At 38.2% G+C, this 109,258-nt stretch overlaps 1 protein-coding gene and 1 long non-coding RNA gene across 3 annotated transcripts; both read left to right on the forward strand.

Annotated features, from left to right (window-relative positions):
* Positions 1-4,150: 4,150 nt before the first annotated feature.
* On the forward strand, positions 4,151-36,253 carry CPA3 (carboxypeptidase A3). Of its 2 annotated transcripts, none has more exons than XM_054482090.2 (11): positions 4,151-4,230; positions 4,331-4,406; positions 6,952-7,076; positions 17,708-17,810; positions 17,914-18,015; positions 19,054-19,155; positions 20,784-20,894; positions 21,757-21,847; positions 22,868-23,070; positions 25,361-25,445; positions 35,683-36,253. In XM_054482090.2, exons 1-11 carry the CDS (start codon positions 4,163-4,165, stop codon positions 35,868-35,870), a joined length of 1,254 nt encoding a protein of 417 aa, XP_054338065.1. In that variant the 5' UTR covers positions 4,151-4,162; the 3' UTR covers positions 35,871-36,253. The 2 variants fall into 2 exon arrangements, with proteins under 2 accessions (XP_054338065.1, XP_054338066.1); XM_054482091.2 differs by lacking the exon at positions 4,151-4,230 and adding an exon at positions 5,977-6,025 and having other exon boundaries at positions 4,336-4,406.
* Positions 36,254-50,333: 14,080 nt separating this feature from the next.
* Positions 50,334-82,207, forward strand: LOC134739193 (uncharacterized). Its single transcript, XR_010125773.1, has 3 exons — positions 50,334-50,612; positions 62,966-63,039; positions 79,870-82,207. It is a non-coding gene; the product is annotated as an uncharacterized LOC134739193 (long non-coding RNA).
* Positions 82,208-109,258: the final 27,051 nt, after the last annotated feature.

Raw genomic sequence — 109,258 nt, forward strand, 5'->3', positions numbered from 1 at the left:
TGTGCCAAGTTCAAATTTTAAAATAGAATGAGATGCATTAAAGTTACAATTTAGGGGCATCTCTTACTTAAAAATAATAGACTATTAACTCATTACTTTCTATATAGACTTTCTGTAGTCTACTTTCATAGACTATTAACTCATTACTTTCTATATGGCTTCAAGAAAAATGAGACTCCATATTGGGCATGATGTGTTAAAATATCTATAACAGTGTTCTATTCATAAAGAGAATCCATTGAAGTAGCAACGCTTTGTGAAAGTTGTCAAGCCAAAGAATAATTAATTGCATTAATTGTCCACTAGATGGTAGCAGTGCAGCTGCTACAATGTGTCACACGATCATCTTCAAACTCATTTAGTAATACATCATCTAAATAGAGAGACAGAGACCTATACATGCAAAAAAAAAAAAAAATCCCATTAATTTGTCAGCTACATTGGTGGTAATTTAAAAATAGACGTAATTTACCTAAATATTCTTCCTCCTACTCTTTAAGTTATATCCACTTTGTGTATTGGAGGGCTAACATAGCCATAGTTACCTGAGTGAGGTAATCTTGCTGGAGGTGTATCATTAAACTCCTGTTCCACAGGATACTCCCTTGTGCTATCTCTGTCAAGTAACACCAACCCCTGACTAAGGGATGCTGTGGCCCAAAGTATGGAAATCTTGGCAAACCACAAAGAATTCTCCTAATTCCCTAAATTGAATGCTTTAAAATAGAAATTAGGAATATATGTGGACTGCTTTTTTAAAATTCCAAGGAATTTTTAAGGGTAAGAACAAAGAATAGGAAAGCAAATATACAAATATTCTTATTTGAAATCCCATGTATCTGAGATGTCCTGCACCTGAGAAATTTTTACTATGACCACTGTCTGCTGAAAGTTAACAGGAAGCTGGCTAGAATTTCCACTTGCCTGGGCAAACCCAAGAAAAACAGAAAGAGAAATCTGCTTTAGTCTTCACTGTAGTAGTATCTGACCAGCTAATCAGAGACTGCTGTGAGTCCACCCAGCCTTGCCCACCTGAGAGCCCCAGGTTGGGGGGATACCTCTTCTTCTCCCTCTTTTATCCCACTCCCACCCTGAGATCCCAGAGCAGGCTCTGAGCCTTTCCTTCAGCTCCAAGCTCTCAGCTCCCAAAGCAACAGTGAACCAACAGCACAAGAGTAGCCCCTGAATCTTTCTTTCTCAAATGGTGTGGGTAGAAAATAGCAAGACTGATTTTCTCATCTGGATTATGGAATTCCTACATACCTAGAATCGTATGCCATTTGTTCATCTTATTCTGCAAGCTGACCTACATGAATTGGTCAAAGAGAGAATTTCTAGAAGGAAAAGAAGGCAGACCATAGCAAGTTAACATTCTAATTTGGGGGCAAAAAAGCGTTCTGCTGAGTGATAATGATTAAAAATATATAGAAAAAAGCATAGCTAAACTATAGGGTGATATTTTAAATCATGGCTAGACGTGCACTACTACAAATACCCTAGAAAGTGCAGAGCTCAAGAAAGATGGAAAATTATGGCTGCATGAAGTATTCACCTCTAAGTTACTTTTTAAAGAGGTTGATTTAATCTGTGAAACGTCACAGTCTTACATAGTCAATCCTAAAATGATACGGTGTTTGACAATTATTCATCCTACCCACACATATGCCAAGACCTTTTATAAATCTTGATGCAGTAATATAAGGCAGCACTGATCTATGCTTGCCAAGAAATAGCACTTGTTCTGAGAAAAAGCTCTAGAACATTATTGAAATCCATCTATTGTATTTTTCTTCAGAGGCTAAATAGATTGGAGAGTCAGTGGGAAATTCAAACGCATCACATGTTTATATCGTATTCCAGAAAGAAGAAATTGCCAATACATAATCTATTAAGAAGCCAAAGATGTACTTTTATTTATTAACAAAGTCTTATCCGGAGAAATACCAAGGTCCTCAAAGCACTCACCTAGATTCCCCAAATAAAATGAAAGTGTTCTTCCTACTTGACCTGAAAAACAGACATAGAAGCTTTCTCCACACAATTTTAAAAAGAGTCACAGAGGAAACGGCTTCAAGAAAATATAACAGAATTCTAAAATTAAGAGGATTTCTATTTTTCCTCTTTCAACTTTCCTGTATTTTCCAGAATCGTTTTCAATTAGCATTTATAATTTTTAGAATCAGAAAATAAAACTCTAAAAAGCAAAGCTATAACATTAAAAAAATTCTTGAAGTAGTCCACATTCAAACAAATACAGAGAGATATTTTATCCCTAAAGGTCACGGCCACCACTTTAATCTACCACATGATCTATTTTGATACCAGTTCTGCAGGCTGGCAGTGGCCCACTGTAAGTCTCTGTTAACAGCACATGAACATTTTATCAACTGTCTAGAGAACATGGACATGTTTTTTAGCACCTACCACGAAGTCCCTAACATATGCTGTCTCACTAAGCCTCACAGCCACTTGTTAGAGTCACATTAGCATTCCCATTTTATAAATGAGGAAACCAAGGCCCAGAATAACTAGGCAGCCTGCTCAAGGTGATGTAGCTAGTGTGTGGGAGCCACAATGAAGTGATGTCTGTCTAAACCCAAAGTCAAGGTCTTTCTTTTTCACTGTTCCCTGGTCAAAAGTATCTTTAATCAAAAGCAATGGAGCAAGCATTTGCTTTGGGAGTTCTCAGTGCTGATGAGCTTGCCCAGTGTCAAGAACATGAAGGCATTTGTAAAACCCTCCTCTTCCTTACCTGCAAGGCTGGAGCCGGAAAATCCATTTGGGGAAATAAAAAAAAGTCCTGAGTTCTACCACACACCCATTAGATAGAGAAGAATGGAATTGCTGCTGCTATACATATAACAGGGGCGTGTCTCCAACCACCCTATTTTGATAATACACAAGCGTGACTCTGAGAAGTTTTATCCACAGTCAGCTATATGTTTGTCAATGTGAAGAGGTGGTTTTCAAAAAGGAAATCCTAGTAAGTTAACTGATTAGATAAATTCACTTACTCTTTTAGGTTACCTATGATTCTAGGTAAAGGTGTTATTCTCCCATAATTAACCAAGTTGTGTTCAAGACTAAAGATCCCTGCAGAGATGGTTTTAAATGGTCTATAGGTGGCTTTCATTAATTCAACTTTCAAGAGGCATTATTTGGCAATTACAGCATCCAGGCTCTGAAGACAGTGTCCAATTAATAAACATTACAGCATTGATATTTTCTTGCTCTTAGGGAGTCCTCAAGTTGCCTTAGAAATAAGGGTCACCTCTGAGGACAGAGAGAAGAGAAGGGCAAAGAGTTAGGGCAGTGCTTTAGGTCTTTAGTGTTTATTTCTTTACCAAGAGAAGTATAAGACAAATATAACAAAAATGTTATCATTGTAAAATCTAAACGGTGAATACTTCAATGTTTGCCATAGTACTTACAGCATTTTTAGTACATTTATATTTTGTAATTTAAATTTTTTTTTTTTTTTGCCTCCCAAGTAGCTGGGATTAAGGCGCCTGCCACCATGCCCAGCTAATTTTTGTATTTTTTAGTAGAGACAGGGTTTCACCACGTTGGCCAGGCTGGTCTCGAACTCCTGACCTCAGATGACCCGCCTGCCGTGGCCTCCCAAACTGCTGGGATTACAGGCATGAGCCACCGCACCCAGTCAATTTAAATGTTTTTAATTTCACAACTTACATTCTAGCTTCAAAAATATATTTTACATTATTACGAACCACTCACCAAGATTTTATGGCCAGATACCCAAATTCATCTCAGTCTCCAAGTGCAAATTTTAAAACTGATTTCTTCTATCATTCAATTCAAGCAGAATGGTAGAGTAGTATTTTAGAACAGACAGAACTAGTAAATCCCAGCTCTGTGAACATACTTTCTCTGTTGCTTTGGCCAAGTTATTTGCTAAAGGCATTTGCTTCCCATCCTGTACCTGTCAAATGGGTATTTCCTATTGCAAAAGGTAGATAAGTAGCATGTGGTTGGTGGGTTAGTGTTTTTCCCTCTCCAGCTGGAAAAAAAAAAAACCTGTTGTGGGGGAAGAAGGGGAACAGTTTGTGCAACAGAACCCTAAGAGGAAATCAGCTGCTCATCAAGATAAGGGCTGAGGCATAAAACCACCAGAGGGTCTCAAGGCAGGCAAAGAAGAACCATGAGGCTCATCCTGCCTGTGAGTTTGGTTGCTACCACTCTTGCAATTGCTCCTGTCCGCTTTGACAGGTAAATCTTACTTCCGGTGTTCCAGTCTCTGTGTGGGAAGAGAATTAAAGGTTGTTTCCTTACAGTTCACTTTTTTTTTTTTTCATTTGCCTCTGTAAAGGGAGAAGGTGTTCCGCGTGAAGCCCCAGGATGAAAAACAAGCAGACATCATAAAGGACTTGGCCAAAACCAATGAGGTAAGCACTTAGAGGGATATTTTATCTTTTCTTACTGTTCTCTAAAAGATGCTTCTTCTTATTTTACTGTTAATGCCCACGGGACTACAAAAGACTATTGAACATGAGGGGAAAGCAGGAGCTATCTGGATAATTCAGCCAATGGCCAATACTTCACCTGTTCTGGTTTTGGTCTTGGTTTCCAAGACTACCACTTCTGTTTTTCCACCCAAAAGCTAGCTCTGTAGCCTTAGGCAAGTTACTCAACATCTCTGGGTCTCAATTTCTTCTGCTATAAAATAGGGATAATAGTCATAGCTACTTCCTAGGGTTGCTACAAAGACTAAGTAAGCGTTTGATAGCACTTAGAAGCAGGCCTGCCATATTGAGCACCATAGAAGCGTTTTTTGTTTGTTAATGTTTTTGTTTTGAGACAGAGTCTCACTCTGTCACCTAGGCTGGAGTGCAGTGGCACAATCTCTGCAGCCTCCGACTCCCAGATTCAAGCGATTCACCTGCCTCAGCCTCCCTATTAGCTGGGATTACAGGTGCCCACCACCATCCCCGGCTAATTTTTGTGTTTTTAGTAAAGATGGGGTTTTGCCATGTTGCCCAGCTGGTCTCAAACTCCTGACCACAAGTGATCCACCCGCCGCGGCCTCCCAAAATGCTGGGATTACAGGCGTGAGCCACCATGCCCAGTCAGAAGCATTTTCTGTTGGTATTGGTATAGCATTCAAAGCCTTTTATGATCTGCCAAACTACCAGCCTCTTCAATATCCTGCTCCTCCACCTTCTTCCACACACTTCAAGCCCCATAAACACCAAAATCTCACCCACCTTGGCCCTGTATATCTTTTCTCATGACAACATGTTTCTCCCTGTTTTGACTTGGGTAAGTCCTACTTATTTCTCAAGATCCAACTGAGGCAGTGTCTCCTGCAGGACATGTCTTCTGTTCATCAACTCTCATGACTCAGTTTTGGCTGCTTCTTGTGCTCCTGGAACACCCGGTTCCTTCCTCTGGCATTGGTTAACATGTGGGAAACATGCATGTACGACTCGTGTTCCACACCAAACCTTTCACGTCTCGTAAGTCCCTTATTAGTCTCTACAACTGTGGCACCCAGCTCTTTGCCTCGTGCTTAATAAATGAAAGTTCACCAAGCTCTAAGCTCCTGCTGCACATTACCCTGCTAGAACACAGAAATATCTATTGTGATAAGATGGCTCTGCCTAACTTGCCTTTGCATCACATTACATCTCTCATATGTCCAACTCATGATGTAGCTTTTGATCAAAATAAACAAACATTGGTTGGTTCATAGCAGCCTCATATTGTCACTTGATTGACCTCGAGGTAGAGGGAGACTCAACCAAGAAACAGCCAGGCAGACCTGAACACATGCACAAGCAGGGGTGGAAATTGAGCTTTTTCTTCACATTTCCCAGGCTGGGGACTTGTACTTCATTTAGTTTCACAATTGAGTACAATTTTGAAGAACCACAGGAACTGGAATCTTTTCAATGTTTGCTTTTGTTTTTGTGTTTTGTGTTTTTTCTGAGATGGCGTTTTGCTCTTGTTGCCCAGGCTGGATGCAATGGCGAGATCTCGGCTCAGCGCAACCTCCACCTCCCAGGTTCAAGCAATTCTCCTGCCTCAGCCTCCTGAGTAGCTGAGATTACAAGCATGCACCACCACGCCTGGCTAATTCTGTATTTTTAATAGAAATGGGGTTTCTCCATGTTGGTCAGGCTGGTCTCAAACTCTCGACCTCAGGTGATCCGCACCTGAGCCCCCCAAAGTGCTGGGATTACAGTCGTGAGCCACAACACCCAGCCTTGAAATTATTTTGATCTGAATGCTATACTTCTGAGCTCATATACCAAATTTTTGAAATTGTCAGCTAGAGGAAGAGAAAGGAAAAAAAAAAAATCTGCACCTGTTAACGGTCTTCATGCCCCAGACCTCAGATCTATTTCACAATCTTCACAACACTTCCCAGGGGACCCTCATTTGCCCCATTATTTTAGGAGAGAGGAGTAAAATTTAAAAAGTCCTAGTAACTTGCCCAAGGACATATTGCTAGAAAAATGACATTGCTGGGGGTATATGCCAACTGTTGGATACAATATCTTGTATCAGGATTTCCAGAGTTTATAGGGGCATCAGGTTTTAAGGACTAACGAACCAGATGTTTAACTTAAATTTCCAATTAGAGGCAGATTCTGTGGCTAGATGAATTGTGATCCCATTCAATCCCAAAATTGTGGAAGAAAAAAATTAACCAAAAGATCTGCCCATACTTTTTAACTTGATAGACCTGATGTCCTAAAAAAAAAAAAAGTGATCAGGCACGAGGAAGGTTTCTTTCCTCCTCCCTAATATTCAACATTTCTTAAATATATTTGCAAAAATCCCATAAACTTATTAAAAGAAGGGTCTGTATCTTAGTTATGCTGAGCCCCAAATTCCTTTCATGGTGTATAAGACATGATCATTTCTTAATCAATATGTGTTGGGTAAGCAAATAAACTCTGACTAACATTGAGCTTATCTCTGCAGCTTGACTTCTGGTATCCAGGTGCCACCCACCATGTAACTGCTAATATGATGGTGGATTTCCGAGTTAGTGAGAAGGAATCCCAAGCCATCCAGTCTGCCTTGGATCAAAATAAAATGCACTATGAGTAAGTCCTTGGCAAATATTGAAATTTGTTGGATATTCAAAGTTTTGGGAGGCTTGAAGTAGAGGAAAGTATTACAATGGAACAATTTTTAATTGGGCCCCCCAAAACAAAAGCTCTTTCTGTAAGATGCAGATCACAGTTACTTCCAAACACATTATCGAAGCCTGTTTACAGAGGTGATAGAATCAAACTTGGCAGTTCAACATATACCTTACATTTGCTCTTAGCTATAAGAATAACAATTACCTATACCTACCATCTCCAAAATCAGCCCCTCATAAGCACAGAGCCCACATGAGCAGGCATGAATGGTTTAGCCACACGTGAACACTACTGACAGGTAATCAGCCCAGAGCTCATGAGCTACTGGCGCTGGCCTCCTTTTATGTATTTGAATTTTCCTGATACATAAAAGGAGACCAAAAAAAAAAAAGTCATTGGTATGTCAGAAATACAGCAATTGGTATGTCATTGGTATGTCAGAAGTACAGCAATTAAAAATATACAATAAATAATTCTTTATGAAAAAAATTCTTCCTCAGAGAAAGCACAAGCAGAGCAGTAGAATACAGTTTAAATCAAAGAGAAAAGAATCTCAAATAGCCAAAGATGCAGAAATGAGTCATTCTGGCCCCACAGAGAAATAAGAGAAAATCTGAATATATTGAGCAGCAACCATGGGCCATGCACAGTCTGGGCCCTGGGCAGTGAACGAGAAGGGAGTCCAGCAATGAATATCATAAACCAATGCGTAATTTAGAAAATAAAATGTGTTGGCCAGGCGCAGTGGCTCACGCCTGTAATCCCAGCACTTTGGGAGGCCAAGGCAGGCGGCTCATGAGGTCAGGAGTTAGAGACCAGCCTGGCCAATATGGTGACAACCCATCTCTACTAAAAATACAAAAATTACCCGGGCATGGTGGCATGTGCCTGTAGTCCCAGCTACTCGGGAGGCTGAGGCAGAAGACTCACTTGAACCTGGGAGGCAGAGTTTGCAGTGAGCCGAGATCGCACCACTGCACTCCAGCATGGGTGACAGAGCAAGACTCCGTCTCAAAAAGAAAAAGAAAAAGAAAAAAGAAAATGTGTTTTTATGCTTTCAAACATTTCATAGTTTGATGTACAGAGGGATCCCATTTTAACTTCCCCAGGCCATGTCATGCCAGGATTCCCCTTTGTTGAGACCCTCATTGTCAAAACACTGCTAAACACTAGTTCATTTTTTTTTTTTTTTTGAACTTGCCATTTTATACCTCCATTACCTGACTTGGTACTTTAACTCAAAAGGTCTGCTTCTGGCTGAGATAAAGAAAGATCCTATCGATGTCAGTGATGTTATATTGCAGAGCAGGATTTACTACTGCTCACCATTAACTTGATTTTATTTATGATATTGCCACAATATCTCAAATAAATGTAAACTCCATTGAAATTTAAAAATCACGTACATAAGACAAGTAAGCAAAAAACATTCTTATTCATAGCTTTAAAGGTAACATTCTATTATTTGTGATGGTTATTGGTGACTTTTTCGGTTTTGTTACTGTTTCAAGAAGGTTGTGGCAGAAATGTAAAAGTTAACAAATTGAAAATCTATAATTCACGTTGTGCACATGTACCCTAGAACTTTAAAGTATAATAAAAATATATATACAAAAAGCCAAACTAATTGATACCAGCTTTTAACCCTTTTACTTAATATACTAAGTTTTTCTGTTTTTATAAATGACATTAAAATTAGACACTTCAAAAATATAACCACAAGATTGCAGAAATTTGTATTATATTATCTGTTTACATTAAGGTTCAGATAATGTATTGACTCTTTCATCTGAAAGAAATCAACCCTCTGTCTTAAATTACCCCTGGTTACTGTGTCTCTTTTTTTGTTTTGTTTCGTTTTTGTTTTTTGAGACGGAGTCTCGCTTTGTCACCCAGAATGGAGTGCAGTGGTGCAATCTCGGTTCACTGCAAGCTCCGCCTCCCGGGCTCACGCCATTCTCCTGCTTCAGCCTCCTGAGTAGCTTATACTACAGGCACCTGCCACCATGCCTGGCCTTTTTTTTTGTATTTTTAGTAGAGATGGGGTTTCACCATGTTAGCCAGGATAGTCTCGATCTCCTGACCTTGTGATCCACTCTCCTCGGCCTCCCAAAGTGCTGGGATTACAGGCATGAGCCACCTCACCCGGCCGACTGTGTCTCTTGATTCACTTCATTGCCATCTTTCTAGTATATGTGCCTAAATTATTATACTCTTCACTTTACTTCAATAGTATAGACCTGGTCTGGATTCCTATGATAAACTAATTCTTACAAAGCATTCAGCCCAAGCTAAAATAAGGTAGTGGTGTGGCCAAATTTTATATAATTTGGCTTGAACAGCAAGGTAAAGAATTAGGTATTATGTTTTCCTTAACAGCCCTATAACGCAGTTACAATGTAGAAACTGTATCTAGAAAAGCTAGTTGCTTGGCATGAGCATGGATAGTGGAGTAAATCGCTGTAAGACATCTCACACCAGTTAGAATGGCAATCATAACAAAGTCAGGAAACAACAAGTGCTGGAGAGGATGTGGAGAAATAGGAACACTTTTACACTGTTGGTGGGACTGTAAACTAGTTCTACCATTGTGGAAGTCAGTGTGGCGATTCCTCAGGGATCTAGAACTAGAAATACCATTTGACCCAGCCATCCCATTACTGGGTATATACCCAAAGGACTATAAATCGTGCTGCTATAAAGACACATGCACACGTATGTTTATTGCGGCATTATTCACAATAGCAAAGACTTGGAACCATCCCAAATGTCCAACAATGATAGACTGGATTAAGAAAATGTGGCACATATACACCATGGAATACTATGTAGCCATAAAAAATGATGAGTTCATGTCCTTTGTAGGGACATGGATGAAATTGAAAATCATCATTCTCAGTAACTATCGCAAGGACAAAAAACCAAACACCGCATGTTATCACTCATAGATGGGAATTGAACAATGAGAACACATGGACACAGGAAGGGGAACATCACCCTCTGGGGACTGTTGTGGGGTGGGGGGAGGGAGGAGGGATAGCATTAGGAGATATACCTAATGCTAAATGACAAGTTAATGGGTGCAGCACACCAGCATGGCACATGTATACATATGTAACTAACCTGCACATTGTAAACATGTACCATAAAACTTAAAGTATAATAATAAAAAAAAAAGACACCTAGGCAGGCAGCTAGCATCCTTCCAATTTATCAAGTAGCTCACATCAGCCTTTTTTCTCCTTTGGTCCTCTAGGCCTCTTCTATCCTGAAATGATTCTGATTCAACTAGATGTCTAAATCCAGATCCTCAAATTAGTGTGTTTTTCACTTTATCTTATGACAAAGGAGTTTCTTGCTATCTACATCAAGAACCAAAGTGTTAAATTACCTATAAAAATTGGTTTTATCAAAGCAAAACATGAATTCTACAAAGTGGCCCAAATCAGCCACAGTTATGGGAAAGCCAAATAATTAGATAGTTACCTCCCTCAGAAATATAAATATGTAAAGTGATATGTGCAGACAAGAACTACTTAAAATCTTGTCTCCAAGTACTAATTATATAGATAATTTATTTGCATATTAATTATATGTACTACTTGGTGTCAGTCAGTAACAGAAAAGAGTTCTAAGAACAGAAACATCTGGTTGGACCCAGGCACCAGGCTGAATTAAACCATATTAAGAGGCTGGTTTGACACCCTTCATTAGACAGTGTATATCAACCACTATTTAGTTTAAAGCATCTGTGTGATTTTTCTTTAATTTTTAGAAAATTAAGTTAGTAAGCCAGATTTTATTTTAAAGTAACATACTTGTTTCCTTTTTTATTTATTTACAAAATCATAAAAGGCCAAGTTCAAAAAACAAACAACATGGATATACTAACAAACCCAAACAGACTGGCAAACAAATATCAAAGGGAAAGCACGTCCATTGGACTGAGCCTCTGGGGCAGACACTATACTTGGATTCAGAAGTTAAAAATCCTAGTGTTTTTAACATTGTTCACATTTTAGACAGTCAATTTTTAGCATTGTCTTTTCTTTGATCAAAGGTTAAAATCAGAAAATAAAGACTTGTTAATGAAAGGTAACTCAGAAAACAACTATTAATATAATAAGAAAACTCAAATGGTACAATTAAGTAAAATCTTACTAGGATCCATATAAGATTATGTGAGAAATGCAAAAGAGATCTATGCCAAACTGACACAGTGATAATCAACACCTCATATTAATGTCTAACTGCCTAATAATAATGTTCAGTCAGATATAAATTCATATTCCAGGGATATACACAGTCGTATCAAGTGTTACAATCAAATCATTCTAATGTGTCATTCCATTCATTTTTTTCTTCTGCTTCACATTTTTACATATTACTTACCTAAGAGTATAACATGCATGTTATACTACAACATGCTACATGGTACAAATGTTGAAGTTACAATTGGTCATGTGACAAACAGGAGTGTGGAAGGTAGGAAAGTAGGTTCTGAAGCAACGCTGTCTGGGTCCAGTCCCATTGAAGCCATGCATTCGGCATTTAACATTGGCAATTTATTTAACTTTGCTTTACCTCATACCTCATCTATAAAATGGGAATAATAACAGAACCTATTTCATAGGGGTTTCATGAAGATTGCCTGGGATCATAAAGTTGCTGTCTGCCTGGTCCTTTACTTCTATGAATACACACACACACATACACTGAAACAGGGAATAACTAGAGGCTATCACCAGATGTTCCATTTTCCTCCCAGTGAATAAATGAGTAGTATTCCTCAAACTTTGAGAAATCCATGTCAGTAAGTGTAGAATTTGATGTGTGGTAACCAAATTAGGGAGTTACCAGGGGGATATTGAAGCTTAGGGAAACCTGAAACCATGCTTTTTGAATAGCACCATATCCTGATGTAATGTGGGCATCAGGAGAATCCAGTCCCATTTATAAGTCACCCTGACAGTGACTCTGCCTTCCTGAAACATCTTTCCCCAGTGCATGTGCACACGCGCACGCACACACACACACACACAAACACACCCCCCAGAGCCTATGATAGTCACATACATTGGCCCACAGTTCTCCAGTCTTTTGTTGCTTTCTAAAAGCAGCAAAGCATGGGAGCCTTGAAACTGTCAAAGTAGAATTTATCTCTTCTCTGAACCTCTTACTTGCTCCCTGATCTTGGGACACAGACTTCCATGAGAGTTGGTTGATTGGGCCAACTGTGCACCAACCTCCAAAGACTAAGGAGAGTACAGGTCTGATGGCAATACCCAAGGATTTCACTCTTATGATGAAGGCACTATTGTACAATGGCTCACAGCTATGGTGCTGATGTCAGACCCTCCAGACCCTCCAGGTTCAAATTCCAACTTCTGTATTTTAACAGTTGTGTCCATTTTGGAAACTGGCCAAACCTTCATAAAAACAAGGGCTGATAATGGTACCCAGTTAATCATGTTGAGTGATAAAATGTAAATACAGTGCTGAGAAAAGTGCCTGGCACATAAGAAAGGTTCAGTAAACATTAAACACTTGTATTATTCAATACCCAGTGATAATTATTTATCCTGTCACCTATATTTAGGAATTTTCTTAAACAAATTAAGCAAATTTTGGAGCACAAAATAATATTTGAGAAAAAGTAATTTGGTTTCATTTGTTTATGCCTGGCTGCTGGTTAGTAGAAGGGCTTGTGAAAATAACATCTGGCCCCAGTTCTTAATTTCCAACCTTAGGCTTAATTTCTAGTCCCTATCAGCAACAATCTGATACCATTCTGATATTCTCATGCAGCTGCATCATTTGTGGAAAGGTTGTACTTCAACTCACACTGGTTTTTTTTTTTGCTTTGTTTTGTTTGGTTTTGTTTTGCTGCTGTTATCATAAGAGCTAAATTGATATGTGTAAGTCTAAAAATATTCTTAGATACAAGCTTCCTGTGACTAATTAATACTGCCTTATGTTACAAATCAACCTCTGGGACCATAAAATTTCTCTTCTGCCTGGTTCCTCCACTTCTATTAATGCAGGTGGAGCAAAAGCCACGTGCCCTCTTTAGAGCTTAAAGCAATTAATTATGTCTGTAATGACCACCCAAAATATAATTTCAAACCTTCCCGGGCTTTGTGTGAGTTTCAGTACAACATGCTCCACCTGATTCCAAAATTGCTGTCACAAGTTTATTTTCTCAGAAATCCTAGATTCATCATAAGTCAAAAGCAAAGCATACAGTGAGTTAGATATGATGTACATAATGATGTGCTTGTCAGTGCTGCTAATAGGAATCAATATTCATGAGCAGTACTTGGTCCCATGTGATAAATAAACTCTAATTAGGGGAATACGGCGTTTGCGTTCCACATCAGAACTCAGATCAGTCAGTCAATCAGCAAGGAGAAACCAACAAGTAGAGTGGAGCTCAGCAGTGTCAGTGTCATAGCTCATTATTATAAGAAATTGAAGAAATCAAAGAGTCAAACATCTACATACCATCAAAGCCTGCTTTAAAAACGTGTTACGACTATAAAATGGTTGTCAATTTTATGACCCAACTTCACTATTATTCTGAAGTTCAATGGAAGCCTGAGGCCACTAAGCACTTAGGTTTTACTTCATTTCATTTCATCCTCACCGCAAGCCCGGTCACCACAATTGTAAAAGTTGGAAAACTGAGGTTCAGAGGGTAACTAAGCCACCCAAGATCACATTTCGTATTATGTAGCTGAACTGGGGTTGGAACCCAAGAAGATCTGAACACAGGTCACTCACTGCTTCCTTATTTGATAAGATTTATGGTGATGGAAAGAGTACATGATATTGTCCCAAAGACTAGAGTGAATGTTAAAAAATAGACTTCTTCCTGCATCCAGGACTCACTGCTAACAGCAGAAAAAAAATACATGTGCATTTCACTACCAAAAGGTAATTCCTTTATTTATATAGAGTCAATGAGAAATGAGATAAGCCAAATAAGAAAATTGTTCAGATAAGTACAACTTCCAGAAATCCTTTCAACATTTTTATTGAAACATTTCCATTATAAACGATAATTTTCTGCCCTACAAAATAGAGTATATTGAATATGGTTTACCTTTGGGTAAAGAATTATCATTATCAATATGAATTTTCACACTGTGCTATGAGACCTCTGACCCATGTTTTCTAAGTCCTTCTGTCTAGGGAGTTTTTTTACTTTTCTCTTTTTTTTTTTTTCTTTTTGCTGTCAGCTATCACCTACTGATAACAGCGTGTTCGCTGCTTGCTTTCAGCAAGTCATTTTCCCTAGATCCAATGCATTCCTTCTAGGTTAAACAAGATTTTTAGAACAGTATCTAAAATAAGACAAACAAGATTTTTTGTGAGGGTATTTGTAAATCTCCTACAGCTGTAAAATAATACTTAACAAATTAAGGAATCTAATAATCGGTTTTAATGCAACCATACATCAGTGGACAATAATTTGATCATATAAATTGATACTGCCATATTAATCTCAAAGTGGCATTCAACATCATTCTTAACGGTGAAAGATAAGTTTTCCTGTAAAAAGCAGAAAAAAAGAATGTCGTCTATGGCTGCTATTATTTATCACAGTTCAGAGAGTTTTCCAATGCAAAATAGCAAGGAAAAAAAGAAATAGGGCCGGGCGCGGTGGCTCAGGCCTGTAATCCCAGCACTTTGGGAGGCCGAGGTGGGCAGATCACGAGGTCAGGAGATCGAGACCATCTTGGCTAACACGGTGAAACCCCGTCTCCACTAAAAATACAAAAAATTCTCTGGGCGTGGTGGCAGGCGCCTGTAGTCCCAGCTACTCCGGACGCTGAGGCAGGAGAATGGCGTGAGCCCGGGAGGCGGAGCTTGCAGTGAGCGGAGATTGCGCCACTGCACTCCAGCCTGGGCGACAGAGCGAGACTCCGTCTCAAAAAAAAAAAAAAAAAAAGAAATTTCCCATCCATGAGTTTGGTGGGTGCAGCGCACCAGCATGGCACATGTATACATATGTAACTTACCTGCACATTGTGTACATGTACCATAAAACCTAAAGTATAATAATAATAATAATAATAATAATAATAATAAAAGAAAAAAAAGAAAAAAAAAGAAATAGTTATTAAGAAAATTAGAAAGTATAGATATTGCAGAAGAAATAACACAGAAAATACCCTAAAAACATAACTAAAATTCTTAAAAGATAGATTTTTAATCTAATAAAATAGCTAAGTATAATCAAAGTAAATGGTTTTTTAATATATGAATACTGTAATAACCAATTCAAAAATGTAGTGAGAAAAAAAGTCACAAAACTGGTAAAATATATATATATAAATAGGCAATCAAAATACTTAACATTTTACTGAAGAATCAAAAAGATACAATTATATTATGATCCATTATTAATAAAATTCTTATATTTATTTATAATTTAATGCCTATCAAAAAAATCCCATTTTTTCTGATGATTCTAATTCCTAAAATGATTCTGATAAGACTTTTTTTTTTTCTTTTTTTTGAGACAGAGTCTCCTCTGTCACCCAGGCTGGAGTGCAGTGGCACAATCTCAGCTCACTGCAACCTCCACCTCCTGGGTTCAAGCAATTCTTATGCCTCAGCCACCCGAGTAGCTGAGACTACAGGTGCCCACTACCACGCCTGGCTAACTTTTGTATTTTTAGTAGAGACGGGGTTTCACCATGTTGCCCAGGCTGGTCTCAAACTTCTGGCCTCATGTGATCCAACTGCCTCAGCTTCCCAAAGTGCTGGGATTACAGATGTGAACCACCATGCCCAGCCAAGACATTTATTTAAAATAGGTGAAATTACTCAAAATTTTTGGAAAAAAAGAATAAGACACATTATCCAGTATTAAATTTTACTGTAATTAAATATGATTTGGTTTCTATTAAGGCATAAGAAAAAAGATTAATGAAGCAAATAGAAAATCCCCAGATAAAATAAATAAAATACTTGCATATATGATGACATTTTTTAAAAATAAATCTTGAAATGAGGCAGTTTGTATTCAAATTCGCAACTCCATCTCATACAAACTGTGAGTATTTAAACCTTCTGAGCACTAACTTCCCCATCTGTAAAGTGATAATACTGACAAGGTTAATTAAATAATGTGTATAAAGCTGTACCTGGCCTGTATTACACATATGGATATCTGAATCCAAGTGAAAACGTCAGGTAGACAGTTGGATGTGTAAGCCAAGAGTTCAGAGGAGAGTCCATACCTGGAGCTTCAAGAATGAGTGACCATCGGGTGACCATTACAGCCATTGGACTCCATAAAATGATGACATGAGATGGCTCAGAAAGAGATGAAAATAGGAAGATGAGGCTGGGAGCAGTGGCTGACACCTGTAATCCCAGCACTTCAGGAGGCTGAGGCGGGCAGATCAACTGAGGTCAGGAGTTCGAGGCCAACCTGATCGACATGGAGAAACCCCGTCTCTACTCAAAATACAAAATTAGCTGGTGTAGTGGCACATGCCTGTAATCCCAGCTACTCAGGAGGCCAAAGCAGGAGAATCGCTTGAACCCGGGAGGTGGAGGTTGTGGTGAGCCGAGATCACACCATTGCACTCCAGCCTGGGCAACAAGAGTGAAACTCTATCTCAAAAAAAAAAAAAGAAAGAAAGAAAGAAAAAGGAAATAGGAAGATAAGGTATAAGCCGTAAGCCTCTTGAGCCTCAACATTAGTCTCCTAGTGATTTTTCCCACCTCTTATTTTCACCCCCTCCAAATCATGTTAGCCATTTTCTAGATCCATCACTATAGGCACGTTGTTTCAACACTTTGTACCTCATTTTTCTCATCTGTATGATAAGCATAATAATCTAATGTGAAGATTAAATGAATTAATAACGTACATATGGAGGTCAGAGCGATGCCTGGCACAAGGTAGTGCTAAGTACCTGCTTACTATTATAATTATCATTATTATTCAAGTTTCTCCCAGCTCAGAAGGTGTGAAATTATAAGCTATGGTCTGTAGATGTGTGCATGAAAGTATCCCTTGTTGCCTGTGTTTATGTGGATGTAGATGTGTGTGTGTTTTGGAGAAGGATGGGGAGTACTATAGCAGTACAATACGACCCACATGCATAATTTTAAAATTGTGGTAGCCACATTAAAAAAGTAAAAAGCAACAGGTAAAATTAACTGTAGCAATACATTTTATTTAGCCCAATATGTCTGAAATTTTTATTCTACACAATATAAAACTTATTAGTGAGATAGTTTATATAATTTTTATACTATCTTCAAAATCTGGTGTATATTTTACACATACAGCAATCTACTCTTGGACAAGCCCCACTTCACATGTCCTGTTTGCACTTGGGGCTAGAGACTATCACACTGGACAGCACAGCTCTAGATAAATGGGGAGATCAGAAGCCAGACACATGACATGTCTAAAGGAGACAGCTAGAGGAGAATAATGAAGAAACAGAGCAAACTTGATTAAAGATACAGGAGAAGGAAGAAAAATTTTCTGCAAATGAAAGATAACTGTGTTTTCCTTTCTCATGATAAAATATGTATTTTATCATTCCCCTGTCAAACAGAATCTTGATTCATGATCTACAAGAAGAGATCGAGAAACAGTTTGATGTTAAAGAAGATATCCCAGGCAGGCACAGCTACGCAAAATACAATAACTGGGAAAAGGTACAGTATAAAATGCCTGTACTTTTTTTTAAGTTACCCTTAATATTTATTGTCATTTTGTTTTCTTTTATTCTAATTTCTCAAAATTGATTTTGCTCTTAAGATTGTGGCTTGGACTGAAAAGATGATGGATAAGCATCCTGAAATGGTCTCTCGTATTAAAATTGGATCTACTGTTGAAGATAATCCACTATATGTTCTGAAGGTAAAAATAATTCAAGAACCACTAATTCTTATTACTGTTGAAAAACATGAATTTAAAAGTTACTTTGTAACACAACTGAGCTAATTTTGAGATAATACGTATTATCTCTGAAAGAATATTTAAGCTCTAGACATCCATTAAAGAATAGAAGTGACAGGTGGTTTTGGTGGACCCAAGAAAGTGTCTGGATAAACATTTGTCAGAGATTGCACAGTGGACAAACCCAAACGAATATTTCATCCCACAGCTTTATTACAAGAGTCTGTGATGTCTCTGGTATAAAAAAACCCTCACCCCTTAAAATGCAGTGAAGCTGATGAATGAATGTCATGAAGGGAATTTAAATATCATAGCATCATAGGACTGTAGAGCAGTGTGTTAGGCATTTCAACCTTGGATTGCTTGAGGGTTCCCTATAACAAAGCCAACAATTTCCATTCCATTGCTGCTGGATTTTTGCACATCCAAAGATACTGTTCCCTGAAGCAGCCACTTAACAAGTGAGAAGCCCATCCACATCCCGAACCCCCATTCATTCATTATCTCCAACCACCCAAAACAAATCTGCACTGTCTTCAAAATGACAGCCATTCAAGTATCCAGTACTATTTCACTTCCCCACTCCAACACAACACAAGATCTTCTCCACTCCAGGGTAAATATCCCCAGTTTACAAAACCAGAAAAACAAAAGGAAATGGCAGAAACAAAAGTGACTTTATAATCAATTTCTCAGAACACAGGATGTTAGTAATAAAATAAAAACAATGGACTACGAATTTTTTTCAAAATCCTACCAGCTGCCCTGACACTAGAAAAATTTTTTGAAAAATATACATTGTAATAGATTATGAATTATGTATAGACATTTAAGGATGTGTCCCATGGTCCCTTCTGAGAATAATATGTGCATACATGGTTCTTATTCAACAATAGACACGGGAAAGAATTGCTTTCAGAATATGAATGAGTTATTGGTCAACAAGGAATCAATGTGTGAGTTTGTTCAAAACAATATCTCAAGTTTATTTTTAAATAGATTGGGAAAAAGAATGAAAGAAGGAAGGCTATTTTTATGGATTGTGGCATTCACGCACGAGAATGGGTCTCCCCAGCATTCTGCCAGTGGTTTGTCTATCAGGTAAGTGAATCAGAAGACTCCCAATTCTCCTTTGACTGCCAAGTCTCCAGCACTTCACTAAGTGGCGACATCCTTTCCAAACACGCAATTCCACTTAGCCAGAAGAGCCCACACTTGGTGCTGTCAGGGAAGAAACGCTCTGAATTTTACTCATCATTACAGTTTTTATGAAATTGACACCTTCCCTTCAAACAATTCTTAAACTCAAGCTAAGAGTTTATGAAACTCAGACTTCTCTTGGGCTATCATATGAAAGTTTTTCCTATAGTCAAGTATGGAAAATCTGAAACAACCTTCACATAACCTACAAATGTAACTTTTCTTCAATGAGCTCAGAACGTAGATATTTAATTTTAATTCCTCTTTAGATAATACATTAGTCACACATGTACTTGGAATTTTAATATTTAAGTTTCCTTTCTGAGTGAAAAATAATTCACTTTTTTTTTTTTTTGAGATGGAGTCTCACTCTGTCACCCAGGCTGGAATGCAGTGATGCAATCTCGGCTCACTGCAACCTCCGCCTCCTGGGTTCAAGCGATTCTACTGCCTCAGCCTCCAAAGTAGCTGGAACTACAGGCATGGGCCACCACGCCTGGCTAATTTTTGTATTTTTAGTAGAGACCTGATTTTGTCATGTTGGCCAGGCTGTTCTCAAACTCCTGATCTCAAGTAATCCGTCCCCCTCGGCCTCCCAAATTGCTGGGATAACAGGCATGAGCCACCACACTGGGCCTACAATTCACTTTTTCAAAAGGTTAATCTAGTTTACATATTCAATATTCCTCTCACGCTATTGCCAATGTATTTTGATTCCTACCATATTTTAATTTTCTCTTTCTGTCAGCTTTTGCACATGGCACACTGGTGAAATACTTGTAACAATGGTTTTCTGGGCACAGATGTTTTTCTAGAAAAGAATCCACCAGGAAGTGACCTGTAGTTACTTTTGCTCTCCCAGCTGAGGGCCAAGAGCTCCCCCTACTCAACACAGAAAGGAATGCACAGCACAGGTCTACAAAAAATCTCTTGTCTTCAATTCAGATGTACCTGGAAGGACTTCCCAAGAGTGGTGAGAGAGATTTTAGGTAGCTACAGAAAATGCATGTGATTAGAGAAATTTCAGTCAGATATAGAAAAAAAAAAGTTGTTCAATCTCTGAATCCTTGGGTATTTTATTAATACAATTGTTTTATTTAATCCTGCTTATAACTATCTCACAAATTCTCTCCAATGTTTTCATATTCCTGTGCTTACAGACTCAATCTATATTTATGTAAAGGATGTGAGAGAATCAATTAAAAATAAGTTGTATTACAAATTTTCCATTTGGCTTCCAATCTTTCTATGAAACATAACTCTCATGCTACATTTGGAATGCTACAAGTCTCAATAATTAAATGCTCCTTTAAAGACTGTTCATTTCCACTAATGTCACTAGCCTAAATACGTTAGGTTTTTTTCCTCTGTAATCTACATGGATGTTTATTTTTGTTCATTTTAGGGAAAATATGTTTGAAAGCATGTGATCTTGGGAAGTGACTCAAGTTATTACTATTATAACCACAGTTTTCCACATAATAGCTAAACTTCATACCAATAGCTTAATTTTTTTTCTCCTCCTACAGGCAACCAAAACTTATGGGAGAAACAAAATTATGACCAAACTCTTGGACCGAATGAATTTTTACATTCTTCCTGTGTTCAATGTTGATGGATATATTTGGTCATGGACAAAGGTACTGCTCTCTACTCTCTTGTTTGCATTTAGATATTATTTACTGGCTTTAATACACATTGTTAGGCATTCAGCTTAGGGTTTAGGTAAGAAGTTAATTCTAATTCAGAAAAGTAAAAATCTCAGTTTCAAATTAAGTATGATTTCTTGGTTGCATAGGTATCCTTGAAATAATATAAAATTTTTGCTGCTGAAGCTAGTTATGTGGAAAAATGAAATAAAGTAGTAATTATAGAGGAAATGTATGATTGCATTATATGATGTGGCATATCTAGCTAAGAATAAAGCCAATTAATTGATTTTAAAACAAAAACCTTTGTATTTCATCAATTTTGAATAGAATTTGAGGTAGAATCACTGTATCAAAAAAATCAACGAGAGATACAGATACCTATTTGTCTTTTTACAGTATGTTTTATTATCCTGCTTTTGCTAAATAAGAACTCTCAGACAGATACTGTTACATCAAGTTATTTTCTGCAAATAATGCTCCAACAGTAAAAATTTGACCTGCATTATATCTGAATCTATATATGGGGAAAAAGCTAATGAAGTTATAATTTAAATTATGGTTAATTTCAGAATACCATTAGTCATCTTCTAATACTGAGAACTAATCAACAGTGTTTAAAATTAACTGAATTATTTCATCAAAGCCTAAGGATATAATATTAAAAACCATGATTCTGAAAATACTACAAATTATAAGGAAACATATTTTTTTATTTTTATAATAAAGGGCCTCAAGTTAACTAGATAGATTTCAAATAAAGTTGCAGATACCTGCAGAGAGAATTTGAAATGATCAAACTGAAAAATGCAAACTGATCTTGTGTAAACACTTACATCATTCAATCTGGCAGAACCGCATGTGGAGAAAAAATCGTTCCAAGAACCGAAACTCCAAATGCATCGGCACTGACCTCAACAGGAATTTTAATGCTTCATGGAACTGTGAGTAGCAGACTTGCTATCAAGGAAAATTGCTATAAGGAATATTTAGGCCCCAAACTTAACTAAAACACCTACTTGTTCAGTAAAAATAGTTATGCTTTGAGTGAGTGTTAACTTTTGTATCTATAACATGAAAGACAATCATCACTACCATTGAGGGATGTTTTGCTGTGTAGAAGGAAATGAGGAGGAAGGGACTGTTTATCAAACCATATCTTACTTACTATATCTAGTTTGCTAAAAAATTAAGCACAATCCAAATGTATAAAAATTCAGATAATCTGAATAAAGACCTCAGATTCCTCTGCTTCCTGATGTGAGAAATGTCAGTGGCTAAAAGCAACATACAGACAGTTTTTCAGATAGTTAGTGAAAAGAGTCATCTGGAGCAAAGAAAGTGAAAAAGTTTAACGGAAATACGATGATAAGCAGAGGCCTGCTACATCAGATGATGCTTTAGTTGCTATACAACTATGACTTCATCACTGCACACTTTCAAGGATAAATTACCATTGCCCCAATTTATATATTTCTTCTGTGCCTAATTTTGTTGAAAACATCGCCTGAGCTTTTAACTGTATTCTACCATAATGAACATGATAATAGCAGCAGCTATCCCTAATTGAGAGCTTTCTGCTGAAAAAGGCTGAAGAAACTTGTGCCCAGAGAAGGTAATTCACACCAGCCCCCAGCACATTAGAGCTGGGGTTGAATTAGAACTGGAGTCTATCTGGCTCCAAGTCATGGGCTGCTTCTGATTTATTATTCCTGTGGCCTTGGGAAAGGACAAGGAAGTAAACAAGGCTTAGAGTATTCCAGTGGGCTAAGTCTGTTACAATCTGGCATGTGTGTGCAATGTTAATCTGTAGTGACTATGATACAAGAGACATTGAAGCAGCCCTGTAAACATGAGAGGCAAAAACATTTAAAACATTCTGTGAATCTATAATACATTAGAAGAGGCAGGAGCTATATGGATGGGGAGCAGACTGTGGTCTCATCCACCTATGTCTTCTGCAGCCATTCCTAACACCAATGACCCATGTGCAGATAACTATAGGGGCTCTGCACCGGAGTCCGAGAAAGAGACGAAAGCTGTCACTAATTTCATTAGAAGCCACCTGAATGAAATCAAGGTTTACATCACCTTCCATTCCTACTCCCAGATGCTATTGTTTCCGTATGGATATACATCAAAACTGCCACCTAACCACGAGGACTTGGTACGTAGACAAAAGTTTGCACTTCATGCATCGCTAACACCATTGACTTTCAGTCTGTTCTTCATTAACTTGGGTATGTTGAAAGAATTTCACATTTTAATGTCAAAGAAAAGAACGAATGAAATTTGCCTTGAAGTTAAAATCATGATCTTTAGATTAATTTTTCATTGATAAAACTATATAGATAATAAATTCCTTTAATGTGATTCTCAGGAGGAAAAAAAATTCAAGAAGAAACGTCTAGGCAAGGCACAATAGAAGTCTATTACAACACAGCTCATTGTGGGGTTTAACATTTACCATGGGTCTTACGGTAAAACCATGCACGGAAAAAGCCCAATAGAATAGCAAAGACATTCACTAGTCCTGCCCCCCAGATATCAGATTTAAGAAGATACATTGTATTTTTATCCTGATCAACTTGGAAATTATATTCTTTTACAATCCAAAGAAGATTATAAATGTTTGTGAAACTTCTTCACTAAGAATATGTTATCTTTCCAAAACTATGATCCATTAAGCACTATTTTTTTTTATAAAAACTGATTTGATAATGTGAGCTTTAAAAAAAAAAAGTCTGCATATGGGTTCCAATGAATCACAGGAAGTGACAGAGTGAATGGGTGCATAGAGGGATAAATATTTTGAATTGCTATAGAAGAAAATAAATAAAACAGAAAAAGTTTAGTGGCCCAGATCCCATGGTGATTGGCAAATATAGCACTTCCAGTAATAGCTGTGGTCCAAATACTGCCTCATAAAATATTTGAAAATTTTTAAGAGGTTACAATTTTCATTCTGACCTCAGTCCATTGTATTTAGCACAACAGCATTTAATGTTAATTGGAGCAGAGACTTGAATCAGTCATTAAAATCATCTCCACATATACAACAAAGAAAACATACCAGCAATATATGGCCCATAGTCATTTATTATCCAATCTAGGTGATAATCTGAGTGCGTGAGTTCAATTAATGCATACCAATGTACAGCACTGTGATTTCAATCCACTGTTAGGAAAATGACATTATGGGTTAAAAAATACATATCCACAAAAAAAAAAACCACTTTGAGTAAAATGAGAGTTCTTGCATAGCAACTAAATTGATTAAGAAAAAAATTATTTCTTGGTTATATATGTTATACACATAGTCTTTTAAAAATCTTAATTTGTGAGTGCAAATATGTTAGTAACTATATTCCATTAAAATTCATTCTGACAATCACTCTCATAGCACAAAACACTAACGTGTATTAAAAGGTCATGACAAAATGCCACTCTGAAAGAGACACCCTAATTAACAACTATTTTAAAGAGAGGTCAACCACCCTTCTTCCCTTGGTATGCTGAAGTCAGATGAGTAGAGAAGATCCTGTAGCAATATGAGCCTGTTAAGGACCAAGGAATGTAAAACATGGAAGAAACTGGAGAAACTGTCAGAAGAGACGATTATCTGAAACCAAAAAAATTGACAGGAAAAATAATATATATTTTATATTTTAAAAGAAAGGAATGAGGAGAGAGAGAGAAAGAAGAGTAAAAACACAAAATGAGATATAGCATTATTGTATATAATTGACTGCATATTTAAGTATTTATTTTTTTATTTTTATTTTTTTAGACGGAGTCTCGCTCTGTCACCAGGCTGGAGTGCAGTGGCGCAATCTCGGCTCACTACAACCTCCGACTCCCTGGTTCAAGCGATTCTCCTGCCTCAGCCTCCCAAATAGCTGGGACTACAGGCACATGGCACCACGCCCAGCTAATTTTTTGTATTTTTAGTAGAGACGGGGTTTCACCATGCTAGCCAGGATGGTCTCAATCTCCTGACCTCGTGATCTGCCCACCTCAGCCTCCGCAAGTGCTGGGATTATAGGCGTGAGCCACCGTGCCTGGCCAAGTCTTTATACTTACCACATATATTACTGAAAATAAGTTTCTCATTTAACCATTTATTTTATTTTGCTCTTCAAATGTCAAATAACTGGTAAATTTGACTTTTTTCAATCCTAGTAATTTACATATTTACATATATATGTATGTATGGGCTTTGGTTTTGTTAAAACCAGGAACTGAATTCCGGCTTCACCAGTTGCAAGTAACCAGGAAATAGTACTGTCCATCTCATAGGGTTGTTATGAGTCTTGAAACTAAAAATCAAGGGCTAAGCACAGCACAGTGCCTAACCTATAAGACTCCATTAAAAAATTGCATACATACATAATTACATATTCCTTGGTATTTACACAGTATTCTATTATTTCACTCTAACTTTCCTTTCTCTCCAGGCCAAAGTTGCAAAAATTGGCACTGATGTTCTATCAACTCGATATGAAACCCGCTACATCTATGGCCCAACAGAATCAACAATTTGTAAGTTATTCCTCTTATTTACTGAGCCCTATTCCCTAATTATTTTTTACAAATATTAAAGAAAATTATGGAATTTGCAATTTAGGTTAGAGCATCTGGAATTGCTAATTTAAATTCTACTTTTTACAGGATATTCTGGATTATATGTGAATCTAGGGGATAGATTCTGACCTTTTCTTGGGATAAGATTTTTCTAGAAACAAATTATACTGAACTTTTACAGGGTTACAAGGTCAACGGAAGCTATTAAGTCAAGACAGATTTACAGTTTACTTCATCTACCTTCCTGATTCCCACCTCTACCACCAACAAGGTTGTACCCTTCCAGGAACTAATGAGAATTCACTGGAGCGAGGAAAAAAAAAATTAGCCAGGCATAGTGACCTATGCCTGTAGTCCCAGTTTCTCTGGAGGCTGGGGTGGGAAGATCATTTGGGCCTGGGAGGTCAAGACTGCAGTGAGCTGTGATCGTGCCACTGCACTCCAGCCTGGGCAACAGAACAAGATCTCATCTAAAAAAAAATCACACCAAAAAATTAGATGGAGTAGAGTCTACATTTTTTTTTAACCATTTAACTTTAACTGGACTCTTTCTTACTTGCCTTGTCTACATGTAAGTATGGTCTTTTCCCTAGCTGAAAAACAGCTAGGATAGGAAAACAGATAGAAAATCAGTTTCAGCCCCTCTGGTCGTGTAAAACAAGTTATCTCTCCTTCTCACTTGCTCCTTCTCACTATGTTCAACTGAAATCTGTATGGCGAACTAGAAGGGAATCGCAAGACTCTAGTTCTGTCACTTTTGTTTTATATTCTCAGCACCATTTCTTACTCTTCACTATTTTTAAATTTATGTTGTCTTTGTGTGTTTTTAAGTTATTGACTTGGATTTCTTGGCCTTGATTTTCTTGTCTCTTATTCTATATACAAGAAATCAGTAATTTTTTTTTTCTGTAAAGGGCCAGATAGTAAATAGCTTTGGCTTTGTGGAGGTACAGTCTCTGTTGCGGGTACTCAACCAGAGCATCATAGCTCAAAAACGGCCATAGACAATAAGTCAGCAAATGGGTGACTATGTGCCAATAAAACCTCATTCACAGAAACAGGAGGCTGGCCAGGATTTGCCAACTCCCATACTTTATACTAAATAATATCTGCAAATTTTTATGGAGTCTTTACAAGTTAGGCACTGTGCTTACCCCTTGATTTTCACAATCTCAAGCTTCACAACAACCCTGTGAGGTGGGGAATACTATTTCCCAGTTATTAGTAACCGGCAAAGCTGGAACTCAATCTCAGATTTTAACAAACAAAAGCCCTGATCTTGCCCACTGCACATACTGTTTGCGCATTTGGATTTTGCAGCTGAAATATACAGGACTTTCTATTTTCAATGAACAGCCAAAAAATCCATTTGAGTATCACCAAAGACATTTAACTCAGATCCTGGGAAGTAAGACCACTTTCTGCTCTTATAGCAACTCCCACTAAGCTTAGTTTGGGAATTGTTTAGTAAAAACTACCTTTTCTTCAAACCAAGTTCAAGCTTCAGTTCTTAGTGTCAAAATTTATACAAAATTCTCCATGAAACTTCTCAAAAGCAAGAATTATGTGCTTCAGATTTCCTCTTAGACCCTGTAACATATAGTACAGTGCAAGGCATGGAACAACAGCAGAATTAGTTCCCATAAACTTGCTCAATGATAATGGTGTCCTGGCTTATTCAAAAGAAGTGAATGTGAGTTGAAACCACAGCAGGACTGGACTTGATTAAGCGTGCAACACTTTCTAGACCAAATATCCAACACTGTTTAGCATTAAGACTACCTTTAAACTTTTAAAAATTTCATGAACAACGCTTCCACCACCAAAGATACACTCATATTTTTATTACGCTTTTAGAATCTGTGCATTAAAAAATACATATGTGTATATGAATTCAGGATTCCTTGCAACAATTTTACCTGACCACAGTTTTTAAGTCACTTCCGTATTCCAAGCTAAAAGTATAAACTTTGAACTGAAAGTCTACATCCTCAGCAATTGCAATGGAATTTGAAAATGCTGGAATCAACATATACAGTTTCTAGGACTTATTTATTAGAGGCTTCTTTGGCAGAACTGGAAAATGACTAAAAAACGGACAAGTCCCTTTCCTTGAGCACATTCATTAACAATCACCTATCAACCAGTCACTGTTAAAGTGCTGAAGAAAAAGTGTAGTGATATAGATAATCCCCAGCATCCACATAGATCTTGCTACAGCCTAGCCATGCTGGGGAGTCATTACACATACAGGTGGATGACCACAAGATTTCAAAATACATGTTGTGTACCCAGCTATGTGAGTAGACAAAAAGTAAGCAAAGTAAAGAACAAGAAGACAGACTAGAACATCAGTTTAAAATGGCAGCCCACTTAGTAGATACTAATAAATAGCAGGGCCAGATTGGCCACTCAGACACCACGTAAGAGCAATTCCTCTAAGCAAGAAAAACACACAGATAGTCTTAGAGGCAAAGAACAAAGCATTCCAAACGGGAGCAAACTTTGCAAAAGGCAATTAAAGCATCAAATAATTATCTGTGTGTGTGTATCTACAAAAGTATGAGAATACAGAGCTGTGCATAGCATTGCATTAAGATCTCTTAATGAACAAAAATATATGGTGTACCTAGCTAGCAGGCTAGCACTTTGGAGCTTTCAGAGATAGATGAGAGGACTTAGGACACAATAAACTACCCTTAAGGAAGTCACATTCTAACTGGAAGGAGCGGAGAGCCAAAACTACCATAGCTCCATGCCATCACGTGTTACTTTCAAAATGGAAAGATACAGTCAAGAGGGATTACTATTCTGTTTAACTGTGCAGCATTACTTAAAATTTTTATTACATTACACTAAAACATTTTAAAAGCATTGAGATTTAGAAAGAATTGCCTTTGTCAGGCAGTGCTGCAGCAGCTTGATAAATGATCAAGATTTCTAGAACAGACTTCTTTAATAAAGCATCTGATAGAATGTTAATCAAACATTCATGAGAAACAGGGTAGCAAAGTAGTAGACTTGGTAAGAATAAAAAATAAAAATGTGATTAAAGTTTAGTCATTCCAATAACTTGATTGTCACTTAACATGCCCCCAGATTTAGGAACAGCATCTAGCATTTGTCAGTGATTTCCTGTCTTTGACTTGATGAAGACAGAAAAAAAAGGACTAGGGGAGCATTTTTTAAACTCAACTTATGGAGGATCTCTGGCCTTTAGAAAAAAAATATATATGTTTACTATTTGAACATGAGAGGCAAACATATCAGATAAGTTAAAATCATAAATTTTGAAACCAGGGAGAAACATAGGCAATGATCTAGTCCATGGTTCTCAAGCCTGACTTCCCATTAGAATCATCAGGAAGCTGGCCAGGCGTGGTGGCTCACTGTTGTAATCCCAGCACTTTGGGAGGCTGAGGCGGGCGGATCACAAGGTCAGGAGTTTGAGACCAGTCTGGCCAACATGGTGAAACCCCATCTCTACTAAAAATACAAAAATTAGCTGGGCGTAATGGTGGGCACCTGTAATCCCAGCTACTCAGGAGGCTGAGGCAGGAGAATCACTTGAAACCAGAAGGCAGAGGTTGCAGTGAGCCAAGATCACGCCACTGCACTCCAGCCTGGATGAAAGAGCAAAACTCTGTCTCAAAAAAAAAAAAAAAGAATCATCAGGAAGCTTTTAAAATACATGAATGATTATACCCCCAGCCCCCAGAGATTCTGATTTCATCAGTCTGAGGAGGAGCTCAGGCACTCAATTTTTTTTTAAGTATCTTAAGTGATTCTAAGATGAAACTAGGGTTGAGAATCGCTAATCTAAGCAAAACCTCTCATTTATAGTCTGAAATTCAGATACAGAAATATTTCATCACTTTAGGGCAGAACAAAAACAAAAATCAGCATTCAAGACCAGAGTTAAAATGGTATACCTACCACTTTGCCCCAAAGCAGCAATATTGAGATGGCACAAAAAAGTAAATAGTAATGTTTAATGTGAAATGATTATATTTGCATATAAACAGCATATCCAATCCTTTATCATCTTAGAAATAACTAACATAGTACCTAGTGAGCAAGAATAGTTATTTGAGTTGATAAGAACCAAGAAGATTGCATTGGTAATAAAATTCATCTGTGAGTCACATCATGAATTAAAAAGTTAATTTCAAAGTACATTTCTTGTAGCTTCCTTCGTGCACCAAAATTGCTAGATCTACCACTGATTCTCAACCCAGTGCTCTTTCTTCATATTCTACATATTCTACTTTTTCAGAATTTACATTCTGAAAAAGACAAAGTTAAGACTTGTAGTTCATAACACCAGATCTCTACTTACTAAGAGACATTCAAATTGATATTACAGAGAAAATATTTCAGTGTATGCCCATGTATCTCTGGCTTCAGCTCTTGCTTCTAATATAATTTTCACTTAGTATTAATATAAAAGTACATGTTATTATATTGAATACATTTAAATAATACTTTTTAAAATGATACAATTTTTCAGAAAACATTGTATCAAGTAAGCAATAAATGCAGCACACATTAAGTCACCAGCATCACTTTATATGGGTCCCTTTGGGCTGAAATCAGATTTCTAGTTTGGTACAGTTTCATTTTGATTTGCTCTGATTGAATTTGTTGCAACCAATATTGTGCCTTGAAATAAGAAGGAAATATTTTCTTAATGTTGAACATACTCAGAATATGCTGTCAACAAAAACAAAATTATCTTATAGAACTGAGTAAAGACTTGTTATTGGCTAGAATATACAGTGGCACATAGGTAGCACAGTACAATGATTAACAACATGAACACTGAAGACACCGCCTGGGCTTGAATCCTGATTCAACCATCTACTAGCTATGTGTTTTTCAGCAAGTTGCTTAATCTCTCTGAGCCTAAGTTTCTTCTTCGGTAAAATGGTAATTGTTACTTACATTTGGGATAGGAATTAATTAAACGAGTTAACATGAATAAAGCACATAGAAGGGTACTTGGTATTTAGCAAGTGATTATTATTATATTTTATAAATGCATATACATGTTTTAGTAGGTACACATGGAGATAAAGAAAAGACTAAGTATCATGTTAAACAAATTAAGTTCTGGCCAGGCACGGTGATGCACACCTGTAGTCCCAGCTACTCAGGAGGCTGAGGTAGAAGGATCACTTCAGCCTGGGACATCAAGGCTACAGTGAGCCATGATCATGCCACCGCCCTCCAGCCAAGGTAATAGAGCAAGACCCTGTCACATACACACACACACACACACACACACAAATTCTATATTTTTTTCTCAAAGTAAAAACTTGCAATGTTGTATTTACTTTACGCCTTAATATAGTTTTGTTTACAAATTTAAGATCTAGAAGATACGAAATGTATTCTACTTCATAGCATCACATAATTATGAAAAATCAAATTCCATATATTCTCAATCACCACTATTAATCTTAATGACAAACTTCACATAAAGTAAATCTCTCAGAATAGCCATGCCCTTTAACCCTTGGAAATTACATTAGTTTACTCGACTGCAAATAGAGAGCTACTGCAACTAGGAACTGGCCAAGTTTATTAAAATGTCTAACATATCCTAAATTACAAGACATAATTCCTATTTACTTTAGCTCCTTTGCTACCAAGCTTGCATCTTAGCATGATTTCTTTCTCATGAACTTAAATCCAACTAGCTAAAAGTGGCAATCTTTTTGATCACTGAAGCCAGTCTCTATATTTCAGCTCACGTGCTCCATAAATTATATGCAATATTTGACCCTGTTAATAACTCTTCTTCTTGCCATTCCTTTGGCTTCCTTGACTTTGAACTCTACTGATTCTCTTCTTCCTCCTCCTCCTTTTTTTCTACTCTCTCGCTGACTGCCTCTAAAAGTAGACATTTTCCAAAAAATAGGGTACAATATATGGATACTTCCTCAGGTTCTCTCCTCAGGTCCCTCCTCTTACTTCTGACTCTCCTCATGAAGAAATGACCTCTATCCCCACAGGCTGGAATCCCTTATTTGTTACCTAGGGCACCAGGCAATCACCTTTTACCCACTAAGTGAACCACCAGACCAAAATAGCAATGCAAAGGCTTTGAAAACTATATTGTCAGCCGAGCATGGTGGCTCATGCCTATAATCTTGGCACTTTGGGAGGCCAAGGTGGGAGGATCACCTGAGAACAGGAGTCCGAGACCAGCCTGGCCAACATGGTGAAACCTGGTCTCTACTAAAAATACAAAAATTAGCTAGGTGTGGTGGTACGCACCTGTAGTCCCAGCTACTCAAGAGGGTGAGGCAGGAGAATTGCTTGAACCTGGAAGGCAGAGGTTGCAGTGAGCTGAGATCGTACCACTCCACTTCAGTATGGGCAACAAAGTGAGACTCCATCTCAAAAAAACAAAAACAAAAACAAAAAAAACAAAGCAAAACTGTCTGGGTAGGTGTGGTGGCACATGCCTGTAATCCCAGCACTTTGGGAGGCCAAGGTGGGCAGATTGCCTGAGGTCAGGAGTTCAAGACCAGCCTGACCAATACGGTGAAGCCCTGTCTCTACTAAAAATACAAAAGTTTGCCAGGTGTGGTGGCAGGCGCCTGTAGTCCTGGCTACTTGGGAGGCTGAGAGAGGAGAAGCACTTGGACCTGGGAGGCAGAGATTGCAGTGAGCCAAGATTGTGCCATTGCGTTCTAGCCTGGGTGACAGAGCGAGACTCCATCTCAAAGGAAAAAAAAATACTATATTGTCATCAGTATCACAAGACACAAAAGTAGGCCAGGGCCTGTTTACTAAACCTAAACAGGGTGACTACCTGCTAAATTGAAGATTTAAGTTACAATTTATTATTTAATGTAATAGCTAAAATGTCCAGAATATAATCAAAAATCGCTTGTAATACTAAAAACAAGAAAAATTACAGCTTGAATACAAAAAGACAATCCATAGATGCCAACACTGAGATAACTGGAATTTCAAACATTGGAAATGAATTTCAAAGTTGCCATCATTAAAAAAAAAATGCCTCAACAAACAATTACAGATGGCCTTGAAACAAATGAAGAAATGGAAAATATCATCAAAGAAATAAATATAAGATATAAAGAAGAACGAAATGGAAACCATAGAACTAGAAAATGTAATAACCTGAACAACAAAAAAACTGTAAGGGCTTAATAGCAGAATAAATATGACAGAGGGAAGAATCAGTGAACTTAAAGACAGAACAATAGAATTCACTCACTCTGAAGACAGAAAATAAACAAAAATAAATAAATAAGCAAAGCCTCAGGAACAAATGGCATAATAATATATCCAACATTCATGTCATCGGTCCAAGGAAAAGATAGATAAAGGGAGCAGGGGCTGGAAAAAAAATGTTTGAATAAATAAAAGCTGAAATATCCTACATTTGACAAAGACACAAACTAACATAGTCAAGTAGCTGAGTGAAACCCAAACAGGAATAACCCAGAGAAACTCACATCAAAGTACGTCATAATTAAACTTCTGAAAACTAGACAAAGAAAAAAATCGTAAAAGGAATCAGAGAGAAATGATCTAGAGTTAAAAACAATTCCAGTGACAGCAGATTTTTCATGTGAAACCATGGAAGTCAAAAGGAAGTGACATTTTCTCAAGTGCTGAATGAAAACACCTATCAACCCTAAATTCAATATATTGCAAAAATATTCAGAAATGGAGGGAATAAAGACATTCTCATACAAAGGAAACTCAAGAGATGTGTGCCCCGCACACCTACTCTTAATGGCTAAAAGAACCCTCTGAGCAAGAAGGAAATAATCACAGCAAAAGGCTTGGAACTGCAGAGAGGAAAAAAGAAAAATTGATTCAGTATGAATAAATAAATTAAATAATAGACTTTCTCCTCATGATGATTGAATCAAAAATTGTAAGTCTATTTGATGTGATGTTCAATGTATGTAGAGAAGTACTCAAGACAATTGTACTTTAAAAGTGGGAAGGGAAAAAGGATCTAAAAGGAAGTAAAGTTTCTACACCTCACTTGACATAGTAAAATGTCAACACCATTAGACTGTGGTAAGTTATGTATGTGTATTATAGTACCTGGAGCAACCACTAAGAAAACTAAGCAAGTGACATTATAAATCAATCAAATGGAATCCTAAAAATGTCACATAACCAAGAGGAAGGTGTAAAGCAAGAAAAAAAGATAAAGGGATAAAAACAGAAAGAACAAAAAAAATGAAATGGCATGTTTAAGTCATATCAATAATTTACCTACATGCACTAATTAAAGACACATGGGCAGAATGAATTTTTTAAATTATAATTCAACAATATGCTGTCTATAAGAAACTCGTTTCCAATATAATAACATAGATAAGTTGAAATGAGAATGATGGAAAAGATATACTATGCCATTAGGAAGAATAGCTACATTAAGTATCAGATAAAGTGAATTTCAGAGCAAAGAAATTTGCTAGTGACAGAGACATTAACAATGATAAAAGGATCCATCCTACCAAGAAAATAATGATCCTAAATGTGTGCACACCAATTTCACCTATGATGTCTATGCCAATAATTTAAACATTCATTTTTCCAAGCTCTTTCTCGAATGTCTGATTGATGTTAAACGTATCACTTTGTCTTCCTTTGCATTTTCTTTTTCCCATCCCATTGCTCTCTGAGTTCCCATTTCTTTTAACAGTATGTTTTTTCCAGCTACCCAGATTGAAACATCAATCATTTTTATCAAATCCCAATGTTTCTTATAGAGAATTCCTCAGTTCTGTTTCTAATGTGGTGACTCTACCCTAGTCAGGCTTTCATTTCACACTACCTCATAACTGGTTTCTATTCTTTTCAATCCAGATTAACAATCCTAAAGTAGTAAAAGGCCTCCAAAAGAAAATCTCAATACCTAGTCCCGATTCACAAGGTTTTCCAAGCTTTACTCACAAACTCTCACTGCTCCCTTTGCTCTGGTCCAGCTGGATCTCATTAGCCTTTCTTCAAGGCTCTCCTCCAATACCATCTCCTCCGTCATGAAGGCAGTATTTGAGCTGGAACTGGGCATGAAAGGCCATACTCCTCATCAAGAATAATCTCTCTTTTCTTTTAAATCTTGGTAAAATATTGTACCTTCTCTATGGTACTCAGCATATTCTGCTCTGCCTCTATTGACTTATACCTTGACTTCTGCCTCCTAAATTGTAAGTTACTGAAGACATCAGTGGCATCTTCTGCATTTTTGTACTCTGCAACAATTACTCTCCCCGGTGCCAAGAAATGTGTCTTGTAAATATTAAAGGTTTAATAAATATTTGGTGACCCATTTAAGAGCCAACACTATCTCTTCATCAAAATATCCCTTCTCTCTTTCATCACAGCTTTGAATTCTTATCTTTCAAATTTTTCAAACCTTTCAAACTGTTATTATTAGTTAAACTCATTACTTGTCCTGGAACATAAATGCCTTCCCATACCAAAGAAAACTTTTATATCACATAAAGCAAAATATGAGCACATAAATGCAATTATGATATGTATATGCACCTGTATATGTATATAGCCTCTAGATGTGTGTTATATGTATATAACCTTTAGATGTGTGTTTATATTTCCAATCTTTTTACCAAAAAATAGAACCTTGAGTTAAATTTCATAAACGTTTACTTGGAAATTTTCAATTAGGAGATTAAATATGTCTTTAAAATAACTAAATTACATTTTCTTGGTCTTTTGGCTATGAAACAGTTTACCCTAGCAACATGAAAAACAAGAGATCTAAGCTATTAGAAGAAATGCAGTTCTATGTATCTTGTGTGTATAGTTTTTCCCTGGTGGTTTTCCATGACCAGTGACTCCTTAGTTGATTTCCTCAGCTGCTAGCACTTGCTCTGGGCACTTGCCCTGAACATGTCCATCTGCAAAAATGTGTGCCTAGGAAATAAATTCAACTTAGTACTCACCCAACCAAAATGTAATTTTTTAAATACAGTACACACTTGGTGGATTCCCAAGTCATGATTATGCTTTACTATGCACTCTGTACTATTCAGACCACTACTCTTATTCATTACTGCAATTAACTGTACACATAATTATTTTTTATTGCTAATTATACACCACTGATTTCCACTTTAAAAAAACATTAGCATTTGTCTCTAATTAAATATTTACTGCTTGTGTTTTACAGACCCGACATCAGGTTCTTCTTTAGACTGGGCTTATGACCTGGGCATCAAACACACATTTGCCTTTGAGCTCCGAGATAAAGGCAAATTTGGTTTTCTCCTTCCAGAATCCCAGATAAAGCCAACCTGCAGAGAGACCATGCTAGCTGTCAAATTTATTGCCAAGTATATCCTCAAGCATACTTCCTAAAGAACTGCCCTCTGTTTGGAATAAGCCAATTAATCCTTTTTTGTGCCTTTCATCAGAAAGTCAATCTTCAGTTATCCCCAAATGCAGCTTCTATATCACCTGAATCCTTCTCTTGCTCATTTAAGTCCCATGTTATCGCTGTTTGCTTTTACTTAATTTCAGTAGCACCATAACGAAGTAGCTTTAAGTGAAACCTTTTAACTACCTTTCTTTGCTCCAAGTGAAGTTTGGACCCAGCAGAAAGCATTATTTTGAGTATTTTGAAAGGTGATATACAGTGGGGCACTGAAAACCTTCAGTTTCTCACAGATTTTCACCATGTGGCTTCATCAATTTGTGTGCTAATGCAATAAAATAAAATGCATTTAATGCTTTAAAATTCATCTTTTTATGATAAACTATATTCTCTGTATTTCTCCATAGCATTAATAATCAATATTAATGCCAATCATTCAGTCTGTTAATAAGAAATAATATCTTCAATTTTCAAAAACATAATCTGCCTATTTTTTTCTGATAAAAGTAGACATTGTTTATATCTTCAAAAAAGCAAAAGGATGTCCTAGCAGGAAATAAAGTGGTTCATATAGAGATGAATCTCAGTCCTTTAAACAATCGATCTGGCTCTCGTCAGCATAATGTACATTAAATTCAAAATAGTTTAATTTAACCTGCCATAATCAGAAGAAACCACCTGCTAAAACATCTCTTTGCCAGTACAGACACAGACAAGACAGTCTGGTCAGCTGTGACCCCTGCCCTCCTAATGGATAGAAAGGAAACCTGGAAATGTACTGTAAGTTGGGGAGAGAAAGTCATGTTGACCAAAGGCAATCAGAGTAACTTCCTGCATTTGTACCATTTATACTCCTATTATTTAAGATGGTATTATTGGATAGCTTCTCCCCAACACCAATACCTCAATGTGTGATCAAGTGGCAACAGTGGTAGTGTCTACATTCCCAGAATCCAGACACAGATGCCCACCACAGGACTGACTATAATTTGAGGGACAAGTAGAGAGTTCCTTGACTTCCAGTAAACTTACTTCTCAGAACACCCTAGACAGTTTTCAACGATTGGGAAAGGCCCTGAGAAGTCAAGTCAATAAACAATCTGGAACATGCCTCATGAATCCTTTGGGGAACCATAAAAGAAAGGATGGCATCAAAGCAACAAGATGATGGTGTGTTCTGATAATCATGAGGTAGATAGAAGTTTCCCATGCAAAATTGTCCAAGAAAAACAAATGTAAACTAACAAAATTGCTTTACAAGGGGCAGGAGGGGAAGGTGACAGAGTCAAGAAAGTAAAAGGCAAAAATGTGGCTATGAGATTATATTGTCTCATTAAAAATATGATATCTATGTCTAAATATTTAGCATTCCAAACTAGCTTCAGAACGTGGGAATGTAAATTTGTTTCATTATACATGCCATATGGGAATTATATACTCATTCACACTTACTTACTCAAATGAGAAAGGACTGAAATATATTCTAACCCTAAAATTCATATAAATACCTCTAATTCCATTGAGCCTGTAGGTGGAGGAGATAAAAGAGATAATCCCAATTGCAGAATATTGTCCCATATCCATCCATTATTCAGTTTATAAAGACACAAAAGTTGTACACACTATTTGAATTATTATGCAGCCTAATATTTTTTTCTCAATCAGAAAAAAAATTAGCCTAAATGGCTAAAAATAAAAAATCCTAACAAGATCTCATCCTAATTAAATAGTTTTTGAATGGCATCTGAGGGCATTTACTTCTTTGACTGCATCTGAATAGTGAAAATAAATATGTGAAGACAAATATCTACATTAAAATTAAAAAACTAAAATTTTACCTTATTTATGAGAAAGTTTGAGTGGCAAGTGCTGTGATTCTTCCCTTTTCATTTCTCATCTATCAGTAAAAGGGGTTTGTACCCAAGTTATAAGTTGTGCTATCATATAACAATATTCTTGACAGAGGCCAGGCACAGTGGCTCATACCTGTAATCCCAACACTTTGGGAGGCCAAGGTGGGAATATCACTTGAGCCCAGGAGTTCCAGACAAGTCTGGGTGATAAAGTGAGACCCTATCTCTACAAAAAATTAAAAATAAAAAATTAGCCAGCTGTGATGGCACATACCTGTGGTCCCAGCTACTTGGGAAGCTGAGGCAAAAGGATTGCTTGAGCCCAGGAGGTCGAGGCTGCAGCGAGCCAAGATCACACCACTGCACTCCAACTTGGATGACAGCAAAACTCTGACTCAAATATACATATACACACATGCACACACATGTATATATGTATATACATATATACACAAAATATATATGTGTATATACATATTTACAAAATACATATGTAAGTATATATATATCATCATTCATTTTCCAATTTTCTTACTATAAAACTCACTCAAGAGGCATTGTTTCACATTTTGAAAATGTGTTTTTATAGCAATATCTAATTGTTGAGGTGCACATCTGAGATGTACATCTCTATCATGAAAAAATGAAACATCTTATTTTTACTTATGCAAATAAATGTTTCCAGTAAGTCTTATGACTCCAAACTGATCTTTAAATGTCATATCAAAGGTCCCTTCCCCACATTTGACACATTGGATATGTTCTTTGACCACAGAAGTGCTCATTGGCTAAGTGAACATTAGGCTTACTGACAAGACTATCTGTTTCTCATTTAACACAAACATCTATGCCTGATTTTCTTTAGATGAAAAAATAAAGAAGTAACCCCCAAAGAAACTTAGAGCATGTCACTGCAAAGACACAAATTTTGTCTGTCCTCATGTTCTCTCCTAGCCTCCTTATCTCAAAAAAAAAAAAAAAAAAAAAAAAGTTTAAATTATTTTGACCTTTCCAAAGGGACGGATGTTGTGCTTTTCTGCACACGGGAAAAGGTCAAGGACAGAGAACTCTTCTTGGCCCCACCATGTGGTTCCCAGTGCTATAAACTAACCTTTTACCTTTAATATAGAAAATGGAAATGGGAGGTTTTCTAAAAAAGAATATGCATTGGTCCTCCAAATCTACAATGAAGTATTGCAGTATTAAGTTAATGTTAAATTTCCCAGGATATAAATCATACAAAGCAGCAGCAGCAAGGAATCTTACTTAAATACCCATTTATTTGAGCATCTAAAAGAAGCAATGGAGTCCAGAAACTGTTCCTGACCACTGACCCTCAGAGACTGCATATTGTTCTCTAAAATCTCTCCTCTTTTCTTTGCCCTCTTTCTTCATTCTATTCTCCCTTATAATAGGTCTCCCAGTTTTGAACCAGGCACATGGCCATACAAATAAAGTTTCTATTTCCAAACTCCTTGCAAATAGAATCATAGGACTGACTACTCAAATTTTCTTATAAGTAAAATAAAGTTTTAGTGTTTTAACTTTAATATAGATATTAGTCTTCACATATTTATTTTCACAATTCATATGAAGTCAAAGAAGGAAAATACTCTGGGATGCCATTCACAAACTATTCAGTTAGAATGAGGAATGGTCTTGTTAGGATTTTTTATTTTTAGTCACTCAGGTAATGTTTTTTCTCTGATTATGAAAAGAAATATTAGGCTGGGCGTGGTGGCTCACGTCTGTAATCCCAGCACTTCAGGAGGCCGAGGTAGGTGGATCACGAGTTCAGGAGATTGAGACCATCCTGGCTAACACAGTGAAACCCCATCTCTACTAAAAATACAAAAAATTAGCCGGGCGTGGTGGCGGGCGCCTGTAATCCCAGCTACTCGGGAGGCTGAGGCAGGAGAATGGTGTGAACCCGGGAGGTGGAGCTTGCAGTGAGCCGAGATCGCACCACTGCACTCCAGCCTGGGTGACAGAGTGAGACTCCGTCTGAAAAAAAAAGAAAGAAAGAGAAAAACAGAAATATTAAACTGCATACTAACTCAAGTAAAATGGTGTAAAGCTTTTGTACCTTTTATAAACTAAATAATGGATGCGCACAGGACAATATTCAATAATTGGACTATTCTGGTCTACGAGTTGTAAGAAGCAGCATCATATTGCAAAGTCCAGAAAGCTCACTTCAAAGACCTCTGGAACACTTTGGCTCTTTGTTCTCTCTCTTCTTTTTGGCTGCAATATAATTGTGATGGCTGATGCTGAGCAGTCATCTTGGACTACAGATGATCTTGAAAACTGAAGCAAAGAAAATGACAAAAGGAGCCTGGGCCTTTCAGGACTTCACCAAGCAGGGATGCTAATCAAGGCTTGGACCACCTACCTTAGGATTTAAATATGAAAAAGAAATGAAGGTCCTCTTTAGTGAAACCACTGTTAATTTGGATCATTATTTTTTACAATCAAGCCTAATCCTAACTGATGTAGCAAGCCAGAAACAATTGGTATAACAGTTCCAGATGTGTCACAGATGGAAATCCTTGGAGGATAATGTGGTGTTATGCAAAATCACAGAGCTAGAAATCAGGAGGTTTGGGCTTGAATCCTGACTCTATTACTGAATGATATCTAGCAAGACACTATCATCTTTTGCCTGCCCTGCTTATCTCATAGCTTTTTATTAAAATTTGAGATAATAGATGCTCACCAAGTTAACCCACTAATTTCCACTTTGTATTTGGGACAAAGTACACTTGTCTTAAAAGAAGTTGGCTCAGGTGGTTCCTACTTGTGGTAATGTTGGACAGTATCAAAACAACAGGTGCAATTGCTGCTCTCAAGTGTGGTTCTTCACCAAGTTCCACTACGATGGGGTATAAAGTAATGTGTGCATGTGCATGTGTACATTATCCTGTGTGCAAAATTTTCATCAGATTCTTACAATGTGGGAGTTATGGACCCTCAAAAGTTTAAGCATAATTGAATACAAAACCAAACATACTTTGAAATCACGTTTTCACACATTAAAGTAAAAATTAATTTTAACTCTGGAATTTTTGTTTGTATAGTCATTTGACCCCTTTTTATTGTTGTTTCTTACTATTGATTTTTTCTTTGTTTTATGATGATCTTTTGAAAAGAATATAAAATTTCCCTTAGATGGCTGGAAAATATAAAACAGTTTTACTGAACAAAACCAGGAAAATTAAATATCTCAAAATTGTATGAAATGATTAAATTCTGCCAACTTATTTGTAATAATATTGTGGTCCTTAAAAATGATGTAATATTTTTAAGTGTGCATGCTATGATATTTTGAGGGATCCTTACATGTTTCCCTCAAAAAACATTAACCCATCGAAATGGGAAAAGCAGTATTCTATTATTAGGGAAGAACAAACTTATGGAGAATTATGTAAAGTTCAGATTACCTCTGGTTGCATAAGATGCCTCCTTTTCATTCAGTTGGTGACATACAGAAAATTATGCGTGGAACTCAAATTAAGGGAAAGAAATACATGGCCCCTTCCAAACTAGAAGATTTTATTGCATAAAACCACTTTGAAAGCTACATTTTCTAAATAGTTAGGCTAATATGAATACATGGCAATATTTCAAAGATTATGGCTTTACACTTCTTTCTCCTCCTTTTTAACACAATTGTATTTCATGATTAAAATGCCAAGCCATTTTTCTATAATGAGTCATAATAGCATCTTGAAAATTTCGGCAGCATATATATAGACTACTGTCAGAATTTTCTTAGGCAAAGCTTTTGGGAGACTCTCTTGCATTTCATTGTCACAAGATCCATTATACCAGGACAGATCTCAGCCTGCCTGAGTAATATCTATCTGAGGGTTATAATTTTGTCATAAAAATTTACTCTCACATGAACTTAGCATAAAAGGTCTCCGTCCAGAAAACAGGAATTGAAATGGATATATTATCACTTAAACTGCTTTTTTGCTCACTTATCCTTCAATTACAAGCCTCAAGTTCACTGGTGTCAAGAGAGGTTAAACCAGAAAAATGTAAAACAATTTTTGAAATATGTGAGGGAAATTTGACACTTAACATTCCAAATGCATTATTATTGCCATGGTATCACTGAAGTGTGCTATTGCTTCATTTTACGTGGTGGATTAAAAGCTTAAAAGACTACTCATGAAAAAAAAAAAAGATCCATATGTACCATTTCATATATAAAACAATTTGCAAGAACTCTGATTTTTTTCTTATTCAAAAAGCCTCTAATTTTTTTTTTAATCTCTGCTTTGCAAAACTTAGATCATTAAATTTTCACAGGGCAAAGAGTGGGGAGGTGAGAAAGGAAAGTTTTGAGAATTGCAATCATATTGGCAGTAATGTGCTTATGAAAAGAAACATTTGCATAGTACTGGTAATTTTTAAATTGCCTTTGCATGCACATCTGCATTTGATCACAAGTCTATGAGACTAAGTTGGGGGGAGGTTATATTATCCCGTTTTATATATTAGAAACTTATGACTCAAAGTACTTCAGTGACTCGCATATATAAAGTTGCAACTTGAAAACTAGATCTTCCCACTTTAAAATTTAAATTCTTTCCATTACACTACACTGTCCAATGGTCATCACGTCTCTATAAGGCAGAGACAGCAAGATTGTCTAATTTATGAGTCATCAATTTAAATTCTAATTGTCAAGACATGCTAAAGGTACATCGTCATAATGACCCATCAGACACTCTTCTGAACCAGGGATTCTCACACTTGAGTATGCATTGGGAGGCTCATTAAAGCAGACTGCTGAGCCTTACTCACAGAGTTTCATAAAACAATAGGTCCTGGATGGGGCACATAAACCTGCATTTTTAATGAGTTCCCAGGTAATGCTGATACTGCTAGTCCAAGAACCACACTTTGAGAACCACTGATGCAGAATAATTTGAATATTTTCTCCTATTTTTTCAATTATTATTTCTTCAGTAATTTTGGTGATCTTTATTTATTTATTGCAGTTTATTGGCAAAAAAATAATTTACTCATAGGTTTTATCTTTAATTAAAATTATAGACAAATCAAATAAGAGAAGAAATTAGGATAACAGTTCCATTTCAATTACTATCTTCTATTAAAATATTTGTAAAAAACAAAACCAGGTGTGGGAACACAGGTTTACATATTTTAAACCCATTACACATTAAAATAGTTTAGAAATATTCAGAAATAATTAAATATAATAAATAGTCCTTGCTTTGAAATGTTGATTCTACAGATTTTATGATAACTGACAATAATTTTTATTATTCATATTCATATTTTATATTTTATGTATTAATTTATTGAATTTTAAAATGTTTTAAGTTTTATGTTAAATGTCATATCCAAATCCACTTTGGGAGCATAAAAAAATGTAACTTCTGCCCAGGGGTGGGTTCATTATGGCTACATCCAACTGAGAAAACTCTGGCTTCAAAATCATTATAAAAATTCCTTTGGTGGTGAGCAGTCACTTTCTTAATAATAAAACTGGGAAAATTCTGTGAAAAATATTTGCAGAAGTATTTTTGGAGTTAATAGCATTTGTTTCATGAAGAGTAAGGAAAGATTCCAACTGATTTGATTCTTTGGCTGTCATAGAAACAGGGTAATCGGATAATATGAGGACTTTCTTATGTGCAAGCATCCCCTGATATTGCCACTTGACAAAGCTCAATTGTGTCTACTCCAATTAATCTTTTACAAAGACTGAGAAATGAAGAAAAGGTAAGAAGCAAGTCTAGGCTTTTTGGCAGAAGACTGGAAAGGGAAGAATCAGGAAGAAAAACTTAGTATAGGGGCCGGTCATGGTGGCTCAAGCCTGTAATCCCAGCACTTTGGGAGACTGAGGTGGGAGAATCACCTGAGGTTGGGAGTTCAAGATCAGCCTGGCTAACATGGTGAAACCCCGTCTCTACTAAATACACAAAATTAGCTGGGTGTGGTGGTGCATGCCTGTAATCCCAGCTACTCGGGGGGCTGAGGCAGGAGAATCACTTGAACCTGGGAGGCAAAGGTTGCAGTAAGCCGGGATCGCGCCACTGCACTCCAGCCTGGGCGATGGAGTAAGACTCCATCTCCAAAAAAAAAAAAAAAGATTAACGTAATACAATCCTATTCTCCCTAGCCCCCTGCACAAACTTCCACTTTCTCTCAAAATCATCTAAATAGTCTGCTTCCCAGCCTCATTGCAACCCAACTGTTCATTGTATTTGGTCCATAGAGAGCACATCTGAGATGAATCACTTTTCCTCAGGCTTTGGATTAGGGCAACCTTGGATTAGGGCAGCCTCACGATTTGGCATGTCCAGTGTATTTCCTATTTAAGTATTAATTTTTTAATAATATAACTTTATAAGAGTTAAAGATCTTTTATTCCTTTATCTTATTCTAAACCAAATACGTTTCTGGTATACATTTTGGTTTTTGTTGTTGTTTTTTGTTTTTTGTTTTTGTTTTTGAGATGGAGTTTCACTCTTATTGCACAGGCTGGACTGCAATGGCATGATCTCGGCTCATTGCAACCTCCACCTCCTGGGTTCAAGCGATTCTCCTGCCTCAGCCTCCCGAGTACCTGGGATTACAGGCACCCACCACCATGCCTGGCTAATTTTTATATTGTTTTGTAGAGATGGGGTTTCACCATGTTGGCCGGGCTGGTCACGAACTCCTGACCTCAAGTGATCCACCCGCCTCAGCCTCCCAAAGTGCTGGTATTATAAGCATGAGCCACCATGCCCGGCCTCTGATATAAATTTTGAAAGACTAAATAAGAATAAAGGAATGATTGTTGAATGTACAACAGATGTTGCATACAAAGACTTTGTAGACACCCAAAGGCAGGTTTGAATACAGGCTTCACCACTTACTAACCATGGCCCATCAACCCATCTGTGAAATTCAGATAATGGAACCTATGTCTAGAGATTATTATGAAGATTACAAAAGAAGTATATAAAACATATGGATAACCAATTGTCCCAGTTTGCTCAGAAATGAAGGATTTCCCAGGATGCAAGACTTTCAGTGCTAAACCAAAGCAGTTCCAGGCAAACTGCAAGTAGCAGTGAAATGTTTCTCAAGTAAAAATAAATCAATATTAGGACTCCTTTTTCTCCCCTTCTAATTTTCTAGAAGCTATTTTCATCAGAAAAAAAATATAAACTATATTGATTAGCAGCCATTGCTTTGCTATCATGTATTAAATACTTTACACAAATTATATCAATTATTCTTTAAATAAGCCCTACGAGCTAAATGCCACTTTAATCACTCCTATTGTGACAAATGCCAATGTGGAGGCATAGAGCAGCTAAATGTCCTCCTCAAAGTCACATAGGTAATACACAGTAAAACAGAAATTCAAACCCAAGCAGTCAAGTTTAAAATTGTGTGCACTAAACTCTTTATTCAGACCAACAAACTTAGCATCACCTGGAGCCTGCTGGAAATGCAGAATCTCATCACCACACCCACCCAAGACTAACCGAAGCAGCACCCATGCTGAAACACAATGCTACATCACCTGGGACTTTTACAGTTGGAAATAATTTAGCATCTTGAGCTATAGAGAACATTAGCAAAGTCCCGTTTCATGCCCCTGATTTGAGGTCACAAATCTAATGCCCAGAACCTCTAAAAACCACACAAAAACTTAATGAAGGAAACTAAAGTTGAACTAAAGTAAAACTCACCTCTCTGAAAATCTAGCCAGAGCTTGGACCACAAAGTAGACTTAAACACACTAAGAAAACCTGGAACTGAAACAAACCCAAAGAGTGGGAAGCACAGGGTGGTGGCTGTTGTTTTCCTTCAAAATATATCTGCTTAACACATGACCAAAACTGTACGTTTTTCCTAAGCCAATGCATCAGGAAGCAGGGAGAGAAAGAGACCAAAACATTAAAGCATTTTGAAAAGAAACTTTGAGATGATCCACTTTTTGTGCTGTTCAAGTTCATAGCTTTGACATAAAACTGAAAATATGAGGAAAATTCATAATTAGGAGACTTGCTTATGGTTAGCATGAATTTAGAGTTTTAAATATAAATATAAATTAACAAGTATTTAATGTTCTTTTCAAAAGCAAGATCTTAGTAGCAATAATCTATCAAGCACTCTTACCAAAAGCTGAAAGCACAGCAATAAAATCTCATTCAGCACTGAAAACAGACACACAAAGTCAGAAGTGATGAAGTCATTATAGTTTGCTAGATTAAAAACACTCCGTCTCAATAACAACTCAGACCCAGTGCAGAGTAACAGCTTCAGTCTATCAGAGTAAATATTTTATGTGCCAAAATATGTTGGGTATACAGTCTGCACCAAATTATGTGCTTAATTAGCTGCATTTCATCAGATGCCTTTATACAAAGGCTACCTCTTCTATACGACATATTTTTTCTATACAACGTGAATAAAATAGTCACTGAAAACAACTACATTTGGGAAGTAAGACTATAATTCTATCTTCAAAATTCCTCAGCTAAATCTAAAAATTTTTTCTCATGGTTTTTCTTTTTTAAAATAGTGCATAAATATCTTATTTTTTCATTAAATTTAAATTGAATTTTTAAGGTTTTGGTATCAGGAATCACAACTGACCTCCTAAGCTATATTAGAAGAGAACTGATGTTTCTAAAGTTTCATGCCAGAGGCTTTACATCAGGATTTTATTTAATCTCCCAACAATGTTATGAGACAGATATAATTAGCCACAACTGATAAAGAAGGAAACCAAGAGTCCATAAGAATCGAAGAGAAGCACTGGTGAGTTCACCTAGTGGCAACATTAGGATTTGAACCCAGGTCTGAGACCCAAGCACAATGCCTTCCAAAAGTGACTATGAGTCATTCAAGGTCCCTGGGGTTGAAAATAGTAAACTGTTGCCGAGCGCGGTGGCTCAAGCCTGTAATCCCAGCACTTTGGGAGGCTGAGGCGGGCAGATCACGAGGTCAGGAGATCAAGACCATCCTGGCTAACACGGTGAAACCCCGTCTCTACTAAAAATACAAAAAATTAGCCGGGCGTGTTGGCGGGCGCCTGTAGTCCCAGCTACTCAGGAGGTTAAGGCAGGAGAATGGCATGAACCCAGGAGACGGAGCTTGCAGTGAGCCGAGATTGCGCCACTGCACTCCAGCCTGGGCGACAGAGCGAGACTCCGTCTCAAAGAAAAAAAGAAAATAATAAACTGTTTTCCCTCTAACAAGTAGGAAATTACAGACAACATAGACTCACAAGGGATGAGTAAACAAAGAGAAGTTTTAATGCCCCTCCCAAACACCCTTAGACCCTTAACTCCATCCACCATAGCCCAAGGGGAAAAAAAAAAAAAAAAACAGTTACAGCTCTCTCTTAATGATGAAGAAGACGGGTCATGGCTGCACTGAGTGCAGGTCCACCCAAGAAAGCTGGTCAACCTTTTCCAACAGGGCAAGGAGAGCAATTTCCTAAATAAGTTCCCAAATATGCGACACAATGGCTTGGACCAGAATGCATAGAACATTGTACAACCAGCTGCCCCAGGGAGTGAGCCACCAGGTTTTTCTCCTTTATAAATTCCTCTGTATCTGGAGCCTTTATCCAAAGCATTCAGCCAAGCATTCAGAAATTGAGTTCCCCATGTCCAAATAACCCACCAAGCCTGTCCAAGGACATTGCTAAATATCAGTCACCCTCTTACTGAGCAAACATAGCATTGGTACCTACAGGTTTCAACAAACTTACTGGACAGTTTGGTTATCAAAAAGGAATAAGATCATATTTTAAAATGACATTTTCTTGAAAGTCTCAGCCTCCAAAAAGTGTCTTATCAACACAACTCGCTTAATTCAAATTCTATCCATTCTTCAGGGCACTCTCAGACCGGGCCTCCTCGTGGGACTTTTCCAAAAGGTTCCGGTCCACCTATGCTCTCCTCTCTCTCAATTGCTCCCAGAGTTTGAGTTGCTGTCTTTAGTAAACTGCCTCTTGTGCAGATGTATTCCCAAGCATGCTTCTAAACTCCTGGAAACTGGTCATTATCACAGACTTTTTTTAATTCCCCATAGCACCTAACACATCTTGGACGCAGTAAGAATAGGGCTGATTCTGGCAGACTGCTTCAGCAGGGCCTCCTGGGATGGCAACGCCTAGGTGGAGTGACCAGAGTCCAGAACTGGTGTGCAGAAATGTGATCTGGAGTAACAGCCTCTTCCAAATAAATGCATGTTAACCAGACTCACTAGGGGCTGACTTCCTCATGAGATTGCCAAATTATTAATAATTTACTATAGGCTGGCCCAGTGCGGTGGCTCACGCCTGTAATCCCAGCACTTTGGGAGGCTGAGGAGGGCAGATAACTTGAGGTCAAGAGTTTGAGACAAGCCTGACCAACATGGTGAAACCCTGTCTCTACTAAAAATACAAAAATTAGCCGAGCATGCTGGTGCTGGCCTGTAATCCCAGCTACTCGGGAGGCTGAGGCAGGAGAAGCACTGGAACCTGGAAGGCAGAGGTTACAGTGAGCCAAGATTACACCACTGCACTCCAGCCTGGGTGACAGAGCAAGACTCTGTCTCAAAAAAAAATAAAAAATAACTTACTATGGGCTGATAGGGGTTTGGAGTGAATCAGAGAATGTAGAGTAGATACATTTAAGATAGACAGAAAGCATTCATCCCAAGCAGTTGTTAAAGAGGCAGAAATGCATATGGGATGGGAAAGCATACGATGTGAAATCATGCTGTCTCAATTTTATACATTTTGATCTGGCAAGTAACATGGAAAAAGAACAATACCAGCATAGTGCTTTCCAATGCCATCTTTTTCTCTTCATCACTGTTCTTTGTATTCAAAAAATAAGGTCATCTTTGCTTTTCTACCTCAAAGAACCTAGAAGTGGTGGGTGGGGGACAGTAAATGCCCCCAGGGATGAAGTTAATCCCCCTAGAGGGTCACTGCTTCCAGTGATCACGTCCTAAATATGTATTCACATCTTTGTCTCATACTATGCTTTCAGTTGAATTCAGGAGGGAAATGAAGTCAGGGAAAATTATCAAATTAACCAGAAGAGATGAAAAAGAGGCTTGTGTGATTAATTCATGCCGTCATCCAGGCCCTAAGTATCAATTTGTCAGAAACTTTTTACTCACCGTAAACAAAAGTTAGTTAATTTGAAGCAATATGTGATTCAACTAAGAAAAATAATACAGTAGTTTGTTTGGTCGAATATAGGATGCTAAAGAAACTCCAGTGCTTATACTACCAATGCTGAAGAGATCAAGATCATGACACAGATTACAAAAAACAGTCTATACAGCCGGGCGCAGTGGCTCACTCCTGTAATCCCAGTACTTTGGGAGACCAAGGCAGGAGGATCACGAGGTCAGGAGATGGAGATGATCCTGGCTAACATAGTGAAACCTCATCTCTGCCAAAAATACAAAAAAATTAGCTGGGCATGGTGGCGGGTGCCTGCAGTCCCAGATACTCGGGAGGCTGAGTCAGGAGAATGACATGAACCCGGGAGGTGGAGCTTGCAGCGAGCCGCAATCATGCCACTGCACTCCAGCCGGGGCGACAGAGCGAGACTCCATCTCAAAAACAAAACAAAACAAAACAAAAAAAACAGCCTAAGCATACAACGCTATGCATAATTGACAGTAACAGTGTTGTTATATTTAATTTTTAATAGACTTTATCTTCTAGAGCAGTTTTAGGTTCACAGCAAAACTGAACACAAAGCAGAGCTCCCTTCCCCCACGACACACAATCTTATCCATCAACAATATCCTGCACCAGTAGTGTCATTATGACAATCAATAAACCAACATTGACACATCACTATCACCCACAATTTAGATTAGCTTCACTCTGGGTGTTGTACATTCTATGCATTTTATATTTAATTTCAGGTATTTACAAAATGATACCCAAAAATGAGATATTTCCCCAAAGATATGCTCAAAACTAACAGATGGATTGCCACTGAGCTAACAGAAAATCTTCCAGAATAGATATCCAGGAGCCCTACACAACCACTAATTAGGTTTGTTCTTGGTGGTTTACAGGAACGTGTATTAAGATGGGGAAAGAATAAGTTCATTGAGAAGTACAGAATCATTCCCATTGGTTTATCTAAACCATTGCAAATTCTCACATTTTGAATCAACAAACCATTTAAGAATTCTTTGAAGATATATAAAATCAAGATAACACCAGTGAAACTTTCAGAATAGTTGTTAGCAGCTTGGAAGAAAAGGCAAGAGATAATGGTGGAGCACTCTTTTAAGAAATAATCCTTCACCAATGCTCCTGATGCCTCCTGAAGAATAGGAAAATATAGATACTGATGCCTCTAACTGGAAAAAGAAAAAAGATTCACAAGAGCAAAATTCTAAATGTGAAATAACACATGTATTGTGCTCATATTTGCATTTATATGTATGTAAAATTGTGATATTTACTTTTGAAAACTTGTCTAAGTAAGTCTAAAAGAGCCTTTTAAGTATAGAATTAAAATCTTAAAGATAAAAAATTTTAATCTTATTGGTAGCATTTTTTTTCTTTCTTGACAGAATTGATGGCATCTTAAATGCAGTAAAATAATACAAATACTTACAAAATTATGGGATGATCTGTGGGAGCAAAGGTCTGGCTTTCAGAGGTCAGAAGGCTGAAGGAATCACAGCAAACCACCACTGATGATGTCAGCTCCCTGCAGCACCAAAGCAAATGATTCACAAAGGAATGCCCAGGAGTCAAGGCAAACCTCATGACTACCATTTGCCATTTACCTGCCCACTTGCTGTCAGAGAGTAATACCTTCTCCTAATTTTCCACTTTTAATCTCCCAGGTAAGTGTTTCTCATTAACAGAATCTGAACCAGAATTCCATTGGCAAGAGATTCCGGGAAATGTTGTTTCTAGGCTTCTCTCCTAAAATGTAATACTGTCAGCCCCTTTTATATAAAATAGGGGATGGGGATGATAGTGCGTTAACAGTAGACAATCTGCACAGTTGCTTTGAGGATTCTGATGTATGGGATTATTGTTCTCAATTCTTCACTCACTCCTTGATAGTTGAACACTCACAGTCTTTCCCATGTGATTTTGCAGTGCCTCCCACTGTGGGTGGAGCATAATATCCTAGCCTACTGATGTTGGGCTTGGTCAAGTGACTTGCTTGGGCCAACAGAATGTTAGCAAATGTGAGGCAAGCAGAGGTTTTAAACATGCCTGTGTGGTTTGGCTTCCCTGCTTGCACGTCCGTAATCTTCCATTAGAAGAGCATGCCCCCAGGTGGCTCATGGCACTGGTAAAGCAGATGAAAACCCACCTCACAGCCTGGAACCAAGGTCAGCCAATCCTGGAGCCCAGCTGAGCCCCCAGACAACCATAGATCCAAAAAAATTAATACAAGGATTAAATGTACAATATTTAAAAGAGTGCTTCACACATATTAATCATAATTTTTTCAAGAATCTTATAAATTGTATCATACTATAAAAATGTAACACATTCAGTCTTTGTTTAAAGACAATAGCAGATATGAAGTGCTGTGTGACCCTTAATATGTTAAAAAGTTGCCTTTTTAAATTTTTCTGAATCAAATTAAATCTAGTTTGAGTGCCAAGCATTAGGGTTGCAAGTAGTCTAATAACTGTCCTTTTTTCATCCCTGTTGCTCTCTTGCATGATAGAAACCCAGGGACTTGAATGGCTCCAGACAGAGGGGAAGGGCCAGACTTTCAGACATAACTTTCATAAGTTCCATACTTTCAGACAACTTATGGAAATAACACAAATTTAAAAAAAATATTTTGTACCTTTCTGGGACACCTAATATTTCAAAATATATGATTACTACGTGTTCTCTCTATTGTCAGAATCTGAAGGAGTAAATGTCACCCATTATCTTAATTTATATTTATATTCCTAATTACTTAAATTAGAATTAGAATTAAGAGGATTTTACAGGGCTATTTGGAAGTAATAGTGCTTTTAAAAAAAGGAGATGGTCTATCACCATTTTAATTTAATGTATCCTTAAAAAAATGTAATCAGAGTAGTGTAAAAAGACAGAAGATTTGTCTTAAGTGATATACATGCATATGCAATTAAGTATACATCAGAATAAGTGTATAGAAAACCATTCAAAGAGTAACATCATTCTTTGAAGGGTAATTTGGCAATACTTATCAAGAGCCATAAAGTGTTTATATCCATAGACCTTGAAATCTCATTCTTAGGAATAAATCTAAACCAATAAATCAAAAGAAAAAGAATATATGTATAAAGATGTTATACTCATCTCTAGCTATAAAAAGTAAAAATAATTTTTCTACAATAAGAGTTTTGGTAGGTTTGGGTATATAAATTTTTTAGAATTTTATGCATTCTAAAAAATATACATGTCTAAAAATATGTCTAAAAACACACACTGAGAACTATAAAAATAAAAAGGACAAACCAAAAGAAGTACAGTCAAAATAATGTAAAGTGAAAAAAACAGTAAAAAATATGATTGCAGTTTTTTACTGAAAATAGTAAAAAATGTGACTGCATGTGCTTAAAGACTGGAAATAGAACACAAAGAGCCTGGAATGTAATATTTTACATTTTACATGTATATTTATATTCTAAACACGTTTTGTAAAAATAAAGCCATCACACAAAACTATACGTTACTTTGTATTGAAAAAAATATATATTGGCTCCTAAAAATAGTAGCAAAGGTGTGGGTAGATCCATTTCTAGATCCTACTAGGAAGGTAAACAGGCACTATTATTGGTGCTCACTCCCAACATCAACCAAAGAGAGAAAGAAAGGTATGAGAAATCCTTGCGATAAAGGCAGAGGGGTTTTTTTTGAACTGACGTGGAAGGGAAGGAATGGATCTGTCTAGCACAAGAGACAGACCAGTAGAATACAGACAGGATAAAATAGAAAAGATGCTATTGCGACAAACGGTACACACCCCACACCTGTAGCAACTCAGGTCTCTCATCCAAGTGATCTCAAAAATAAAGGAAAATCACTGACAGAAGCCACTCTGTGAAAAATGAAGTAATGACTTTGGGAAGTTGCTATGCTTAAGGAAGATCCCCACTTAAGTACTTTTTCCTAAGGAGGCAAAGATCGAAGTGCTTTCTTTACTTGTTTTTTAGAGTGAGGAATAATTGACTGCGGTTCTTCACTGCCTGGGCCTCTCCACATTAGGGCTCATACCTGCACCCCACCCGCTTCCCCTGAGCTAACTGTGGTGACAGATGCAGAGATTCAGCCTTTCTTTGTATCATTGCTTGACAGAGTTGAAAATATCCCCAGGAAAGACAAGCCCCCACAAACCCAAGGATAAGATAATTGAGGAGCACAACTATCTGAATTTAAGAGTGTATCCAAAGCAAAAATATTTAAATCAATAATTTTAAATCGCTTTAACAAAATTTTTAAAAGGAAAGAATGTATTAATATGATTTTTAAAGATGCACAAACAGAGAAAAGAAGGTATTTTAAAGAGAAGTTTATAATAGTTAAAATAACACAAAGACAAGATACGGTAATAAAAGCACACCATTGATGAAGGAAGAAGATTAAAAAAAAATGTAAATAGGTATAAGAATAGGACCCCAAGTGTTATAATTCAAATAATAAGAATCACAAAAGAGAGGAAAATTTATAAAAGTAAATATTTGGGCAGGGTGCAGTGGCTCCTGCCTGTAATCCCAGCACATTGGGAGGCCAAGGCAAGCAGATCACTTGAGGTCAGGAATTCGAGACCAGCTTGGGCAACATGGCAAAACCCTGTCTCTACTAAAAATACAAAACTTAGCCAGGTGTGGTGGCTGGTGCCTGTAATCCCAGCTACTCGGGAGGCTGAGGCACAAGAATCACTTGAACCCAGGAGGCAGAGGTTGCAGTGAACTGAGATCACACCACTGCACTCCAGTCTGGGCAACAGAGCCAGACTGCATCTCAAAAAAAAAAAAAAGAAAGAAAGAAAAGTAAATATTTGAAGAGATAATGTAGATAGATGTCCCAGATTTTTAAAAGGATAACAGGCCCAAAACTGAAAGAGTCTATAGAGTGCCAAAAAAGAGAAAGAAAGAAAAATCCACATCACGTTATACTAAAATTTAAACATAAATATTGTCTTAAGAGACAAAGATAAAAATAAAATTCTAAAAGCTAACAAAAAGAAAAGCATATTATATGAAATAATTTAATAATTTAATTTAAAGAATTAAATAATTTAATTCTTTTTCCTGTGGTATAAGAATTAAATTGTTTAATTCTTAATTACATTTTACCACGGGAATAAGAATTAAATTATTTAAAAGCAAAACTGACTTCAAGAAGACTGTGGAAGCAGAATTTCCAAACTACTGGGAAAAAAAGAACTTAGAATTTAGAGTTTTGTATCCACCCCAAATATCAGTCAAATCTAAGGGCTTGATGAAAATCTTCTGAGGCATGTAAGACCTCAGAATATTTGCTATGCAATGACCTATGTTGAAAACATTGTGCGGATAAAATTCTCAAATAGAGGAACAAACGAACACAAGAGAGGTGGCAAGTGATATATAAATAAAAGAGATCAAATACCTTTGTGTACTTGTTTGCTATCTCAGAAAGAGAAAGAAAGCTATTACAAAAGTAACAGACGAATTGTATTTATAATAACTCCTAATTAAGAGAGCCAAAGGACAAGGAAAAAAATAAATAAAAATGGAAAATATATTTATATTAAAAAAAAAAGTTTAGGTACTGTCAGTATGTTGAAGGTTGAGCTCTCACAAGAGATGTGAGAACACGCTAACACAGTATTTCTCAGACTGTAGTCCACCAAGCTGGCCTGTGAACTTTTCATCAGTTCTTGACAAGAGAAGGATCTTGCACCAGAATGCACATTAACTTGTTACTAAGCACACTGCTTAGTTCAGTTGACAGAATTTTCATGTAGAGACTTTGTCAATGAAGGGAGCAATGCTTTGATATACATTCTGGTATAAAGTGCTTATCTCATTGTGAATCAGTAACAGATAATTCTCGAATCAGCATTTTGGCCAGATACAATAGCAATTTAAAGTGGGAGGGAGGTGAAGTGGGTAAAAAGAAGTAGAAACAAAACAGAAAAGGCCGGATGCAGTGGCTCAAGCCTGTAATCCCAGCACTTTGGGAGGCCAAGGCAGGAGGATCACGAGGTCAGAAGTTCAAGACCAGCCTGGCCAACATAGTGAAACCCTGTCTCTACTAAAAAATACAAAAAAAAAAGTTAGCCAGGTATGGTGGCACATGCCTGTGGTCCCAGCTACTCAGGAGGCTGAGGCAGGAGAATTGCTTGAACCCAGGAGGTGGAGGTTGCAGTGAGCCGAGACTGTGCCATTGCACTCCAGCCTGGGCAACAGAGTGAGACTCCGTCTCAAAAAAAAAAAAAAAAACAAAGAGGAGGAAAAAACAGAAATGAAATAATAAGCTATTTAAAACTGTTCCAAATATAGGAATTAGCATAAATGAATATAAACTAAAGATAAAATTCACATTTTGGGTTTTATAAAAATCTAAACTAAGCTGTTCATAAAAGACTTACCAAAAGCATATGAAAACACAAAGGTTAAAAGTAAAAGGATAGAAAATGAAATATGGAACAAATACAACCAAAAGAAAGTTGTTGGCCAAGCATGGTGGCTCATGCCTGTAGTCCCAATACTTTGAGAGGCCGAGGCAGGTGGATCGCTTGAACTCAGGGTTTTTAGGCCAGCCTTGGCCGACATGGTAAAACCCTATCTCTACAGAAAATAGAAAAATTTGCCAGGCATGGTGGCACATACTTGCAGTCCCAGCTACTTAGGAAGCTGAGATGGGAGGATCCCTTGAGCCTGGGAGGTGGAGGTTGCAGTGAGCCAAGATCATGTCACTGCAACAAAGCAAGACCCTGTTTCAAAAAAAAAAAAAAAAAGAAGCTGTTGCAGCTATATTAATAACATAAAATAAATGTTAAAGTAAAATATTATTAGAGGACAGAGAATTCAATTTACTATCTAATTCAATTCTCCAAGAAGAAAAAAAGTAATTTTAAATGTGTAGTTACCTAATAAAATTGCCTTAAACTATATGAAGTAAATTTTATTGAAACTTCAGGAGCAGAGTAATAAATTCATCATTGTAATGAGAGATTTCAGCACATCTCTCTCAACTATTGACAATTTAAATAGGAAAAAAAAGCAAAGATATACAAGATCTGAACAACACAATTAAAAAATTAACCTAAAGAACATATATTGAATTATATATCCAACAACTAAAATGATACATATTTTTTCAAGTATATATGAATATTTATAAAAATTTATTATGATTTAGGACATATAGAAATCCACAATTTTATAAAAACAAGCATGCAATGAAGTTGGACAATTATACAAATATAATTTTTTTAATTCCTACTTATTTAAAAAATGTTTAAACATCTTGATAAATAACTCACAAGTTAAAAATGAAGTCATAATGGAAACGTTAAAACATCTAAAACTGGCTTAAAATTTTTCTAACTACATATCAAAATTTATGTGATGAAGCAAAAGCAGTGACATAAGGGAAATTTATAGCTTTAAATATAAATATTAGGGGGGAAGAAAACAAAGCCTCAAAATTAATGAATTGATTTCCCATCATCAGAGTTTAGAGGCCAGGCCTGGTGTCACACACCTGTAATTCCAGAACCTTAGGAGGCTGAAGCAGGAGGACCACTTGAGTCCAGGAATTTGAGACCAGCCTAAGAAACATAGTGAGACTCCTGTCTCTACAGTTTAAAAATGAGCCAGGCATAGTGGCATGTGCCTATAGTCCCAGCTCCTCCGGGGGCTGAGGTAGGAGAATTGCTTGATCAAGGCTGCAGCGAGCAGTGATCATACCACTGCACCCCAGTCTGGGCAACAGAACACGATCCTGTCTCAAAAAAAAAAAAAAAAAAGAAAAAAAGAAAAAAGAATTTAGAAAAAGAACGATAAGATAAAACTAGAGAATACAAGGAATTAGGTAAAATAAAACAACGGTAAAATAGAGAAGACTAACAAAGCCAAAAAATTAGCTATTTGAAAACTTAACAAAATGAACAAACTTTGACAAAATTATCACAATAAAAACAGGGAAGGCTTGAATGATTTCAGAAATTTTAAAAAACAGAAAAAAATTACTACAGAAAAGTTAGAAGTTATAAAATGAGTTCTGCTTTCAAACAAACTGAAGAATCAAGGCCCAGATTGACCCTCCTACCTGAAACAACTAAAAAAAAAAGTCACAATATATGAAACAGTAGTTTTCAGATATTGATCATCAGTTATAATTGACAGTGTGATTCCTCCTGAGAAAGGAGGAACAAATGAGGGAAGTCTCACAGTTACCTCAGCCTACTGTCTGTAGAGAGTTTTCAGGCTGCAGCAGCTTAGGCAGGATCTATAGTATCTTGATCACATTACTAGTGGGAATGTAAATGAGTGCAACACTGTGGAAAATAATTTAGCATTATATTGTATAGTTGAAGACATATGTAACTTGTAGTCTAGCAATTTCACTCCTAGGTATATATCAAGAGAAACTCTTTAACATATACAACATGATACATGTACAAGATTGTTCACAATAGCAAAAACAGGGAAACATCACAAATCTCCACCCACAGAAGAGTAGATAAATAAACCATGTTATATATCTACAGCAGTCAAAACTAATAAATTATACAGAGACATGCTGCCATATGGATGAATTCTAGCAATATGATACTAATGCAATAAAAGAAATTCCCCAAAGAATACTTTCAGCATGATACTATTTTCATAATGATAAAAATAAGTAAAATAAAGCAATATAGGAACAAATAAAAATGTAATTAATCTATATAAAAAAGAAAGCAGCTTCCACTTCCAGGAAGATAAATTATATGTACTTTTCCTCATCCCTCTCACCAAGCACAATTAAAAACCCTGGATATAACATATAAAACAAATATCAAAAGACTCTGAAAGGGAGAGAAATTAAAGGAGACTTGCTTGGAATGTTGGGCTCAAGGAAAACAAGTGGTGGGTACCATTAATGTTTTTTTCTACCAGACGTAAAACTGAAGAAGCCAGCAACACAGAAACACCAATGGGCACAGAGGAAAAAAAAAACCACCCTAACAAAAGAATACTCTCCCTAGCCAACAACAAAAAAACAGGAGACAGCCTAGCAAGACAGAAAACCTGTAGGCAATAATTACTCTACTTTAGCAAAACACCACAGAAAAACTATGGCTTGCCACATGCCAGCAAAGGCTGAGTGAGGAAGTCTAGATTTCCACCCCTAATAGGAATTCCCTTACCAAATCAGACAGTACAAAATGAAACCAACGGCCCAAATTCCCTCATGAATATAGATGTAAAAATCCTCAACAAAATATTAGCAAATAGAATTCAACAATATATAAAAAAAGAATGATGTATCATGAACAATTTGGACTTTCACAAACTACGAAAGAAAACTTCCATTATTGTATCAATAGATGCAGAAAAATCATTTGACAAAATTCAAAGCTCATTCATGACAAAAACTCTTAGCAAAATAGTACTAGAGAAACTTCTTCAGCTCAGTAAAGAGTATCTATTACCAAGAAAATCCTTACAGCTAACATTATACTTAATGGTGAAAGGCTGAATGTTTTTCCCTGAAGACTGGGAACAAGGCAAGGATGTCTGTTCTCACCGCTCTTATTCTACATAGTGCTGGAAGGTCTAGCCGTTGCAATAATGCAAGAAAAAGAAATAAAAGCATGCAAATCAGAAAAGAAGGTACAAAAATGTCCCTATTACAGATGACATGATTGTCTACATAGAAAATCCCAAGGAATTTCAAAGAAAAAAAATTTACGAATAAAGAGTAAATTCAGTAAGGTTGCAGAATATAAGAAAAATATACAAATATGAGTTATACTTATATGCCACCAATGAAAACTTGTGGACACTGAAATTAAAAAGTATAATATTTACTATTACACAAAAAATTAAAATACTTAGGTGCTAAATCTAACAAAACATGTACACTACTTGTATGCTGAAAACTACAAAATACAATGAAATAAATATATAAACCTAAATAAATGGAGAGACATACTATGTTTATGGATTGAAAGAATCAACTTAGTAAAACTATCTGTTCTCCCCAAATTGACATACAAGTTTAATACAATTTCTATCAAAATCCAAACAATAATTTTTATGGATGTAGGCAGGATTATTCTGAAGTTTATATGTAAGTGCTCAGGAACCAGAATAGCTAAAACATAACAATTTTGAGGTGATTGTCAGCAAGATGGCAGAATAGAAAGCACTGGATCCTCCTTTCCTCCATAACGCACCAATTCAACAACAATTCACAGAACAATCCCTTTGTGAGAAATCCAGAGACTGGTTGAGAGATTCCTGCATCCTGGGCAAGCATGAAACCAGCCACACAGAAGCCAATAGGAATAGTCAAGATACTGTCTAGCCGTAGCCCTACAGCTGGCATAGCACCATATGACTGGGAGAAAACCCTCAGCTCCTAACTTCTTCCTGGGGAAAGAAAAATATTCTGATCCTTCTAGGAGCTACGCAAAGCTCTAACTTCTATTTTATCTGTCTCAGAATACTGACAGGAACCAGCATTCTCTAGTCACTGGAGGCCACTGGGAAAAAAAGACTGCAGCTTGAATTAGCAAACTAGCACATGCTGCAGCCCCACTCTCTGGCTCAGTGCAAAGCAAGCAGGTAAAAAAAACTCAGCTTCCAGCTTCCAGCTTCTCCCTGAAGAGGGAAGGAAATAACTAACCATACATTCAATGTTCTTATTTTTCTGTGGGCTACCCAAGGCACTGCCTTCCGTCTCAGGCTACTGAATGGACACAGCAAACTCTAGATGCCTGGGGGCCATTGGGAGAAAAGATAATAAATTAAACTATTTAGAATGAAGGTTTGAGAGACCCGCAGTAGTTCTGGCTGGGCTGATTGGTCAGGGTCTTCTGTATCAGACCAGTCCCTGAAGACTGATAAAGGCTATGTGTGAAAAGCCTATAGCTAATATCATACTTGGCAGTGAAAAGTGAAAACTTGTCCTCTAAGGAATAATTCAAGGATGCCCACTCTCACCACTTCCATTCAACACAGTACTGGAAGTCCTAGCTAGAGCAATTAGGCAAGAAAAAAGAATAAAAATCATCCAAATGGAAAAGAAAGAAGTAAAATTATCTGTTTGCATGATTTTTTTTTTCTTTTTTTGTCTTGAGACAGAGTCCTGCTCTGTCACCCAGGCCGGAGTGCAATGACACAAAATCTCAGCTCACTGCAACGTCCACCTCTCCAGTTCAAGTGATTCTCCTGCCTCAGCCTCCTGCATAGCTGGGACTGCAGGCGCCTGCCACCATGCCCAGCTAATTTTTGCATTTTTAGTAGAGACAGGGTTTCGCCATGTTGGCCAGGCTGGTCTCGAACTCCTGACCTCAGGTGATCCGCCTACCTCAATCTCCCAAAGTGCTGGGATTACAGGCATGAGCCACTGCACCCAGCCTGTTTGCATGATGTTATATATAAAAGCCTTAAAGATTTCACACGACAAAAAGCCTTAGAACTTACAAATAAATTTGGTAAAGTTGCAGAATACAAAATTAACATACAAAAATTAGTTGTGTTTCTATCTACTAACAACAAACTATCTGAAAAGGTTATTAGCAAAGCAATCTTATTTACAATAGCACCAAAAAAGAAAATATTTAGGAATGGACTTAACTAGTAAGGTGAATTACTTCTTCATTGAAATCTATAAAACATTCACAAAAGAAATTTTAAAAGACACAAACAAATGGAAAGATATCCATGTTTATGGATTGGAAGACTTAATAATGTTAAAATATCTATGCTATCCAAAGAGATTTACAGATTCATTGCAATCTCTATCAAAATTCCAATGACATTTTTATAAAAATAGGAAAAAAATACTAAAATTCATGTGGAACCACAAAAGACCCCAAATAGCCAAAACAATCTTGAGAAAGAACAAAAAAGCTGGAGGCACAACATTTCTTGTTTTCAAAACATATTACAGAACTGCAGTAATTAAAAGAGTGTGTTACTGTCATAAAGATGGACATATAAACCAAGGAACAGAATAAAGAACCCAGAAATCAATCCACACATATATAAACAACTGATCTTAAAAATGGATGCCAAGAATAAACAACAAAGAAAGAATAGTCTCTTCAACAAATGTTGTCAGAAAAACAGGATAGTGACATGAAAAATAAATGAAATTGGACCCTTATACCATACACAAAAGTCAACTCAAAATTGATTAAAGACTCAAACATAAAACCTGAAGCAATAACACTCCTAAGAATATATATAGAAGGAAAACTTCATAACACTGGTCTTAACAATGATTTCTTGGATATGACACCAAAAGTACAGTCAACAAAAGCAAAAATAATCAAGTGGGATTATATCAAAGTGAAAAACTACAACAACAACAAAAAAAACAATTAACCGAGTTAAAGGCAACCTACAGAATGGGAGAAGATACTTGCAAACCATATATCTGATAAAGGGTTAATATCCAAAATATATAAGGAACTCCTTCAGCACAATAGCAAAAACAAAAAACAAATAACCCAATGTAAAAATGGACAAAGGACTGGCATAGACATTTCCCCAAAGAAGACATCCAAATAGCCAATAGGTATAATATGAAAAGATGTTTAACATCACCAATCATCAGGTGTAATACTATGATAAAATAAAAAAATAGATTTTGGCCTTTATTCCCAGCTCCTGAACAGAACTTCTAAAACCCTTATAATTTCCTAAATGACAAGAACAAAAGTAGCATATTTTGTCATAAATTTGGGTTTTGTCCCCAAATTTTAAAATAGCTCCAGAGTAGTAAAAGTGGAAGGAGCATCTTTTATTGTTCATTACAAGCCCCTTTCAACCACATCCGAGTTTATATTAATGAGATAACTTTTTTGGAAAGCCCCTGAGAATGGGGGCTGATTGCCAGGGAAACCAACCATATGATTAGAGAGTTGGAACTTTCAGCCCCACTTCCCCACCTTTGGGGAGGGGAGAGAGACTGGAGATTGACCTAAACACCAGTGGTCAATGATTTAATCAATTATGCCTACATAATGAAGCTTCCATAGAAAAAAACAAAAGGATGGAGTTCAGAGAGCTTCTGGGTTGGTGAACACATGGTGATACTGGGAAATGGCATGACCAGAGAGGGCATGGAAGCTCTGTGCCTCTCCCCCATACCTTGCCCTGTGCATCTCTTCTGGCTGTTCCTGAATTATATCCTTATATAATAAGTCAGTTGACACGAGCAGGTGATCCCCAAAATTGGGGAAAGCCCAGGGGGGTATTTGGCTTCAACCAGGAAAGAATTCAAGGGCAAGCCAGTTGTGTTAGACAGCAACTTTAATTGAAGTGGCAGCATACAGCAGCAGCAGAGGCACCGCTCCTTGCAGAGCAAGGCTACCCCACAGGCAGCGTACAGAGTAGCAACTCAGAGGCACTTCCAGTCATATTTATACCTGCTTTTAATTATATGCAAATTAAGAAGTGTATTATGTAGAAATTTCTAGGAAAGGGGTGGTAATTTCCAGATCATCGAGTCGTTGTCATGGAAAGCAGCGATAACTTCCTTGTGTTGCTATGGCAATGGTAAACTGACACGGTGCACTGGTGGGCACGTCTAATGGAAAGCTGCTTCTGCCCTGTTTCTGTTTTAGCTAGTCCTCAATTTAATTTGGTGCCAGAGCCTTGCCTCTGTAGTCAAGTCCCACCTCCTACCTCACAGTAATCTAGTAAGTAACTGTTTTCCTGAGTTCTGTGATCTATCCTAGCAAATTATTGAACATGAGGAGAAGATTACAGGAACATTTGATTTATAGCACAAGTAATAATGTGGACTTGTGATTGCCATCTAAAGTTGGGGTCTTGTGGGATTGAGCCTTTACTTTTTACATCTGATGCTAATTCCAGGTACATAATGTCAGAATTGAATTCAATTGTAGGACACCCAATTGTTATCCACTGTGAATTGGAGAATTGGTTGTTATGGGGGAAAACCACCCCACACATTTGGTATCAGATGTGTTCTGTGTAAGCATAGAAATAAAAATAGTTTGTTTTTGTTTTTATAGAGAAATGCAAATCAAAACCACAATGAGACATTGCCTCATACCTGTTGGAATGGCTATTATGAAAAACATAAAAGGTACGTATTGGAGAGGATGTGGAGAAATTGGAACTCTCGTGCATTGTTGGTGGGAATATAAAATGGTACAGCCACTATGGAAAATAGTGTAGAGGTTCCTCAAATATTTAAAAATAGAAATGCCATATGATTCAGAAATCCCACTTCTGGGTATTTATCCAAAATAATTGAAATCAGGATCTCCTAGGGATAATTGCACTTCCATGTTCATTACAGCATGATTTACAATAAGTACAATGTAGAAATAATCTAAATGTACCTCAATATATGAATGAATAAAGAAAATGTGGTATATACATACAATGGAATATTACTCAGCCTTTAAAAATAAGGAAATCCTGCCATATAAGAGGAAATTATGCTAACTGAAAGAAGACAGTTACGGAAAGACAAATACTACATGATACCACTTATATGAGGTATATAAAACAGTCAAACACATAGAAGCAGAGTAAAATGGTGGTTGCCAGGGGCCAGGGAAACGGGGAAATGGGGAGCTGCTAATCAACAGGTGTAAAGTTTCCATTATCCAAGATGATTAAGGCACAACATTGTGCCTATAATTAACAATACTGTACTGTACACTTAAAATGTGTTAAGAGGATAGCTGTCATGTTCAGTATTCTTACCACAATAAAAAATATATAATATGATTCACCAGTTGCAGTTCTAGACATTTATCCTAGAGAAATGAGGACATATTCACAAAAAAACTGTGTAATAGTTTATTTGTAATAGCCCAAAACTGAAAACAACCCAGATGTCATTAAGTGGGGAAATAGTTAACAAACTGTAGCACATCCATACCATGGAAACTCAGCAATAAAAAGGGTTGGACTATTAGTGAGCATGACAATCTGGATGAGTCGTCAGAGAATTATGCTGAGTGAAAAAAAAAATAAAGATTGTTTACTGTTTGATTCCATTTATATTACCTGCTTGAAATGACAAAATTACATAAATAGAGAATAATCTAATGGTTATCAAGAGCTAAGGTGGAGAGCAGAATAAAGTTGATGTGACTATGAAAGGGCAGCATAACTGATCTTTGTGGTGATGGAAATGTTCTGCATCTTGACTATCAGTTTTAATACCCTGGTTGTGATGTTATACTGTAGCTTTTCGAGACATTGCCATTGGAAGAATCTGAGTAAAGGGTACAAGGGATCTCTGTGTTTTTTTACAACTGTATGTGAATCTAGAATTAACTCAAAATAAAAACTTTAAAAAAAAAAAAGGAAAGCAATGAAATGATCAATGCTGCTCTCAGGAAGATGGTCCTCTTGTGTAGAGGAAGTCAGGGAAATGAAGGAAGGGAAGACCATGTAGTTAGATGTAGGTTATTGTCTTCTTATTTTGGGTGCTAAGTTTATAGGTGCTTATTATACTATTGATAAGTAAATAATTCGAAGCAAAAGTTAAAATACAAGACACTGGTTTTAAATTTTGTCTCAGTGTCTTATATTCTAAATAAAATGTTGTGGCTAGACAATGCTATGTATGCATTCAGCAAACTGTTTTATTTTCGTCTCAGGCACAAGGAAAATCTACATTTCCTATATCCCCGTGCATCCAGATGGGACTGTGTAACTCAGTTCTGGCTGATGGTATTGGCCAAAAATGAAGTACATGACTTCAGTACTGCCCATAAAACATCCTTTACAATCTGCCGCCATCTTCCTCCTTCATTCCCACGGCTAAAAAGGTGGTAGAGCTGTACAGTAGAGGAAGCGTAGATAAATGAATTTACTCCCTGGAGGAGAGCCACTCAGGAAAGCCTTCTGACCGGGAATATCTGTATTGAATTCTGCAGGAGCTAAGAAGAAGTTTCATTGAATTAAGCCACTGTGATTTGAGTTTTTATTTATTATTACAGAATAATCTAGCCTGCCCTAATATAGATGCCAAAAAGATCCCCCCCAAAAAATGATGAAAACTCAAAATAGTAAAGACTAGAATGGCTGATGAATTGCCCAAATCTGGGAGAAATAGCCACTATTGCAAAGTCCTTAGAATTAGATTGAGAAATATAACTGGTGATCCATGAACGTGTTGGCACCGGGTTGCAGCAAACCTGATGGCTGAAAAGAAGGTAGAAAGATGCTTTGCCCCTCCCAACTGTCTGCTCTGGCTCAGAAATGCAAAGACACTGCCAACCAAAAAATGGAGCAGCCCTTCCTCTACTCCTACAGTGCTGCTTTCAAAGCTGCTTTTAACCAGTTCTGTTCCCTCCTTCTCCACCTCTATCCCATTCTCGCCAGATTTTTTCTAGTTAAAAAAAAATTACACACTTGGGAGGCTGAGGCAGGCAGATCGCTTGGGCTCAGGAGTTCGAGAGCGGTCTGGGTAACATGGTGAAACCCCATCTCTACAAAAAAATACAAAAATTAGCCAGGCATGGTTGCGCATGCCTGTAGTCCCAGCAACTCAGGAGGCTGATGTGGGAGGATCACTTTAGCATGGGAGTTTGCAGTAAGCCAAGATCACACCTCTGCACTCGAGCCTGGGTGACAAAGTGAGATCCTGTCTCAAAAAACACATAGGTACAGATATATTTGGAACCCCCTTTGTAATCTTCCCAAATTCTTCACCTGTCCTTATTACCCTGTTCTGAATATGGTGCCCATTTTTTCATGTTTTCATACTTTTACTACATATGTGTTTGCCCCAAAGTAATACATAATAGTGTGGAGTGTATTTTAAAAATTTACCTAAACGTGAGCTGCATTAGTCAGTGTTCTCCAGAGAAACAGAACCAATAGGACTTAGATAGAAAGACAGACAAGCAGATCTGGAGATTTATTATAGCAACTGGTTCATGCAATTATAAAGACCAAGAGTTATAAGTATCAATGTGAATAAATGTTAAAAAGTATAGTGTCAAATGAAAACATAAGTTGCAAAAGGATCCATAGGATAGGCTTCTACGGTGGCTAATTTTATATATCCACTTGACTGGGATAAGGGATATCCAGATAGCTGGAAAAAGCATTAATCTCTGAGTGTGTTTGTGAGGATATTTCCAGAAGAGACCACTATTTGAATTGCTGAACTCAGTAGAGCACATGACTGTCCTCAGTGTGGGTGGGCATCATTCAACCCAGGGAGGAACTGAATAAAACAAAAAGACAGAGGAAGGGTGAATTTGCTTTCTCTGCTTGAGCTGAGATATCCATGTTCTCCAGCCCTCAGACATCAGAGTTCCTGGTTCTCAGTCTGTTAGACTCAGATTGTGTCTAACACCAACAGTCCCTCGATTCTCAGGCCTTCAGACTCACACTGAATTACAGCAATGATTCTGGTTCTCCAGCTTGCAGACAGCATATCATGGGACTTCTCAGCCTCCACTATTACACGAACCAGTTTCCAAAATAGCTCTCCTCTTGTATATCTGTCTGTCTGTCTACCTATTTATCCATCCATCTATCCATCCATCCATCCATCCATCCATCCATCCATCCATCCATCCAAGTCCTATTGATTCTGTTTTTCTGGAGAACCCTAATACAGAATACATATTTTATAAGTTTGTTTTCCTATCTGAAAACTACTATTTGTCTCGTCACTGATTTAGATATTTTCTTATAACCTTTCATCTGGCTTTTTAATTTTCTTCTTTAAAAAGTCTTGCATTGTTCTTAGGCACTTATTTTTCCTGTGTTGAATGATATTATGGTAGCTAGTCTTTTAAGATAGCCCTCCAATGAAATGTGCCTTCTGCTCTTGGTGCCCTTACGCAGTCTTCTTTCACATTGTGGACTAGTTTTGTATCAAAGGTATATATAATAGCCTCATAATATGTCTTGATAGCTCTTCCTCTTTTCCTGTTCTGTGGAAGAAGTTGTGTATAATAGAAATTATCTGATCCTTCTCTTTTTAAAGACAGCACTTTCCACTCTTGAGGAGCTTCCATTATTAAACTCCTTTCTTATAAATAAACTAAATTTTGATACTGTATAACAAATTGTTTAATCCTGTCCTCTAGAGCTAGAAATAGTTACAAATGAAAACTTCAAGTATTTTGGTGTGGCTATTATACCTCTACCCATACCCAAAGATTTTTTTTTCATTTTTGAGCATAAGTAACTGCAGTTGCTTTAACCAATTTTTCTGAAGGCTGTGACTACATGACCTCATCCCCCTCCACTGGACATGCTCCTGTTTATTGCACCAAAATTCACGAATAAAGTTACAAAAGAAAATCATCTAAAAGATGGAATTGGCATGAGAGATGTGATCAACTAACAGATTATTATAATTGTCCCTCTTCTGTTTGATTTTTAGTATGTTCAACATTTTCCACAAAAATAGTATAAACACTAAGAAAAAACGATAAGGAAAAATTAATTACCAAAAGGGAATGATATTATTATCTTAAATCCTATATATCAAAGAGCTGTTTTGCAAATATTCAGTCATGAGAAGGGGCATCATTATTGGTAATAAAAGTAGCTTTCATTAACATTGTGTTTTCCATGGCAGTTACACAAATTAAAAATGAAAAAAAAAGTCTTGAATATACAGAAGTTCTAAATCCACAACACACTAATAATTTTTTTAACTATTGTATCTGGATATTTGGTTTATACTTCATCCTAAGACCTCCAAATTCTAAAATTAAATACATTTAGGAGTTTTACAGTATGCCATTTTTGTGATTCTACGTTCTGATGGCTCAATAGTGATAAGAATGTCAAAAATCATGGGTTTATTTCTGAAATTAACTATCACTAAGTGGCCAAATTTGCTTTCGGTAAATATTAAGCAATAAGAAACCTAAGATTAGATACAGTCTCATGTTCACTCAGACAACGAAGAACAAAGATCATTTGGTCCTCAATTAATCCAACAAGTATTAGTTTGAACTCCATTTCCCCTAAGATGAAGGACTCTAACAGAGGATCTTAAATGCATTTCAAAAGGCTTTTTAATATTTACAGGAAAAAAATAAAATTTTCTTCTATACAATTATCTTTTTAAAATCAGCAATATAAAGAATGCTGGCAAATTAATGCTTTACAAGAAAATCTTAAAATAATAGCTTGTGTTATTAGATGAAAGTCTTAAGTTATCTGGAAAACATCAGGTATTCCTTCAACTTGAAGTTCTTGGTAGGGTACACGGGGCTGCTGGGTTGGGAATAGTAAATGTGACTTCAATTTTTTGAATCCCAAAGATTAGTGACCTATGAAGAAGGCAAAATCTTTCAAATTGTCAGTCTAGTGTTTTTTATTAAAGGCTTCTTTAATGGAAGAAAAAAGACAAGCTACCTATGTTCCTCCGAGGTGCTATAGATAGCACTTTGATATTGCACTATTGATCAGAATTGATCTTTATTTATCTGAGCCAAGTGCAAGATAAAATAAAATGAATTTCCTTCAATTCTCTGTCATTGAAAAGATTTGAATATTGAATTAGTCAGGGTTGTCTAGAGAAACAGAGCCAATAGTAGGTGTGTACATATAGAGAGATTTAAGGAATTGGCCCACACAACTGTGGAGGCTGACAAGTCCAGAACCTGCAGGGTAGGCCAACAGTCCACACCCCCAGGAAAGAATTAAGGTTACAACACAAATCTACAGGCAATCTGCTGGTTAAATTCCCTCTTCAGGATAGATCAGTCTTTTTTCTTAAGACCTTCAACTGATTGGATGAGGCTCACCCACATTATGGAGAGTAATTTGTTTACTCAAAGTCTACTGATTTAAATATTAACCTCACCTAAGAAATACCTTCACAGCAACATCCAGACATGTTTGACCAAATATCTAAGTACAGTAGCCTAGACAAATTGACACATAAAATTGACTATCACAGATATTCTGATATATTTCTGAATGGATTTCTTAAAATATATGAAACTAAGCCGGGTGCAGTGGCTCACACCTGTAATCCCAGCACTTTGGGAGGCTGAGGTGGGTGGATCACCTGAGGTCAGGAGTTCAAGACCAGCCTGGCCAATGTAGTGAAACCCCATCTCTACCAAAAATACAAAAAATTAGCTGGGCGTGGTGGCGGGAGACTGTAATCCCAGCTACTTGGAAGGCTGAGGCAGAAGAATCGGTTGAACCCAGGAGGTGGATGCAATGAGCCAAGGTCGTGCCATTGCACTCCAGCGTGAGCAACAAAAGCAAAATTCCGTCTAAAAAAAAAATTATATATATATATATATGAAACTAATAAAATACTTCAGGAAACACTTCCAGCAAGAAAAAAATTAAAAACTAGCATCAAATATAACAGGATAAATTCTGTAGTATACTCAAGTTAAAAATAGTTATTGCAAATGAACAGGTTTTCTGATCTTTCTAGATTAAATACAAAACAGAAGAAAATGACAAAATTTTACATCTCACACTGTCTGGCAACCCAACATGGAGTTTGCAGTGTCATGATAATTGACTTTCACTATCTGTAACCTTGCTAGGAGGTTAGAAAGGTCATTCATGCTAGTACTTTTCCTAATATACTTTTCTCAGTTTGAACTACATTCTTTTTACATCTGAATCTCAAGGGGAAAATATTGACTATGTAACAATACCATACCAATTTTTTATTTCTATTGAATATATAATCTTTTTCTTGTTCTAGTATTTCAAGAACTGAATGGCTGTTGAACACAAGCTAAAACCTGACATCCTATGATCACAAAAACTCAAATGGAATCCTAAATAGTTGTACTGATGTTTGGCAGTTATAGCTGGGTTACTTTATTGCTGGTATATGCCCCACATATTTCTTCTTTAAAAGAAAATAGTTTGAAAAAACAAATGTATCCAGTGACACCCTGCTTTTCCTGCCAATGATCTAATTGACGGTAACCATGCTCTATTAGCTCTGTGTATAATACGCCAAATTTGCAGACCAGTCAATAAAGAATTGTACGAGCCCCTATTGTGTGTGCTGGCAAGAGGCAGATGACTGACACTTGCTTTCAAGTTTCCCAAGGATGAGAAGGTTGATTTTCTTTCTCCCTACTGTTCCACTGTGTGTCAGTATTAAGCAGACATACCCTGCATATTTATAGGTAACTGCTCAAGCTAAGGGCCTTCTGTATTCTTGGCTCTTAGCCCCACCAAATGACATCCCATCAACAGAATTTTTTTAACCATCCCTTGAACTTTGTGTGGATTCTCACTGACTCACTTTGTACTGGTTTTCTTTTCCCTCTTTTTCTAATTTTTAAGATTTTGTTTTCATTTTCTTTTTAAGATATTTCTCCAAATCCATTTTTATTCTTCTGAACTTTTTAATATTGTTTTACCTTTATTGTTTTCAATTCCTTTTCTTAGTTCTTAATTCTCTCTACTTTTGTGTTTTCAACTTGTATATCACGGATTTTAGTCTTTTATGTTAATCTCTTATCTCTCTTACTATTATATTTTTAACTTATGATTCTTTGTATCTTTATTTCAAATTACTTATTTTATCTATAATTTTAGTGCCCATTCATTTGTCTTTATTGCGATTTAATCATCATGTTTAGATATTTTCCCTTTTAATTTATTCCTGCATCTCAAATTTTTGTTGTAATCTCCTCATAATACTTTACAGTAACAAGTAGGAACACTTCCATGAAGAGAGCCCTCACTCAAAACGGCTGAACAAAATAAAGGGTTTGGGGGGTAGAATATATTAACTCACATTACTGAAAATGTCAACTTGTAGGCTTGGTTTTAGACATGCCTAAATTAAAAGTTTTGAAAACTCATCAGGATCCCGTTCTCTCCATGCTTCCTCTGTAATGCCACATTCTAGAGAGGCTCACCAGCACTACCAACAGGGCGGCAGAGTTCCAACCTAGTACCTCCTTTCTCATTCAAGTTCCTCAAAAGAGAGAGGCACTTCTCCTTCTGGGTCAGTCCTACCCAAGAAACAGGGATTCACTTGAAGCCAGAAGCAACCAATGTGACCAGGTAGAGTTTATTAACTGACTCACACCTATGTCAAGTGTCTTCTCCCAAAACAGAGGGTGAGGCAGCCTCAGCCAAAGGAACTTGATTAATAGTAGAGGAGGGAGGCTCCTCAAAATGAGAGAAAGTATGGCGGGTAAGCAAAAGAAAACCAATATCTACTAAATCTAACATCCTTTTCTATTGTCTTTAAAATGCTCCTCAGGATTCTTGACCTCGGAATTGTCAAATAAGCCTACAACACGAGAGGGCAAGCTGGAGACCTTGTTTCTTTCCTCTTTTACAGCAGCCTCTTCTCCAGCTCTCCATAGCGGGTGCTCTAGCATTTTTGGGGATGATTCTCCAAAAACAAAAACTTTCCAGAACTGTAAGTCTTACCAAACAGCTGAAACATTGTTAAGTGTAACAAAGTAGGTTATTGACATGTCACACCATCTAGGCTTCAAAAAACAACAAAAAAGCATCAGGTATTCCTTTAACCTTAAAATGTTAAAATCCAATGGAAATGGAGTCTGTATGGGCCAAAGGGGGTTGATATATGAGTCCTTCCTTGCAGAAATGCCCTTTATGCAACACCACTGGCCTGATTTCAGAACCAGAGGCTCAAATGAGTAAAAAGCATCAAGATAAAGCCAACAGTGACACTTCTTACCTCTGGTAGATTTCCGGGAGTGTACTCCTCAACAGCGAAGACTCCTTTTAAAATTAGGCAAAGGCTGAATTTTTGACTGATTTTATTAGCATTTTATAACTTTCCCCTTTCATCTTTTCAAATATTAGAGAAAACAACTGTAGCAGGTATTAGGGTGCATTAGCCACCTTCATTGCATCTAGGCTGCTGTCCTGTTTTACACTTCATTTCATCAGAACTCCTTTCTTCCTAGTCTAATTCAGTTCCAGGAAGATGATAGAGTTATAACTCCCTCTCAAGTCACTGTCTGCACACAGAGAATCGCTTTGTGATGGTTTTATTATTTTAATTTACTCAACACTCTCAAGAATAGAATTAATCATGTACAGGGAAATGAACAACCCATACATAAATTTAACACATGCATAGACTATAATGACCTCTTACTTTTCTTCCCATTTTTCTTGAATCCTTTCCTGGCATTTTAGGGGTGGTTCCTATGGCTTAAACATACGCGTGAGGAATTACATAAAATGTCACTAGCCAAACTATTGTGCATTGCCTCTTGACTTAATGCTTCTACAATTATATAAATCCCAAACCCCATGGTTCAGCACTAAGCCAAAAACATGCCACATCTACATGACACAGAAGAGCTTAACCTTGAAATGCACCATACCAAATGGAACCCCATTCCTTGCCAAAAGCTTTGCAGACATCTGTCACAACATTTATCTCCCTTCAAGCAACAGCATCAGTGGCTCACAATGGTTTCTTACGTTCCAAGTCTCTGGTTTCTCCCACTCCTTCTGCAGGTCTTCCTCCACATTTATAGAACAGGTTTCCATCTCAAACCCAGGAAACTCCAGCTTCTTCCTATTACATGTTTCCCTGGTTCAACCTACAACAATTATTTTTCCCACTGGTAAGAAACTCCTTTAACTTAGAATTGACGTTTATCAGGGTTGCTTTTTAACACCATTCTCCATTAGTATCATATTGTTTTAATTACTTTAGTTTTAAATTGTTTGAGTATTTTTAAAGTAATACATCTACATGGTAATTTTTTTTTAAGTTCAAAGGGTTTCAAATGAAAGCACATTTTCTTCTTACACCAATTCTCATCCATAACTTCCCCTTCCCTAGAGATAATTCCTAAAAACAGCTTGTGGTGTTTCCAAGATATGCTTCCATATCCATAGAAAGAAACAGATATTCAATTTGTTGAGAAATATCAATTTGGTGAAGTTTAAATTGACATAGCTTTATTTTTTCAATCCCTATATTCATCTGAGCTCTGAAAAAAAAAACTTTTCTGTGTAACTTCTTAGGCAGATCCTATAACTTCTTTGGCATTTTCAGTTAAATTCACCTTATTTTGATTTAGAACTCCCACCTCATATCCAGTTTAAATTTCATCTCCTCTCTTCTTCCCAGTGGATCTTTCCTGGGATTGCCTCACATGACTTGCAGTTAGGAAGAGGCTGATCTTATTCATTGGGTAGAGGAAGAAGGAGAGAGTCTGGGTTTTTTGTTCGTTTGTTTGTTTTCTGGATCAGGCATTTCAGATTGAGAGCTGGGGGTGCAGGAGAAATAGGAGAAGCAGAGACGCTCTTGGGTCATTGGTAACCAATGGGTGCTTGGGAGGCTCCCCTAGTATTCCTCTGGCTCAATCTTGTTCTACCTGCTACTGGTAGCCTCTGCTAATGGAGAGGTCTCTTCATATGTGGGATGACTTGGAATGGTGCTCAACTCCACCATGCCTTCCTCTGCTGTTAGAAGGCAGCTCAGAAAGTGGCAGACTCACTAAAAGACTAGGAGCCTGTTATGGGCTGAACTGTGTCCTCCCAAAATTCCTGTGTTGAACCCCTGAAATCTAGTATCTCAGAATGTGACTATATTTGGAGATAGGACTTTTATGTAGGTGATTCAGTGAGTTAGGGTGGGCCTCAATCCAATCTGACTGGCCTGACCGATCCTCTCAAAAGAGAAAATCTGGACACACAGAGACATGAAGGCTGTAGGAACCCAGAGGAAAGACCATGTGAGGACACAGCAAGAAGGGAGCCATCAGCAAGCCAAGGAGACAGGCCTCTGAAGAAACCAACGTGCTGACACCTTGATCTTGGACTTGTAGCCTCCATAGCTGTGAGAAAATAAATGTATTTTGTTTAAGTTACCCAGTCTGTGGTAGTTTGTTATGGCAGCTCTAGCTAACTAATATATTCCCTAGCCCCTATATACCCGCTAGGACCAGAGGCTGCCTGGACAATCTCATTCCGTATACTCAGAACTCTCCCTCATACTCTTTTACATTTAGATCAAATACGCTGTAAATGAATCTTCCATTTTTCCAAAGGGCATGAAGAGCTTCAGATGGGGTTGTTCTATTCCTTTTCCCATACAAATTACCCCCGCATCCCTTCTTACCTCTCTGCAATAAATGACTCCTTCAGGCCTCCTGCTTGCAAGAATCTCTACATAAGAAGTAATCCCTGGGTTCAGATTGCCTCCAATCCCTGGAACGCCTGTTAAGCTTTCCCAAGAGGTAAACTTCAGTACAATTTTGTAATACCATAGTGAGCCTTCAGATAGAAATGCCATCCAGCCAGGAGAGAAAAATGCCAGACTCACCCCACTTCTTACAGGAGGCCCCATCACCACAAGTGAGTCTTCTGAAGCCCCTTCTATATTTCTTGGAAGACAGAACCTTGACGACTGAACTTATTCTCTAATCTTTTTATATAAGCAAGTGGGAGCAGAGGTGATGGTTGCTCTTGGTAAGCCCAAAGGGAATTGTCTGACCTTAATTGTCAGATACCTGAAAGGCAATCGAAAGGCTCTTTCAGGATGCGGGGACTGAATACCTCTTTGTTCTCAACCTTGAGTCTTGGTCAAGGCAATAGGAAAAGTCCAACTTCACACACAAGTATGTATTTCACGTTTTTTAATCAGAGGTGAAAAGAAAATGTAGTTTGTTTGGACTATACCTGATTTGGTCTTCAACTTCAGCCCCTACCTTCTAAATAGTGGGACACAAATCAACTTTTAGTCCTATCTGGTTTGAAACTTTATCCAATGTCTTCATTTAATTTGTACCCTCAGGTAATGCTCAATATCTTGAGATAACTGCTCAGTGTTTTGCTACAATAAACAGTATTCATGTCACTTTGTACACATGTATAAGTGTATCATCAAGTAAATTCCTAGAAGTGGAATTTCTGGGTCAATTCCATTCAATAAAAAGTCAATAAATATTGAGAAACATATTTATAAAGAAATATTTGACAGCTTGCCAGACACTGTTCAGAGGTGCATCAATGAACAAAACAAAAAAATAAATATCTACCCTTGTGGAGCTTATATTCTCATGGTAAGGAACAGATAAAAACACAATAAATAAGTCAGTCATATAGTACGTGAGAAGATGATAATAGCTATAGAAATGAATGAGAAGAGTAAGAGGGAATGGAAGCAGGAAGTTGTGATTTTAAATTGAGTGATCAGGAAAGGCTGCACTGAGAAGGCAACATTTCAGCAAAGACCTGGAGGAGGTGAGGAATGTGGCCCTACAGATAACTAGGAAAGCCTGTTTTAGGCAGAGGGAACATTGAGTCCAAAGGCTCTAAGATGGAAGGATCACTGACAAATTCAAGGAAAAGCAAGGGGGCCACTGTGGCTGGAGCAGAGGGAACCAGAACAGAATAAGAGATAAGATCAAATTGGTGCTGGGGCCAAGTTAGGTAGGGCCTTGCAGCCCAATGTAGGAATTTTGGCTCTTGCTCTCAGTGAGATGGGAAGCCAATGGAAGAATTTGAGCAAAACATGAAACATGATCTAGCTTTTAACACACTTCCTGTGACTGTGTGTTGAGAGTAGACGTTGGGGACAAAGGTGATAGGAGGGAGACAGGAGAGGAAACCAGGTTAGCAATCCAGGTGAGAGAGGTCTTGGCTCAGCCCTGGAAGGCAGTGGAAGTGGTGCAAAAATATGGTCAGAGTCTAGCTATACCGTATTTTGAACGTATGTGATAGAGGTTGCCAAAGTGCCCCCAAAGGGGTTACACCAATTTATCTTCCCACCAGACGTGGAAGCTTCCTGCTTACCCACACCCTGGCCGATGCAGCATATTATGAAACTCCTCAGGCTTTGCTGCTCTGGTAGGTAAAAAAGCAGTGCCTCATTTTTAAACTTAATTTGTATTTTTCCATTTGTGAGTGAGCATAAATATTTTCCACATGTCTATAAACTATTTGTATTTGTTTTTACCTGTTCATGTCCTTTGTCCATTTTTCTGGTGGGTTGGTGATGTTAAAAATTGATTTGTAAGAACTTTTTCTATATTAAAAAATTAGCCTTTTATCTGTCATCCTTTCTCAGTCATTTCTCCTTGACTTTTTCTATAATATTTTTTCTGTGTATACATTTTTACCCTTTATATACTTAAAATTACTGATCTTCCCTTTTAGGATAACTTCTTTAGACAAGCATTTCTTATCCACCTATACTCCTCTCCCCAATGTTTCTTCCAAATACAGTAGTCCTCTAAGTTTCCAAAAGAAAGATCCTCATGGTCAAAATGTCTAGAAATAATTGTAGCCCCATCCCCTTCCTAGAGGCTTACAATGCACATGAGTTGTTTTTTTTTTAATCTCTCAGTAAAGAAACATCAAACCACAAACCACAACCATCACCCCACTGTTCTCTTATTTTCTATTAAGTTCCATAGAACTGGTAATACTTCGAACATGATTTGGAAAATACAACATTAGATATTCTTTGGAAAATACCACATTAGATATTCTAAAATCTATCCCCCAGTCAATCCAGCCATGAGTAGTGCTCCTGGATTACATTATTTTGCCTACTCTCTCCCTCCACATGGCCCCACCCCACTCCACCCACCCAGATCCCTTCCTGTCACCAGCAAATGTGCTGGGCACATGTAGTGTTGACCAAACTTGTACATGATTTCGTCTGACCTTTTCAAATTCATTTTCCTTCTGTCCTGCCCTCTTCGTCCACTTATTTTGTCTCATCATTTTGAATTTATTTTGCTTATACATGAGACCCCCTTTTACATTATTTCTGGAACAAGGCAGAGAATAAGTAAACATAAAGAAATTCCATCTATGTACCACAAATATTGGGCTAGCATGTAAAGTCCCGAAGATATAAAGATAAGTTTCTTGAAAGGGAGGAGCCTGCCAAAGTGAGGCTGAAGGTTTGAGAAAGTGGATGGGGAAGGAAAGAAAGAACCTCTGGCTTCAGCAGCATGCCATGGCCCTGGAGTCACACAACCCCCAACGGCAATTGCCCCCTCCTGTCCTCATCTGTCACAAGGAGAGTAGGGTCCACCAGAAGGCATGCGGGACCTCTGCTGTGGTCAGGAGAAAGTGAGAGAAAGTTGAGATTGGAGGGGACCAGGGCTTGAGGAATTGACCCAAATTAGGAACTTTGGTGCTGCATTACCTGGATTGGAATCCTGATTCCATCACAGACCAGCTATGTAAGCAGCCCTCTCTGAGCCTTAGTATCCTCATCCTTAAAAAATGGCTAAGAACATAGGACTTAATGAGTTGGCACACATACACACTTACTGCAGCATCTGGCATAAAGAAAGAACTAGGAAAAGGAACCCAGCAAGAAGCATTAGGCTCAGGACAAAGAAGATGGAAATCAGAGGAACTGAAGAATGCAAAATCGTTCCATGTTTTGTTTTTTGGTTTGTTGGTTTGTTTGTTGTTTCATTTGGAATGAGCGGCAAATTGGGAGAAAGGTCCTAAGCAAAACAGGATACAACCAATCCAAACCTAGGAGTACAGGAACAAAAATAAAACTTATAAATATTAACTCAGATTCAGAGCCACTGCCTTCCCAAATGATGCCTTTCTGCAAATTAGCGGAGTGGGGTGGGGTGGGAAAGCCCCTTCTCCAAGACATTTCCAAGCCACTCACCAAGAAATTATTTTAATAGATATACAAATGTAAACTGGCACTAATGTGGAAGAGTTGCCAGTGTTGTGCAGTGTACATCCTACACAACCACACACCAGCCCTCAGTTCTGGCTGAAGTTTGTTCTCCTATCTTTATGCAATATGTTACATATTCTTTATCATGAAATGTTTAAAGAACAAGAAACAGGAGAATAACATAAGCCATGTTCATCTTTCCTCCTATTGTGGCAGGCTAGAAATTTTTAATGCTTATCAATTTTTCAAATAGATTTCTGAAAATGTATTTCACATGAGACGTATCTACTTCAAAACATAATTTTGAAAAAAGGAAATTAGCTCAAAAATTCAAGTTGTTGAAAAGTTGTTGAAAAAGATTGACTACGATCCAATGTTGGAAAAGCTGTGTTAGTAATTCCATTTTGAAATTAACTTCTGGAGAGATTTAACAAAACTTGAAAGGCTTTGAAAACATTTCTGCAACAATTGAGGTCCGCAGAAATATGACAGGGCCTGAAGTAGTTTGGCTGAAACAAACACAAACTAAACTTCTGGTTTGAGTAGAGGTTTTTTTTTTCCCCTCAAATTATTTTCCTTTCATCACAAAATAGAAAACCTCTTTGTTTCATGCATCCAGCTGAGCACCCATAGGCATTCATTCTGGTTTGGTCTTGGCTAAATGCAGAGAAACACAGTGGACCTGTTTCAAGTCGACGCTGCCGAGTCGTCATGAATTCATCACTATACTGTCACAAATGTCCTCCTACAGTGCTTTTCATTGCCTAGTGGTACCAAAAGAAAAGAGCCAGTATTGTTTATGAAATGGCTGTGAAACAGATATTTGATTCTTTTTTTCCCCCCTCCGAATCTGTTATAAGCAACGGAAGCAAAGGAAGGAGGAAGAAAAAGAGAAGGGCAGGCACTTCAGTGGTGTCAAACCGGGCCGGAAGGAGAAGGGGAGACAGAATAGAAGGAAAGAGTTGAAAGAGACAAGAAGAAAGGTAGAGGAAAAGAGAGAAAGAGGAAAAAAATCTTAGTTCTCCATCCACACATCGGGATATAAACAGACCCTAATTTGGAGGATGATTTTTTTTTTCACTTTTTTACCTTAAACCACAAATGTGTACATCTTGGTAAGTTGTGATCCATATTTTTACTATAGAATAAGCCCTATACTCATCCGAGAATTTCTTTCCCAAAGTTGTGCTATTTCGATTTTTATCAGAACCTCTGGGTAACCAAAATAGGAGGCAAGTTTGAAACTGTCTTGGAAAAACAAAATGTTGCTCCATCTTACTGTACTCTCAGGGCCTGGACTAGGATGAACAACTCGAGCATCTGTGATGCAAAACTGAAGGAGGCACTCACTCTCAGGTGCCACCCCTGCACTCATGCACCCTGACTGTGGGTGCCTCCTTGAATTTAGCACCTGGGTGTCTCACTTGCCTCACCCTAGTCTGGGCCCTACCACCCAGTCCCACAAGTGCTCCTCTGCCCTTGCAGGAATCTGTGCTCTTTCTCTCACTTCCAGCTAAAAACCAGTTGCAGTGTCTCCTTTCCCTTCTGAATCTCCAACTCCTTAACAACTTCCCACTTTATCCCAAGCCTTATTCTCACCTCCCACAGTCAAGCCTCTTTTGTCCTTAGGAATCTATGGCTGAGTTTTAAACAAGCCACCAAGAATTTTAGAAGTTAATCAGTAGTTCCTGGGCCTTGTTGTGATTCCAAAAAAAAAAAAAAAGTTGCCAGGCACGGTGGCTCACACCTTGTAGTCCCAGTACTTTGGGAGGCCAAGGCAGGCGGATTGCTTGAGCCCAAGTTCAAGACCAGCCTAGGCAACATAGCGAAACCCCATCTTCACAAAAAATCAGTCAGACATGGTGGTACACGCCTGTGGTTCTGGGTACTCAAAAGGTTGAATGAGGAGGATCACCTGAGCCAGGGAGGTCGAGGCTGTAGTGAACTGTAATCGCATCACTGTACTCCAGCCTGGATGACAGAGCAAGACTCCATGTCAAAAAAAATAATAATCATCAATAAAAGAAATTTGGTGTTATCCTGTGAAACTATGAAACCACCTTTAGTGATATCATTCCCTAAAAATAAATCATCCGAAGTTCTTTCCAAAACAGATTTGTACCTAAGGATGACAGAAAGTCTAACATGATGTGCCTTTCTACTTAGTTATTGATTAGATTACTTTATTATTAGGTTAGATTCTGAAAATGGTTTTCTAAAGGAAAAGATAATGTCACAGAGACACCTCCTGGGGTTTTCTTCAGTCACCCAGAACCATCCCTTTTCCCACTCAACTTTCTTCCTTCCCTACAGGCAACTGCTCTATACCAGGCCTCTCTTAGGGAGACATGTCATATCCCTCAGGTGTGCAGAAAAATACGGCTTCTGCTGGAGATGGAAAAAGGACCCTGGGGAGGACAAGATGCCTCATGTCAAAGCAACAAGATTCCAGTGAAGAGCTGCAGGCCTCAGAGGCAGGTAGGCAGAGCCATTTCTTGGTCGGAACATCTTTCTTCTTCAGTCCCCAGCAAATCATCACAGTGAGCTGTCAGCATTTTCCCCCACATTCTCCAGAAGCAGCCTCTGGATCTTAAACACAATTCTTCCTTTGATTCTTTTGATGACGGTGCAACAGCAAAATGCTGTGGCAATCAAAACTGCCTGAAAACAGCAGATTAGCCATTCCAAGTTTTAACTGAGTTAATCAAAGAACTGTCAGCACAGATGCTGTCCATGGTTCTCCTAGAGATGCAATCTTGATGCTGTGTCCTTGAGATTTCTCATTTAGAGGGCCTCTTCCAGACAGAACTTTGGGATATTCATAAGAGTAACTTCTACATGTGGTGAGGTTGAGGACGGGGATAGCAGTGAAGATGTGCCAGACACTTAAAAACACTATCTCATTTAATTTTCCAAAGAGTCCAGCCAGACACATACCAATGTCCCCATTTTGCAAACGAAATTGAGGCTCAGAGAAGTTATATGGTCACTCAGCTAGGAAAAGCTGGAATTAGAATTGGAGCCTATGTCTAATCTTCTTAGACTTCACACTCTTTGCCCCTGTTCACCCCTCCTCATTTTTTCCTCCCATTTGCAATGTGCCTAATACTCTTCTCAAGAGCAAACATGCTTGATTCACAGCTTGGGCCTTGGCCTTTCTTTTCTGAGTTTGAATCATAGGAAGCTAATGCTAAAGGGGTCTTCTCACACGGCTTTGTGCAATCCTCTAAATTATCATGAGAAAACTGAGGAGCAATAGATTAAATGGCTGTGCCTCTAGTGAGCCATTGAGTCAGTGTCAGCACCAGGACCACCACTGACTCTGGGGCAGTATGCTGGCACTTTATAGTGCTCTCAAAGTTGTGCAAGGGCCAGGCATGTGCCTCACACCGATAATCCTAGCAACTAAGGAGGCTGAGGCAGGAAGATCCCTTGAGGCTGGGAGTTCAAGACTAGCCTGGGCAACCCCTTTTCCTAAAAAGTTTTAAAGCATGGTGGTGCACATCTGTAGTCTTAGCTACTCAGGAAGCTAAGGCAGAAAGATCCCTTGAGCCCAGTAGTTCAAGGCTACAGTGAGCTGTGACTGCTCCAATGCACTACAGCCTGGGTGACAGAGCAAAATCAAACTTTTAAAACATATATATACATAATATATATTTTTAAATATTGTACAAGGAGACACCCATGTCATGGATGTGGGGAGCTGATTCTCTCAAGACCTCGACTTTTCTGGGACACACAGGTAAGTGGGGAGCTCTGGAGTGACAGTGAGGGGCAACACTCACACATGTCAATCATGTTTGACTCTGGCACTTACTGTTACTTTTCAGCAGAGCAATTCTAGTCATCAAAACCCATAGAGAAAGCACATATTAAACAGAAACAGATTTTCTAGCACTTTTTCTGGGTCAGTTCTTTCATTTTCTTTCAGGACTTTCTGGTTCTCTCATCCTGGAATGTGGCAGTACAAAGTTTAAACTACTCGTCAAATCACCACCACTCTCTACTTCTTCAATTCCTTATTACCTATTTTCCAACATGGCCCCTTGGGCTGACTAATCCAGTTTATATAAACCCCACACACCCTCTACAGGTGATTTACCTGCTCCTAGATGACTGCCTCCTCCCTCTGGTACCCCCCTCTTTAGTTCCTCTAAGCCAGAAGTTGCAGTCACAAATGTCTTCAGGAGCTAGGAAGATAAAGAGAAATGTGTAAAGTGCCAGGTGTATGATAATAGGGAATGGTGAGGAGGGTAGCAAACTAGAAGGTGCAAGCCCCATCTACAGAAATTCAAATTTTAAAAAATATAAAGCATTCTGCTGACCAAATAGAATACTTGTACAGAACTGGATGCAGTGGCTCACATCTGTAATCCGAGCACTTTGAGAGGACAGGGCAGCAAGATAGCTTGAGGCCAGGAGTTTGAGACCAGCCTGGCCAACATAATGAGACCCTGTCTCTACAAAAAATAGAAAATAAAAACATTAACTGGGCATGGTGGCACACAACTGTAGTCGTAGCTACTCAGTAGACTGAGCCTTGAGTAGCTACTCAGGAGGGCTGCTTGAACCCAGGAGTTTCAGGCTGCAGTGAGCTATCAATGAGTCACTGCACTACAGCCTGAGTGACAGAGTGACAGCCTGTCTCCAGAAAAAAAAAAAAAAAAAAAAAAATCCTTGTGCAGTCTGGATTCACCTGGATTCAGTGGGCACCAGTTTTCAATCTTGTCAGGTCCCTCCTCTAACCTGCTGGCATTTCTTTCTTTAAATCCTTTCTCAAAGTCAAATTTGTTTCCTGAGTATTTTCTTTACTAATCATGACTCCTTTACAACCCTTTAATTGTATATACAATTTGTACCCTTTTATCTGACTTTCATATTTTATGTATTTTAAGGGTAAGAATGGTTTATCTAGGTTTGATATGTCAACTTTACTTGGAGCCCTACCTCAAATTTAGTTAATCGGAACCTCCAAGGAAATATAGTGCAAGGTATACAAGTCTTATAAAAGAACTCTTATTTGGTACAAGTTCTATTCCTAAGTGTTTACATTTGTGTCACTGGAATCTTTGGAAATTCCTAACAATGGGGCAGAAGTTAATTTTCTGCATCCCCATAGTTTGGAGGAAAGGGAAACGTTCTGTTGTTAATTTGCACAAATACAAATAAACCATGTGGCTTTCTGAATGACTGAGTCACTATGACACCCAGCCAACTATGCCTCTGCCATTTCTCACATGTCTCCCAGAAAGCTGTCAACACAGTTCATCTTAATGACTCATCATTCTGTCATCTGCTGCCCTCTACTGGAAAAGAATACATATAGCTGACAGTGTGGTCCAGAATCCAGACCAACCTCCATAAAATATTAACTGTCACACAGAAAAATCGTCTCTACCTCTGTGGTTGGAGTGTTGGAGTGATATAACAAAAACATGACAAATGTCATGTAACAAAAACATGTCATATAACAAATGTCATATAACAAAAACATGACAAATGTCATCCCTACCTCTGTGGTTGGAGTGATATAGCAAAAAACATGACAAATTACAGAAGAGTCAAGCTACAGGGTTTTATTATGGAAAACTAAGTTTGCATTGAAGTAAAATAGACAGGAATCAATGATTCACTGGTGGAATATGGAAAAAAAAAATGAGGCTGGGAAGAAGCCAGAATGAGATTTTTATACAATGCAACAAACGTGCCATTTAAAAAAAAAAAAAAAAAAAACTTTTCTTGGTGCTTTTTCTTCATTATAAAAGTATATAAACTCTATGGTACACATTTTTAAAATTATATAAGTATGTGTTTATCTTAAAAAGTATAGATAAGTGACCAAATAAAAATTCAACCATCATCTATTAAAGAAATACTACTGGCAATATTACAAGTATATCATTCTAGATATTATATAATGCGTAGGTAAACATATGATTTTGTTTCAACAAATGTAAGGTCTGGCTGGGCACAGTGGGTCACACCTGTGGTCCCAGAATTTTGGGAGGCCAAGGCAGGTGGATTACTTGACCCCAGGAGATCGAGACCAGCCTGGGCAACATGGTGAAACCCTGTCTCTACAAAAAAATGCAAAAATTAGCCAGGCGTGGTTGTGCATGCCCATAGTCCCAGCTACTTGGGAGGCTGTGGAGGGAGGACCACTTGAGCCTGGGAGATGAAGGCTGCAGTGAGTTGAGATCACATCACTGCACTTCAGCCTTGGTGACAGAGTGAGACTCTGTCTAAATATATATATATATTTTAATTTTATATTACATTGTGCACATTTATATATCACACTTTGCATCTCATTTCACCCTCTGCTTCTTACAACAGTATGCTGAGGCCTGAGAGGATACCTGTTTTCTGAAGTCATTTCCTAACTTTATGTTTCAACCACTCAGAGTGTGACCTCTGTGAATGTGCTATGACAGACAAAGTTACCTGCATTTCTCTTTTGGGGCCCTCTTTAATCTGACTATTCCAGCTGACAAACAAGTGACCAATCATAGCACATTTTATTTCCCGTATCATAGTTAAAATAATCAATCTGGAAAATAAATTTCACTGTGTAATGCAACTATACTCATCATGGTAAGTTGTTTAATTGTTTAAGATCCACTACAGTACTGGATTTAAACTTTGTGAATATGGCACTCTATTCCTGCCTTAATAAATATTTTTAAAGTTATATCTATATGGAAGAGGCATTTTTCCTAAAAATTAGGAAAGACATTTATCTTTCTTGAGATAAAATTTCAAAAGTAACCAATCTGCAGTTATCTTAGAAATGAAACAGGATCATCATTTCTCCAGGCATGTGTGGTTTGCTCCCATGTTATACACACAACAAGAAAAAGAACAGCACCTACTTAAGGGAAAGCCCTGATGGTGGGAATGAAAGACAGCATGACCAGATTTAATGTTAAAGCAAAACTAAAACCTCCAGGATGGTACTTAAGTGAGCGTGATGGGAACGTATTGTTTCCTTATAATGATTTTAAATGGAAATTACAATTCAATCACAAATAAAAGTAAATTGTAGACAGTGAGGCAAACAAATCTGTTTCACTCGGATTCACGGTGATTATCAAATTAGCAGCTACTCATTCACCACTAACCATTTTCACTCTTCTCAGTCTCCCTAACAGCCCTGAACTACAGCTTCATGGTGATTGCAATGGTGGCAGCTTATCAAGACTGTATTTTAGCTGTGGTTTTATCTTCCATGTTTTTCTTGCTCATTGTTTAGCAAGGTAGAGAGGGGAAAAAACCACTGCGCCTGTTTTAAAGGAGTACCTGTGCCTGTTTTAAAGGTTGTGCAACACCAGGTGAAGGCCTAACATCTGGCTCCAGGCTGCCCTTCTGACCTGTCTCTAGTACTCCCCCTTCACCAGCCCCACTCTAGCCACACTGGCCTCCTCACTGTTCCTCCACACAACAAGCACACTCCTGCCTCAGGGACTTTGCATCTGCTGTTACCTCAGGTGGAACCCCCTTCCCACCCACATCCACAATATTTACTGCTCCTCTTCACTACAGTCTGAGTCCAAATGTCCCTTCCGCAGAGAGTTTAGCCTTCCTTAACAGGTGCTTTCTAAAACAGCACCACCTGTCACTCTCCACCCCCTCACTCTGCTTTGTTTCTTCCTAAAACATTTATTTGTCCCCATACCTGACTTGATATTTATACCTAATGGGCATCTCTATTTTCTAATTTGTATTGATACATAGTAGCTGTACCTTTTCATGGTACATGTGGTAACTTGATAGTCATATAATCACATCAGGGGAATTGGGATATCCATCACCTTAAGTATTTACCTTGTCTTGATGCTAGGCTATGTGTTTCTTTATTGAAAGAATCCAGTATCAGCCAGGAGATTCTGACCAAGGAGGTCCAGGGTAGATCTGGCCGTACATATGTTGAAAAGGTCACCAGGAAATGCTGACGCACACCCTGGTTAAGAATCACTGGCTTAATGGCTATTACAGCTTCTGGGGTCATGAGGTCTTGATTAAAATTCCAGCTGGACGGGCATGGGATGGTACAGGTCTAGGCCCAGTCAGTGGCATGGCAGCAATAATACCCATCTCCCACAGCTGTGCTGAAAATAACAGGAGATAATGGATTTGAGCAACCTCCTGAACTGGAAAGTACTATATAAGCACTTATTATTAGTGCCCCATTTCTTTTCTGAAAGTGAATTCCTTATATGTTGAAGAAAGAAAAATTTTAAAACAGTAATAAAATCTATTTTTATTTAGAACCCCAGACAATATTTCTGAATCAGATTGATCAAATCAGTTGCTTTCCTGTTAACTCAAAATTGTATGTCCATTTTTATCTCTAAAGGCAGTGCAAAGGGAAACAAATAGAATTTAGCCAATACTCGTAGCCGATCTAAATAATTCCAAATTCTGAAATTCGAAATATGAATAATAGCTAGCTGCGATTTGGCCTGCATCGCCCCGGCGCTGCTCTATGGGCGAGCAGGCAGCCTCCCGGGCTGCGAATTTCCTGAACGTCACCCGTGGGCCCGCTGCTCCATAAGGTGGAAGTGGCTGCTCCGCCCGCGGCGCATGCCCAGGAGCGCGGACAGGTGGAAGCGGGAAAAGTGCTGCCTGGAAAGACCAGGACACAGCACTTCAGAAAGCAGCAAGCAGAAATAGGGCGTTTTGGAAACACTGGCTCTAATCACAGGAGAGTCCAATGTGATCTCCGAAGGGGCGGGGTCCTGTGTCATAAAAAGCAATCCATGAATTCAGGAGGCTTCTCCTCTGGCCGCCGGCCTGCGTCGTTGAAGGAGTGGCATATCACCTTCTATGATAGGAATTAGTCCTCCAGAGAACTGATCTATGGTCGCCTTTTATGACAGATATCACCAGGAAAGGACTTAAGAACACACAAGTGGGGATATTTTGTTATTCATGTTTATAGAACCAAGGTAATAAAGGTATATTTTATAGATGTGCTTCTTATGTCACTAGCCAGGTTTCATTGGATCAAGGGTGACACCTAGTGGGGAGACTGTGCTAAACTCTTATTTTCTGTCAAAAAATTCAAATTAGTTTGTAAAATTATCCCACATATAACCAAGGTATCATAAAACCAACGTCTTTTACAATTGCACCCAAAATCCTGTGACTTCAATCTCCATAGGAACAACAGAAAAAGGGGACTGACACACTGAAACTAGATTTAAACAAGCCAGAAAAATATATACGCCTATGAAGAAACAGACAAGGAAAAGAAACAGAGTTAAACTGAAACCCTGTCTCTACTAAAAATACAAAAATTAGCCAGGCGTGGTGGCATGCACCTGTAATCTCAGCTACTCAGGAGGCTGAGGAAGGAGGATCTCTTGAACCCGGGAGGCTGAGGTTGCCGTGAGCCAAGATCTTGCCACTGCACTCCAGTCTGGGTGACAGAGTGAGACTCAGTCTCAAAAAAAAAAAAGAAAAAAGAAAAAAGAAAGAAAAGAAAAGAAAAAAGAGAGAAAACTAAGCTTTGTCCCAACCTTCCTTAACATGGTGAAAATTTTCCATCAGACGGAGAGAGGACAATTAGGATTTGACTAGGAATCTGTGGCAAGGACTTTTTAACTGAAAGCAGGTGAAAAACAGTGGCTAGTGATACCGGAAGCCCTGCTGAGCAGCCTGGCCTGGGGCAGTTGTCCCCTTTGCCTTGTGGGATCCAGGAATCAACCCTTGCCCTGCATTTCTGAAGTTCTGCAATTCACATGCCATGTTACACCAACCAGGACTATCTGGGGGCCACCTTGGTCTTCTCACCCCAGATGCTATCACCATTTTTTTCTGACTCTCAAATCAGGGCATATAACCTAACACCTACCAAGTCAGACTATAAAACAGTCATTGAACTAAGTAAGGCCTGCCTCCAGACATTTAAGATATTAACCTGCTGTAACTACATAGATCTGTATTTGATTTTTTTTTTTTTTTTAAGCAACGGATTCTCACTCTGTCACCCAGGCTAGAGCTCAGTGGCATGATCTCAGCTCACTGCAACCTCCGCCTCACAGGTTCAAGCAATTCCCTGTCTCAGCCTCCCGAGTAGCTGGGACTACAGGCACCCACCAGCATGCCTGGCTAATTTTTGTATTTTTGTAGAAATGGTGTTTCACCATATTGGTCCAGCTGGTCTCAAACTCCTGACCTCAGGTGATCCACCTGCCCTGGCCTCCCAAAGTGCTGAGATTACAGGCATGAGCCACTGGGGCACCCAGCCTATATTTGACCTTTTTGCTTTCCATAAAGAACTTATTCTGCTTTCTAAATTCCCTCTGGGATAATATTTTGCTTTTTTTTCCCCCCCCAGGAATAACCATTTGCTGTCATTCAGGAAAAGGATTTTATCAGGTGCTAACAGTTTCCTATATCTCTTTTATCCATGATTGCAGCTTTCTGGTTTCTCACCTCCTTCTCACCCACTCCCCTCTAAGTCTCTAAGTCACCTTCTCACAGGATTCTTGAGGCCCCAACACAGGGTTTCCATCTCAGAGTCCTCCCATACAGGGCCTTTCTTCCAGCTGTCTCACAATGATTCCTCTGAAACTCACCGAATAAACATTAATTTGCCATGAAACAGCTCCCACTCGAGCATCTTCCGTTCCACTAGACGCATGCACTTTATGACTCCCATGCCTGGTCTGCGCCACACTGTTGGTTTGCTTTGGCAGCCCTGTTGAGCCTAATGGTGTACTTCATTCCTGTTTGTTTTATTGGTTAAATCAAATTAAAATGTGTATTTGGCTGGGATATAGTGTGCTCACTTGTGTGTATTTTAATTTACACACATGAACCCAGTTTTGAGACCCAGAGGCCCAGTTTAAAAATTAGAAGTTTTCAAAACCATGCTGCGACAATCAACAACAGTTAAAAGACTTCACAGACAGCAAATATTTAAAATAAGTTTAATTACCAAGAACTACTGGTCTTTGAGCCCAAGGAAGTATGACTCCCATCTGTAAGGTTCCCACACCTGACTGCAAGAGTGTGACCAGATATCTTTCATAGATCTCCTGAGCTGAAGTCACTAGGCAGGAACCTAGAATCTCTATTTGCCACAAGCTCTCAGCCAGCCCCACATATTTTTCAGTCCAGTGTTTGAAAGCACTGCTCTGAATTGCACCTCTTTTTCATCTCAGAATTGCTCTGAATTTCTCACCCCTTTCAGAAAGATTTGATAAAACAACTTCTACCAGTGTTTACCAGCCTAAAGTCTTGTATATCGTCTTGATTCTTGTCATATCTATGTACCACCTCTACTGTAATTTACCTAATATGTGTATGCCAGTTGGCTTATATTTTTGCATAAATGAACTTAGTTGTTTAAAAACTATATCATTGCCATGAAATCACGACTTTGGTGTGTGTGTGTGTGTGTGTATATATATATATATATATATATTTTTTTTTTTTTTTTGAGACGGAGTCCCACTCTATTGCCCAGGCTGGAGTGCAGTGGTGCAATCTTGACTCACTGCAAGCTCCGCCTCCCGGGTTCACGTCATTCTCCTGCCTCAGCCTCCCAAGTAGCTGGGACTACAGGTGCCCGCCACCACACCCAACTAATTTTTTTGTATTTTTAGTAGAGATGGGGTTTCACCATGTTAGCCAGGATGGTCTCAATTTCCTGACCTCGTGATCCACCTGCCTCGGCCTCCCAAAGTGTTGGGATTACAGGCTTGAGCCACCTTGCCCGGCCATATTTTTCTAATATACAATACAATAAAATGTACAAGTAAAAATTGCTTTCAAATGTTCTTCCCTGTAACAGTAAACATAGTTTTTACATCAATGGGGTAGCCTTACAATATCTGAGAAAACACTAATAAAAGGAAATAATCTGATCCCACCTTTCCTCCAAAGATGGCTCTAAGGAAAAATGTAAATAGGGAAGTTTTGTATTGAGGGCCTCATTCCTCATCCATGTCTTCCTTCCTTTAAACAGTAATCACATAAATCACTGGGGGTGGGGCCTGGGTATCCAGTAATTCTAATATGAGCTAGGGGTAAAAGCCATTATGTCATTTCCCTTTCAAAAGACATTTCCCCTCAACAATAAACCTCATTCCTCCTACCACTTCCATAGATCCAGCCCCTTTATGCACTGAGAGAAAGCCAATTTTCAGGCTGTCCTAAATTCATAGTACATCAATATGTCTATACATCCACTACTGACAGGCTTGTTTTACTTATTTCATTCTTCCTTTCTTCTTATTCTGTTTTGTTATTTTATTAGCTAAAATAAATGACTTCTGATTTTGGAAGCAAATGTTCAATGAAAGAAAATTTAGAAAGTAAAAATAAGTAACAAAAGTAAACAAAAGTAAACACATAATACCACTTTTAACACTGCAGGACATATATCAAAACCCTTTCTAGAATATGAGTCAGAGTGTTATTTAGAAAACGGTATGTGCTGAATGCACCACTGTAAAAGAAGGAGAGGTGCTTTTTCCTCCCTCATTCCCAAGCAAATTTCGTGTTCTAAGTCTGAGCTTCCTAGCCTCGGCCATTTGTTAATAAGTATAGTTGCAGAGTACAAACCAGAAGCCAGGAGGTGCTAGAAAGCTAACACTCTGTCCACCCAGAAAGAGACTAGTCCTGAGAGTGGAGGCCCGAGCCAGGAGGACAGAAGTTTTGCCAAGGAGGAGACCAGTGGCATTGGGTTCAAGAAATGGTGAAGATCTATGCCCCACTCCCAGACAGTCCTCAAGCAGTGACCTGGACTGAACCCCAGATTTTTGGCCTTGGCCCACAACAAAAAATTCCCTTACCCAGCTTGGTGGAGGAAAGGAAGCTGCCCTCTTAAAAAGGGCAATGAGCATCCTAAAATCCTCAACCGCTTTATAAATCAAGAAGAGCCTCCTAAAACTCAACTGAGACGGAATTTCCTGCTAGTTGTGGTCAGTGGGAGGGGACATATTGATCTAATTTGGAATTGTTAAGGCCCATTTACCTAAACCACCAGATTTCTGGAGCCTCTCGATAAGAGGGAGTTGAGAGGGCTTCTTATAAGATCTGGGAATTTAATGGATAAATTTAAGGAAAAAATTAGGAAAGTAGGGATAAAATCTGGATTAGATTCTGTCAAAATGAAGGTATGATTTTTACCTTAGCAAGGAAAAAATTTTTATCTTAGCGAGGAAAAAATCTAAAGTGGGTAAGAGTTGTCATTCATTTAAAAAGAAAGAAAATAGCAGTCACTTCTGTTAAAAGAAGAAGATATCTAGTCATTTTTATGGTTATAGAGTGGCCTCATCTTTATCTTGTTCCAAACATAGTCACAGAGTGGCCTTGTCTGAACATTGTTTATATTCTGTAAGCACTGTTAGTGTTCACTTGGGAACATCATGATCCAGCAGCCAGCAGCACAAATTTTTACTTTCCTAAACAAATAAAGGAATGTATCACCACTCAGACCAAACTAATATTTACTTTACATATATATACATACACATATTTTTTACAAATAAAATATTATGCTATACATACTATTTGATAATATGCTTTATATAATGACATAGCATCAGTAGCTTTCCATGACAGTGTTCATCAGCATCACTTTAAATGTAGGAATGGAGCTCCATCGTGCAGATGAACCAAAACGTGTTTCATTAATCCCCCATTGCTCAACATTTAAAATGTTTTCCTTTGTGTGTGTATGTGTATGTGTGTGTGTTTGTGTGTGTGTGTGTATTAGTTTGCTAAGGCTGCTGTAACAAAATACCACAGACTGCATGGCGTAAATAAGAGAAATTTCTTTTCTCACAATTCTAGAGGCCGGAAGTCCCAAATCAAGATGTCAGCAGGATCGATTTCATTCTGAGGCCTCTCTCCTTGACTTGTAGATGGTTTTCTTCCTCCAGTGTCTTCACATGGTCTTTCTTCTGTGTATATCTATGTCCTAATTACCTCTTCTTATAAGGTTACCTGTCATACCGAATTAGGGCCCACCCACAGGACCTCATTTTACCTTAATTTCCTCTTTAGAAGTCCTATTGCCAAATACAGTCACATTCTCCACTACTGGGAGTCAGGACTTCAATATATGAATTTTGGGAGACCCAGTTCAGCCCATAACAATGTGAACATCTCTGTATCTATGATTTTGTGTACATCCATAGTTATTTCCTTAGGATAAATTTCTAGAGGTGAGATTGATAGGTCAAAGTGAGATCACAGTTTGAAGGCTTTTGATAATAACATCAAATTGCCCTTGAAAAGTTGTCACGATCTATGCCCTCACCAAGCAGTACAGGAAAGTAACTTTAGCCCTGTTTCCTTCATTGTGCTTTGTAGTTTTGTGATCTCTTTTTATTGGTTTCATATTTGGCAGATTTGTCTATCTCCACATGAGTTCAGATAGCCCAACATGTTAGTGAGACAAAGACTGTAAGTTTAATAGCTTCAGTAGGAGAGAGATTTTATCAGTAGTTATATAAACAAAGAGAATATCCTATACATAGTAAATCAGGACTGTCATTTCTATACACAAAGTACAGCAAAGTTAGATTTTTTACTGATAGAAATAGTGCCTTGATTTTTATATCAAGCATTTAATACTCTATTTTGTACTCCATGACATCTCAATAAATGTTTGTTGATTATCTTTTAAATACCAACTAATTCAATTAGAAATCTTCTGGTTTCAAGTGACAGAAAACCCAACTCTAAATGGCTTAAGCAAAAAAAAAAAGGAATTCATTGATTCATGTAACTGAAAACCCTGTGAGACAGGGTAGCCACAGGTGAGACTTCATTCTGAAATTAAGGCTGCCACCACCAGGGCCCACCTCTGTTTGGCTGCCTTTGGACTAGCTCAATGCCTAAGCTCTCTGTGGTGGCCTCTGGCAATGCCAAGCTGAGTCACAAAAATGGCTGCAGGAGAATCAGAAGAAAGTCACTACAGACACTAGGCGGAAAAGCAACAAATACCACTATTCTGGCTCACATATAGTTCTAGAGCTAGCAGGAAGTTTAGAAATCATTTAGTCTAATAATTTTTAAAAGTTTTTTTGTTATGTTTTATTTTGCTGGTAACCCTTTCTTCAGACAAGAGCTTATGATGAAGTCAAATATATAAAATAGAATTAAAAACTGAGCGGGTAAGTTGAAACAGAGGTGAGGATCCTTTGCCCCCTCGCTGCTCATTCTCCATGAGGCAGCTTCAAGGAGCACACTATTAATCACTTTAGAGATAGAGAAACTGAAGCTCAGAACACATACATGGTTCACTCTGGAGCATCACCCATGAATGACAGAGCCAATGGAACTCAGGAGCCTTCACTCTGTCCCCTCAGTCTTGCTGCTTCCCTCACCGGTTGCTCCTCACTGCCATTTTGAGCATTATGTTTAACTGATATCCTTGATTTAGCAACTCTGCTCCTACCAAAAAAAACGGAAGCAGAATTGAAAAGCTCAATTGCCTGCCATCTGTGTATATGTACAGCCCTTGTGTCTCCAGCCACAGTTGGTTACTAAGACCAGCTCAGAACTGAGCAGGCTCAGAGCTACATTAAGCCTCTGTTCCTCCAAGTCCATTTGAGATTTTTAATTTCAAATCAGCACAACAGTGCCTAAATCAGTGTTTCTCAGGGTGTAATCTAAGAATTTTGTGGATACCTCTCACTCCAAAGCCCTCTTAGGAATTCTTGAGTTTAGAAGATATTTTTGGACAAGGTATAGTGAACGAAAGCTGGAACCTAGAAATAGCTGTCCTATAAGAAAGAAAGCTTATCAGTTCCAATTTAAAAGTTAGAAATCCTTTTCTTTAGTGCATGATTGAGAGTTAAAACCAATACTGGAAAAAGAAATGAAAAAGGCGACCAGATTTACACAGATAAATTTGCATAGGCAGTTAAAAATGAAATAAATATTTTAAATAAAGTAAAATAAGCAACACCATATATACCTGATGAGAAGTATCCCCCAAAATATCACTGACGTGTTTTATCTGAATTTATAGCCAAGAGATGGACACAGAAAGACTGCTGTAGCTCACAAATGCATTCTCTCTTTCCTTCTCTGCCTCCCATCTCCTTCTCCTACTTTGTATTAAAGCTTTTCTTATGCAAAAGATCCAGGACATAGAAGAAAACAGAAAATTTCATTAACAAATTTTCTACAATAAAACAAAATACAACCTTAAAAGCCATTGGGACACTAAGTAACATCCTGAGCTATATATATGCAAGATCATGGGTTAGAGCCCACAGAGAAAAGTCACAAGAGGCCAGAATGGAAGAATGATTTCTGGAGAGTCTCATGAGATATAACTCTCCCTTTATATGGAGGAAAATTGTTTCTATTGAAGCTATGATTTCTAGCAAACCCCACACAGAATTGTGCATTTCTATTCCGCAATTAAAACCAATTTTAATTACTTGAAGCTAGATATATAGAGCCTCTCAAAATGTTCCTTGGAAAAGAAAATTTTTCCCTTGACATAGAAAAAAAAAATGGAGAAAACCGACATATTTTCATATCCCTTTTACATCGAAAATTATTTTTGGGGTTTAGTAGAAGAAATATATTAAACCCATCATGATTTGCTCATCATAGAGCCCTGGATCTAGTACATAAAGAGATGTGACTGTCACAGGAACAATTCGAGTTGAGGAGGCATTGATTTTTCTCATGTTTGGGCTTGAATAACCAAATAAATTCCTTCATGTCCACCTATAACCACCTGTTCACATCTCAGTTGTCAGCTGATGTTATAATTTTCTGTTACTCATCTATATTTCCCATGACATTCTTAGCAAAGGTAAGGGCTGTATCTCATTTATGATCGTGGAGGGCCTAGGAGAATGCTTGGCCCTCAAATACTCAATAAATTGAGTAGGCACCTAATAAATGGCATAGAAACAGAAGCATAAAAGTGGCCAGATGAACCCATTGCAACACCCCCTCCAAGCTCTGAAATGCTACTATTTTTACCTGTTTTTCTGGATTAGCAAAAGGCTAAGTGTAAATCCCAAAGAAAGGCTGGGTCCAAAACTTCAGAAAATATGGCCAAGTAAGAATTAGAACTGTGGAAGAGGTTGTAGAAACACTGGGTGAAATTAATATATCCTCAATGGTATTTTTTTGCTTTTTTTCTTTGCTAGTTTATTTCATCAAAAAGATAGTAAGCCTAAAAACAGCATTGTTAGGGAGCTGGTAGCTCAAGACAAAGAAGCTGAACCAGAAGAGGGCACTCTTACCACAGAGATTTACAGCTAATGGTTTTTTTTTCTTTTTTCTTTTTTTAAATGTTTGCCCCTCAGCAGGGCCAACAGAGAAAGCAGGACATTCTTTCCTAAGGAGCTCATAACTCTCCCAGCCAAGCAAGAAGGAAAAGGCAAAACACCAAGGGTGAAAACTTAGCAGAGAATGCCAAAGGCAATGACCGTGCTCCCTGACCATCACACGCTGGAGGCAGAGCTTTATATGGTTCTCAAAGGATTGTTTACCTCCTCCTCACTAAACCTTAAAAAAAAAAAATTCCAAAAATGAATTATACCAAGCCAACCCATATTACCCAGTCTACGAAGCCAACCCACATTCTGGCCTTTACTGCTTTTCAAATCTTTCTGTTTCCACTTGCTGGAACAAGTCATTTCATTCTAGGACCAAAACAGGTTTGATTTCATCTGTCGGAGGCCTGTAACATTAAGTGGCAGTGTCGTGCTTGTTAGAGGAGGAGCATTTGTATTCTCCCGGATCCCCTGTGGAACCACCTGGGCTTCTGAGCTAGAGAAGCAAATAAACCCTGTCCCTGCCTTCACCCTTCTTTGAGACAGTTACAGGCTGACGGTCTGAACTTTGGGAGAGACAGGACTTTGGTTATCCCTCTCCACTGAGGGCTGCCACCACACACAATTGATCCAGAGATTGGGAGATGGGTAATCCATCTCATCCTGTCCCTAAAGCCCTGTCTTCCCCAGTCAGCTCTGTTTGAGGACTTCATTTGTGTACTGGTCCAAAATGTGCCCTTCTCCTAGCCTGTGTATGACTAGGAGACTACTTCAACCTCCTTGCCCACAATTCTTCTCATTGCTTACTCTAGCCAGACTGGCGTCTATGTTGTTCTTTGAACACAATTGTGTTCCTGCCTCAGGGCCTTTGCACTTTGATTGTCCCTCTATCTAGAATTATATTCTCTCAGACACCACATGGTTCACCCTCTCGCTTTCATTCAGGGTTATGCCCAAATGTGATGCCTTCCCTGAGCACGCACATCTACACTAGCACCCACAGTATTACGCTCTATCCCCTGACACTGCTGTATTTTTCTTCACAGCCCTCATCACTGCCTAACGTTATGTTATAAATCTAATCATCTATTTCTGTCAACTCCACAAAGGCAGAGACTGACTTCTATTTGTCCGCAATTGGATCTGCGGTGCCTTGGCACAACAGATGTTCTCAGTAAACAGAGAATTAATCAATTAAAAATCTGTCTTTCAGCCCATGGGTTCCCTCCTCCAGCTTCTCATGTACTCCTCATTCACTCCAGAATTAAACTAAATCCTATGGCATGGCATTCAGGGCTCTGATCGGACCCTCTCCTCCCTTTCTGGCCCTGTCTCCAATTGCACACCCTCCACCTGCAACGTACCCTGGAACTCCAGTCAAACCTGGATTACCATCCACTTTCATGTCTGGATGCCTTTGCTCCTGCCCTTCATTCCCTCACCACTTGCTAAAATCCTCCTAATCTCTGAACACCCATCTGACATGCTCACTCCTCACAATGAAGAGGCATTCTCCCTCCCATCCCAGCCACAGACAGTTCTTCTGTCCTCCAATGCCAGTTTGTACATCAATTGTATGATGCCCTCTGTTACAAATTATTTCTCTCTTTAACTTTCTCTGCCAGTAGACAAAGTAGAGGAACAGGATAATTCGCTCTTTTAACTTCCACACATAGAGCAAGGGCCTCGACACAAATACCCTCAGAAGCTAGGCACAAAGTAAGTGAGGTGCATGACTGGCTTCATCAGCTCAGGCTGCCATAACAAAATGGCGCGGACAGGGTAGCTTAAACAGAAACTTATTTTGTTCTGGAGGCTGGAAGTCCAAGTTCAAGGTTCCATCAGGGTGAGTTTCTAGTGGGCCTCCCTTCCTAGCTTGTAGCTAGCTTTTCACTGTTCCCTACAAGGTCTTTCCCCTGAATGCATGCAGAGAGAGAGATCTCTAGTGTCTCTTCCCCTTACCCTCGTGACCTCATTTAACCTTAATTGCTTCCTTGAAGGCCCTATCTTCATTCAAATCAGTCACTATGAAGGTTAGGGGTTCAACATGTGAATGACAGGAAGTGAGGACACAACTCAGTCCTCAACAATAGGCAAGGCAGGACCCAAGGGAACTGGAGGGGAGTTCCCCATACATAGGGGGAGCTGCTGCTTAGCTCCAGCACATGGTTCCAGGCCTGACATGCAAGCCCACTATTCCTAAACCTCCAGTTTCACAGAAGCTGGAACTCTGGATGATTCCTAAATCAAATTTCTCATTTTGAAATGAGAGTCAGTAACTAATTAAAACATTATTTTTAACGGTGTGAGCAAAACAAGCCCTGTCCACAGGCAGGATTCAGCCTGGGGACCAAGAGTTGGTAGCTTTTGAACTCCAGCAGAAGTACTGGGCCCACGGCAAAGTCTTGCTCAATGCTTCAGCGGGAAATTGTCCATTGATGTATGTGCCACTGTTTCAGAAACTCTGAAATAAAAATGAAGTGGAAAAAAAAAATCCTGACTTCTGTTATACAAAGACTGCCTACTCCTCCCATCTCTCCCACCTTATAGGTCTACTAACAAGTAACTGCTGTCACTGTCCGCCTCTCCATTCCCATCTCCCCTGCCCGGCCACACAAACCTGGGCAGACCCTGGGTCTAGTTCTGAGGTCTGCAATTAATGGGAGAGAGAGAAACTGGGGTCAGTTGAGAAGCAAGCCACAAAGTGATTAGAGATCTGAAAAATAAAGATCAGGAGAGGTTAAATGAACCAAGGTGATTCCCTTTGGAGGAGAGAAGGTTACAGGGTGAGCTAGCAACGGTTTTCAAGTATATAAAAGGCTCATGCCTAGGACAGTAATAAGCGGTTCTCCCTACTGAGAACAGAACAAACAGAAAACACACTCCAAATGCAGCATGGGGATGTGGATGTTTCTTCCTCTAACACAGGTATTTGTAAGGACTTTTGAATCTGAATGGACTTTTAGAGTGGAAAAAGTTTTTGTTTTTTTTTTTTTTTTGGCATTCATTATCTCTCTCCTGATGGAGCAGGTTGTTAACAATGAAAGGAGGAGCCATATGGTAAAAATACTTTCATCTACATAAGAGGACAGTGATGTGATGTTTCTCAATGAAGAATGTATCATTTCTGTATTTGCCTATGAGATCCACTTCATACAGGAAACAACTGAAACACAAATTGCTTTGGTAACATGTTCAAGGTCAGAGGGCTATAAACAGCCACATTTTCCCCATTGCACACTTTCCAGTTACATACCGAGAAAGCTGAGTTTTTGCCAGTAAATAAGGAGTGTAGAAGATATCAATACATAAATAGATATACATAAACAAACAAGCAACCTCTTCCTTAAGAGGTATAGAAGCAGGCTGGCGCAGTGGCTCATGCCTGTAATCCCAGCACTTTGGGATGCCAAAGTGAGCAGATCACCTGATCAGGAGTTCGAGCCTGGATAACATGGAAAAACCCTGTGTCTACTAAAAATACAAAAATTAGCTGGGCATGGTGGCGCACTCCTCTAATCCCAGCTACTTGGGAGGCTGAGGCATGAGAATTGCTTGAACCTCAGAGGTGGGAGGCAGAGGTTGCAGTGAGCCAACGCTGCCACTGCACTCCAGCCTGCGCAATGGAGCGAGACTCAGTCTCCAAAAAAAAAAAAAAAAAAAAAACTATTAGAACTAGAGTCCTCCAGGGCAGAGGCAAGCTGCCTTCATAGAGAAGCATGGCGTTTCCCAGAGGCCTCCATGGTGACTTGCATTTTCTTAATTTTCTAAGTTGAAGGAAGAGCAAAAGTGAGCTTATCTCTGGAACTCTACCCAGCCTGACCTTCAAGAAAGCCCATGGAAATAAAGTCTTAGCTGTTTCCTTTGTGCTCCCTTTCTTCTCTCAGCCCCAGAACCCTCTTATTCCTGAAAACGTCCACCAATATCCTCAGGGACCCTCACAGAGAAGGCTGACCAGACCCAGAAACCAGCTTGTTACCCTACTTCCTCACAGCATCACTCTTCTTTAGGATTTCTAACCAACATGATATAGCCTTATGCCTCTTGTTAAGAATGCCCATTATTACATGGGAATAAATTTGGAGGGTTTCCACTGAGCAGGTGGGTTTCAGATAAACATGGGCCCTTGCACCTCTCTTCATGCAGGTAAAATCTGCCCCACCTAGTTAGTCATGGCATTTACTCAATCTTGATCTCTTTTCTCCTCCCCTTTCTACCACTTCCCAAAATGTATTTATTTGCCCTGATATTGCCTATGTTAGTCTGTTTTCACACTGCTGATAAAGACATACCCAAGACTAGGCAATTTACAAAAGAAAGAGGTTTAATTGGACTTACAGTTCCACATGGCTGGGGAAGCTTCACAATCATGATGGAAGGCAAGGAAGAACAAGTCATGTCTTACATGGATGGCAGCAGGCAAAGAGAGCTTACGCAGGGGAACTCCTCTTTTTAAATCCATCAGATCTCGTGAGACTTATTCAGTATCACGAAAACAGCACAAGAAAGACTTGCCCCCATGATTCAATTACCTCTCACCAGTTCCCTCCCACACTTGGGAATTCAAGACAAGATGTGAGTGGGGACACAGCCAAACCATATCATTGCCTAATTGTATTTTTCTTCTTGCTAGATTATTAAAGAGCCTCCATATCATCTTTAAATGTTATTAGCTTAATAAGAATGAGAATGTGAGAATGTCAACATTAAATCAAAGAAGTGTTTTGCTTCGCTTTGTTTCACGTGATGGGACTATATCTAGAAGGTGTGATAAAAGGAGGGTAGCCCATTTATTTATACATCATAAATTGTTACCAGACATTTGGAATTAGGAAAAGTACCTCAGGAATTACAAGGGCCAGCACATGTGAAAAAGGCTTAATTGAGACCGTGAATTTGGAAATAGCTAAAGAGGTAGTTTACCTTACTGCTATTATCTCTTCTAGTGTTGTTATGCTCTGGATTGGCTTGAATCACATAAAAATGGTACTAAAAGGGATATGGAATCCATGTTTTATGAGTAGAGATTAAGTTATTTATTTGATATTCCATCACATAAATTTGGGAGCTAGACAAATCTGCATTCAAATCCCAGATCTGCCATTTGCTGTGAGAATCTGGCCAAGAAAGTTCATCCATCTCTAAAATAAGGATAAGAACACCAACCTCCAAGTTTTTCATAAAAATTAACTTATGTAAGATACGTCATACACATAGCAGTTTGTAGTACATATTAAGCTTTCAGCAAGTGGTAATGATTACCACCATTAAAATAATGGTAATAACATTTTCACCCGTCTTTGCTTTCTCAAACACTTCTCTAGATTCTAATCAGACAAACTTACCTTGAAAGCAGATATCAGCAACCTGGAATATTGTGCAAAGGCAGCCCAGAAATTGTCTCAGACATTGTACTCCCAGTGTCTTCCACTGACGTGCAAAAGTGTGCTCAGTGTATCCTGGGCAACCCTCCTCTTCATATCACCCTCCTACCACCAGGTGTCCTGAGTCCTCCTCTCCTTCCAGCAAACTCATCCATGCATACCATCCTCTGCCCTGCCCCACTGTTACTCCTCCTCTCCCCCCCCCCCTTTAATCAAAACTCTCTTTCCTTCAGGATGGTTATATTCTTTGTGTGCTAGGACAAAAGTACCAGCAGTTTCCTCATCAGCCAACTGAGAGAGTAAATGAAAAGCTCCCAACTGCGCCAAGCCCTCAGGTGGCCTCAGTAAATGTGAGTGCTCATCCCTCTTGTGTAAGATAGGAGATCCATACAGGTTTACCTCTAAAATTCTGGGATTACACAGAAATTTATAGCAAAGTATGAAGCCAGGGTATGTTTGTATGCTGGCAGAAGAGTTTTCTTAACCACTTTCTCCCCAACCCACCACACCTCAACTAATCTTTATTTGGTAGACTAGGATATATTTAAAGATATCTGAAGAAACTGTGTCATCACCCAGCCAACACAAAAAAGCCAAAACACTATCAAAATCCTCACCAGCCCACTTCCGAATAGTGGCTGGCCCCTGGTCCACATACAAATATTGCTAGAGTATTTAAAAATAGTGTTAGCACCTGTTAAGGATGTTTGTGGACAGTCCAAGAAAACATAGATCAGCTTCATCCCGGAAGGACCCTTGACCAAAAGCTGTGACCTCAAGCATGACAAGCTTTTTTGAGCAGAACTAAGAGCAAGATAGGCACCCCATAACTAAGAGCAGTGTGGGTACCCCAGGGTAAGTATTGTGGTAACATTTGCTGGATTCAGGCTGGAGCAGTGACCTGATCGAGAGGTGGCATTTGCCATTAAGGCAGATTTGGAATTTGATGGGCTGGTTTGTCAATCAAAGGACCATCCATGGGACTGATGGCTCCATAAGAACCCAGTAATGGAATTATGTGCCTGGGATACACAGCTGGCAATTATATTCTCCACAGATCACTTCAGGCAGCAATAAAGATAAAGTGCTTTATAATGTATTCATTCATTTCAATACAGTCAGTAGTGATGTTAGAATGGGGTTCCTATCAAGAAAAGGCAGAACTGCATTTGAGAAGGAAAAATGTGCTTTCTTAAAGAGATTATTTTAGAAAGCAAATGAATATACATGAGCAATTTCATTAAATCATAAGTCAATTTGGCAGGTGATCCTAATAGGCTACTAGCAAAGGGGGAATTAGAGCAATTGAAACAGTGGAAACAAATGAGCTACAGGTGTGCCTTCTTGTTGTCTCTGTTCTCATTTGGATTATTACAGGCTATGTCAAATATATTTTGAAAAGTTTGTAGTGTATCATCCCAATAATTATATCTGGAGTGTCTAGAAAGCATTGACTAGTCATATGATAGGCAGCTTAAGAGAGGAAATGTGGTTTCTGGTTGTCCTCTCACAGACTTAGCAGCTTCTTGATACTTCCCCTTAAACCAAGGCTGTCCTCCCCTCCTCTACCCAGGAGGAGATGAGTCACACAGGGAAGGAAAAGGACTCCTAATGCAAGACGAAAAACACTGAGATAACCCCCAGGGAGGGGCGCTGTCCACAAAAGGCTGTGCTGATGCTCATAAAGAAGTTAGACCTGTGAAGGCACAAAGCTGCACCCCTAGCCTTGACCTCTTGCCAACATAAAAAAATGTTGTCTTTTAGGATGATGTGCTTTTAAAGCTAACTCATAATCTTCCTCCTCAATTCCCAAATTAGCCTCTTTTTTGAACTTGCCTGTTTCACTAATTTAACTAACACATATTTATTGATAATTTACTATGTGCCAGGCACTGTATTAGGTGCTGAGGATAAAGCCATTAAAAAGGACAAAGTCTTGTCCATATACCCTTACATTCTAGTCAGAAAAAAATGACTGAATATACGATATATTGTCAGGAAGGATATAGTCAGGGAAGTCTTTCTAACCAGGGTACATTTTAGCCATCTCTATAGCTTAAGCTCCCTATCTCTATGAACCTGCAAGAATTTTTAGGAAAAGTAACATTTTGAAATATAGTGTATTAATTGAAAATGCCCATTTTTACAGGCATAAATGAGTGGAGAGGGCCAGGTGGGGGCTGGAAGTGAAGAAGCAAGTGAGGTAGGTCTCTGGAGGAACAATGTTCAGAACAGAGGAATTGACAGGTGCAAAGGCTTTGAGTAGGGGTGATGCTTGCTTTGCTTAAGGAATAGCAAGGAGACCTGTGTGACTGGAGAAAAGTGAGCAAGGTGGGATGGGAGGCAAGGCATGTCTCCCAGTTCTTATTCCCCTCCAGGTTGGAAACTGCAGGTAAACTACAGTATCTTTTATTCCTTCTACCTTTCTTTCATCCAGCTACATTTGGTTATCTTTTCTAAACGATGATTCTCTAAAATCATCCCTTCCCTACTTCTCCTTCCTCTCTCAACTTAAATCAGCCTCCAGTCACTTTATATCCTGATTATTCATGAGCCTCCTAACTGGCTTTCAAGCCTCTTGCATCTTCAATTGCTCCAATTACTTTACTAAGCTTCCAGATTAATCTTCCTAGAGCATTGCTTTTATCACATCTTTTCTTTCCCTGCATAAAAATGGCTTAGCATTAGCTGTAGGATAAAGCAGAAGCTCTTTAGCCCACCCCCACCTCAATCTGGACCAAATCTCATCACCCTATGACTCCATTCCCACCTTTCCAACTCCAGTGGCCTCCCCTCATTGTGCCATACTCTGCCTAATCACTCTCAACCTTGAAGCCCAGACTAAGACACATGTTAGCCTACACTGTGTGACCCAGCCAGAAACAGACTATCCCCTTTCTTTAACAGTTGGAGCACTAAGTCACACACACACAAACACACACACACACATACACACACACACACACACACACAAAATGTACTGCTTAATATACAGCAGATATATTGCTTCCTTCTTTAGTCCTGGCTCACCAATTGGACCAAATTCATTGCAACCGGGAGCCATGTCTTAAACATCCTGTACATCATTTGAGTCCATATTTGTATATGCCATAATCTATATAATATGTGAATGATAAATATTAACAAAGAAAGACTTCTGGGTTGTCAGGCATTGAACTGGGTAAGAAAAAATGAAATAAAATGACCATATTGTGTCCTTAAAGCCCTTTCTTTTTTGTAGGGAAAAGGCACTGTTTAGTGCAAGATCATTTTCCTCTTAATGGGAGAAATAGTAAGGTCAGAAACATGGTCATAAAAATCTTATTTAGCTCATCCCCTATGCTCAGTAGCTAGTTAGCCAGATATCTAACATATTTATGTCAATCACTGAGCATATGTAACTATAAACTCTCTAGGGAATATTATCAACATGGTAGAACCAATGTGGAAATGTGGGCACCTACATGGGCCTCTAATATGTAAGGCTAAAAGATCTGAAAAGCCTTATAAAAGTGAGAACAAGATACACTTCTTCAATCCTCCAAACCACTGTCAAAAGCTAGGCAACAGCAATATTTTGTCCACACATAGAAAGTTCACATGGGCACAATAAAAACATAGCAAGGTTCATAAATCCTGCTTTGTTATGGAGAAAATATAAAAATTGCATTCTTAAATAGAAAGGTTTTCAACAAGAGGCTAATGTAAAATTTCTTTTCAGCTTTGGATGCCTGATGGCCTTGCACAGATTTGCCCAACAGAGTTGAACTGTCTGGACAGTGTTTTATGTGGGTGCTTTCAAGTTAGCACCTGCCAGCTTCTTTAAAGTCCTGTCTTTCACAATAATAACCACAATACAGTTAAAAATAATGGATGCAGGAATTTTGTATTCCATTCATATTCACTTGCTTTCAGCAGGATGAAGCACTTGAAGGGAAGGTGGTACGTCTCTCCTCTCGCTTTCCACCCACCTTTATCCTGGAAATTCAGACTGCCCGGGTTGCTATTCACATGAAGCCTCAGTACAAGCCTTGCTCATAGCAAAAGAACGCACAGGCCTTACTTGACATTATACGCAGAAGCCCTGATATCCTCCAGGACCTCCTACTGGCCGAAGCCTAGAATACCATTATGAGTGCAATCTCTGCAGCTTCCTTCCTTCTCTGTGAACTTGCAAGAATTTGGGGAAATGATTACACTTTAAGCTGTAAATTATATCTTAATGCAAAGGTTAAAATTCTAGTGTTTACAGGGCTAGATAGGAGGAGGGGACTAAACAGCCCAACTCAACTCCAGCCAAATGGATTCATGTAACATGGGCCCAATTCTACTAAGCCTTCTGACTTTAAGAGAAGCCAGAAATCCAGATATTTGTGTGAAATCACCCAATTTTTTTTTAAAATGATGACAACTGACTGATTTGTTAAGATGCTGTACAGATCAAACCAAACCTACCTTCAGCCTAGCAGCAAAACATGTTTGCAACCTTCCTCAGCACAGCCAAGGCATGAAAGAAGAGGAGAAAAGCTAGCACCCACTTGGTGGCAAAGGAAGGAAGGTGGGGGTGGGAGGCTCTAGGAAGAAGCCAAAGGTCCAATAGTGAGTTAAGCAGCTTTGCCAAAGATGAGCTCTGCAGCAGCTTGCCTGTACCCCAGCATGGAGAGTGGAGGAAGGGACCAACCACACAGCGATATTCTGGAAAGACCTCCAAGCAACAACTTTGTCCATATCCCATCTACTTCTATTCTATCCTCCCATCAGGCCCCCATTATGACTTTCATGGATCCTAGGCACTTTTGCCTTCACGGGTGCCTTCCTCCCTAAATATATAAAATATTTTATGGCTATGCTGGTATAAAGACAAATACTATTCAGGCTAGATCATATTCATTTTTTCCTTATGATTTTAAAAGATATTTTCTTAGGTCCCTGAAAATATCGTGGGCCTTAGATTCTGGCCTATTGAGCCTAAAGGCTACAGCTGGCCCTACCTCCAGCTGGGTAGTGCTTGGCTTCAACACTGGATGTAACACTCGTTACTTAGCAGCTGATGTTTGTCACTGTAAATATGGCAAATCACTCGCCATGTTGAGAGGTAACTATAATATTGTGGACATAGCATGGGCTGAAGTCAGACTACAAAAGTTCAAATCCCAGTTCTGCCATTTATAATTTAAGTGACTTTAGGCAAATCCTTTAACTTCTCTGTGGCTTGATTTCCACAACCATGAAACAAGAATGATAATAGTACCTATTTGAGCATTGCTATGATGATTAAATGAGTTAATACATGTAAAATGCTTACAACGGTACCTAGAAATAGTAGAAAATAGATGTTAGCTATTTCTGTGTTCTGTAGTTTCCCCACGACTGATTGACTTTATGGTTTTGGATATTGATAAAATTATTGAGTTAACACATAAGTACTCTTGAAGAGCTGACCCTTCTGAGGTCTTGAAGGCAATAACTCCGCAGGCTTGCCTCAGCTAGCTTTTAGTTGTATCTTACATTCTTCCTGTTAGCTTCCGGAGTGCCCCCATTTGTCTATAAAAGAAATTCAAAGTGAAGACTTGAGCATAAAACCTTGTCCAGGGGGCGGGGTGCGGTGGCTCACGCCTGTAATCCCAGCACTTTGGCAGGCCAAGGCAGGCGGATCACTTGAGGTCAGGAGTTGGGAGGCTGAGATGGGTGGATCATTTGAGGTCAGGAATTCAAGACCAGCCCAGCCAACATGGCAAAGCCCATCTCTACTAAAAATACAAAAATAAGCCCGGCGTGGTGGCATGCACCTATAGTCCCATCTACTCAGGAGGCGGAGGTGGGAAAATCGCTTGAATCCGGGAGGCAGAGGTTGCAGTGAGCTGAGGCTGCATTGCATCATTGCACTCCAGCCTGGGTGACAGAGTGAGACTCTACCTCAAACAAACAAACAAAACTTGTTCCAGAGATTCTAAAGAAATGTGCTTTTTCAATAAATATGCTTTGCATTCATCAATAAAGTGCCTAGCAGCTTTCAAAGCTCAAACATTATATAATGAGATAACACACTCAAAGCATCCAAAGACAAGAGAGAATGTTAGAAAACTTCATGACACTGGGAGGCCCCAGAGTGTCAATCTTTCCTATTGTACCAGAATAATTATCGCTAATGATCTGTTGTGATCCACAGAATTGCAAGGCGGAAGAGCCTCCCCATTCATTCTTATTGGCTGAAGACACTAAGGCCGAGAAAATTCAGTTGTTTCCTCAAGGTCACATAGATTAGTCTCCTGTTTTCTTCTGTGGCTACCCCAGTCATTTCTGTTATCTTTTTTTTTTAAATATTGTTTATACTGAGTTCTTTAAATCAAATCTATATCTTTCATGCTAGAATTGTTACAGCTAAAAATAGTTATAGACTTTTGTGCAGATTTTAAATTTCTTTTGGTGGAAAAAGAAAACAGTGGTCGAAAAAGTACTTGTTGAGCTGGGCATAGTGGCTCATGCCTGTAATCCCAGCACTTTGGGAGGCCAAGGTGGGTGGATCACCTGAGGTTGGGAGTTCGAGACCAGCCTGACCAACGTGGAGAAACCCGGTCTCTACTAAAAATACAAAATTAGCTGGGGGTGGTGGCGGGCGCCTGTAATCCCAGCTACTCGGGGTTGGGGGCTGAGGCAGCAGAATTGCTTGAACCCAGGAGGCAGAGGTTGCAGTGAGCTGAGATCGCGCCATTGCATTCCAGCCTGGGCAACAAGAGCGAAACTCCATCTCAAAAAACAAAAACAAAACAAACAAAAAAGTACTTGTTGAATGAATGAAAGTTCTTTAAGCTTTTCTGTCCTTTCTTCTTTTTTTAAGACAGGGTCTTACATTCCCACCCAGGCTGGAATGCAGTGGTGCAAACACAGTTCACTGCAGCCTCAACCTCCTGGGATCAAGCAATCCTCAAATAGCTGAGACTGCAGGAGTGTAGAGTGTGTCACCACGGCACCATGACACCACCCTTCGGTTAATTTTTGTTTTTTGTTTTTTGTTTTTTAAGATATAGGGGTCTTGCTATGTTGCCCAGGCTGGTCTTCAACTCCTAAGCTCAAGCAGTCTGCCCACCTTGGCCTCCCAAAGTGCTAGGATTGCAGGCTTGAGCCACTGCACCCAGCCTAAGCTTTTATTTCGTACCCTCTGTGATCTCATTGTTGAATTCCTCATCGTCTTATAAAGTAGAAGGAGGAAATGGAGACTCTTCCATTATCATGTTCTTGGTGTACATATAATCCAAATGGTTCATAACCACATATGGTTGATGTGTTGAGAAGGCATGAAGTATTCATATTTCTAAATGTTTAAAAGATTATATTAAAATGAGTGTTGTTTGATTTCAAAAGACTTGATGAAAATGTATCCAAAGCCACATGATTTGGTGATTCCTGAAGAGAAGAATAAGGGAGGCCATATGGAATCTCTGGCTAAGCTGAGCCTACTTTCCTTGCTCTTTCTACACAGTGTACTTTTAACTGCTCCAAACTGCAAAGAAACAAAAAACAAAACACTTATTCTCATCTAATCAGGAGGAAATGACATAATTTTAAATCTCTTACATCAGCTAAGGACAAATGCGTTTTTCAAGACACATATTTCCTATTTACAATTCCCATTCCAAAAAAAAAATCAGCAAATATCCCTCGTGCATTTGCAAAATACTGTAAAATCACTAATTCCTCCCAATAGCATTGATAGCCCATTATATAGCAAAGGTGCTAACGAAAGAGGCATATTACAGAATTTTATGTAACTCAAGTTCTATTCTGTTATTGAGTCCAGTGAGCCATGCTGCATTCCTAATGTTCACATAGATGTCTGAATCTTTCTTTGGGCCAAAATAAACCAATTGGTTGCATCTGAAATAGCTATTTTCTTAAAATTTGAAGTCATTTATAAACCAAATGATTATTTCCTTATAGCAAAAGAACAAAACCCTTTCCTAACCTATGCTCATATATGATGTTCCATTCTATGGGCCCAAATGCAATTCCTATGGGCCCAAAAGCCATGTCAGCGCTGAGTGCTTTATACAAGCTAATATATTGACTTTTTTTAACTGGACTATTAAGTCCATTAACATTTAATGAAACAATTTTAACTTTATCCACAAAACACTCACAATGCCTTTCCATCAACTCCCTAAAGGCAAAACAACATAAATTTAAGAGAAAAATAACTATGAAGCTTTAGTAACTGCAAATGATTTCTGTAGAACAGGTTAAGTCCCGAATTTTTGTCTCAATACAGTCCACATTTGATTTTTACTGCAAAGTTAAACCCAAACTGGCAATTACTCTTTGCTAACCCTACCAAATAATCTCAGCATGAAAACATTGGCATTCCTCTAGCTACAATGTAATATATATAGAATTAACACATAATTTCACAAAGAGTCTTAGAAATCCATTGCAAAATTATGCTGTAAAACATTTTCTTTTAAAATATCATGTTAATCCTTTTCCCTTTATAGAAGTCTCAAAGTAAAATTATATTCATTTTGCCTTGAATGATTAAGATCTAGAAACCAAAGTCCTTTACAGATATTCGACTGTCATATTGCCACAGAGAGATATATACGGAACACAAATAAATCAAATTGTTCATTCATTTGTGCTTTATTGATTGCTACCTTCAACATATACATATACTAGTTTAAGCTTATGTTCGTTCTGAACCTTAAATCTGAATCTTTTTATAAATACATTTTTTCCAAGACCTATTTTGAAACTTCTGAAGTACAGAGAAGTAACACTGGCCCCCTTATTAAGCTTTTTAGAAAATAAACTAACATATTCTTATTCATGTTTCTTAGTAGATGCCACTATCTGGACAATTCTATAGATCTAACAATTCTACATTCACTCCTCCCAAATTTGATCCCTTTGAAAATACCTCCTCTTTCCTCAGTTAAAAAAAAAAAAAAGCCACTAACAGCCCCCCTCAATTAAAAAAAAAGCAACAAAAACATGGAATTAAAGCAATATTTTGGTAAACTTATTTAATAACCTAATGATTAAAAAAAGAAGTCA

Source organism: Pongo pygmaeus, chromosome 2 (genome assembly GCF_028885625.2).
Source record: "Pongo pygmaeus isolate AG05252 chromosome 2, NHGRI_mPonPyg2-v2.0_pri, whole genome shotgun sequence".
NCBI lineage: Eukaryota > Metazoa > Chordata > Mammalia > Primates > Hominidae > Pongo > Pongo pygmaeus.

Bases quoted from the DNA above. Each gene is read 5' to 3' on its own strand.
- CPA3 (XM_054482090.2), top strand. From the start codon at position 4,163: ATGAGGCTCATCCTGCCTGTGAGTTTGGTTGCTACCACTCTTGCAATT. The intron at 17,811-17,913 runs GTACAGTATAAA...TTTGCTCTTAAG, and splicing joins AATACAATAACTGGGAAAAG to ATTGTGGCTTGGACTGAAAA. The intron at 19,156-20,783 runs GTAAGTGAATCA...CTCCTCCTACAG, and splicing joins GCCAGTGGTTTGTCTATCAG to GCAACCAAAACTTATGGGAG.